The sequence below is a fragment of the Falco cherrug genome, chromosome 8, assembly GCF_023634085.1.
Source record: "Falco cherrug isolate bFalChe1 chromosome 8, bFalChe1.pri, whole genome shotgun sequence".
Classification (NCBI taxonomy): Eukaryota; Metazoa; Chordata; class Aves; order Falconiformes; family Falconidae; genus Falco; species Falco cherrug.
This window is the reverse complement of record NC_073704.1, coordinates 8,341,067-8,485,245: the sequence shown is the minus strand read 5'-3', so window position 1 is coordinate 8,485,245 and position 144,179 is coordinate 8,341,067. Positions and strand designations below refer to the sequence as shown.

Genomic DNA, 144,179 nt, shown 5'->3' with positions numbered 1-144,179 from the left:
CCCAGTAACTCTGAGTACAAAGACTTTTCTTGGAGTCAGGTTTGGGTTTTTTTGTTTGGTTTTTTTTTTTTTTTTTTTTTTTTTTAAGTCATCCCTCCCACTGCATGACTGCTGCCCAGGAAGGCTATTACTGGGAAAAACATTTGCCACTGTGTTGGATACCATACAACAGGAAAGAAAGTGGTCTTGTGGTGTACTGTTAAACTGATCAGACTCTAGATATGCCAGTATTTTTGGTGCCTATATCTGGGAAATTTACTTATTTAGTAGAATACAAGCTCTGTACTAGGTGCCTAAAAACAGCATGAAATTTAGAGGCACAGGGGAAAGCAGGACTACCTTGTCCTCATACAAAAGATACCGAAAAATAGAAAAATACATTTGACTCAAAGGTTAAACACATCCATATGTTTATTTTTCCTTCCCCTCTCTGCTGTTTTCTATGCTTTAGGCAGTCTTGTTCTCAGTGGCTTCTAGGCAGAGCCTGCAAAGTTCCCTACCACAGTTCTCCTCTTGCCGTTTGGCTGGATCTGTTCTCTAGATGTTGTGGTAAAATCAAGGTGGGACCCTTGTCCTCTGAAGTCAGTGGGTGATCTCACGTGGGCTTCAGTGGAAACAGGACCCCACATTTTGTCTCACATGCTCTCAAAGATGTATTGTGTCTACTATCTGATTAGGTCTCGAAAAATAAATGGTGAAGCCAACGCCCAGTTTCTATTCTTTTCTTAAAAAGAGGGACACAACAAAACACATATGTTACAAACTTAGCATAAGTAAACATTGGACTGTTTCTCTGAGGCGTTAATGCTGGGTATCCCAATAGCTAAATATATATCCCTTAATTCCTGTCTAGGAAGAACAGAATTTGGTTTATACCCATGCCTAAATCAGGACAGAGCCCCTTACACTTACACTGCCTTTTTTTTTTTTTTCTTTTTTTTTTAAAAAAAAAAAGCTTTGCACTAAGGTTTCTTGACTTGTGTTTATAATAGCCTAGATCACTGTACAAGTCTGGAGTAGATCCATGCTTCTAACAGGACGCATCTTACAAAAGTCTGGGAACCCTTAACCACAGGAAAAATGACAAGGCTTCAGAATGACTCACTGTCAGTATTTGCAAGGCCGTTGGAAGAAACTGGGTAACAGAAACTAATCACTTCAATGTATTTTCCTTCTCTTTCGTAGATTCCCATCTGCTCTATCTCACTTTGTGTAGACCTCAGCATACACATAAGTGCACTTCTCTGCTTGCAGACATGCTGCATTGCCAAGACCGGTGCCACTGTCATTCCTTTTCTTTACCAGGGTGGTACTGTGAAATCGAAGCAGCCTTGGGTCACTCTGTGAGGTGAGGAATGCCCACCCATCTGGTACAAGCATTGCAACCAAGGTACCTCAGTGCCTTCCAGGAAAGGCACTAGGGTGCACTTGGGGTCCAGCTTACAAGCAGGCCTTCCCCCAAACTCTTTTAAACATAACACCTTGCTAGATGCAGTGTACTCCCACCGTAAGTTTGTCTTTCTGGCCTCGAGACACAGGCACAGCAACTGTGGAACAGCTGGTCTTCAAGACCTTCTCTGGGGATAATGTTAAGAGGGAAACACCTTGCCCTCAAAGGAATTCACCAGACATCCTACAACACTTCCTAAGGCTTTTCCACCTTCTTCAGACAGATCAGCTACTGCAGTGACCTTTCTACAGTCTGGTATTCTGAGTACTAAGTACAGAAGATGGACAGATTTAAAATAAACTGGAAATCCTTTCTAAATTACTTTTTCTTGAGACTGTAAGAAAATTTTGAAAATACTGCACTGAGAGTCACGTTCTAGTGAAGAACCAGATACATCTTCTTTAAAAGCTCTTCAGATACCAACAAAGACCTGAAAATTGGGTAAGTACAACTTCCAGTAAGAATCTTCTAAGATGGAAAATCCTTCTCAGCTTGACCAGAGTCTCACATTCTTCCTAGCTTGTCAGCTCTGTCAACTCACCCTGAAATGTGTTTTTCCTAACGAAAGACAGTGAAATAGCTTATTTAAAAAAAAAAAAAAAAAAGTGCAGCACTGTGGTAACAACTTATACCCTTCTATGGAAAAAACAGGGAAATGTAATAATTTTCCAGTGGACTATACCAAGTATTGAGAATCTGATCATCTGTCACTTCTAATGAGAATCACACCAAGAGTGAAGCTTTCAGAGTCAGTAATACTGCCCATCTTTGCCGCAGCTGGAATGAAAAAAAAATTTAAAAAAATCCATTTTAGTTGCCACAGCAGAGCCCACAGGGCCCTTGAAGTGTTAATTAGTCAGTTCTACTAACCTCCTCCACATTGTTACAATTGCATATCTTGACCCAAATCAACTTGCACTGAAGTCAGAAGACTTGTATGACTACAGTGGGAACTGGATGAAACTATTAAGAGATAAAATGAATGGGAAATGGTTTTTAAAGAGAGACCTCTTGCCCCCAAGGCGAGACAGTCCTAGGAAACTACAGAAACACATTGTTCTTTTTCAGCCTTTGCGAGGCCAAAAGATTTAAAACAAACATGGATCTAAGACAGCAAGGAAAAGACTTCCATTCCTCCCCCAGACATTAGCTCAGTTGAAACATACTACTGACTTTTTGCTATCACTGCAGAGTATTTCCAGCTTTAGCTCGAAGTACAGAAGAAATGAAAATTTTTATTTTGCAGCATGCCTGGGAATGGAAATCCCTAATGCTCTATGTGAGTCAGTTCTTCACAAAAAAAAAAAAGGATTCAAACGTCTCAAACAGCCACTCAGCACTTGTGTTACATTGTGGGGGATTATCTTCACTTCAGAAAAATTGAAAGATATCTAAGTTTATAAGAAGGAGGAGGGCTTCCATCAACACAGTGACAACAAAAATCTCCAAGGAAATACTAAGGGATCTCTCAAAATGGAAGTAAAAGCCATGCGAGCAGGCAGATCTGAGAACACAAATCCTCCCCATTTCTCAAGAAAAACACATGTTCAACATACTAACACTGAACGAGACAAACATGTGAAGCTGCTCTCCAAAGCAGTCCAGAAAGACTGCACACTAACTCTACAGATCTGAATATCACAAAGCATATAATAAATTCTCACAGGACCCTGCCTTCCTATCTGCACAGGAACAGGGAGAATCTGAGCAAATGACATTTCCCTGTTCTAACACAGAGGGTAAAAACCCCTACATAGAACTAGGTCACTCTGAATAGAGCCAAGCTAGGTCTTGTTTCTGTAAGTTAACTGCCTCCCCAGAACCACACTATAATCCACTGATTTGCTCTTCAGTCTTTTTCTGTTCAAGTACGTGTTTTCACTTCTCATTCAAGGCCAAATCTCCCCGTTTCCTCAAGCTGGGCATGGTTTTCTTTTGCACCATTCTCTTTTTGCAGTGTGACTGCACAGGCTGCAGGATGGATGAGGACTCAAAGATCTGGCTGCCCTTAAGATTTCTCACAGGGAAGAATAAATCAGGTCCTTGCAGTAAAGTCACGATTGTCCAACAAGGAGTTCAGAACCGACTTCTTGGCTAGACAAATATCTGGGTACCTGTTCTCTGCCGAGCTGAATACAACTACTCCAAAAAGGGCTGCTTGGTGGAACAGGCAGAATTTTGAAGACAATAGATTCAATTCACTCCCTCCCTGTTCATGACTACACATACAGACTCTCTTGTCCTGTTTTTTTCCTTTTGAGGTTCATCAACTGTACCATGACTTTTCTCCTTTAGTAGCATCCAGATGGAAACAATGAACTCTTTACCACTACGAAATGCCTTCAGATTCTAATCTTGCCGTCTTGGCTCTTTTACATCGGAGCTGCTCCAGAAAAAGTCTTGTCAGCTTGCAACTCCTACCCCTGCCTTTTCTGCACATCCTTTCCATCCATGTCTGCACATCTAGGAACTAACGAGATTACAAAAGGGTCTGCTGTGGTGCTTACTTTCTCATTATGATCACCCAGCATGTTCTGTCAGGAAAGAAAGAGTCCAAAAAGGGAGAACAATACTCCCTGACAGCTTGTCTTCACAGATATCTAGCAAGAGAGAATTTGGCTGCTGATAACAATCCTCTCAGTCCACACTAAAATCGTTGATTATGTGACAGAGCCACCACAGAACTTACTCTTATGTCCTGCTAGTGCATCAAGCAGGAATAAGTACTAGACTTGATGGCAAAAAACAGAGCCTTAACTATAAAAGTACGGACAGCAACAGGAAAAAAAAACAACCCAAAACAAAACAACTTTGATATTACCAGGAAGGGGAAAATTAACAGTGAGCATATGTTCTCATTTCCACAAACACATGGGCAAACATCTGCTAAGACTACACTCAGAAACGTTCAGTATAAGCCAGTACTTGAGGAAACCAAATTTAGTGTGACCTGAGCAACCTGGTGGGAGGTGTCCCTGCCTGTGGAAGGGGGGTTGGAACTAAGTGATCTTTAAGGTCCCTTCCAACCCAAAGCATTCTATGATTCTATGAATAGTTTTAGTGATACACTGGTGTGATCACATTACCATCCAAAAATATTTTTCTTTATATTGGTGCAATACTCATTTACAGAGGTGATACTTTGGCTCTTGCCAGTCATTTGTGGTTTCTGATTATGCAAACACCTATACTCACTCAGATCTCAAAGGTAAGAAAAGAGTTATGCTGTATCCTGAGGAGGTATAAACTGCTCCAGAGGCCCCCCCCCAATAAAACCCAAAAACCAAACAACACACAGCTAAAAGCCTCTCTGTTTCTGGCACACACCATTTTCCACACCAAGTCCAGCAACACTGGCTGTGTCACAGCACATCTACAGAACAACATACACTTACAGCTCTACCACTAAAATAAGATCTCAGTAGACTTCACTGCCTAAGGGGAAAAAGCCCCATAAGCCATATTTGATCTCAAGCCTGCCTCCAGCAATTAGGTCTGGTTGTTCCCTTGGCTACTAGGCTAAGCCAAACATTCACCATCGGCATCTTCAGGTAAGCACTGAAAACGCCATGTTTTTTTGTTTTAAAGGGCACCTTACTCATGAATCAACTACCTACACCAAACTTGGTGTGACTGTAGATCTCACATCTTCAGGTTACCAGATGCCTTCCAACAGAAATAGTGCTGTTGGCCAAGTTCCGCTTCCTTTATTCTGTTGCCTCCCAGGAAGAACATACAACAGCATCTCTGTAACACTCAGGAGGGTAGGACCTTCTGTTGTATCATCAGCTGCAGAAAGCCTAAACTTATTCCACCTCTCCTTTCCCCACCCTTCAGCTCTTACTCCTTTGAAAAGGAAGCGGGCAGTAATAAATAAACTTCGCAAGCCATGGTTTGCATCACTCCACCACACCATGCTGCGCACGCCTTGCCTCATCATAGCTTAAAAATAACCCGTCCCCACCCTGAGATGTCTGCATATGTACTCTGCAAATTCAAGGCAATGCTGTTTAAAGGTGATGTTGATTCAAGAGAAATCCTAAAGTTCCCTTGAAAGAGCAGCAGACTAGTTGATATTACTTATAGCGCTTAGCTGGCACATCTACAACCTCCCACAAATCAAGGAAGGGAAAATCCTCTGCACAAGGGGTAGCGTGCCACAGAAAGGCACAGGAGAGCAGTTAAGGCACATAACTCATTGTCCATTTGCTTCATGGACACAGCCACCCTCTCCAAGGCCATCTGGGAGTGATCCATCAAGAAAAGTGGTTAACCACTCACTCTACAGTTAGCCCTTTTTTGAAGGGGAAACACATGTTCTCACCATCTAAAAAAATAGGCAAGGGTGAAAATCTCAAGAGGGTATACTCAGAAAGCTGTTGGTAACATTACCTGTAACTTCTCTGGGGCCTGTGTATTTATTTGCAGACCATACAGGCTCACAGGCTACTAGAAGAGTGCTAATTTTTTCCCTTCCCCTGGCTTTGCCGTCACAGGCACTGGCCCTTCCACGGGGCAACTGAAAGGATACCACTTAGTGTAACACTACCAGGTTTACTTGTTAGCCAAGAACTTCAGCTTTCTCAGTCTTTTGCAACAAGCACTGAAGCTCATCTGTCTTTCAGAATCACAAATTCAGACTGAAGTTTGCTGAGCTTTGGCTCAATTATGCCTTGGCTGAATTATGGTACTTGGGCAGGTCATGAAGATAGGAAGAGCTACCTGTTTTGCATTATTTTATCACCCAAATCAGGCGCAACTTGGCAGTGTTTGGTTTGCAAACTGTTTTCAATTACAAATTCTATTAAGGGAAAAAGCTCTCAAGGGATTAAAGTTCACTTAGTGTTACAAAAGCATCCCAAACTGAAATAAGTATATTGCAAAAACAATAATTCTCCCTCTGGTACAAAGATATCTGACTGGCCAATAAAGTACAGCTCCCCCCCTCTTCTTCCCTGGCTGAGAATAGATACAGTTAACCGAAGGAAAGTCATAAATACTCTTTTGGCACTCCATAACCAAAGCTGTGCAAAACTTTCAGCTGAATCAAATTTCAGTCTAGGCCTCTCACCTCCCAGAGACCGGTAAAGCACATCTGCTTCCCCAGGTCACAGACTTCCTACAAACTGCTCAAGAGCTGACAGTAGCAAATTATCTCTGCTGTCAGCCTCCTCTTCCCTGCTGGTGGCCGATTTCAGTGTTTTAAAAGACACTCAACTTAAGTTGGGGCCAAGGTGCTAGTTAAGAGATACTACGATAATGATGGATATGCCTTAAGGTAGACAAACATCACTGTGACTAAACTTTGGGGAAAATTAAACCATCCAGTAATCACATAAGGTAAATGCATCCCTCCCTCTCTAGTAAGGATTTATCTGAACTGAGAGACAGATCAAAAATACCTGCAAACAGGCTTATCCATGTTCATAACCCCACAAGATTTATTCTCCAAATGAGACTCATAAAACTTTCGCTCAGTTCTAGTACCGCTGGTGGTCTTAGCAGCTTGTCTGGCACATACCTAAAGGCAGTAAGACAAATTCTTCTTGAATGAGAAACAAGTTTTCCCTCAAAGTTCTGAAGAACAGAAAATCACCTCCCCACTTCATCCTAATTTATGCAACCTCAGTCCATCAACTAGTTGACAGTTTAGTCTCAAAATTATGCATCATCTACCTGGCCTTCAGGTCATTCCTACTGCAATCTCCAAGCTAGCCTTCATACATTAAAAAAGTAACACTCTTTTGTGTTCCCAGAGGTGTGCTCACCTCCAGCATCCAAAGAAATCTCATTACAATCAATTTAACAGTTCAGCTGTGCTCTCTTAAATCCTTAAACCAGCTGAGACCTGGACAGGCAGCCAAAAAGCATCAAAGAATGAGTCTAGATAACCCCCCCCTCAGATAAATAGCATTTAAGGCTGTCCCGTGGAACTATTGCAAAATCAAGCAACAACTGGATATGCAACACGTGGTTTTGATGAGTCACTAAGCAGCAGGGGGGGCATGGGGGGAATGGATGACCAACATTTTTGGCATATCAGACAGTTCTTCCCACTCTCAATTCTACTCCCACGTGCTTTCTCACTTTTTACAAAACATTAATTGGAACCTAAGCAGCCCAGGAGTCAACTACATCGTGCTAGATGCTGTACATTTAAGATGGCCCGTTCCCAGGAGAGATATGGGTAAAAAAAAAAAAAAAAAAAAAAGAGTGAGGAAAAGCAAGAGAAAGAAGGAACTGGTAACCCCTGACAAACAGCCTATAAAACTTGTGTGTTAAAAGGTTAAATACTTTCCTGTGGTCAGAGTTTTCCCCTATGCTTGGACTTAACAGAGATGCTCCAAACCTTTGGATGGTATCCAATCAGTTCCCTTTAACCTAAATTTTCCTCTCCAAACATCCAAAGGAGCATACAAAAGGTTCTCACACTGATTGTACTTAAAAGTTGCACAAAGTAGTCAGCAGTAACGAGACTGGGCTGGAAATGTATACCAAGACAAGACCTTCAGCATGGATCCAAACCATTAATAGACGTAGGATTTTCCCTCATAATTAGACATTTTTCTTGTAATCAAATCAGCTAGTATTTTAACATGAAAGCAGGATTTGATCTTCAGGACCTCATGGGAGCATTTACATGTTCATAGCTGTTTAACATCTGGTGAGTAAAGCTCAGGATTAGTAAGGGCCGTGGGAGGCAAACAAAATGCTGAGCTAAGATGCACCATGCAAATCAGGAAGCATTTGTGCCCTTTGGGTCTGAATGTTCTAAACCAAGTTTTCATCCACTGACTGCTTGGACATAAAGCAAGATGATGCTTTTTGCCTAAAATATAGAAAAAAACCCCATTCTGAATAGCAGACAAAGGAGCTTCTCAGATCTAGCAGAATATAAGTGCATACTTCAATACATAAAACATTCCCAAGGACATCAGAAATTCACAACTCTCATTTCACCATCACTTATTTCATAATTACACTGAAAAAACCCTTACCCATGCTGCCCAAGTAAAGTGTCAACCAACACTTGGAGCATAGTAAAAGATGAGAAGAAAAACATACTACCTCATGAGAAAGGGACTCAAAGTTAGGAACATACAAAGTACTACACTGGGTCAGAAAAGTCAGCGTAGCCCAACAGCCTGCCCAGCTTGGTGGCAACTGGAGACGTTATTTAGGCCTGGCTCTTCTCAACAATCCTTTCTTTCCTCGAGACTCCTCCAGCATCCACTAGAACAAGGATGTCAGAAGGCACATCTTCACTTATATTTTTTTATTATCTATTTACAGACCTGTTACCTGTGAATTTGCAATCCCTTGGTGAGTATACAGATATACTCTGCCTCTGTCTCATTCTGCAACAGCAAGTTCCAGAAGCTCACTGTACTATATGCAGAATTATGCTCCTTCGTTTGCTTTAAACCAATGTCCAAGCGTCCGCTACCTCTAGAATTGTGGCATTTACCATATAATCTTCGCATTCAGCTTATCCACTGCCTTCATAATTTCACAAGCCTTAGACATACCTCTGCTATACACTCTCTCTAAACTGGAGGGTCCCAGAATTTTCATTCTCTGCGTAGAAGGCAGCTGCTCTATCCCTTTCCTCATTTTGCAGATCCTTTTCTGCATCTTCTCCAACTCCACTCTCTTTCTTGTGAGGTGGAAGTCAGAACAGTAACACTGAAAGGAAATTTTTGTGTAAGTGCACCGAAGTTTTATATAACAAGAAAATGACTCCCTCTTGAGCTCAGTACCCTCCCTGAGGATGCTTAGCACTGTTGGCTTTTTTCACTCACACATTGATAATGATTTTGGAAAGCTATTGATACTCTCCAGTCTCCTTCTAGAGCTGTTCACAAAATGCCAGTTCACAAAAAGCTTCCCACAGTCCCTTAGTGTGATCCTCCACTCCAGAGCACATCTGCTGGAGTAGCGCACCTCAAAGACTTCACTGAAATGGCAAACTTACTGATCCTGCGGTAATATTATTTTCTCAGTGTCTGGTGCGGGGCATCACAAAGCATTATGTTCACTAGATCACCTCTGTCCACCCATCTGAACACACACTGGTAAGAGTTCCAGCCAAAGCAAGTTTTTTGGGGGTTTTGTGTTGTTGGGTTTTTTCCCCAGAAACCATAGTGGTTCTTACCAAAAAGACTCTTTTATCTATATGTTCAGTGGTTCATCATCTTTACCACTAATATTTTTTCCTAGCAAGATGTCCAACAGTTTCTAGTTCCCAGGCTTTCCCTAGAGACCTTTATGTGAAAGAACTACATTGACAACCCACCAGGGCTCTGGCACAGTAACTCCTTGCAATAGAAAGTTAGACACCATTTGCCTGCAACTTTCCAGTTTAATATCAGAGCTTTTCAGGACTCTGATAAATACTGTTGTCTTGGTAGCTTCCCGATTTCTTACTTGCACATACAAATGTTTCCTGAGTATTTACTGACGTATGTATCCTGGTCTATCCACTGAAAAGAACATGTTGGGGTGGGAATCCACCCAGCATCTGCAACAGCAAAGACTGATGCAAAAATCATTGTGCATCTGCCATTTCCCCCATTGTCAAGAACAAATCCTACCAAATCTCTTCCTGACTTCCCATTTGCCATACATTTAAGAAACTACAACCCAACAGTTTGAGCATCCTTTGGCAAAATACTGCTTGATTCTGGTTTTGCCCCTTTTTGTTTCATCTCCCATGTTTTACAGGCTTTTCTGTTCCCCTTGCTTGCACAAGCTTTCTGCTTTAAATGCCAATCTTTTCCCCAAAACACCTCCTCAGTTCTCGCATGGAGCCACTGCAGGGCTGTTAGCTTTTACTTGCAGTGAGGCATGTTTCACCCAGGATTCTACAACAGTAGGTGTAAGTCTCCAGCTTGTACACAGGCAATGTAGGAATCTAGATTTGCTTGTTCCTTTTGCAGTTTTTTGTTTTTAAACTAACTGCTTCATTTTTTGCATGGGTCCCTTTCCTAAAATAAAATGTCCATGTAGAGAATTTATTTAGCCTGTTCTCTCACATTTGAAATCTAATCATATTGTGACAGCCAGAGTACTCCAGCCAACATTTCTCCCAAGCAGCACTGAAAAAAATAAATCAAGAGTCTTCTCTTGTCAGTTATTTGTTGTTCTAGTCAGTCACCACCACTGCATTTCAGTTCTCCCTGCATCTCACCCCAGTCAGGGTTTTGGGTCTGTCTACATAAGGTATCTAAAGTCTACCACTGTTATTACATGTTCCAATCACTTACCTTTCTGATCTCGAGAAGGACACAATTGTAATGTCCCAGTAATAAAAATGCAGTACAGGACTTCCAGCTATGGAGATTTCATAGCAAGTCCAACCCCAAAACACACCCAGTATTTGTACACTGTCACACTTTATCCCATCCACACATACTGCTTTGTGTGGACCGTTACTCACAAGCAGGTGCTTTTCCACACATTAGGAGAGAAGTCAATCTCCAGTGTTTTCCACATTCCCAAAGTTTAGCACATACCAGCCTGGGAGGCCAAATATGTAAGCAGCTCCTTAGGATCCAAGTCAGCTAAGTCCCAAGAGCCCATCTCTGAAAGATTAAGCACTCTTGATGCATCAGATCAATGCTGAACCCATTTGCTTTTGTGATTTACCACAGAAACAACATTAAGCATTAGATACCTGGGAGCAGTTAGTAATTACGCAGTTGGTAAAAAAAAATAAATACCAAAGGTATCAGTTATTTCCAAATAGTAGGTCTTTTAAGGGCAAGGTAAGCTGAATACCGTTTACCTTCTACCAGCTGCACCATACTGACAGGCTGAATAATGCAACACACAAGTTGGAAGTAAAGTGTTGGAATTAAATACAGTTCCCTTTGCTTTATGATTAACTTCTACAGTGAGACTTCCACTGCGTATAGTACATATCCCACATGTCTACTCATAAACTCAGCCTAAAAGCAGATCTCAATTAGCATAGGAAAGCACAGCCTCTTCTTCCCATCCTGAGTCTGTAAAGATCAGGACTGGTCAGAGCTGATATGCTCTACCTCAGACAGGCTCAAGTCCACATAAAAAGGCAGAGCAATAAAACTGGTTTCATACCTCAAACCTAAGATTTTGAATGCCTACAAGAGTGTGCCCTACCCTGTGAACCAGAGGCCAAGTCCTGTTCCAAGTGAAGTCAGTGATCTACACGTCTCATCACCTCAGATGGATTCTCATCACATACTTTTACACCAATCACAGCTTTGATGGGCTGTTACAATACAAAGTAAGATGCTAGTCATGATGCAGCACTTGGTTCTATCGCTTATCCTAGCATAACAGAAGGCTCACGTGGAAGAAACAAATTGGGCTGCTACTTGTGAAGTCATCTTTCCTTCTCAGTCTCGTACTTTTACTACATGAGAACCTGTTCAAAAGAAAGATATCCACATTTACTGCAATGCTTCAGAACTGATTGTAAGCATCGTAATTCTTAATGCTTAACATGTTCTCTGACTTTACTTACATTGAGTTGTGCCACCTGTGAGTGCCAGCCCTAGCATCCCACCTGAAGTTCTTTGTGAAAGCACAAAAGAATCTAGCATTTAATAATCAATTCTAAGTTTAGGAAACCAGGAATGCACATTATATTGTGCTGCTCAACACAACTAGTTTAAAAAAGTTGCAAGCTTCCCAAGTTAAGTGGTATGATCTGAGAATGTAAAATATTTTTAAGTTTGCTTCCCATGGCAAACCAGCAACACATTTGTCTTTCACTTGTCACAGTCCATTGAGAGTCAATTGCAAAACCCTGTTTGACTGTGACACTAGACAGAGGCAAAGGTTTGCGGAGTTCTGGGTGGGTTTGAGTTGTTTGGTTTTTTTGTTTTAAATAAGTGTTCACAGCTAGCCAGGTGAAATTACAAAACCTCAACGCACTGAATTGCCAAAGGTGGCCAGTAACTCACACCATTTCCCAGTGCAGCAGCTCCAAAATCACAAGGCCCACCACCACCATTCAGTAGTATTTCTCAGATTTAAAACAGCTGCAGTCAAAGTACAGTAGACTATTAATTCAATATTTAGGTACTTCAAGGTATCTTGGTAGCATAACCATTTACTTTGTTTCCATTACTTCCAACAGAAAATTATTCTTAATTATAACAAATAAAACTAGGCTTTGATTTTAGCTTTTCTAAGTGGACTGCAGGAAGCTTGCCAATCATTTACTACATTACAAAAAAGTTCCAATAGATTACATATGAGAAGATAAGCATTTAAGTGCATTGGAACAGATTAGTGATGTCAGCTGTGACCTGAAGAGGAAAGCTTCACTGTGGACTTCCACAGTGACTTACAAGCCCTAGTCTTCACAAGGCTAAGCCTATTCAGAGTATAATCTTTTTAATGCTTTCTTTTTATTCTTATATTTTAGTGACTCTTGGACTTCATCAACACATTAATAAGTACTTTCAGACACCTTACAAAGGCTTCAGGATTGCTCCTCTCAATTAAGGAAGCCAGGCTCTGGGCAGCTGATGCTTCGAAATGCTTGTGGCTCTGGAACTTGAAGGGCCAAGCCAGCCCGCCCAGATAGTGCTTCCTAGAAGTAAAAAACCACCAACACACTGGATGATGGCCCAGCCAGCTCCAGCAGGGTAGGAGAGGACACAAGCAGAACGAACCACCCACCCAAGATCTTTTTCCAGATTTCCCATGCTGTCTTACACAGGGTTTTATTACACATACACCAGGTTGCTGAAATGCAGACTTAATGACAGCACTATTAGCTCTCTCCTTGCCTAGGCAGAGCTCTATGACTAACTTGAATAACTGATCTGCAGCATTCATTTTGGAAGCCCCACAGGATATTTATGGTGAGAGGAAAGAAGCTAATGAGATGTACAAAGCACAGAGGTTTTTATCTCCTGCCTGCTACTACTGTAGTCAGTCACCTGAATAAACTCAAGCCACCAGAAGAATGATTACCAGACTGAGACTGAGCTGATGCCCTTTTCACCCTTAAAAGGAGCTTCTCAAATGCTGAGAAACTGGACTGGCCAGTTTCTCCACGTACTTCAGTAATGCAGAAAAACCTCCACCGGGTTTCAGAATGAATACAGATCACTAAAACAGGGAAGAAAGTTACCTAAGCATGGTATCTGCAGCAGGATTGATCAAAATGCATTATGGCAACGTCAGTTACTGTCCTCCTGCAATACCCAATAAAAGATGTTTTTCTACATGTGCATTCTGCTTTCATTTTCTTAACTGAGTTACTAACAGCTCTGGTCGGTTTCTGGAAAATCTGCTAGGCTTTGTTATTAAAGCCTATGGAAGGTTTCCATGAGCATCTTCAGCAGGGAAGGCATACTCTACCGTTTTGCTGCCATACCCAGTTACTCCTTTTTTAATCACCTTTGAGGTGGTGAAACAGCTTTCCCTACAGAGACTGGAACTGCAGGTAAATGAGCATCACTGACGAAGCTAATAAACCACAAAGAAACAATGTCCAACTACATGTGGGATGCAGATGAAAATGGAACACACAAAATTGAAATGGATTTTTTTTTTTTCCAAATCCTTCATGAACCTCTGCTCCCAACTGAATTCTTAATGGTTTCTTAACCCAAAGTTCCTCCCACTCCAGCACCGTGGACGGAAAAGCATTTGGAAGAACTCCAAAACCCACACCAGCTGCTTCAACTAAAAAAGCAAATATGACCACAAAAATACTTCCCCTTTGTTGAGTTGAAAGCACAGAGTTAAAGCAGCCCAGGTAAGTATTCGAATGTTGAAAGATCTTGCTTTAGGAGCTAATTTACACAACCTGTTTAACCAAGACAGGGCTCTGGACAGGGAAACACACAGCTATGCTAGGCTTGCCAGAGCAGTAAAGTGTAAACTGAAATCCTTTAGCACAGATCATGTCTAACAAATGGACTAACATTTCTGCTCAGCAGAATTTTTGTTATTGTCCCCTTTGAGACAGCAATATTTTAGCACAAGACAGGCTTAAGCCAAAAGAGAAAAGCTTTTCTACAAATATGGCTGATTTTGGCTTTTTAATGCCATGTGTCACAAAGCTGTTTACACCTCTCCACAGTATCAAAGTACACTTAACTGAAGACTATGAGTTAGAGCAAGCCTAAAAATTGCTACTGCACTGAAACTACTCACTGCCTGCAAGATAACTGAACTCTCCTAGCTTTTCTATCAAGCTCATCTTGCATCTTTGCTTACTAAGTTAACTACACCTCTACGAACACCTCTACCTACATTTCAGAGACTGATTAAGTCTTCTTCATCTAACTAAACTATGCTTTACGATAACATCTGCCTTTCTACCTAGTGACCCTCTGCTGGTATGGAAAAGCTACATTTGTCTGTAACCATTAAATCCAATTGGGAATTCCGTTACTGACCTACTGTAACTGATCCAGTATTTTTAAAACAAAGCACATCATTTCATAGCACTTTTGAGATGGCCCTCATCCCCATTTTGAGAATCCATGGCACAATGCAGTTCCGTAACCAAATCAATCCTGACAACCTATCAAACAACCTCCACAAAGAACTACAACAAACTTGCCACTAGGTATGTTTCCTATTTATAGGTGCTGTGAACCAGCTGCTGCCAGATCAAACCATTCACTGATTTTAAGAACATGTTGGAAAACTAAAATTTGTCTTTGTTAGTTTAATACATGCCAAGCAAGTCCATTAAAGGTCTCTTGACAGTCAACAAAAACATCCCTCAACCGTTTGTATTAAGCTGTATCTGGCAGTAGATTAAGACCTATTTAAAGCACCTTGTCCCATTTGTCTTTCCCAGACACAAAGCACAGCATTCCATTTGGCTGTAATATCCCTACTTCTCCAACACTTAATACTTCTAGCTACTTTACAAAGTCTTAAACTCAGCCTGCTCTTCACCTGCCCATTTAAAAAATGCCCATTAAAAAACCCAAGAATAATATCTACATAGAGGAATCAGGCAGCGTTTTCCTTAGTAGAAAGGAGAAATACTATAAATACATCGAAGATTATTTGAGGAAGTGTGGTTTGGTTTTGTAGGCAGCTTCAAATCTACTGATTTTTTTCTACAAAAAAATCAACAAATATGGATTAAGTGATCTACTTCATATACAACAGATTTTTACAAAACTACACAAACTAGTAGACTAGAAGGAAAAGGACTGGCTAAGGGTAAGTAGTTGTTAGTCTGTTTTCTGAGTGGAGGAAGCTACCATAAATTACTGTAATACCTGTTATGTTCAACATTGATAAAGTTCTTCAGGTTAGCAAAGCAACAAAGCCAAGATTATAAAGTTATTCAAGAAGTCAAAAGCAAGTCTGGTGACAAAGACTGGAAGTGTCGTACAATGCTGAAATTCCACCTAATGTTCACTGCCCATTTGTTTTCCATGCATGCACTGCACTAACCAGAGAGAAAAACCCTGAATAAGAATGTTCAACAATGCACACCAACCCAGTTACCACTGCTGACGAAAGATACTCAAGTCACTGTCATTACAACACCGAGAACACAGGCACTCAAGAGATGTTAGAACAGTGCCAATCATGGAAAGGATCAGAAACAAACAGAAAATATTCTGCTGCTGTTATGAGCCATGCTATAGCTACTACATGACTAGTAAGAGTGGCAACAAGCAGCCCATCTGAAAAAGGGTATTTGTGAACCAGAAACCATGATAAAGGGCAATGAGGATGAAAGATCTGAGATCGTTTGGATTCCAAACGAGTACAAACAAAGAAATGTGGCTAGGAGCATGGTACTCAAGACAAGTTACGAGTTAATGCCATACCCAAAGCTAAAAGCCAGCTTAAATTTTACAGCAGACCAGAGAACTCAAAATTATGAGCTTGTCAGAACTGAGCAGAGAGGAGTCAAACTTACTATATTTGATATAGAGTCGATAACAGATTTGAGACAGCCACAACTACCAGTGTCCACGTTGCTCCTCTCCTACTACCATTTATTAAGTACAAGTGGTTAGTAATCCTTTAATCACGTCTAATTTTCATGGCTGCAAGCAGGGTTGTCTTTGTGTGCTACAAACAACCGCAAAGCTGCACAACACATACACACAAGGGGAAATTTTCACTTAGCTCTTCAAGTACCTTACACCTTTGAATATTGGAAGACATCTGAAGGGTACCTTTTTTAAGATATAAAATGATACAAATACTGCACACAAAGCTGTTCAAAATACCTGTCTAAGCGTAATGTGTTGTACTAATCTTTAACTAGCCCTACCCAAATAAGCCCCATAAGAATTCATTAAAAAACCAGCCAAACGAGAACAACTGTAGCCCAAGGAAAATTAAGAAAAATCAAGTACACAAGGTCAGTGTAAACATGTTCTTTAATATCACTGAAGATAAATTTAGAAATCCAAGTCAGGTGGGTTTCAAATAAATAATCATTTTGAGTAAGTGTTTACATATAAAGGGAGCTCTCAAAGCAGCAGTGCACAGTTTATAATTCCTCCCTGCTAACACATCCCTCCAACAAGAGAATGTACAGTAGGTAGTGCACACTGGAACAAAAACAATCACAACACAGGGCACACTTGCCATCTTTGATGATACCACTGAATATGACGCTGAAAAGGAGGGAGAAGCAAATGAAGGCATGTACTGCCTTTTAAAGCACCTCTATTTTCCCATAGTCTTTTTACCAGCATAATAGAAATAAGAAGCCTGGGAATACAAGTCATCTTTCTGCTTCTAAAAATCCACTCTTAACTCAAAGATTCACACAGCAGTGCTCCGATATAGAAAATGTATATCTCAAACTGACATTGCAGGATAACATATCATCCCCATCTCAATTGGTCTCTACTCAGGGACACCTACTCTTACTTTTAAAATTCCTCTCCAATAACTGCAGGTGTAATCCAGAAAGCTTAAAGACAGGGAAGAGCTGTTGTTTCTTGTAGATCCTGGCACACTGTACTACAGAACCAAGACATGACAGGCCTCAAGAAGGTGTATGGTTACCCAGCAAATTATCTGGTGTCCTACATAGCTCAAATAAAACCTTCCAAAAGTAGAAATTTTTCCTCAAAGCGAAGATTTGCCTTTTTTAAATGCTCCAATTATTCTGTTATAAAAATATGCCCAATGTGAAATCTCTCCCATCAAAACAGAAGATTTAACAATCTAGGAAGACCAATGAGAAAACATTGTAAATATGCCACAAATATACTTGCAAAAGAGTTACTGTAAATTGTTTTCTTCTTTAAGTTACTATTTCATCAGAATATTTTCTCTATGCAGATAGGGGTGGGGCAGTCTTCCACGCTTTGTACTTCAGTTCAATAGGCAACTGATCTGTGATAAGCAAACCAGTACTCCCCATAGAAGCACACAACCTACTAGCCTAAATTTCTCAACACACCCAACCTGCTTCATTATTCGCTTTTTCTTCTCCATTCCTAACATACCTGGAAAATGTTCTGTCTCTCTGCTATGAGTCAATAATAAAAAAAACCTTACTATATAATACTGCTGTGTACCTACTGAATAAATATTACAAGAGTTAAGGACTGTTTCAATTGCTAGCTTGGCTTTGGCAAAACATGAATTGGGCTAACATACACTGTATACTTCACACATTTGAGTCAGGGATGCTGCAATGTTTAACAGATACAAAATGAAGTAAATCTTAGATTTCTAAAACTGTCAGTACACAGGATTCCCAAGTTGTTCTGAATACAGGAGCAGGGTAATCAGTTTTCAAGGAAAGCCACATAGTCAGTCAATCTGGCCAACTGCTGTTCATTTGGAATTGGTGGAACCGGAGCAGGTTCTACAAAGATAAAACAAATGCATCATTAACGAAAACAAGAAAGTAAATCCATCTGCAATACCATCCATCACAACAGTAAGGAAAAAAATTAAATGCATCAGACTGTTAAACAGTCTTACGGGGGCTATATCTTTAACTGTGCCTCCTACCTACACAGCTTTAGCTGACATTACTTTTGTTATCTGCAACATTAAGTAGTCCAAAAGTCAGTAACAGCAGATATAGCTGTAAGAAGTTCCAGTTGTCAGCAGTCTCCAGAATTTTTTATGCATACGTTGGAGTCTGAATAACGAAGACTTCTTGACAAGAATGCTCCTGGAGCTCTTCAGTTGCTCCTTTCCTTACAAGTTGCCATACAGAAGATGCCAAATAAATCTACTGGGTCATCTGACAAAGCACAGTAAAGTGCTGCACGGGTTGCAGGAGAACACAGTGCACATGCAGACCCTTCTATAAATGCCAGCTAATCTGAGACTACATTTTAACAATAGGTTGGAAGACAAGTGACTGAAGCCAGGGAGGCAAGTTAGGATTTAAAAATCAGAAATAAAAATAGCAGGGAAATTTGCATTTACCCTTCCTGAAGGGGTTAACAGAGTAGCATTCACAATACAGTTAAAGTAGACATACTGCTTTGGGCTGCAAGTATGTGACAGACTGACAATCAAGAGAATGTTTTCAAAAAGCAAGACCCCAGCTCTTGAAATTGGCTTAGAATTAAACCTGTCAATTTAAGACACTTGAAAACTGTTAAGACACAGCAAGTCACCAATTCAGATCTGCGGTCACCATGTTGTGAATGACAGAGACAACAGCATTTTGAGAGTCAGCATGATACAACATACTACACCTCAATCTATAGTTGAGCTCCGAGTAAAACCAGAAGATTGCTTTCTTCTGCAGGGGAGACTTCAGAACTCCCACATCACACAAAAGCAATGAAACCTACTTAAGAGTTGCTTTGTGAAATAATTGCCTCTGGAGTCAGATGTTTTAGCCATAATCTTACTGTTTTACAGGTGCCATCTACCCCTTCTTGGAATCTGCTCCCTACTTCAGCTATAGGAGGGGGAATCTCAGGCACTCATTAAGATGTGAGGGAAAGAGAAGACAGAGTAAGAAACATGTTCACATGTGGGGTGCAGTTTTGGTTGGTTGGTTTTTTGGGGTTTTTTTGGTTTGGTTTTTTTTTTTTTTTTTTTTTTTTTGAGGTGGGGAGTAACAATATTCACTTCTCTAGGACCCAATTCCCATTTTGTGATGCTGGTAAAATTGTGTTTCTATTAATAACATTTAGACATATTTAAATCAATCATATTTAGACATACGCAAGTAAGATTATATATAAACAGAAAGTACCTGATGAAGGAATAAATCTGTTAAAGGAAGCTTCCAGCACACCTGAAGAAAAACACATAGAATTTAGACCAATAGATCCATTTTAAACAGTTCTATACAGCAAGCCAAAACTGGATGAAAAGGTTAAACCTGTTCAATTATCATGTTTTACTTCATAGCTAAAAAGCACAATACCCAAGGTTTAGGCGGTTAGACATGCAGCTTCAAACAGATCACAGACTCCTGCCTCTTCCTTTTGCCTCAATAGTAGTTCTTGCACACACTTTTGGAAAAAACCCACATGTATCTAGTTTCCAGTACTCATAAGCACTGCATATTTTGCAACCAGTTAATAAAAAAAACCCAATCACATAAAAAGCTCAGGGCTCTGGTTGGTTATGTGCCCTCAGGGATAAATTTCAACACCTTGCCTGGCACATGTTTATTATGATGTTCTGGGCTCTGAACACCTAAAAATTCTGCCCATACAAACAGTGTATTTTCTTAGCCTATTAGATGCTGCCCTTTTGGATATGCCATAACTTGGCTCCCTCTTCTAGAGCTGCACTGTGCAGTTTAAGAGCAGTCATTTCATCCTGTCTTCACAGCTTAACATTTATTTTTGCCACAGCCAGCCACAGCTATACCTTCAGCAAAAAAAAGCCAAGTATTTCTGCAGGCTGAGCTCTGCAGGAACAGATATTCTGTTATCAACACCATGACAAAGAAAAGATCGAGTAGAAAAAATTTCGGAAAGCAAAGGGAATTATACCAACAACTGGAGCTCCTCAAAACACAAAGATTCACTAGATTCCTGCCAAAAGACCTTCTACTTCTCCTGAAAAAATCCTCAAGTTCAAAATGGTATATTTTTTTAACTCATCTTTATTAGATTAAGACATGTCATTTGAGGTCACCCAACTTATGTTCCACTGAGTCAGAGCCAGCAGCAGAGGAGGAGAAGGAGAAATCATAGCATATCCTGTCTGCTTTTGTTTAAAAAACAGTTAATTTGAGGATGTAGTTTATCCAAACTACTTGTAACCCCAAACCAAACCCACTACTTTGTACTTCCTACATTTTCTAAATATTCTATGTTGATAAGTGCCATAAACCTCCACAAAAAATATCTAAAGTATTGTGCAAAACCTCTTAATTAAAAACTAACACCTAATTACTAGATAATGCTAAACTCTATGTCTAATGAAATAACAGCTCCACCTACCTGTTTTTTTAGGCATTACCATACGAGTTGAAAAGTCTGCTTGCCAGCCCTGCTCTAACACACCTGAAAAGGCATTTTTACATTTGTAAGAACAAATACCTTAATGACTGCTAGAATTGCAAAATAAAGATGCACGTTAAGACCAGTAGAAAAGTACCTCAGTTCACTGCCTGTACACCACAGCTCCAAGGCATGTATTTCATACAAAAATGCTTTTATTTAAACATGTAGTTCAACAAATATCATCATGAAAGTAATAGCACATGGGACTAGCTTAATCCACTACCTTCACTCTTCCCTCACCATTGAATTGCCTTAACATTTCCACACAGAGAAAGGGGAGGATAACCAATGGCAACTAGTGGCAATAAAAATGAACACTTATCCAGAACAAAAGACGACATTTGTCTCTATTCACTGCCCCATCACTTCTCTTTATAGCAGTTTCAGAATTTCTACACGTTTCTATTTACCATCACTTACAGCCCTCTGATCTCAATCATCTGTAGAAAAACTATTGAGTAAATAAATACAAAGTACCTTTCACAGCTTCTTCTACAGGAAGCCCAACAAAGGCTGCAAAATCATCTGCAACTATTGAGGTATATGCCTGAGAAACCAGTCCAAAGGCTCGTCTCCTAGTTGCATCTAAGAAGAGATGAACACTGTGAGCAGACAGTAGACTAATCTCCATAACTAGGAGATCTGAAAAAATTTAACACATTTGTAAAACCACTAGCACCCTTAAAGCTAGCACTTTAAAAGTTCCCTCTCCCTTCCCATAACCCACTGAAATACTACAGTCAGCAGCCAGAGACAACAGCTTGCTCTATGCCAGGACAAAACCCCCTCAGTGACCACATTTAACTTCCAAATGCAGTTTGCAGCATCTTGGGTACAACCACCAGTATGTAAACCAGTTAAGGAAACTGCTTCTGATGGCATTCTCCATTTGCAGTAAACTTGCATCAAACAATTCAGAATCAGAAAAAAAGAGAAAACAACTAAACTATTCATGTCTTTTTTTCCACATTACTTTGATAACAAGGCCTCTAAAAATCAGTTGTTTCTGAAGTTACAGAGGATTTGTTATTGCAAAGTAACTGGGAAGGCTTTTCAGCAGTCTGTACTGCCCTCTGGTAGCAAGACTTTGCATATTACTGTTACATAGTCTACAAAACATTTGTCTACAGCCACATTTAAAGAGAAATCTTTCCCTAAGTGTTGCAGAGTGCTGAAATGCCAAGCCAAGTCCCCTAGATTACTGGTTAAAACTGGGTAAACTAATGGTCCCTTTTGCTATTATAGAACAAAACATATAGTGTACAAAATTCCACTATGAAAGAACATATACAATCACATACACAATCTTAATAAAAACAATTCAGTTTGTTTCTACAAGGTTTTGTAATGAGCTTTTTATTTACACCCAATACCTAAAATCCTTTAAGTAAAACCTACAAAAACTTGGCAACAATCTTCCTCAGCACTTTGATTTTTCATGACAGTCATTTGTCTAGTTGCCTATTTGTGTTTGAGCACAGAAAAATAATTTATGGTAACATGTAATTCCACGCTACCTACAGAAGTTCACTCTGTACCTCTAAGTGCTTCCATGATTGGCTGAATAGTCTCGGACCACTGATGTGCACTGATTGTTGTATAGATTCCTGGAAAGTCTCTCTGCCAGATCCTTTGTCCTACTGACCAAACTGCACCAAGTTCAGCATTTGCCTGTTGTGACAAAAAAATCCCCCACCAATTAATCCAGAACAGCATATACTCTATAGTGACCATACTGTATAAACCTACTTCTGTTCCCTTCCCTTTCCCATTGCAAAAGTAACACTACAACACCTGTAAAGATGAACAGGCAAGCACTGGCAAATCTTGTTCTAGCAGGTATCACTGCTGCAAGCTCCCTGGTCCATCCTCTACCAAAATTTTATCGCCCACGTAAGCAAAGCCTGCTCCCATCAGTTATAGCAATCCAGGCTCACATACCAACTAAACCAATCGTGTACGATAATCCACACTTAGGCTACTGACTGGAATTGCAAAGAGACAGGCACAACTTATTTTCTGCTTAAAGATACTTCCCTCTTCAGTAGAGGCTTTGTAAAGTAGAGATGCGGTTTGCACAGTGAAGCGAATTTTTAACTTGAAAGTCTTGCAATCTTGATGACAGGTCACATCTGCTGAGCATGTAGTTCACTGCACAGAACCAAACCCGAGGCTACTCACCCAACAGAGTCCTTGGCGGAAAAGTCATTATTTGTGAGCTTTATGAAACTTTTTTTTAGTATGAAACAGCATTTCATGAAGTACTTACAGATTTGATAGCAGGAGGGATTCTTTTCCAAAGATACCGCGCGTTATTCCTAAAAAAATTTAAGTTAAAAATACTTCTCAATAACCAAATGTTTGCTACAAGGACACCAAAAGATTTGTTCAGATGCTGTAATTAACACAGTCTCATCTCAGTGCTTTAAAAAGATTCATTCTTCATCTACTGAAGTAAAAAACCAAAGTTACTCTTAGAGTAGATAACACGACTGCCACAAAACAACAAATAATTCATTAACTGCCTCATTTAATCCAAGTTTAGAAAAGGTTTTTCATTTATCTACCCTAGGCAGCAATTCACAAGAGTTAGTTTTGCAGTTTTATCTTTGGAATAGCTGCCTCTGAGGAACACACATACAAACAGTAACTTTTCATAGCATCAATTGTCATTTAGATCAGTGGTCTCCAAATCTCAATCATGCACTTCCAGCAGAAAAACATTTTTGAGCATGCACCCCCCCGCCCCGTACATGTATTTATAAGTTACATACATGTACAACTGTATTAATATATTATGCACATTATAAAGCAAACAAATATAGAAATTAAAAAGAATTAAATAAACACCATTTAAAGATATTTTTATTTAACTTATTAACAGTACAAGAATACTTTCTTCATGTGCCCACACCTCACTTTGCATACCGAAGATTTAAACTGTTTTGTGCATGTTCCTCCCAACCCAGCTTTGTCACATACATTCTGGAGATGTGGACATATTGAAATATTTACTCATTGATCTTCAGAGCATAGCAGTCAAACTGAAATGGTTACAAATTCCCCAAAAGGTTTAAAATGCAAAGTAGAGAAAAAGACTCACTGCTTTTCACTAAAGCACAATTTAAAACTTCACCATCATTTGAACCAAGGCTATCTGCATTAAACTTAATACTCGGTATCAGCATTCAGGGAACTTGCCCTGGAAGAATATACATCTACAACGCAATAACACACTCCGAACTTCAAATCCCCACACCAATGCTTACTTTGGCTTGATAATCAAACATGGCTGAATATTCTGCCTGAATAAATAATTGGCAATTACTACATAAAACCCTAAACACAGTGAATCAAGTTCACACAGGGACACTGTAATAACCCATCAGATTGCATTCAAAGGACTACAGTTTAATGCAGCTTTAGCTCATTCAGGCCAAGAGCACCCCTCATTTCTAACACATACAGTTCAGAGTTATCCTGCTGTAATGTAAGCACAAGGAGCATCTCGCAATCCTATTCAAAGCAAATGCAGCCTTGAAAAGCTACAAATCAAAACACTGACATGTTCAACACTTTCTAAAGAGCCAACTTCACTATTTAAGGAACTTTCTCCCTAAAGCAGATCTGTTTTCCTACAGCTCAAAAGAGTGGGCAACAGCAAACAGCAGAGAATAATTTTCCTGACAGAGCAAGGGGTGAAAGACTTAATTTCATTAATATTAAAAAAAAAAAAAACCAAAACAATAAACCACAAACCAAACCACAGTACTGCCTAGGATTGATAATGCCTATTTTGTCAGCCACGCAACCAATTACTAATATTCTGGCAACTGCAGCTCAAGCTGACAATGACAAATTCAGTATCTGAAGCTAAAGATTCAGACAAGCCACTTACATGTCATTATGCAACAGGTATAAAGCTAGAAGTTGGCCATAAACAAGGGGTGTTGCAATTCCTCCAGGGGCCTAAAAAACAAGTACAAATAATATGGTTACATATTTTAAGAGAAGTATCTCACAAAATACAGCTGGAAGCCAAGTTTAATGAAAACTGAACACTTCAAGACAATTTCCACACCCACAACCACCCATAATAAGTCTGGACAAATTGTCACAGTTGCTATGTTGTATCAATGCAGTTTATCTTACAATGAAGAGTTAACTTGCACATGCTAGAAGTTTTACTTAGAAAACTTAGTTTGTTCTTTTGAATGAATAAAGTAAGCTTGTATCTTTCATTACTCTAATGTTCTAGCTTATGCTCATGAAAGCAGTAACCATCTCACTTTACAGTTCCTCACAAACAGCTGTTTTTAGGCACTCATGATTTCATTTGACTTAAACTTCATTTCAATTCAGGATGCTCCACCAGAGCACAGCTTCTCCACTCACTTGAGCTGCCCTTCTTAAAAGTCGAAACTAAGCTTTGACACTTGACACACTTCAGACCTCACAAATCATACAAGTAGAAAAAATTGAGTTATAATAAAATTATAAAATTTTGAAAGTCTATAATCATTTAAAAGCTAAAAAGATTTCCAATAAGATTTTACTAATTTATCAAAGGATAGTGTAGCAAGCACTCACAGGAAGCCAGTTATGCAGCTATTTGATTTTATTACATGTGTGATTTATAGGCTCATCTAAGCCAAAAGCAGGTGATTAGCCATGTCATGGAGCAGATATCATTGTCCCCAGCCATTCTCACACTTCCCAGGGCTCATCACCTACATAAAAATACAACTGTTTCTGCAGCTGTTCCTTGGATTATGCCCAGTGAAACAAAGCAAATTAATTCACACCACCTGTTTTAACTGTGTAAGTTCACCTTTAGTGTCTCCACACTAAAGAGAAAACTCGTTAATTTCTCTGCCAGAAGACTAGCAGAACAGAAGGGAAAGTTAACTACCACCAAAACAACTAGACTTATAATCTAGTCTTACTGAAGGAAGCTCTGTGGCTCCACCTATCCTGCAACAAAAAGCACAGTTTATGTATCAACTCACGATCTAAAACATGAAGCCTGTCAGCATATATTATTGTGCCAATAAGAATCTTCATATGGATGCAGACATGCACAGCAAATAAGTTATCGGCCTTTATAAAGCATTTGGGAACAGTTTGCCAGGGGTGTATCTGTTACCATTTACTCTAAGACTCTGCTCGCACACACAGCAGAAACTTTGAGCAGAGCACAGTTGAAGTCCAGTGACCCATCGAGGTCCAACGCCACACGCTCTGCAGCAGGGAGGTGAGAAGGATATGTTACACTTCCTCGGGTGGCTGCAGAAAAAGTCCAAAGCCTGCTAAGCTCTACCCACACCATTCAGAACTCACCCTGACACAACTCTCCCACCACTCCAGAGGCCAAAAGGCCAGGCAAAGCCACTGCAAGATAGGTTCAAGCCATTACCCAAATCAAGTATCAACCCATGTTTTGAAGCTTTTAACATGTGAAGGGGAGCAAAAAGGTAACTCCATTTACAGAAATACAATGTATAAGAACCAAAATTTCCTCACATCAAGCCATTCAGTGACTGTTAATACATGCTGTGGTCAGAGGACTAACACCATCTCATAACCCTACGTATCCCTCTACCCACACTTATCTAATACATGCCTTAGCAGTAAGTGCTGTGCACATGCTCCTCCAAAGGGAGTACTGAACCATTCCCACCAGGAAGGGGTAGACACACTCAACTCTCGCACATGGTACAAGGGCACTCCTCTGCTTCTCTATGCTTATGTGCCCATTACTTGAGGAAGCACATAGCTCATTTTCAGTGCAACGATCTCCCTCCAGCTTCATTAACATTATTCTACAGAACTCAGGGCATAACAAGAAGCTACAGCACCATGCTGAGCATATGAGAGGCATGTGGGCTCAGCATAGAAACAGGGCAGAGAAACACCAGCTGATGCTTGATGATGCACACCCATATGTGTAGGGACCCCTTCCATTTAGGGATTGGATTTTTCACTGCAAAGCTGTGTGGTTTGTTAACACCAAAGTTCTGCTGTGCCAGTGATCACGTACAGGATCAACTGTCTCCCTTCAATTGCTAGGGCAGCAGGATCTAAAAGCCAGAATCATTAAAGAGCGCATGAAAGAGGAAAACTCCAGTTTTCCCTTCTTACAAATCACTACAGTAGGACGCATGAGCCCTAAATTTTCCCTTTAGAAAAGCCCTGGAAACGCTGCAAGATGAGAAAGGCTCTTTGGGTATCACTCGGGAAGAGCTTTTAGCATTAACATGGTGCCACTTGGATTTACCCCAGGGTGCAGTCTGGCACACTAACGTTGCACGCAGTCTGACTTAAAAACTCATCAAGTGATAAAATTCAAAACAGCGCAGAGGAAGCCTCTGGTGTGAGCTCCCATAATAAACGTACCATCAATCTAATAGCAATTCTCCAAGCCTGGGTCAGTGCTCCACTTACCTGTTCAACATCTTCTTTTTCTTAACAACGTGAGATACACAGAGACCCATGAACTTCTCTCTCACACGCACCCTCCAAAAATACCCTCATAATTGTACTAAGACGCACTCGTTTTGTCTGCAACTTGCAAGTTTCTAAAAAGCTTTCTGGCGGGCTTTCACACAAGCAGCCAGTTCAAACACTGAACCCTTATCAACCTCACAAAGGCAGAATCATGAATACCTGTCCCTGCAGGATCAGGTTGGCCTCTCAAAACAGCGCTTTCAGACAAAAGTCCGCATTTACCGCGACCAGAATTACTGCTAACCCTGACCCACGACGCCAGAAACCCTCGGGCCCGCAGCCACCAGCGCGGCGGAGCGGCACCGAGCCCCGAAGCTCTGCCGGGGCACTCGGGGCCTCAGCCAGGCCCCGGCGCCCCCGGGCCCCTCCCGGTGCTGCGCCCCCCCGCACCACAGTACCTCAAGCTCCTGGGTCTCGCACTGCTCCAGGAGCTTCTTGAAGCTGAAGGAGTTCTCTGCCATCACCGCCACGGGCATCTTCCCCTCACGGCACCCCACCGCCAGCCAGAACCGCCTCCCCTTAGGAGGCGGCCGCGCCTTGACATCACTTCCGTCGCAAGCGTGACGCACTTCCGCCCGCAGCATAGAGCACGCTAAGCCGATCTAGCACCACCTTTTTGATGCTCTGGAGGACTGCGGGGCCGGGTTCCAGGGCGGGCGGGCGGGCGGAGGGCGTGGCCAAGACCGCGGCGCGCCGGGCCGGCGGTGGGGGCGTGGCTGGGCAGCACGTGCGGCACCCGCATCTTTTAGGGAACAGGTCGGTTATGCCGCTTTTCCGCATTATTTCTGCGTGCTTGTGTGTAATAAAATTTCTGCGTGCTTGTGCTGTGTGAGGCGTAAGGGACATACCCTGCATGGAATCACAGACTGATGGAACAGTTTGGGCTGGAAGGGGCCTTGAAGATGACCTAGTTCCACCCCGTCGCCACGGGCAGGGCCACCTTCCACCAGCCCAGGTTGCTCCAAGCCCCATCCAGCCTGGCCTTGAACACTGCCAGGGATGGGGCAGCCACAGCTGCTCTGGACAACTTGTTCCAGTGCCTTCACAGGAAAGAATTCCTCCCTAATACCTAATCCAAATCCACCTTCTCTCAGTTTAAAGCCATTGCCCCTTGCCCTATCCCCACACGTCCTTGTAAAAAGCCCCCTCCAGCTTCCTTGCCGCCCCTTCAGGCCCTGGCAGGCTGCCGTAAGGTCTCCCCAGAGCCGTCTCATCCCCAGGCTGAGCAACCCCAGCTCCCAGCCTGCCCTCACAGGAGAGCGGCTCCAGCCCTCTGATGGTCGTCGTGGCCTCCTCTGGACCTGCTCCATCAGGTCCATGGACCTTCTTATGCTGGGGGCCCCAGGACTGAACGCAGCGCTGCTGAGGGGGTCTCACCAGAGCGGAGCAGAGGGGCAGAATCCCCTCCCTCCACCTGCCACCCAAGCTTCTTATACAACTAATTTGCTTTCCACCACTACCCCCCACAGCCCCATATCCCTTGAACAAAGCCTGACCCCAGCACTGCCCCGTCACCTTCCATCCCCAGCACTGCCCCAAACACCATCCCCAAAACCATTTATTCTTCACATTCAGCCAGGGACCCCTCCAGCCCTTTACAAGAGAGTTTCCCCAAACTCTGCTCAAGAGCTGCACCACCCCGATGCAAAATTAGGGTGCCCTATGCCAGCCTGACCCCACTGGAGGTGTTCCCCACAACACCCATGCTTTCGGGTTGAAAAAAGAAAAGCATATGGATGCTTAGCCTCTTGATGCTGTGGCATAAAGGAAGGCTGGCATAAAGCCTGACCCCTTTGCTGGGGAGGCTTTGTGCTCCAGGAGAGGTCTTGGCTATCGAAAAACAAAAATAATGTGTGTTTGTGTTCTCTTTGGGATTTTCCCGGGGAAGAGCACGTTGGCAGAGGGCTCCAGGTGATGGCACTGCTGCTCTGCCGGCTCAGGCATCGCTTTTCCCAGCCACTGACCTCGCATCCTGCTCCCGTCCCCACCAGCCGCATCAATCCCGACGGCTCTTCGTTGCCCCCAGCTCCACGCTGGTGTCACTTTGACGTTCGGACATCTGAGAGGAACATTGGCCTCACCTTTTGCTCCCATTCCCAATTATCTCGTGCTTTTCGGGAGGCAAGGAAGGGAGCAAAGCGGGTGGCAGCTTGCGATGGTGCCAGTGGGAGACCTTCCCTTAGCACTGGCGGGGCTGGCGTCAGAGCATCCTGGATTGCCACCATGGAGCACGTTGATTCGGGACAGCTTCACCGTGGTGGGATGTCATGGGGTGGCAATCCTCCATCCCGATGTGATCCTCCTTCCCGGTGCCAGGTGGGAAGGCACAAGCGGGTCGCTGGCACTGCTGGCCATGGGCAGAGCCGGTGCCTCTGTGTGTGCTCCTGCTCTCTGCAGGGACGCAATTTCATTTTTTTGGGAAAAAAAACCCAGTAAAAATGGAGCAGATGAGAGCTTTCCGCGAGAGGGCACTAGCTGCAAGAGAAACAACCTTAAAAGGCCAAGGCAACCGGAGCGGGGCTGTGGCCACCTCCAAACATCCCACTATCCCTTTTGTGCAAGAAACTCTTTCCATTTTGGGGCGGTCAGGCTCTTTTTTATATTTCTTTTTGCAGGATTTCATTAAACTTTGGGGACAACAAAGGAAGTGTTGCTTTCCAGTTTGGTTAGCTGAGCCTCCCAAAGCCACCAGGACGTCTCTGGAAGCAACGCCTCGGTGTGGGGGCAGCCGGAAAAGTTGTTTCCTCTCTCTTTTTTTATTCTTCCCTCCATCCCTCTCCGCTCGCCTTTCTGCAATGCCCCAGAGGCCATCTCCCTGCAAGCCCCAGGTGCTGTGCTCACCATGCTCCGCGCCTGCCCTGGCTCAGCCAGAGCAATGCACCGAGCTGAGCTGCACACTTCAGCTGCTGAGAGGCATGTGCTTCCCTGTGGGGTTTCCTACTGAAAAATCCCTCTGCTGGGGGAAACTTCCTCTGTGTCACCAATTTCAGTGCTCCGTGTTGGCTTATTGGTATATTGTTTCCTCCATGTGCATCAGCTGCAAACCCTGCTATTGCAAGAGCTGGGGATGCTGCCAGAGCAGCTCGGCGGGGTCTTCAGGACCCTTCCTTGCCCCATAAGCAAAAAGGAAACCTGGCATCACGGCTGGGAGGTCAACCCTTTGAGCAAGGTGCTGTAACAGCCTCTCTTGCCTTCCTGTCTTGAGCAAGAGCAATTTCCACACCACCACCAACAGGGTTTCACTCAGTCCTGGGGCAGAGGCTGGTTGCAAAGGGCTTTAACCAGTGTCTTGTGGGCCAGGAGATGCCATCTGCCAGGGATGTTCAAAGAGCCCAAATATTTACTTTGAGAGGGGCTGGGGCTGGTTAATAAGGAAGCCCAGCCCTGGGTCCCCAGGCAGCAGAAAGCGAGGCAGCACAGCTGTACCTGGAGAGCTGTCACCAGCGGGTTGGTTTCGGCATGAGGATCTAATTTCATAGAGACAAATTTCACTGTGGAGATTTCTGTTCTGGTCATGGGCCAAGAAGTCTGAGTATATTTTAATTCTGACAGATTAAAATAGTAAACAGCCAACTTACAACAAAGCCAGCCCTTTGCAAACAAGGAAACTCCTGGGTACATGGGCAAACTGTGGCTGCTTGTTCCCGCAGAGACCAGCTCCCGTCCCATCCCAAAGATGGCACAGAGTGGCTCCATCCATCCCTGTGGTCACCCTTGTGTGGATTTGCAAAGCCCAGAGCATGGCAGGACCAGAAAGCATACATTAAAACACTAGACCAGCACCCTGACATCATTGCATCACCCCCTGCTGAACAGTTTTCCTCCAGATAGGAGCAACAGCCCTCTGCAAGCAGAATTTGTCAAATCACATGGCTCAGGCTGATGTCTCATTGCCCTGTCGGCACTGTTCTTACCCCGTGGCTTCTGTTGAAGTCAAACGTTTCTTGAAAAAATGATTAATTCAGCCCAAACCTGCCCTTTTGCATGCATGTGCTGCATCCTCCCTCTCTCTTTTCCCCCTTTTTCAAAGCTTTTTTAGGCTGGGATAACATTTTCAGGGAGGAAAGAAAGGGGAAAAACAGAGAGAGAGGAATACTCTTCTTTTTGCATGCTTTACACTTTTTGCATCACCAAAATAAAATACAGCAGATCTGTCATATTTCCAGGATTATTACAAATCTGGGAGGTTTGGGTGCTGTTCCTGGGGTTGTGCTGGGCTGGTGCAGGATGAGCTTGGTCCCTGTATGGTGGCATCATCCAGCACCTCCAGACAGTGACTGAGACTGCCTGAGATGGCATCCCAGGAAATCATGGGGTCATTTATTTTATTAAGGAACTTCTCTTCAGCTCAGGCACCAAAAGAAGAGGCCAGACTCAGAAAACAGCTGAGCATGTTGGAAAATCTGTCCCACTGGCAAAGCCAACCACATTAAATTAACAGGAAAACGCCTTGACTTGAAAGGATCCTGATTATTCTTTAGCCCACTGGCTTGAAAAACACTTCAAGACATGGCTGCCAGCTGTTGCAGAATGTAAAGTAAATTTAATATGATTTTTATTCAGCTCCTGGTGACAGTGGCATGAAAATCTCAGCAACTTGTTTGTGCCTTCCATGAATTTTAATGCAGTGATGGAAATGGATTCCAGTTCTGCCATCCTGGACAGTCCCAAGGAGCCATCGGTTGTTTTCATAGTAGTTTTCAAAGCAATACCAAGGCATTTCCAAGAAAAATTAGCAAAGCTGTTGTGGCAGGGCTTTATTTTCCCAGTTGTTTCCACGCGCTGCCTGTGATCTGGAGGTACCCTCTGGAAAGATGATTGCAAGAAGTTTCCCTTTGTCATCTGCTTCAAAAGCTTTTCAGGGGAACAAAAGAATCATGTTGGGGAAAATAAGATGTTAAGTGGTGATACGGAACAACAGGAAAGTTAATTTAATGTGAAAGTTAAAGAAAACGGTGCTACAGGGTCAAGTTGAAGCTCTCCACACCCTTCCCGATCCCCTCAGTGCCCTGATTTATATTAGCTGTGCCTGATATGAGCAAAGGCCATTTCTAAATACATTATTTCCTTCCATGACATCAAAGCTCGTTTTACACCAGCCATCAAAGGGGGCAAATGCCTCGTTTTCAGGAGCTGTGCCCAGCGGAGAGGAAACGTGAGCAGATGATGGGAAATTATCATTTCTTTATCCCAAACAATTTTTTTCTTTTAATCATTTCACTTTGTTAGGGGCGTTGGTTTAAACTCCAATAAACAAGAAGCTCTCTGGGATATTGCTTTTTATTTCGTCTTCCTCATCCTTGTTTTATCAACTCAGACCTGAGGTCTTGGTTATACAGGATTTTACTACAGCACGGTGGTATAATCAAAGGAAAAATCCTGAAATCAGGGAGGCTGGGGAGGTTGGAGGATGCGTAGGAGACCACAGGGGCCATGGCAAAGTGACCGCTGTGGTATGAGGTGCTGAGGGTTGTTCACCCAGCTGTCCTCGCCCATCGGGCTGTGTGTCCTTCTGCTGCTGCTCCAGAGGAAATCCCCAACCCCCCCAGTGCTGAGATTTGGGGGTTGGCTGAGCCCCTTCCTGCCCACCCCGAACACCTCTACCCACCTCCCCGGGAGCAAGCAAGAGCGATGGCTTCTGCCAGCAGCTCTGAAGGCAAAGATTGCCCTTTCTTAACTGGCCAAGGGGAAAAAGAGACCCTGTGCGTATTTAACCTAAACTTTGTTTTTATGGCTTTCTAGGCATGTCTGTGCATTTTCCTGTTTTTGCTTTGTTCTACAGGATCCTCAGCCAAGTTTCTGTCCCCTCCCTGGCTCCTGGGCCAGCAGTTCTTGGTCTCTGCAAATTTTAATCCTCTAGAGCAAAGACCTTTGGTACCTTTGAGCAACGTAACAGCTCTTCTCCTCACTGTGTCTTCCACCACACTGCTCCCTTGCTTGAAAATCCCTGAAATCCCCCAAATTTAGGGCAACAAAGGCAGGGGATCCCTGGTCTAGTGTAGGGTGTTTGGGGGATTCGAGCATCCATCGTGGGACATTTCGGAGGATGGAGTGGGAGGATCCCAGGTCAAGCACAGGGTGGGTGGGGGATAGAATTGAGGGTCCTAGGTCTAATATGGAGCATTTGGAGGATGGAGCAGGGGGGTCTCTGGTCCAACACAGGGTGTTGGAGGGTATGAAATGCGGGGGGAGTGATCCCTGGTGCAGTAGGAAGCATTTGGGGAACAAAATAGGGGGTCCCTGGTCCAGCTGGGACATTTGAGGGATGAAGCATCCCTGTGCAGGAGCCCTCAGCAGGCTGCAGCCCTTCTTCAACCGATGCCCCTGTCAGCACGATGGGATGCACAAGGTATCACAGGGGGGCTGCATGCACTGTGAGCCTGGGGGTTTCCTCAGGCACCCTGTCCTCCATCCTCCTTCGGCCTCCCAGCTTGTGCTGGGGCTGGCTGGGGACACACCTCTGCCCCAATCTGCTCCATGGCATCGGCTGCCTGCGAGGTGCCAGGCAGGGAGGTGCTCCTGCAGAAACCTCCCTGCCCGGCTCAGCATCCCCCATCTTAACAGGAACATGATGCATGGCTGTGTCTCCCGGGGCACGCTTTTAAATCTGTTAATCTCCCGTAATCGCACGCGTGTTAAAAAACACCTGTTCCCCCTGCAAAGCCACCGGGATACTGGGTGAGTGTTTGGGTGACTGTAATAAAAGATGCAATTAGAAAGGCAGGCTTTGATCTCCAGGAGGTAAGGAGTTCAGGCAGCTGTGCCGAAACCTCTCCTGCAGTCACTCTTCTACTTTGGTAACATCCTAACAAAGAAGATCTTGTGTCCGTGACGCCTCATTACAGTCCTTCTTCCCAGTGCGCGGCCACCTGTCCTTCCCCACCGCCCAAGCGCGCTGCCTTCGGGGTCCCTTCCCCACCGCTGCTAGTGGAGGGGCGCGAATCGGATTTCACGGCCCCGACGCTTGCTGAGAGCTGCCGGGCTTTGCTCTCGATTACTCAAAGCCCGTGTTGCAATGGCCTCTTTGTTCCCGCAGCCTCGCCTGCCAACAGCTGGGTTCTCCATCCAGCTGTGCTGGGATGCAGGCGAGGGAGCGGGGAGGCAGCCGGGATGTGGGTCGCCACACAGGACCCCCTATACGCATCTCTGGGGACCCTGAGGGAGGGGTGCTTCCCATTTTGCTTGGGCAGAAGAGCCCCTCTCCATTTGATCTGCATCCTGCACAAGGATCCTGTCAGCAAAAGTGGTGACCTAGAAGAAATTGAGTATTAAAGCTTCTGATGAGAGATGCTTTTGTGAGACTGAAAGAGGAAATGCTTGTTTGCTCTTTGATTTCCAAGGATCAGCTGAAACCTGTGTCCTATGAGCAGGACCAAAAAGCCAGAAAATGGTACCTTGACTTCCAGGGGCTGTAGAAATGATTAGATCAAAGCCTGGGTGTCTCTGGGTATGGAAGGAGCAAGAGTGAGATGCTGACACCTTGTTGCAACCAGCAGTTTGCTGTCCATTTTCAATACTAGCTTTTCCCTCTAAGCCTTTCCAAGGTTATATAGTTATATCACAGCCCCCTGGGCTCTTAGCTCCCCCAAGCACCCCAGGCTTTCATCACAGGGTCCTGAGGCAAACCCTTCCTTGCAGCTGGGCTACCATGGGGACAGTGCATCATGCCAAAGACTTCTTGTTCCCCTATTAACTATACCAACTTTGCATCCAGGAATGCACTGGCCTGGGCTGCAAGCAGTTGCTCTTTCAAAACCTGTGGCAAGAAAGCAGAGCAGAAATTAAAGTCATATTTAGCACGTTTAGCAGTAGAGTTGGGGTACTGGTGGCCAACTTCTGTTTTGCAAGCTGAGAGCCAGAGAGGGATATGGCGGGACAAGACGTTTGATTTTTCATCCAAAGAGACTTTCTCTGGCTTTATGTCAGCATCAGTAAAGCAGAATTTCACTTTGGGGGAAGGTTGTAGCTTCCCATGGTGGCTTTCAGCCTGAGCCAACCCCTTTGGTGGCCACTGTGTTCCCTGAGGAACCAGGGAATGGCAGCCCAAAGCCAAGCCCAGGCCACCAGACTGCCCTGTGCCTGTCCTGGAAAACGTGAGCTTTCATCTCTGCATCAGCAATACACCTGGGTCTGTTAAACATCAAATAACCGAAGCGCTAGAGATTGCATCGCTCTGGGAAGTCTCGCCTTGGCAGCAGCACAAAACCCAACGTTGCAGGTCCTTTCCATTCCTAATTTCCATGGGTCTTTCTGGGCAGGATGGCGAGGGGAAGTAATTCTTAAAACAGGGTCCAGGGGAAAAAAAACCCTTCTGGTCTTTTGCCATGTATTGCCCATAAATACTGGAATAAGGCAGGTCTGAAAAGGAAGAGAGATGGATAAAAAACAAGGGGGGGAGGGGGGGGACTTGGAAAAGAAATCAAGCATGCCACACGGAATAAATATTTCACGGTGCAGGCAGGCACGCCCCAGGCTTTCAGTCTGAGCCCCTGTGAAGAGGTTGCTTCCCATCACTCGGTGGCTTCCTGTGCTGGGAGGAGAGGATGTCCTCAGTGACCCCTCTTGCCTCCAAAGGCAAGGTCCTGAAGAGCCCACACACTTTGAAGACCACAATTTTGCAGCATCTTTGCTTTAAGCCTGGACATGTGTGGTGGGAGGTCCTCCTTCTGTTCCTCAGCACCTGTGTTGGTCTGGAGAGGGTCCTGCCCCATTTCCTTGCTGCTGGGAGTCTGTCACCTCCATGGGGGTGTGGGGATGGGGATCAGCCCTGATATGCTGCACATCTCCAAAGGGATAAGTGTCAGGGGAAAGGCTGTGGCCACGAGACCCTCGCAGCTCCCCAGCACCCTCTCACAAGGCTCATGGTTTGCTCAGATTGTCCCTAAAGTTTGCTTCCTGGGTAAAAACCCAAACCCCATTCTCTTTTTTCCCCCTTTTATTTTCATGTAAAAACCCAGAAGAAAGGGAATCCAAGAAGAAAAGACAAAGACACCTTCCACTCATGGGAAAAAACATGTGTCTTACCATGATCCAACATGATTTTCACTGGGCACCCGGACAGAGGAAGGGTGGGATCTCCTCCCCACGCATCCCAGCAGCCCACCCTTAACCCGGAGTGATGCTCCTCACTGGCTGCAGGAGGAGAGCAAAAGTTTTTCATTACAGAAGTTTGGGATGTATAACAAACTTCATACGTTTTTATAAATATTTTGGATCTCAAGGAGGGCAAATACACCCTGGGAGACATTTTGTTTAGCTGAAAAGCAAGTCTTCCATAAACCACAGGGATCTTTGCCCATTACGAGGGATGGAGGTGTGAGCCAGAAATCTCCCCGAGCTGCCCTGCTCTTCGGGGTCGTGTTTTGTGTGCTGAGCTGGGCATTTTTCCTTGCTCTCTGCAATATCCCAGGCAAGTGCAAATCTCCCCCTCAAAGCTGAAAACGTTGTGGATGTACCTTTATCTGCCACACAGTCAGGTTTTATTCTTTATTCATTTCTCTTGGGAAGGACAGGCTGGCCAGCTGGTCCTGGGTAAGATCAAACTTTTATGTAAAATGATGTTTTCTCAGGGAATAAAAGATGAAGGAGAGTGAAAGGAAAAGGTGCAGACACAGAGACCACAAGCTGGGCAGACCCTGCACTGGCGGATGTGCACGAGAACCAAAGCCACCTCAGCAGGGCTGGGGATGTGCCTCTACAAGTCACTGCCAGCACCATGGGAGCATCCCTTGATGCAGGAGCATCCTTGATGCTGGCAATGCGGGACCATCCTTCCAATTCCTCCTGACATTTTCTCTTAGGCTTTTGCAGGATCTTCATCGTGACATTGAATGTGCCAAAAAGAAATAATCAAAGGAACCCTGACCAAGCTGGGTAGTCTCCACAGCCACTCCATTTTGCACTGCTGTGCCAGTGAGCACCAGTCTGAGCAAATTCCCCATGTCCCAAAATAACAATGCTGCTGCCAAGGTGGCCAACACTGAGGACCTGTCCAGGGTGCAGTGGGATGTGGGAGGGATGTTCAAGGGTGCAGAGGATCTCACCTGCAGTCTGTGCAAGTGGGGAGGCAACTGCTGCCATCCGCTACAGCAGCTCCCTGCTGCTGGCCATCATGGCACAGGGCTCTGAAGCAGGCAAAAACCAATCTCTAAAACAAGTCACCTGAGGAGAGTAAAACCTGAGCCTTAAAGAGGAGGCTGAGCTGGAAAAAGTGCAATTCGTACGTGGACTAAGCATCATCAGATGCATCTATGGACTAAGCACCATTAGATGTGGGTGAGAAGCAAAGGCATTAAAAAGGAGGTTAAACATAGGTCTTTAAGGGTGGGTTTCCATCACTAGACAGACGTGAGCCCGCTAGTGCTGTGAGATACCCCACAGGAGCTTTTAGCAGAGAGCTGGCAAGGGAAGCAGTGAGCCGCAGCCAGTGTAATTCCCCTTGTAAATCTGCCTCTGTGTTGGAAAGAGTAAGGCTGGAAATAGCCAGCTGGAAAAAATCCCCAGAGCACTAAGTAAAAGCTCACCATGCAATTAGCGTCACTCATACACATCACCCACACTGACACAGCCCAGTCTGGGTGCATGGCACTGCCTCGGGGTGAAATAGGCTGCTGCCATCACTGCCCTTTGACAGAGGGGAAACTGAGGCACGGCCGCTGGCTCACCTTGGTCCAAAGTCAGGAATTTGCTTTTCTTAATAATTTCCTAATTGGCCTGATGGGAGAACATGTGTACAGGATTTGGGGAATACAGACCACAGTCCTGCTCTCTGCTTCTTGCTGGAAACAGCCCTTTTTACATCAGCAATGTGACATCAGCATAGGGAGAATGGCTTTTAGCACAGGCTGGGCCATCAAATTTAAAAGGAATATAACAATAAACAGTAAAGGAAAGTTGGCTGTTTAAAAGACTGAAGCCAGCTTTGAAATAATTTTCTAAAAAAAGAGACGTCCACACTCCATAAATTAAGAACTGGAAGACTGTATGACAATAACAGCATCAAGAATATAATTTAGTCCATTTTCCTCACATGGTTTCCAGACTAATGGCTGAGGCAGGACACCAGTAAAGAGATCCCTAAATTCAGCTTTCATTTCTACCTCTGAACTGGCACATAACACCACAGGAGCCCTGTAGAAAGGCCTAACCTCCAGAAAAGCTCAATGCAAAAGTCCATCTGCCCTTGGAAAAAACAGCTAACTCCATCCGAGCCTCTGCGTTGTCACAGGAGACATCTCCCAGTCGTCAGCAGAGACAACTGAGACATGAAAACCTTTCTTCACCTGCCAAACATTGCAAACAGAATTACCTTTTGATGCAAGCATTTCTACTGAGGCCTTGGGGTGTGGGGTTTTTTTTTTGACTCGTAAGATCTTCCGGAGAGCAATGCCAGCGGAAAAATAGCCACTCAAAATGAAACTGAAAGTTGTTCTGTTTCCCTTCCTTTGTATAAGCTTTGCAAATTATTGCTAAATCTTCACATCCTCAGCTTCTTTGAATGTCACTAGTGCTGGGAAAGGCTTCTCTTAGCCTGTGTTTTGCCACTGACGTGGTTTAGCCTAGTAATGTCATACCCATCACACCTTAATTCTGACCAAGCCTGTGGAGATGGCAATGAAGCTGCCACCATGAAAGATGTGAGTACTCCCCTGATGGGGATTGCTTTCTGCACCTCCCATCCCACTCTCCTCCCTCTTCACACCCTTCCCGTCACAGTTACTGACACTTAAATGCTCTGAACAGGGAATTTCTTTCGCAAAACTATGCAAAACTCGGCTGAAACTGCCCTATGAGCTCATCCATCCTTTCCAAATGGCTGCAGGGGCGGAGAGCAGGGGGGAACCTCACATGGCAGGGAGGACCAGGCCCACCACTGCTCAGGATGGGACCCTCCAGGAACTCTTCTCAGAGGGGATATTTTGGGATGCACCCAGCATCTCCATATTTCACTTAACTATTTAATTTAAGCCACAGGGCTATTTATTCTGTGAGAACACGGTGTTTTTATTAGCAATTTAGTTACAGTACGTGGCATTCCCCATGCACACAACCTGCTTGTGAGCACAGAGGCAGGATATTTATTTTGGAGCCTTGTCCAATTTGCATTAATCACGGAGCTGGCACCCATAAAAAGGCTGGTGAGCGGAGCAGAGCCAGCCCATGGGCTCTGACAATGGCCATTTATAAGGTCCTGTGCATCCCTCACCCATAAACCTGTGCTCCGGATGGCCCAGACAGATGCGGCCTGGGAGCAAATTGGATTTAGGTGGGTCTTTTTTCAATGTACATCCCACAAGTGGGAGCTAGCTGGGAGGCATAAAGCCAGTAACTGCGTACCGCCGGTCCGCATCACCTTCTTCCCACAGGGTGTGCAAACCTGGGGGAGAAAAGATGCAGGCACATCTCCATGATGGGTATCACTCAGGAGGGATCTGGTCATAGGCACATGGGAAACCCTGGCTTGGGGGTGGAAAAGAAGGGTTGATCCCGTGTTCAGGTTTGTATGGCACTGCAGGATGCCAGTTTTCCTTGCCGTGCCTCAGTTTCCCCCTCTGTGAAGCAGGATGGTCCTGCTTTGCACAGAGCCTCATCGAGGAAAAGATGCGATGGAAACACTCAGCAGCACCATTGGCTCTGGCAGGAACTTACTGCTGTTTCACCCCACTCGCAAACACTCATAATTTTGCTTTATGAGGACAAAACTAAGATTTAGGAATTGTTTTACAGGATGTATTTCCCTCTATGGCATCCTGAAGTGCTCTTAGGGAACCCTGAAACACCAAACATCTGGGCACAGCAACGAATAATAAGAAACAACAGTACATTCATTGTTCAGCAGCCTTTTATAATCCATCCAATGATTTTTAAATAATCTGGATGGGAAATAATGGAAATTTCAGGCCCTGGAACCCATTATTCCTGCACGCCAAGCCCAATGGCGCTAAGTGCAACAAGCACCCTGAAGTTAATGAAATTCCTGCCTGAACAAACTTTTATCATGCTGTTTAGCAAAATGACTTGTGCATCATAAAAGCAGCATCACTCAAGCTGTTAAAATGTCTTCTGTGGAAAGTAAGGGAAAGGACCAGGAGGAATATATTTGTTACTGACATTTAACCAGCAACTTATATTTAAAATTTATCTTTATTAGGTTACTGGAGGTTGTTGAGTTTAGAGCACAAGGGTAAATTGATCAGCTGCTGTGCCAGCAATTGAAGTTTCCCATTCAAATGGGAGACTGCAAAAATTTTAAATTGTTTTCATCCAAAATATTCATACATCACCCCACCTGGAAAGGCTCCATCTCTAGAGCAGTTTTCTGTTATAAAATGTGTCATTGACAGTCAAATGAACAAATAACTGAATCGCATCAAAGCCCTCGAAGGAGCATTTTTTTTGAAGAATGCATTTTAGATGACAGCATCCGCCTTGTTTCTAAAATTCCTAATAATATTCCTATTCTGACAAAAGATCTGTTTTGCAGGAGAGCAGCCTCACAAAGAAAAAAAAACTTCCAGCCAGCCCTAATTAAGTTCTGCTTTGTCCTGATGAAGCACATTTCTAGAGCTGGATTTTCAAAGCCCTTACGTCTGCTGCAGCATCCCTCCCCAAATGGCTGGAAGACACCCTCAGAGGGCTGGCTAGCACCGATCACCTTTGGAAGCCCTCACAGGTGATGTATATTGATTGACATCATGTTCTGCTCTTTCCCAGGACACACACAGAACTAATCTCTCCTTTTTCTGCTGGATAGGACTTAAAAAGTCAGAAAGTGTGAATTTTAAGTTCAGTTTACTTCACCTCCCCACCCTCCCCTTGAAGTTTTTTAAAGAATTTAGCTGGAATTTATTTTCAAGGTCACTTACGCGCAGTGCCTGTGAGTAATCTGCCCTGGCTGGCTGGATAACTTTGGGTGTCATTCATCATTTTCCCTCTTCTTTTATTTACGGAGCTGATTATAGAAGCGCATCCAGAGCCAAGGGCTCTCTCGAAGTCGATGAGGTCATGCCAGTTTACACCCACAGAGGAGGCAGGGGAGATGACATAACCCCAACGTGTTTCCAGAAGATCTTGTTGATGCAAGGAGCCTTCTCCTGCCGTGAAAGGGCACAGCAGGAGGTGGACAACATCCAGAATCACTTAGTTTTAAGCATGTGCCTGACCCTTAATGAAGTGCAGGGATTTAGACCTCTGCCCATGTGCTTTTGAATGCAGGGGCACTCATGCAAGCCTGGACCCAGGCTCAGAAGGGTTGCAGAGGCACTGTTGCTGCATGGGTAGGGTTGAGGTGACGGTGCCCAGGAGCTTGGAGATGGTGGAAGAAACTGTCGTCTCCCTGACATTATTTCATCAGTGGCCTGACAAGCTTGAGGGCACCTGGGACAATTGAAGGGAGGCTATTTTGTGTGGGATGAGGTAAAGAGGTTTCTAGATTTCAGGTTGGACAGAGACCCCCACCCCTCAGTGAACCTGGCTGTCACCCATGCCTCTCCCTTCCCTGCGAAACCACTGCATTTCTTTTAAAGAAAAACATTCCCCAGGAGAGTGCTGGTGTGCTGTTGAGCAACAAAGGCACGGAAAGTATTTTGGACTGGAGGTTTAAGGGATGTTTCTTGGAAGAAATCACTTTTTCTCCTGCTGCTCAGCTGACATAAGCCTAGAGGGCTTGCTGTGTTTTTCCCCCCCCACTTAACATTATTGGAGTTGTCACTTCCAAGCCCATGCCTTGGAAGATCCCAGCGCTGTGCAGTCCCAGACCCAGCTCTATCTCACCTGTGGGTTATTCTCATCTCCAGGTGCCCCAGAAATGCCCCGTTACTTTTTGCACCCAGCCTACAGCTCAAAAATTATGAGCTGTTGAGCACAGGCAGATGGAAAAACGCCAGCAGGAGGGTGGTCACTTGATGTCTTTAACACCTGCAGAGGCTTCAGCCTGGAGGGTGGGTGGAGGGATGAACACCTTGCACCATTGCCGGGCAGAGGGGAGGACGGCGCGTACCTGAGATCACAGCACAGCCATCTCCCAACAAGTCCTGCTCCCCACGCAGGTGTCTCTCCATCACATCATAATTTTTGCCATGGGCTTAAGCCATGGGCAGGTCTTTTTACAGTCTTCTCCATCACCTCTGAAACTACCTGTGACTGATATTGAGCAGGCCTCTTTCAAGATTAATCTTAAAAGGCAGAGAAAGGTCTCTCAGATGATGGGAGATCATCACCTGCTGGATAATGCCTGTCCAAAAAAAAAAAGAAGAAAAAAAGCTGGGCAGATGCCCCCTCCAGCACTTCTAGAGGAGTCTGCTTTTGTGGGTGGTGGCAATCATGGAAGCCCCAAACCTGTTCCAATGGGACCAGTGACAGTCCTGATATAAATTTGAGGGGCAGCTCACCTAGCCCAGGTTCTTTATGTACTAAAACCTCATTTGCTTCAAAGAAGCCCACCAAGGTTGTTGTTTTTGCAGGGGACCAGCAGTGCTCCTGTTGACTCCTCCATAGGGTTGGCACAGTAGCCCATTCCTCCGTGTTTGCCAGCAAGGTTAAGGGTTTACTAAGTCCTCAGGAGCTCAGCCTGCAGATGAGTGCTGGGTTAGGCTTAGTCCAAGCCCAAGGCTGATTTAGACACAGGTCAGAAATCCCCAGGAGGGAAAGTGAGAAGATGGGTTTGCATTTACATATCAATGAAAAAGGGTAGTTGATGCTGCTTCTCTGTGTTGTTGTGAGTCTCAGTCCCCTCCGGACTGCATCAGGCCCCAGGCATCACAGGAATGCCTTAGCTTGCACAGAGCCCGAGATGTTTCGACCCTGATGTCAGTCCCTGGTGTCGAGGCAGAGCGTGGCCAGGGGGATGAGCTCGCTTGCATCCTGTCAACTGAAGGTGAGGCAGCCAAGTGAGGGAAATAATTGCCTTGTTTTCCATCTCTGCAGGCAAGGAGACTGCGTGCAAAGGAGGACTGTGAGAGCTGACACCATGCCTCTGACCACCTGCCCCCAGGAAAGCCGCCAAGAGCTTGGCTGAAGAAAACGTTTCCTTTCAGTTTGAGAAAACAAGGGATTTAGACTCTGTGTTCAATAGGAGTGAGAAGCCCTCACCTCACACCTAAATCCAGCAGCTTCTTCATCAGGGAAGAGAGAGGAAACGTAGTCCCATGGTGAGTCCTTAACAGGGCTGACACACCAGCTCCTTTTGGGGATGGATGGATGGACCTTAACCATCTACTATGCATCCTCCTGCTAGTTTTGGTTCTCCCTGCAAATGTGGGCAACTGGCCGTACCCATGTAGTGCTCAAGTCCTGGTAAGGAATGCCCTTTGGGATGCAATGTCCTGGGCATCCCCTTTTTGCACCAGGACCTGTCCTGTTGCTTACTGGCACTAAGGGACAACGTCTCCCCTCCTCTAGCTCATCGGTACCACCTAAGACCACATTAAACACCAACCACACACAGGTGTAAAACCTCAGAAAGAAGACAGCTGAGTATAAAACTGGAAATACAATTACAAAAACACCTTCACAATCATATGCAAAAAAACCCCCAAAACATCAGCACATACCTGAAGCCTTTCTCTGCTCCCAGCTGTCTCCTAAGGTTCCCTGTCCCTAAGCGCTGCCTACCTGAACTGCCCCCATCCCTGGGTTTCTGTTCACTGCTTCTCAGCACTTATTGAACATAAATAAAGCCTGGAGCCTCCTCCTGCTGTTTCCCTTCTAGTGCAGGGCCTTGCCTGTCCTGGAAAGACAAACAGAGCCCCTTTTTGTGTGCCCAGCTCTCTTCAGAGCTGACTTTCAGACCCAGCCATCAGACACACTGCAGAGAAGGAGCTGACCCTGTAGGACTTTGCAAGCCATTATCTCATGAGGGGTTGTTTTGCCTTGTTCCCTTTTAAAAACACAGTGCACACGTGGCATTTAACGAAACAGATGGCTGGCTCGGTGCTCAGACCACTGCGTCCCTGCCGTACCCCGCCACACGCGGGCTTGCAGCAGTGCTGGGGGTTCATGACCTCACAGATGGTCTGGGGAAGCAGGATGGATGGATAGATAGATGGCGTAGATGCTCCAGGTCCTTCCTGCCTTGCACGTGGTGGCCAGGCATTCAGCACTCCATGAATCTGAGGGGCAAAAAGGGCTTCATCTCACTAGGACTTATAGGTGAGCAACCAGCCATCATGCTGCATCTTTATTTTATGTGAAGGCAAGAGTTTTAGCCAGTATGTTTCACACCCGCACTGAAAGCTGTCAGTGTCCAAACACAGGAAGAGTCTCCAAAGAGGGAAGAGGAGGTGGTGAAGGTACTTATGGTGGTCCTGGAGAGCATCAGGTTCATGGATGGCACCTTCTCCGGTTTTCTCCTCCCTTCTCCCTTTACTGTTGAGCTTGTTCTCCCGTAACAAGCATATCCAACTGCAGCTGGGCAAAGATCCATCCTCAGGCCAGATGTCCAGGGCTTCCCAGCCTGACACTTGGCTGTGCCGAGCAACTCCCCGTGCTGGCTCCGGGGCAGGTGAGCTAGAACAAAACCACTGATCCTACACTGTCCCTGCAGTGCCCCCAGGCAGGACACTGTGTTCCCCAAACAGCATGTTCCCTGGGTCAGGCTCATCCCTGGTTTGTCCCAGTCTGGCCCAGATTTGCAAGGCGGGTCCAGAAAGAAGAGCCAGCATGGGAAGCAGCTGAGTGGGCTTGTTTCCAGACCAGTGCAGCTGGGGAAAGTTTATTTTGCTAAGCTGCTACTGTCCCAGGGTTATTAAAGGCACACTTGGTGCATTAGCCCCTATTTAAGCCATGCTGGTGAAACACAGGATGGGTCAAACATCACGGCAAAGCCAGGAAGAAATGCTTGCTTTTTTTTTTTTTTTTTTTTTGCCTAGTAAGCCTCAAAAAAGTTGCACTGCCCCATCGCCACAAGGGCTGCATCTCTGACCCATCACCCACAGCCTTGCAGCTGGCCCCCGTCCCAGCATCCTGAGCAGCTGCCCGCAGGGGCTGTGCCCCGCTGCGTGGATGGCTTGGGCCCCTGTCCCCAGGAAGGGGCAGCACCACAAGCGCTGCACCGGGAAATTCATGGCAGCAGCCTCCCCGGGTGGGACTTCAGCCCTTTGACACCAGCGTGCACTGGCCCACGGGTTGAAATCATGCATCAGGCTTTAATTAACGTAACTCGATCCCAGCAGGCTCCGGCACATCAGGAAATGGCATCCCCTCCCTTCCAGTCCCTTTCCTGCCGAGTGATTTACAGTGAGTGGGGCTGAGCAAAACACAATCCACCCTGGGAAACCCCTTTACGGATTGCAGCATCCCTCAGGGCTCGCAGCTGACCCTGGCGGTGGCTGAGGCCTCGCAGAGGCGTTGCACTCGTGGCACTGGCAAGGAGATGAATTTGTTTGCTTGGGGCTTCCTTATCTGCTGCAGGCAGCAGGAAGCTCCCATGGCGGGGCCGCCCTGCAGCACATGGTCTTGTGGCTGCCGTCGCAAGCCTCCCAGGTCATTTTTTATGTGCTTTTAATGGCCGCGTTAGGACATGCTGGACTGGCTCACCCTTAGCCCAACCTTTTGCAAAATCTGCCGGTTTGATTCAAGATTTTGGTACTGGCATATATTAATTTATAAACCCTGTGCATAGGGCTGATAGTGCCTTCATCCAGAGGAACCCTTGGTTCTCTCTTCAAACATGCTTGTACAAACCCTTGGGTACCTTATTAACTGTGAAAAAGATTAATAACAAAGAGCAGGTATCAATCCAAAAGGCTAGCCACATGCCTTCTCTGATGACCCCTGTATTATCTGTGTTTTCATCAGCCTATTTACCAAGTCAAGCACCTCCTACAGCCTACTCTTGGGTAACACCACAAGTAAGTACAACCCCTTATTTCCATTTAGCACACGCTTTCAATCCTTATTTCTCAATTATCTTCAAGTGCATGTGCTCTCCTGCCCTCCACAATTCTGCAGCTTTTGTATTAGCTAAGGGCTGGACAAAGCACATCCACCACAGCTGGGATCCAGAAGCAAACAGCTGTACAACACCAGACAGTGCAGCAGCAGATCCTTGGATGATGGATACCTTTGAACCAGGATGCGGTCCAGGCAGACAAGCAGATAGATAGTATTTACAGAGCAACAAGCTGTTGAGAGGAAAAGAATGAATGCTGGGCAACATAACACCTCTTAGGATACCCACATCATGCATGGAGGGCTGATCTCACCACAAAAAAAAAAAAAGCATCTGTAACCATGAGACAGCAGCCATTCACCCCTCGTTTCAAAGGCTGAGCCTAAGAAAAGCCCCTCAGGTGAATATATCCACTGTCGGAAATGAATTCATCTAAATCCATGTAGGGATGAAAGGTAAGTCTTTCTGTCTATATATAACAGTTTCATAAATCACTTTGTTTTCTTGTCCTTGCTGCCCTCTCCATGTTTCATTCATTGCCTTGTTTCCCCCTCACTTTCTGCTGCAGCACCTAATGCAGTGGGGCTCCATCACAGCCCTCACCCACAATAAATAGGAAGCCTTTCATTTGGTAAGAATTTAGAAATATGAAATATTTTACCATTGCTGTTTTAGTACATATTATTCCCTTCTTGACTATATTCCTTTAAAAAAATAATCAAGTGCTGCAGGTGCATGGGAGACAGCATCTGTCCCCAGCCTTCGATCCGGCTGTGGCGGCTGGTATCACATCCTGGTTCCATCCTCACTGCAGGGAAAAAGGGATTGCAGGAGCTGGCTGGGGCCCAGCTCCAAACGTAGCTTTGGAAACAACTTGAGAAACTCCTGTAAATGAAGTTCAGGGAAGGCAGTTACCTCTGAGTCGGTCCTGGCACAGAGAAATCTACCTCCAAACGGGGCTTTCCCTCCCGTGTTTTCCTTCTGGCATCCTTCTAATATGACAGCAATTAAAAGCCCTGAAAAATGGATGGAAACAATTTGGAAGAGGTCTCTATTAGGTTTGCTCTCATTAGCCCTGCAGGCTATTTTTTCAGCTGCTAATTGACAGCTGCCTTCCATATGCACTGTCAAAAAATAAAAGCCCTGAGGCATTACACCAGCGTAATTTTAACCGGGGCTGTCTTGTCAGGCATGCGGAGGAGCACGAGAAGGGAGACAGTCACATGAGCCCACCACAGCCAATATGATGTAAGGCAGCTCTGATTTTGGGGATGCCATGCCCTGGCAAAGCAGTGAGATGGGGTGCGCAGGAGGACTCAGGACATGCCAGGTCCTCCCACCACCTGTGGGACCACACTTGCAGGTGTTTGCCTGGCTGCCCCGGAGCTGTCAAGGCAAGTTTTACCATGATGACAAGAGTTGCAACTACTCTCTGGACTTGCCCTTCCTTGGAGAAGCCATGGGAGCCCTGCAAAGCTGAAGGCTTCCACCTAAACCGTGGTTCCAGGATCAACTGCTGCATCCAGGCAGGTCCTCTGGGCTCCTCTGACCTGGAAGTGGCAGTGACCCACCTGTCCCCACCACCTCAAGGCCCTGAAACCCACCCTTGCTCTGCATCAGGGACACAGCATTTTGCCAAGAGAGCGCCCACTCAGCAGCACTGAACAGTAAGGCAGACAGCCCCGCTGAAGCAGACCCCAGCTTTTTTTTGTCACCTGGAAAAAGCAGTGAAATTATTGTGCTAAAAGTCAGGGTCAGCTAGAAACACAGTTTTAGCAAAAGAGAGGTGGAAGGAGGCCCACGTTACTTTGGACTGCCACCATTTCTCAGTGAGACGAAGGAGAGAAAAAGGATCATCCCACTCGGGCATGCTTTTTGCCCACTGGTGTGCTGCCTGCGGGTGTCACAGATGCCCTTTCCTGTTGTGAGAAAAGCCTAGGACTACACTGGATACAGCAGAGAGATGAAATGCCATAATTTTTTTGTGAGGGATGCTTAGTTTGCACTGAAAACCCACATAGGGTGGTTAGCCAGCAAAGCTGGACCTGAAAGGAAGACGGGGGTGCCTGGATGGATGTCCAGACTCTGGGACGCCACGCAGGGAGCAAGTGGGCGGTAATGTGAGATGTTTGTTCAGTGGATTTACATGGCAACGGCCTTGGAAATTACTGGAAAGCCAGGAAATGGAAAAATGACTATATGCCAAGGTGGGCATTTCATTTTTGTTGTTTAAACTGATCATTCATGAACTGTTGGTTTTTCCTTTAGCAGCACTTCCCTGGCACCCAACCCAGACTTAGTGCTTACTGAGAACATTAATTGCAAAAGAGTTTTACAGAAAGGATGGAAGATGTTCCCAAATTTTGGAGCCCACACTGAGTGTCTCTTAGACATAAACAGCTGCTCCTAGACAGCTGAACTTGGACTTCCCTCCTCTTGGCAAGAGTAGCCCAAATATTGGGCACGTCCCACCAGGATGCCCCTGCATCTGGCTGACATCCCCTCAGCTGGAAACTTTGCTTTGGCTTTTCTTCTAGCTGAACTGCAAAGGTCAACAGAGGCAGGAACTGGGAGGGGAAAGCCATCAGTCGGGGACAGGGATAACCCAGCCCAGCTCTGGTGATGTCCTAGGAGATCTCTCAGGTCAGTTTGCCTTTTCTATGGAAAGAAATGAGATTGGTATGGGAAATGCATGCTGAAATACTCCAGCTCTGTGTTAAACAGATGCTTTCACCTGCACATTTGATCTTCAGGAAGTTAAAGGTCTGAGCATAGCTACTGGCTTCGTTAAGCAAATGCCAGTGTCACTCCATGTCTCTTATTTCCCCTCTGAACTTTCTAGGTCACCTGCAAAAGGTGAGAGCTCTGTCCCCAGACTATGAGGTGGTCCTCCAGTGTCCAAGCCACAGCACCATCACTTGTCCTGGTCCTCTCCAGACAAGGGGTGACTAAAGGCAGATGAGTACCTGGAGGTGCAGAGGGACATGGACAGTGCACCAGAGACCACCAAGCACTTAAGTCATTGCTCCATCCCCAGCCAGCACATCTGGGGCAAATTTCCTCCCAGATAAGTAATGTTTTCAGGTGCCAATAGAAGATTATTCTTTTTTTCACCAGAACCACACAGAAAATCAGGTCGCTCAGCACATGGGCATCTACAAACAGGCTTTTTCCATCCACTTGGAGTGACGTAGGTTAGTTTTCAGGCTCTGGCTCAAAGTCATGGAGCACTCCCTTCTTTTGGCCCATCAGAACCAATAATGACAACCTTTGCCAGTGGGTGGGAAAAGCCCATCCGCCTGGTGCATGGAGCTGGCTGTGATTTACAGAGAGCCTGCTGAGTATAGATCTTGCATCATTTCAAGTAGGAGTATTTCTTACTGTTGGTCCACATTGTAAATTTGTCTTCACATGACATAATTAACAGCATAGCCGCACATGGGCAAGGTGATTTACAGGCATGGAAATAGCTGCAGTAAGGTCATCACTGGGGAATTTGAGGAGAGGCAGCACTGGGGCAGGAAAGCAGCCTGGACCACACGGATGGGTAGGTGGGTGGCTGCCCACACGCTGTCCCACAGCACAGCAAGGAGAGGGCTTCTAAGACATGGATATGGTCCCTGCCACCTCAGCATACTATTTCACAGTAGTTATCAGACGGAGAGACTATTATATTAAAGAAATCATTCCGTGGGCATAAGGTAACAACAAAAGTTTCCCCAAACTAAGGGCAGGGAGCTATCTGAAACATAAATCACCATGAAGTCTGTCGATGGCTCTGTTTCTATTAAAGAGAAATATGTAAGAGATCAAATTCTACAGCTAACTTAGCTAATAGTTGGCTGCATCGCTGACGTCCCTACATAGGCTCAGCCCTAAATAACCAAGCTTCAGAGCCGGCCGGGAGTTCTTCACTGAAATAACTCTTTTGGGTAGGCAAATGCAAATTGTGCAAGCTTTGAGTTTTCTGTAGGAAAGCATTCTGGAGAATTCATTTTCCCTTGGGAACAAACAACAACTCCACAAGCCAAGCAATATTTAATTTCAGTTCAGTTTCCTTGGGATGAATGCCCTGCAGTTAGTAAAGAACAGAGATGCTAAGTTTCCCCCGTTTGGCATTAACCAGAATCTGCAAAAATTTTGCTGTGGTGCCATTCATGAGCTGTTATTCAGGCTGGGTTCATTTCCCATGATAATTTCCACAGCTCTGTTTACCTGGGGCCCTTGTGAAATATGGCAAACATAGCATATCCCACTGATCTGAGGTATAGGGGATATTTAGTCAGGTTTGGAAGCCTTTGTCTGCTACAGATTGGGGATACAAAGAGCCCTTAAAACTGAGGCTCCCAATTTCCTAATTGCTAAATGATATAGAATGAGAAGATGTGATGTAAAGAGCTACAACCCATGGGACTGATGGTAGTTTTTACTTATTTTGTTGTATTTAACCAGACCCACAGCCTTGCAAAGGCTATCTAGATCAGTTGATGGCGACACTGTAGGAATCACACACTAGTCCAACAGGGCCACTGGCTACCAAGTAGGAAACAACCGTTGTTTTAAACGATATAAAAAACAGGAACAAGAAGAAGAGTCATAAGACACTTGTTCAGGTATGGGTAGCCTTGTTCAGTGTACAACAGAGTGCATGGGATGTCATCGCTGTGTACTTGTCTATTAGCTCACTGGATATAGGACAGGAGTTTTATGTTGGGTTAGCTCAGTGGATATAGTTCTTTGTGATCTGGATGTAGTGGTGTAACTTCCCACATGGACACTTTTATCCTGGCATACAAATAACTATTTCCATGCAGATGATCTCAGTTTGATCTCAGAATAGAGATTTAAAATAAATCTCTATTCCTATCCTGGGACTCCACTCACACGAGGTACCAGCATAACAGAGAAGAGAGGTCTGCTTTTGGTGAGGAATATATGTTATGCTGATTTATAGCCCAGGGGGCATCCCTGGGTGCCCAGTACCAATATAAGGTTACATGGCTATTCTAATTGCCACTTGTTTCCCTACCACCCTCTGTGAAACAAGGAGCGGGTCAGCACCTGACCCATCAGTCACTCAGGTTTAACTTTCTACAACACAGAAGTGTCCTCCCTTCTAGTTTATATCCCTAATCCAAGAGGCAGAACTCCTGCAGGCTCTCTGGAAAAAACTGCTCCATTAACAGCATTTGCTGAAGAAGTGATCAGAGAGCACTTCTGCATCCAGAGCAGCTTTTTCTCTCCACACCAAAAGAAATCTCATCAGCTACTAGCCCACAGCACTGCCCGCTCAGTACTAACTAGCAGTAAGCAGCCGATACATTAAATAGCCACCACCCGCCCCCAGCAGTCCCATCACCTTTAGCACATGTTACAAGTTCCCTAAAAGCTCTGCCAGTGGAGAATTACCCTTATCTGGTCAAGCCCCAGATCAGGCCACATTCTGCCTAGCATTTTTTGCTAAAGCAAATGGGAGAAAATAGAGTAGAAAATTACTGCTCCAAGCTCACTTTACCCACCTACTTCCATCCGTCCATCTGCACGTCCGTCTGTCTGTCTGTGTGTTCATGCATGCATGCATGCATGCTTGCTTGCTTGCTTGCCTACGCACCCATCCAAACAGCCAGCCTACCTGCCCAGCCAGGCTTTCATAGGCAGCTGCAGCTGCCGAATTGGCTCTGCCCAGCCCTGCCCTCATGCAGAACACCTGGTGAGGTGTAGCCACCTCTTCCCTTGCTGCTGTATTAAGGTTTTCTGAGTCAAACTGCTATCTCAGAGCCCTGCTCATTCCACAGTTTCTATAGGACTACCATTGCCGGTGTCCCAGGGGCTTGTTTGGCAATCTTATGTTTGAACACACTCACAATGGTCCTTTTGGGGCTTTTGACACTGCATTCTGCTCTGTGAAACAAAGTCTCTTCGTGGCCACCAAGAGACTGGTCAGCTGGAGACATGAAGCAAGGATGTTCCTGTTCATAAGAGAGACCCACCATGCTCAGAGGTCACAGTCACACCAGTGTTGATGACCCACAGTAGACTGGTTTTATCTACTGTCACTGTGAAATGCACACACTGGAGCAATCACAGAACCACAGGATGGTCAGAGTTGGAAGGGACCTCTGGAAACCATTCAGTTCAACCCCCTGCTAAAGCAGGTTGTCCTATAGTGCGTTGCACAGAGTTGCATCCAGGCAGGTTTTGAACGTCTCCGGAGAAGGAGACCCCACAGCCCCCCTGGGCAGCCTGTCCCAGTGTGCTGTCACCCTCAGGGTAAAGAAGTTCTTCCTCACGTTCAGATGGAACTTCTTGTGACGCAGTTTGTGCCCGTTGCCCCTTGTCCTGCCGCTGGGCACCGCTGAAAAGAGCCTGGCCCCATCCTCCTGCCGCTGCCCTTAAGGGATTTGTGTACATTGATAAGATCCCTCTCAGCCTTCTCTTCTCCAGGCTGAACAGGCCCGGCTCCCTCAGCCTTTCCTCACCAGGGAGATGCCCCACTCCCCCCGCCATCTCTGTAGCCTCCGCCGGCCCCTCTGCAGCAGTTCCCTGTCTCTCCCGAACCGGGGAGCCCAGCACCGGGCACAGCGCTCCAGATGAGCCTCACCAGGGCAGAGCAGAGGGGGAGATCACCTCCCTCCCCTGCTGGCCGCGCTCCTCCTCATGCCCCCGGGGTGCCATCGGCCTTCTTGGCCACAGGGCACACTGCTGGCTCACGGGCACTGCACCATGTGCTGGGCACCAGCACTCCCAGGTCCTTCTCCGCAGAGCTGCCCTCCAGCAGGTCAAGCCCTCGTCTGTGCTGGTGCCTGGGGTTGTTCCTCCCCAGGTGCAGGACCTTACAGTTGCCTTGGTTGAACTTTATTAGGTTCCTCTCCACACAACTCTCCAGCCTGTCCACGTCTCGCTGAACAGCACTGCAGCCTTCTGGTGTATCGGCCACTCCTCCCAGTTTTGTATCACCAGCAAACTTGCTGAGCAGAAGACAATAACAAGCAGACTTCTTGGGCAAGGGAGTTTGAAAGGGTGACTTCACTGTGCTTTCTGTGATTCTCAAACCATGAAGATTTGCAGGACATGCCACAGCATTTGCAACAACACATGACAACTGGGTGTAGCCTGAAGGTTTTACTAGCACTCATTTGGCACAGCTAGCATTAGTCGGTGCTGCTGGCTTGCGAGTAAGTCTTGTAGCCTTGGATCATATATTTGCAGAAACCATCTATTATCAAATTCCTGCAGCTGCACGGCTGTACACATTTCCTCTCTAACTGGGAAATGTGGGGGAGACTGGAAGGTAACCCCCACTTCCCTGCATTTTCAAGCTTCCTTACAGAAAAAGCTGAATTTCCTCAGACAGACATTTCTGACCAGGAGAGTAAGAGTTTCCCCTGGAAATTTCCATGAGAAAATCCCTAGTTTTCTGGTGTGCATTAAGGGAAAAGCTGTTGTGTAAGGTGATGATGCATTTTATCCAGTTCAAGTAGGTCAGCGGGCAGCAGGAGAAAGACTGGGCTCTGGCCGTGACTGCTGCTGAGTGACCTTGGAGAAGCACTACCATGCTGCGTTCCCATCTGCAAGATGTGGATAAGAAAGTGTCATACAAGAACTCACTGGGTTATTAATAGAGGCCTCTGGCTGAGATTTCGAAACAGCCCAAGGGGTTGAGAAGCCCATTTATTCTTTACAATTCAAAGCAGGCAAGTGACTCAGATTTCCTTGACACTTTTGAGCAATAAAGTTAGAAAAGAGCACTCTCAAAAGCATTTGTCTTGAGGGAAGCAAGCATACGAATATGTGACTTTCTTTTTTTTTCCAAATACAAATGACAGCAAGTTACCAATGAAGCTGAAATGTTTGGTTTAGTTTGTCTTTTACACTAAAAAAAGTCAGATAGAAATATGAACATCAAGTGCTCTGCATGTTATAGTTGTGATACAAAAACAGCCAATGTGGTGGTCAAACGGAAACATTTTGACTATACGGGATGGAAACATTTCCATAATTTCCTGTTGAAACTGTAGGTGAAATTGATACATTTTCCCCAAATGTTTGGATTTCATTAAATGGCCAGGTCCAATAGTAGCTGCAGTGTGGGCTTGTTTTAAATGTCTAATAGATATAAAAGAGTTTCTCTAGCATCGCTATAAATCACTTCTTAGATCGACTGGTAAAAACCTGGTGAGAAAGGGGGTGATAAAGGTGCCACGGAAAGGTCATGGCAGGATCTTGTGTGGTATCAGGACCAGAGCAGGGCCAGAGCCTGGGACAGGGACCAGGGCAACACTGCCGGACAGCATCTTGTGCAAGGGGCTGTGCTCCGGGAGGGGATACTCTAATGCAGATTTATAATTGTGAGTTTCTAATTCAGGTCAGCTACAATCCAGAGGGAGCAGAGGGTGTTTAATGTGCAGTAGCGAAATGATGTGAAAAGGAAGACTGCAGTTTGGGGAAAGGGATGAAAGGGAAAGGAACATTCTGTTAACATTTCTTGGGATTTTATCTGTATCCTGAAAATATTCAAACTCATGAAGGGGCAGGGGAATGGGCTGTATAATCTTCCTTTCCAGCTCTGTTTTTAATGGTGAAATGGATACATCTTGTTTTCATTCTGACTTTTATAAAATCTGATATGGCTCTTTGACTTTGTTAAAAAGACATTTAGAAACAAACAAATGAAAGACTTGACCAAATCTTTGTAAGCTGATTTTTCTCCTGGAAAGATTTCATTTTAACAAAGAGGAGGTTACCACAGGGGGGAAAAACCAAAAATAATCATTCCCTTGGAAAGCATTCAACCGCTTCTTGTTTCCTCAGCTCTGTGTTTACTGCAATCTCAGACGCAGCAGCAACACAGTGCTGAGATGCCAGGATTATACCGCCAAATCACTGCTGTGTCAACTCCTTATGTCACCCATAAAGCCATGTCTCTGCTTTCCTAGCTGTGAAGACAGGCTCTAACCTAGGCTGGGTGCAATAACACTTCACCCACGTTTTCATGTGTGTATGTTCAACAGATGTGCTGCTGCTTCCTAACTGAAACCTCACAGCTAAGTGGAATTCAGGGTGAACATCACCTTCCAGCCAGAATGGGCAGCGGTGATAATTTGTTCTCACCTGAGATAATTTTTCTTCTGCAGGCCATTGGGCTGATGTATCGGAAACCTTAAAAAAAGATGACAGAGAAGAGGAGACCAAGAGCTCCATTTGCTAGTGTTAGAGAAGCCAAACCGGGATGGATTACTTTCGCTTGGATGCAACATAATTAAAAGGAATTTGTGAAAGAGAGACACACGGGGAAATTCCTAACAACATAAAAGGGAGGAAGGGATGGCTCATAAAAGAGTGATTCCCTCTGTTTTTTTTGGCAGCCTAGCCAAGCTCCCTAAACGCAAGGTTGTAAAAGGACTCCACACTGAGCAGAAGACAATAACAAGCAGGTGTTATGGAAAATGACCCTTCCCTGAGCAAACAGATTTGATATTCCTGCCATCTCGCTGCATCCTTCGTCTGCTTCTTAAATCTGTTTTCAATGAGCAGATGCAGCCTTAACCTCAGTCCAACAAACGCCACGCTCAGCTGCTGTGTTTTTGCAGTGGAATTTGTGTCTCAGTGGCTGCACCACACTGCCAGGCACCACACCATGGACCTCTACCCACCACAGCTCGGCCGAGGTGCCCACTGCCTGGACCATCCATCCAGCAGCCCATGCTTCAGGCAACGGAAGCTTTGCATCTGAGTCTGCACCAGAATCAGTAACTTATAGCCAAAATAAGGATGCATCGAGCATGAGTTCCCCAGCTCCCATAAACACCTCAAAGCTTACGAGGATTGCCGTTATTATATTTAATAGGGGCTTTTGTCAGCATCAAAAATCACAAATAATATTTTCCTGCCCCCTGTCAATGTAAAGTGAGTTTAAAAATGCTGGGGTTTCTCCTATAAAGAGACAGCTGACCTCAGGTAGAGGTTGGTTTTAAACATGCAAAATATGAAACTAGTCTTAGGCTTAATGTGACTAAACTCATATTTTGAGGTGTCCAATACTCAGGTTTGATTTTTACCCTACAATCCAGCATCACTATGGAACATCATTCAGTATCAGAAAACAAGCAAGGAGGAAGGGGATATCCTGTCCTTGCAGAGCTACACAAAACTGAGTTATATGTAGTCATAGTAGTGAATGGAAATCTTCATAAACTAATTCAGTTTTTTCTTATTCCCAAGTTTCCATGGTTTTAAGCAAAAATACAAAAAATGTAACAGCAACTGGAATCCAGAAAAAGGAAGACCAGCTAAAATTAGCAAGTTTGGCTTTGATTCATGCTGCTACTCTCTTATCCAACAGTTTCTCCTGAAAAACACAAATTAGCACATTGCTTGAAAACACGCTCCGCAGAGAGGATCCCACTGGTACTCGTGTTTGTGGAGCCTGGGGGTGAGATCTTCGCCAGAAGCTGGAGTGGAGCAGCCCAGCAGGCTGATTTTTAGTGTCTCCACCCTCAGAGCTCAGGGAGTTTTGCTTCCAGCTTTTCTCCTCCCCTGTGCCAGCTCTGCCCAAGGCGTAACCTGAACCAGAGGGAGAAATCTTCCCTCCTCCTTCACTTGCTCTGGTGCTCTGTTTTGTTCCACCATCGGATAGACAAGTCAAAAAAGTGAAATCAATATTTTTGTTGTTTTTATTGCATCTGAGGACTTTGAAAAGATCTTCATCCTGTGCCTTTAGGATGTTAGTGCCTGCCACTGAGCTCCTGGGAAAGGAGGACAAAACCTTCGACCTGAATTAGAAGTCCTTCGTTGGAGGCACTGGCACAGCTATTTACAATGGGAATTATGTGAAAGGAGACATATGGAATTTGCCTGGAAAAAAAGGGGGGGTGGGGGGTGGGTAATGGAAAAAAAACTGGGGGGGGAAGCTTGGAAAGGGCTTGAATAAGCCCTACATTGCTCTAGGACTGGGTTTTTCAGAAGCCCCCAGGACTAGTCTGAGCCTGCTGCAATCAGTGGCAGCCTAGCTGTCAGCATCACTGGGTGCAGAGTCAAGCCAAAGTTGAATGCTTCATTTCTCATTTTTCTGGGTTGGCTTTCCATCCGCTTCCTACTCAGCCTGGGCTGCTTAATGTTTTCCTGCAGCCCGTGGAGGATTTCTTGTGCATGTGCAACATGCCTCATCCTACAGCTAAGCAGTGGAAATAATAATAATAATAATAATAGTAAAAACCAAACAAACACTAAACCCAACAGCAAAGCACTTCTTGCAGAAATTTGCTGATCTGCTGAAATAAAGAGTCCTCCAAGGTGGGATGAAGGAATTTTGACAGAGCCCAGGCAGGTTCCTGGCCAAATGGTCTGGTGGCACGTGCCCAGCAGCCAGGAAGGGGAGATGCCAGCTCCCCCGCTGGGGACCCTGCATGTTCAAGAGCTCTGCAGCTCCCCATCTGAAGAGATCTGTGGACTGCACCCAATCTGGGTACCACCAGGCAACTTAAACTCTTAACTACTGTGCTTCAAAGGTTGGTTCTGGTTTGGGTTCAGCTGCAGACTGGGTTGTTTGGCTGTGATCCTCTCTGAGTTCAGTTTCCACTTATGGGGGGGAAAACCCAGCGTTGCAGTCTGCATTTGCTTTGGCTCACTGCATCGATTTTACTTTCTGCATAGGCAGGAAATCGCGGTGATACAGAGTTGAACATGGATGCTTGGGTATTCCCCACCACGACTGCACCACGGTCATAACCCCTCCTGCCTCAGGTGCTTTTGCAGGGAACAGCTGTAATCCTGCTTGCATTTATTTGACACAGAGGCTTAGATCACACTGAAGTCAGGTTTAAGTACGTGCTTAGGTGTACTTGAGTTAAAATGAGCAGAAAAAAAAATACTGTGCAAGAACTATGGACTCCAGGTCCTGTCATTTAGGAGTTTATGGGCTGACAAAGGGTCAATAGATGGAAAATAAACCATGGGGCCATTGAATCTAGAACAAAATAATGAAAGCACCCAGAAACTGGAGCAGGAGAAAATCCGGACAGAAACAGCACTGTTAATTGCAATCAGCTTTGCTAAAGCACCTAGACATGACAAATTACTATTTTTTCCTTGTAAAAAGCAACCAGTGTTCTGAATTTGCTTTTACCTGAAATGGATAAGAATCATTTACAGGTTTAAAGCAATGAGATGGTTTCACTATGACTAATCTAAAAAATACCATGAAAAACGTTGTTCAAATAAACTAAAAGACTACAGCAAACCTTCAAACAAAGTTGAAATGAATCCTTCAGAAATGGTCTCTTTGGCTCCAAGAACTTAGGCAAACGAAGACATTTGGAGTTTGGAACAACAGTTGAATTATTAGCCCAAGGTAAGTGGTTAATAAGTGCTAAATATACATGTCAGTGAAAGATATACAAACTGAAAGTGGCACTTCTCAGAGATTATGTAGTGCAGGAATAGCTGTAAATGAAACCTATCAAGCTGCCCTTTGGGACGGATTTGCAACTTAAAGAACAGCAAACTGGAGTCGTGGTACCACTCTTTCCTTATTCCTGCCTCCCCTCCATCCCCCTGCACCCACCACTGCCAGCCCAGCCCTGCCCTTACATCCACCCAGAGCTGAGACCCATTTCTAGTGGCTTCTGTGCTCTCCCTCTGTGTTTTAAGAGTGGTGAGAGATAGGTTGGAAACACATGCCGTCATTTAGTCAAATATCCCAGATGCCACAACACCATCTGCTTTGAACTTTGATTTATTTGTGGAGGAGGATGGGGGATGCCTCAGTCGTGGTGCTTAAACAAGAGCTGCCAACCAGCCTTTCGTTTCGGCTCGCTTTGCCCATTAGACTAAATAGGTTAGGGCTCAGCTGAAAGACATTGCTGTGCCAGGTGATTTATGGTCATCTATGGAGCCCAGGGAACACGGGTCCTTCCAGAACAAGCACAACTCTCCTGTGAAGCCCCGTGCAGGGTAAGGGGTAGAAGGACCTCAGGCGTTGTTTATTTTGGATGTCATGTAATAGTAATAAATAAGGCCAAGAAGCAGCACGTGTTAGCACTGAGTCAGCTTTGGACGCCAGCAAAACAAATGATCTCAGAGCTGGAGGGGACCTCATGGGGGTGGCTCTGCTGGTTTCTCCGGGGCGGGATGTCGTGGCAGCTGCCCAGGACCCTGCCCACCAAAGCTGTGGCCACAGCTTCCAGGGACATAAAACCCACAGTCACAAGAGCCACGTGAGTAACAGGATCAAACACAGACTGGAGGGCGCTGGATTTTGGGACACTGATTTCTGCCTGTTGCTGTCTTATGTCTTTTCTGCGCTTGATTTTCAATGTCATCTGATGGGCATGGTGAAAATCACTTTGCCTGTGAGCAATTCCTAAGCTGGATAAGATGCTCTCACAGTTCAGGGAAGAACTTTTCAGCCTTCCAGCTCCTGAGTTCTTGAGCTCTTTGAGGATCAGACTGCACTACCAACCCCTTTGAAACAGAAGGGGCTATGGGACCTAAAAAGGGAAAAACAAAATTTACAGGCAGAAAATTTTGACAGTGAATTTAGTCCAGCAGCAATCATTATGGTGGGAAGTGTCTGGCTACTTCTATTTCCAGTTTGGGTTCATGCATAAATGTGGTATCTCAAATTGCCCAAGACTTTAAGATTAAGGTTAACAAAGGACAGATTAACTGTAGTAAACAAGGTGGGAACCAGATCTGCCCCAAAGCAGGATTTCCAGCTCAGTTTTGAAACCGACGTTTGAGCTCTTCCACAATCTGTGCAAGCTTTCAAATAAAAGAATTGAAAACTTCCCCAAAACGCAATATTTTCAAATAAAACAACGTACATCAAGCCATCAAATGAGAGGAGCTAGGAGAGGGTCCCATCGAGCATTGCTTGCCCACCTGCACAAGCACACAGCTTGTTGAGTCTTGCCAGCTCATCACAAAAACATCTCGCTGGAAGGGAAAGTCTCTAAAGAAATGCTTCCTCCCCACAGCACAAAGATGTCACTCCTGGGAAATGGTGTGGAAAGGCCTGTCTTGTGCGTTAGAGGTTCAGGGAAGCAGGAAAGAGAGGGTGTAAACAAGGATGCTTTACAGCCTGGATTGGGAGAGACCTTTGGCACTAAAAGTCCCAGCTCCAGTAGCATGGGTGCAAATAGGAGCACGGAGTGAAAGCACAGCAAGTTGACTTACTCCTGCTTTATTTAAAGGACAAGCATGTCTAAAGCAGCCTAGGAAGGTTTCAGGTTTTTGGGGTTTGTGGGGGTTTTTTTTGGAAAGATGTGGGTAAGGAGTAGTATTACTCACCCTGGGTAACTTAACACAGAAGGGATGCACTGGAAAGAGGAGAAGAGCGCATCTGGCTGGGAGAACAACAAAACACCCACCCGTCCACCCTAGCTGCAATTCCTGCACAGTAAGGCTCCCTCTCTTTTTCAGAAAACCTTATTTACAAACCTAGTGTGGGATGTCACACGTAATTTATTATGTTTACACAAAGGAAGGACAGTGGAAAGGGACCTGCCGGCACATTGTCATTGCAGCGGGTATCAAGCCCCCACCATCTGTGCTACAACACACCGTCTTGCCCACGTGCACAGGGCTGGGATGCCTCAGGCTGTGCACACCATGCACGGAGCAGAGCTGGGGGTATGCGGAGGCCAGGTGGTGACAGGCAATCCCACAGCAGTGATGGGGAGCGGCACCAGGTATGGGGAAAGAAATAGGACCAAAACCGACCTCATGCTCTCACCACGTGTTCTCTTTTTCCCTATTAAATGGGATTTTGACATACTATAGGTCTCCTACTAGAGTGAGAATCTTTAGCAGAGAAACCAGATGTGCTTGGAGTTTAAAAACTTGAGCTGGGTGCCTGAACTTTAAATTCATGGAAAGCTTTTTACCAATTAAATTAGTCTGTATTTTCCTGCTCTTCCCTCAAGGCTGAGGACCTCCCGTGTCAGGCTCTCTGTAAACCATGGCTGAGCAGCTGTAAACTCTTTGGAGGGGGAAGGCAGCTGTCTAATGGCAAAGACAAGGGTGAGAGAAGAGAAATGTTATCCTGGTTTGGAGCTGGGGGGGTAGCAGCTTGGTGGGATTCAAGAACAAGCTTCGGTGTGCAAGAAGCTACTTGGTGGGATTCAAGAACAACCTTCGGTGCGCAAGAAGCTACTTGCCTGTCCTGTAAGCGCCTGGCGTGCCTACAGTCCCATGTCCTCCCAAGGGGATAATGCTGGGGTGCTCTTCAAAGGTTGCAGGCTAGGGAGACAAGTAATTCCGGTAACACACAGGGCCATTGGCCTGAGCTGATACAGGGCTATGCAGGCTTCAAGTGTTGGAGGAGTGTCTTAAACTGGCTGCTGAGAAACATCATCCCTGCCTGCTTCCCTCCCTCTTCCCCACAGCTTTAGCTGATTGGAAACCATGCTGTCCCGAAGGGCCCACCACAGCAGAGAGAGACAGAGAATAACAAGAGTTTGCATCGTGTACCTCATGGGCTTTTTGGTCACTACAGCAGGGCTTTGCCGTGTTGGCTGAATTAAGGCATCACAGCTGTGCTGCTGTCACTTTGCTGTGTTGAATAAGGCTCAAGGTCTGCAAAGATGCCTGGGCTGCAATGCCAGTCCTGCCCAGCTCGCCCAAGGTCCACTGTGGTGGCTCCAATTCATCTCCTCATTCTCCATCCATCTGCCCCATGCCACCCAGCCTGGGAAACCATTCTGAGGAGCAGCCCTGTGTTCACCAGCACAACTGACTGGCTTCATTGCATCTCTCTGGGCTCACATCCCACCCAACCTTGTCACACCCCGTGCTGGGCTCTCTCCTCAGGAGCGCTCACCCAAACATGCACCCAGCCTGTATGCCCACTAAAGGACATTTTGCCATTGGTAATGAACAACTTGGCACTGAACCACTAATGGCGACCAGCCCTGGAGCCTCTCCTTGCTTCGCAGAAAATGTGGCCACAGCAAGCTGAGCAAGGCATGCATGGGAACAAGTGGAGGCAAGGGAAGAAAGTGTGCAGACCTTTTATCTTTTGAGAGGCTGAATTTCCTCCTCAGCCTTGACTTGGCCCCTGAGCCATTTTGGTGGAGACTGCCATCACAAACAATGTGCTGTGTCCTCCTGACTGGGGTCCGAGCAAGAGTTGAAATCCCTTTCGTTAGCAGACTGGGTTTTCTCCTCTGGTTTTCAGGAAAGAAAAAAGGAGCCCAAGGGCAGACCACGACAAACGGAGTCTCCTCTGCCTGTCTTCCAAATCCTCCAGAGATAGAATTTCATCCTCATCATGATATAGAAACAATATTTATCTCAGCTGCAGCCAATATACAGCATCTGTAGCATGGTGTGTGTGTCTGTCATACATCTGGATACCTGGGATGACAGAGATGAGTTCAAACACAGCCCTGTAACACGAGTCTAGCAGGAACTGCTGGCCATCACCCAAGGTAAATGGCCAGGACCATCCATACGTGGTGTGAAGGCGGTGTTCAGCCGCTTGTCTAACTACACTCACGCCACGCTTGCCAAAGCAAACGGGCTGCTTTGACCCTAGCTGAGATTCTCAGCACAACCCTCTACAAGCAAGCTGCAGTGAAACTTGAATCATCCTGAAATACAAATAAAGTCAATGAGATGGGAAAGCCCCAAGAAACTGTGCCCCGTGCTGAACACTGGACAACCACAGCCTGGCTTGTACCCCCTCCTTCCTGAAGACACTCATATTTTCTGTAGCAGAAAAGATCCTTAGTATGCGAAACGCCACACAATTCTGCAAATGTGTTTTTTTCCAGGAAATGAGAGGTACTCGTTGGGTTGGGGGAAGAAATTACGTAAGGTAGGCTACCGATGCTAGTCAATACTGTCCTTGTTAGAAAGTTTTCTACTGGGAAATGATGTTCTGTGGAGTTACCTTGCTTTTTGAGATCACCGTGTCAGTACAGCTTGATTTTACCAGAGTTTACATGCTTAATTTTATCCAAGTATTTTGCCTTTTTCATTTACGTTTTGCATAAGCTTAGATAATCTGAATTAACATAAAAATGTAGTTCAGACAATTTTTATCAGTGAATTATTTTTCCTCATTGATAAAAAGATTGCTTTGTGGGCAAATTTCACAGTCCACTTTGACATGGAAGGGAAACAAATTTTCCTTCAAATTCCTTTTCAAATTATGAAATTTTTTATAGAAGACAACATCTGGTTCCCACATGTATCTGATTTTTACCATGATGAAGCCTTCGGTATGGTGTCTCTTCACATCACACAAGATTAACTCAAATTGGCTTGGATGGGAACAGTCCATGAAGGCTCAGAGCTAGATGGGAGAAAAAGCAAAAAGGCAACCAAGAGAGTATACTGTTGGCAGAGCTGGTGGATTCCATTGGGAGGTCAGTGTTAGGTCTGACTTTTTTTTTTTTTTAACATCTTTACTAATGACATGAAAATGCAACATGATATGCCAGTAAAACAAGGAAAAAAAAAAAAAAAAGAGAAACCCCCCCAAACCTAGTGAGGAAGATAACAAAAATGTAGTATTTCCATAAGGTTAGACAACACCTGAAATAGCACGGTCCCTTCTGGGCACCCAACACTATAATTTCCAGGGAATTCATAGAAGAGCGACAGAGATGGTGGAGATGGAGCTGTTGAACTTGGCTCAAGGAAAGGTTAGACAGAGTAACAGGCTGTGAGTGCTTAAAGAAAATAAACACCCAGGGAGAAATCCTGACCTTGTTGAAGCCAATGTCAAGACTTTCATTGACTTCAGCAGAGCCAGGATTTCACACTGAGGAGGAAGTGGAATTTTTTAGTGGTGGAAAAGTCTAGATGCAGGAACCATGGGATGAAAATAGAGGAGGCAAACTGCAAGTTCAGTATCAAGGGAAAACAGGCAAGAAATTTCAGCTTTGTTTAAAGGCAGCAAAATCCAGAGTGCCAGCTAACTGAGGCAGAAAGAGCCAACTGCAGTTTTGTAACCCTCTAATTAAAACAAGGTTAAATAAAACTAGTGTTACATATTCTGTTCTGAGAGAGGAAAATTGGATGCTAACAAAAGCAACACTACACCCCCTGCAGCCAGACTCCCAACTGTAGCAAGAGACAGCATCTCCCCAGTTCAATCACAGATGGTTTTATATGGGAAATGTAAATAAGACATTACCATCTGGTTAATAAAACGCACATCTAAGATTTGACTACACGTCCCCAGATGTAAACATTTAAAAATACGTTTCTCTTTAATGCTTTAAGGCTTTCAACCAGTACGCCCAAGGAGGAAGAAATCCCATTGACATAAAAAGCATTGAACAGAACCACAAAATGTCCTATTTGTCAGTCCTATAAATTATTAATTTATAGAAGATGTTACCACTATCTGTGGAAATACAACCAGGCTCTACTGCCAGAGTGTATAGTACACTGCTCAATATCTGATGAAATCTAGAGGCTATTGGAGAAGCTAGCTTCTGAAATGTATAGCATATGCAAAATACAAGGCATAAGGCAAGCTATTTTCAGAAAATGGTAACTTTGCTGGAAAAGTCTGCTTTGGAGATGGAATCTGTTTATGCATTTGAGTTGAAATTGTCAACCAGTTGTTTGTTATAAAGGGAAAGACATTCCTGAGGAAGTGGAAACACTGCTGGGTTTTTTTGTTGGTTGTTTTTTTCTAAAGGACATTTTTCTGCCCAAACCAACATCCTATTAAAATAAAACTGAAGATGACTGACTAATCTTAACATCAAAAGAAAAGGGTTTTTTCCAGGTTGCACAGAAAATCTGGAGTGACTTACTTAAAGGAAAGGGTTTTGTCTTTCTCCTTTTCTTGCAAAGAAACTAAGGAATTTCCAGTTTGGCTTGGCCACCTACCGAGGTAGTCCACTACATCCATCTTCCCAGTGAATGGTAACTCCAGCTCTGCCAACACCTCCTACAGTTTTCCCCATCAAGAAGGGTTTTTTACTCATGATTAACATTAGAATAAATGACCAAGATGAACGATAGAAAGCCATTTAGATGAAGGAAAATGGGCATAGCCCAACACCCTCTTGAGTCAGAGGAGAGTCTAAGTGATTGCAGGAGATTAGACTCTTTGAGGCAACCAAACAGAAATGAGAAAACACAGCCCTGAACCCCCACTCCCACCACACTAGCTGTTGGAGTCTGCTGCCAATTTTTATCTTTATAAAGGGGCTGACTTAGCAAGAGGCCTGCCAGAATGCAAAAGAAGGTAAGATAGCATCGCTCAAAATTTCTGTGTGCATGCAAAGAGGAAACACACTTTAGCAAGAATATTAAGAACCTGGCAATTTCACATGAGATAAATAACTAGAGTTACTCTCCCGTACGTGTGTGTTCTGGAAGTAGCTTTAGCACTATATACAGTGGTGGTACATACATACAGCAACTGCATTGCCTGTTACAGAACTCTTCCCATCTTACTCAAGCTTTGTATGACTGGGGTTTTATCGTCTTTCCAACCACCATGAGTGACAAAGCTGTGGAACAACAGCTTGTCTCCACTGTGTGTCCCAAGGATCCCCACTGAAAATGAAGCAACAAGAATTTGGCTGTCCAAGTGGAAAATCAAGAGAAAAGTAAGAGATTTCTCCTGAGGACCACACAGGAGGTTTCTAGCAGGGTGTGATTCAAATCCAGACCTTCTGACCCACCAACAAGGCCATCACAAATTGTTTGCCTCCTGAAGGTGTAAGCTTTATTACTGTGAGACTATGTTACCAGGATAGGACAAAAATCAGATGTTACCGAAGACTCTAGCAGAAAGGCACAAGGAATCAATGCTGTGTATTTATTGTATTTGTGAAAATATCCTTCAGTTTTATTTCCTTTTCTAATAAAAAAAAAAATAAATCTAATAGCAGACTGACATCATTCTACTGCTTTCAGGTATAAGCTCTTCATGCGTATGAGGGGCACCAGTGAGGGTCTTGGGCTTCATGGTCAAGAGCTGATCGAAGTTTGGACCCCATTGTTCCAGACAGACCTTGGAGAGCTCCCACAAAACCATGGCACCCCAGTGCTCGAGCTGGCATTTTAATTATCTCAATAAAAACCTCCATTTAGGCATTAGAATTTCAAAAGGACATCTCTAAGTAATCCAACAATACCATCCTGCCAGCTGGGCACACAGTTTGTTGAGAACAGTGGGAAGGAACCCAACAATACAATGGCTGCCTTGAAGCATGGCTAGTGTCCAGCTGACAAACATCAGGACCTGCATTTCTGGCTGGAGCTTGAAGAACCATGGTAATGTCACTGACTTTCCTTGGAACAGGTGAAACACCACCAAGGGCTTGCTTACCCTTGCAACCTACATGGGGTTGCTTTGCTAGTAAAGCAGGTGAAAACTATTTTCCTTTTCCAGACCAAATTGCTCTTTAAGTCGTTGTACATTTACAGAAAGCCTTTATCTTTTGATTTAAGTTTTACAGTCATTACATTTTCATTAAAAGGAAGCTGAAAATGTTTACTGACATGAACCATACTTGCTTTGTGCCTTTTCAAGTACCAGAAATGTTCCATTGCAGACACCCTTTGAAATGTTTTCCTTTTTCCTGCACACTCTTTAAAGCTATGTCAAGTTTCCTCATATTTCTTATCAGCTGCCTGGCATGGTGTAATGTTTGCATTACATAGCAAGAGGGTTATTATATTTTATGTAAGTCCTCAAAACTTTAAGAGTGGAGAGGAAGGGCTGGGGCCACGGACTTGCATTATCACAGGGCAGTCTTCCTGCGTTGATCACAGCCAAGGACACACACACAGGAGCTTCTCCAGTCTTCCCCAAAACTAACTCAGCCATGAAGGAACCACGGCTGGACTGGGTACCAATTCAGGAGGCTGCCTTTTCCCAAATAATACAAAGAAATCTGCCATTCTAATGAGGGGAATCATATCCCTTTCTCTTCAGGAATTCCCAAACTTATTTTCCTTTTCATCCCTATGTGTCTCCCCCAAACATTTCCCCAACTAGTGCCCCTTTTGCCTCCAAAGCCAGATGCTTGAGACGGGGGACCCTGGCTCACTGTGCTGAGTGGGCCACCAGTGGACTGGTTCAACCCCTCTGCTTACCTTCTCATCAAGCTTCACCAGGACCACAGATCTTTGCAGTTCTCTGCAAGGTCATCCTCTAGCTTTTCGCAGGGAGGTGGCAGGGGAAGGAGGTGACCTGAAGTGTTTCCTGGTTTCTTTCCCACTCCTCCAGCAAACTGTCTCCAGACTGTCTGGCAGAGCATGAGCAGAAAGTCCTTGTGAAGCAACTCAGACAGCGCTGGAGCACGTATGGAAAGGAGGCCTGGAGCCGTGTGCAGAAGAGGCATGGAAAATGTAAGTGAAAATAGAAAACCAGGAGGGGAGGTGAAGGAGCCCTCCCCTCCTGACTGCTGAAGCTCTGTGCATTGGTAAAGACTATGGACACCTGTGTCCAGAAGGAAAGGACATGGACAACCACCTCCAGCTGCAGAGGGAAGGGAGGGTTTGTAGAGCATTTCCCAGCAAAGGAGGACAAAAGGAGATGGCACGCCTGGTCCCCTGATGTGCTCACAGGGAGTGATGACAGTCTCAGTGGTAGGGTCTGGGTTTTAAATAGCCTCTTATGGGGCTGTGAGTCAAGACTACAGGGCCTTCTGCTAAATTTATGGGACTAACATCTCAGGTGCAGACAAGCTGGAGTGGAAACAGTGAATCTGAAAAAACAATTAGGAAGGGAAATGGGCTGCTCTTTCCTTAATTAGGGGGAGTGTGAGGATCGTTAGCTCCCCTCTCCCATGGAAGCAATGCTTACTAACACAGGTGCTTGCCAACTCCCCTCCCTGCTCTGCTCTGCGGCTTTGGTGTGAGCTGGCAGTGCTGGTGTGCATGAAAAGAGGGAGCTTTGTTGCATTTTCAGGGTGTCCCAGCACATTGCACAGAGCCCGGCCTAAAGGTCTGTGCTGGGAAGCACTGGTGGGGTGGGTGGGGCGAGCAGCCCACTGGGTGCCCAGGGCACATTAAGCAGCGCTGGGAGAGGCTGATGACTCAAGCACCCACCACCACCTGGCATCACACAGCCATGGTGGTGCAATGGCAAAAGCTGTAGTTAATATGGGCAACAGCTGAACCCTGTTCCTGGAAACTTGGTGCAAGATAAGGATCCTTGGTAGCAACACACAAGGTCCATGTGGTGTCTGTGCACCACCTCAGTTTCCTGGAGGAGTTCAAACCAGCCTCAAAGTATTATTCTAGCACAGTTTCTTGTGTATAAATATTTGTAAAATGCTTGCTTTAAATACCCTTCTTAAAAAAAAAAAAATATATAAAATGAAATAACCCTCCAAACCCCACTACTGCTTATTGCATCTTTAGCAAAATATTTTCTTAACCTTTCCTACCTTCAGCCTTGGGACTTCTGCTAGCTGAGCAAACTTCTCTCCTCCCCGTACCCCAGCCTGCCTGTTCTCCTGCAGGGCAGCAGGCTGCTTGCTTGGTGGTTAATAAGTTACATAGGACTGTAGGAATGTCAAGATCTGGGGGCAAAAGAAGGTGGAGGGAAGAAAAGAAGCTTTTTAGATTTGTAGTCCTATCACAAGCACTTGGTTTTACATCCACAAGTGTCAGTAAGAGAAGGGAAAAGTTCATAGATGGTTTACTGACATGCAGCATATTTGACTTGCAAGTCTTGTGACCTTGGGCAGGGCTGAAGGGCTGCTCCAAGAGTCCTGGGCACAGGAGACCTCCATTGTTTGTAACTGTCAGTTACCAGCCAGTTCTGTGTTGGGAATGGGCTGGACATAACAGAAGGGTCAAGGGGTCATTTCTTCTTTTCCTTGGGTCTCAGCTAGCTACTCAGGTGTCCTGAGATGGGAGCAGTACCACATCAATCCCAGAAGCATCCAAACTTCAGCCCTGAAGGCAGCGGAGAAAGTATCCAAAAGCCTCAAGCTCACCAGCGAAGGCATCACCTCTAGCTGAAGAGTGCTGCAGGGAGGAGGCACCTTTTGGGAGGCTCTCGGGGCATGGAAATAGGGTTACCTACATGATGCCCAGAGGTGAATGAAGCTTCCCCTGGGGACCAAGGAAGGATCTCTTCCCTTTTCTTCCTGGGTGATTAACATCCCTGACCTGGGACTCTGGCTCTTCCCAAACTGGCCACCCTCCAGGGCAGCAGGGCTACAGCCTGTGACCAGTGAGACTTGACGCCTCAAACTGAATCAGCCCACTTTTTAAGTCAACTTATAACTCATTTTACAGCTCTAGCATTTGCCCCGTTTTGTTCCTAAAATTGTCTGGTTAGCAAATCCCAAGACAGAGCTGTCAGTCTGCCCCCGGCCATCTCTGCTGCTGCACATGAATGGGGACAGACTCATTTTGAAGTGTTCCTGGGGTAAGGGTGACCTACTTTCATGGCTGCGGGTACAGTTCATTACAAATTCCTAATGATCTCATTGTTCCATTAAATGAAGGTTGCCACCTGTCCCGAAGACTTTAGATCAAGCTGGGATTAACATATCTGCTGACCCATTTCCCCCTTTTGTAGGACACAGCCCCATGATCAATAGAGTTTTTTTTCAGACCGTCCAAGGTTGAGCCTTAGCAGTGATGTGGTGCTGAGTCCCATTAACAGAGGATGCTGAGCAGCAGGCCTCCTGCTGGTGCTGGGCACTGCTGAAAATCCTGCCCAGCCAATTTGGGCATCAGATTCCACCTGCCTAGATCCCATCAGAAAAAGAAAAGGTCAAACCCTATGCACATAATTTACTAGGGGGAAAAAAAAAGCAAAAAAAAAAAAAAAGCAGAAGGGAATTGCCGAGGTTGCATTTAGGGCAAATGAAATCCTTCCAATTTAAGAGAGAGTCTGTAAGAGACTCTATTAAGGACCTGGAGGCTGCCTTCAATTTTGCTCTGGGCAGCCATCCCTACTGCGATAGTACAACAAGAAAAAAGCCTGGGTTAGCACCCAGCAGCCATCCTGGCTTGTGGACCCTCGCAGGGACGCTGGTCTGACAGGTTGTCCCAGTGCAGGCAGCCCCACTGGGCTGGCAGCGGGGTGCAGGCAGCCCCCCCCTCTGCCTCCCTGAGGACCGAGCTCAGCAGCCGAGAGGGCTGGAGATGGCAGGTTGGAAGCACAAGCTGTGCAGCACAAGGAATAAAACAAATAAAGAAAGAGAGAGGAATAAATTCCCATGGACAGGCTCAGCAAGCGCACTGCAGCCAAATGACCTCAAGTGCACCACTTTCTTCTCTCGCTCGAGGAAGGCAGAAGTACAGCTGCATTTTTCATAAATAGGAACACCCTAGCTTGATGTTTTTTAAAGCTGTCTAGACAGTAGAGCAGGACCTTATTTCAAGTCACATAATCACTTTCCCATTTTTCTTTGCAGCAGAGGACGTTTTCCAAGATTAGATAGAAGCTGGTGGAGCAACATGTTATTAACCTTGGGTGTGCCTCCCTGCTTTAGGCTCTCCTTGTCCGAGCTGGAGGTGCCTTTCTGTCTGATCACGTCTCCCCTTTATTCCTGCCTTCCCCCTTGACAGAAAAGCTTCTTCTTCCACTAGCTTGCAAAAGTTCGATAGAATTACACATGGGCTGCAGACAACTAGGAGCACAGAGGGTGCTGCTGTAAAATGCCAGACCCCTTTAGCAGAATTCTAATATTATCTTGTGCTTCCCAGCATGGTGCTGATGCCTCCACCTGAAAATAGCAATGGAGGAAAGAAAAGAGCTTTACAGTGACCTCCACCAGGCCAGCGTGCCGCAGGCTGTTGGAAGGAGGTGGACAAAGCTGCTAACTGTGAGAGATGGTGCCGAGCCAGCTTTTCCGGGGAAGGCTGCGCTCAGCAGCAACGCATCCCTCCAGCACTCTTTGTATCGTGCAGCCTGCGCCTTCCAGGGCTGAGCATCCCTGAGCATTTTGCTGTGCACTTCTCAATCCTTTTGCTTTTCTGTGTGAAGACTGCAGCCCATTCCCACGGAGTAGAGGAGGCAGATAAAATACCCATGTGCCATTTACCTGCAGCACATGGCCTGACCCAGCAGCAATGACTCGTCTCTGCTGCCTGGGGAGAAGGAGCCACAGTGGAGATGGTACACAGGGCACTTCTGCTGCAGAAGATACTCCTTTAGGGCCAAGGACGAGACTTTCTGAATGTGAATAGTATGATACGGACTTGTATCATACCATTAGCATCCTGTACCTGACACGGACCACTTACTGTGGTGACACACAGCGGTCTGTGCTCAGCTTATCTGGGGGAAGCAGAGTCCAGCTCAGCTTGTTACACTGAATTAAGTCAGCAAAAGCTGAAGACAAATAGACCATCACAAATGAGATTATTTCAGTTTAGAGTGCCAGGATAAAAGGTTTGCTGCCCTGCCAGAAAAGGACCAGTTCTGTAGGATAAAAATGTAGTGGTTTGGGGGGGAGGTGGGGAGGTGTTTATAGCTGAAGAAAAGGGTGCTTTGTTTGCCTGGTGTTACAAGAGCAATGCTGACCCTCTCCCTAAGCACTGCCTACGTAGGGTTACCCGTTGGGACTGAAGCATGCAGACTGAGAGAACTGCCCTCCATCCCACCTCACTAGAGCATTGCCACGTCTCCCTGCGGCTGTTAAAGTGATTAGCCATGCACAGTAGCAAGCCTGGGCAGGGATATCTTTTCTTCTTGCTTAGCGTTTTGCTTTAGAGGATGCAGACCCTGACTTTGGGAATAATTTCAGCTCGTGAGTATCCGGTTATTTCTCTGCTCCCTAAAGCAAGCACTTAAAATCAGCCAGGGGAGCTGTCGTTCCTTAAACAAATCCTCTACTGCTATGCAGAAAGTGAATACATGAGCTGCCTGATATTAATGCTTTACTTCACAATTTACATATCAAGTGCTTTAATGAATTGTTTTCAGTATCATTGTCCTTACCATGAATAAACTTAAAAGTAATGGATTTGTAATTAATTAAAGTTTAATTACAATAGTTTGTCATTTTATTATTTGCAATTATTACCATAAAGGTAATAAAAATTGCAGGATGTCACAACTGAATACAAATCCCTAATCAGAAGCAATCAACTCATGCCGTAACCTTGAACAAGGGTGATTTTATTAATGCACCAACTCTGGAGCCCAAGCCGCTGCCTCGCGGGTGGCACCTGCAGTATCCTCAGCCCTGGTCGGGGCCACGTGGTGCTTTGGGTGGTCATGGTAGGATCCTCTTGCCCCTGACCTTGGGCAGCCCTGACCATTCCTCCCCTTTGGATCTCTTTCTCCACACACTAGGTGGTCAGCTACAGACTAAAGAAGCTTTTGCCCACCTCCTGTATGTTCTCCTTGAGCACGCTGATCTACTAAAGCAGTTATCCACCATAATTCTTATTAGCTATCATTTCTTCCAGGTCCTTTGGATGAGTTCTTTATTTCTATCAGGTTTAAAACTCTGCATTAAATTCTAATTTCTGCATCATAATTCTTCTGATATTTAATTTTCAAACATTTATTTTTTTTTTAATATTATGAAAGGTCATTCCTAAACCACCCCAGTATTACGCCTCTGACTTGGTTACTCCTGCAGCGGAAATCCCTTTGCTCTGAAGTATGATGGATAAAAGGAGAAGAAGCGTTAAATTATACCTGAGTTTGCTTCTGCTGCTTCTGTCCCTATGACTATTTCCAGGACTCACAATACCCGTGTTCAAATGCAGTTAATTATTCCCACTTGAGGGAGCAAGATAATACGTTTTCTCATCTCTGCATCTTGATAGGCTCCAATCCTACCCATGACTCCTTGGCACATTTCCTTTAACTTGGCCTGATATCTTAAAAAACCATGTTTTAGAGCAGTTTTCCACTGGCCAGTCTCAAGACATCTTCAAAAGGCATGAGAACTGCACCCAGAGCAGCAATTAGGCTGTAATTAAGTGGAGACTCTCCCAGTGAATGCTCTCAAGGGGCTATATTCATGATGTGGGAGGGGGTCTTCAGGTTGGCTTGTCCCATCCTGCTAAATTTATCCCTTCTCACCATCCCTTGTCAATCTTTTCCATAGCCACAACCCTCAGCTGGGTTTCTTCTTTGAAGTCCATGAATTGGTTGGGAAGGAGTAATTCCATTTTTATTCATTTCCTAGGGAGAGCATATGTGTATTTGCCTGTGCTCCCTTAATCATTACTGAATGTATTGGCCAACTTCATGCAAAACCCAACAGAAAGAAAGAGATCTTGTTGTCACTCTGTGCCTACAAGTTACATGAAAAACAGGCAGCTGGGAAGAGGCTTTTTTTTTTTTTTTTTTTTTGATGTTCCCAAATCAGTGAGTGACTTTGACCGGGCTGGAGAAACTCAACACGCATCTGGACTCAAGGCAGACCGCACGCCTCCAAGCCATCATATTTCACACACGAAACATCTCTGCTGCTTCTGGTTGGGAACTCAGCCACCACTTCATAAATCAACACCCCTGCTATCGCCTTTGCTCTGCCAGCAGACGGGTTGATGTGAAACAATACAGTCCTGGAGGCGTCAGCTTCCTTGGGTTATCTTAGTGGAAGGCTAACATCAGAGACCCACTTTATCCGCTGGGGCAGTGGTATTCTCAAGCTCTTCACCTCCAACTGAAATTCCCTTGCACAACACCTTGAGAGGTCTAAACAGCCTCTACTTTTAAGCTGTGATACATCAGCATTTTCAAAAAGCTTAAGATCTCTTTTATCTTAGCACTTCCACCTTAGGGAGGTTTGCAGATACGTTCCGCTTTAGGCATGCAATCTCTCAGTTGCCTTGGCATGAGCTGAGACTTAGGCACGTACATAAAAACTGCAGAATCGAGGGGCTAAAGTTAGGTGAAGGGTAGAAAACAAAGCCACCATAGTCCTGGGAGTTTTGCATTTCTTGTAAATATGCTTGCAAAACCACTTAGCAAATGAATGTTAATTGTTCTGCAAAAATCCCACCCTGTTGAAAGAGAAGGGGGGGGTGTGTGTGGTGTGGGGAGCGGGAAAGCCCTAGGTAGATGTTGCCAATTTTTCCTTTGACCCCTCAAATAAAATTCAGGTGATCTCATCCCACATTGATCAGCAGAGACCGAGTAAGAAAATAAAAAGGAAATTACTTCATCTTAAGTGCCTATTAACTGATGTTAGGCGATAGAAAAAAAAGCTCCGTTTGACAGTAAAAATCCATGTGACGAGCCCACGAATACCAGAACAAGCTGGGTATGGCTGGAGCTGTCAAAATCATGTAACTGCAAACCTTTAAACCAATTTAAGTGCCTTCAGTTGGGTTTGCGAGACAATTACACCCCGAAAAAACCATTTACATGAAAAAGGCTGAAGGCCTCCGCTTTTGTTGCTTTTCCAGCCCAAGGCTGGTGGAGCCGGGAGTATTTGACACACGCTGCAGCTGCTAGGGTAGCAGAAATAGATAAAACTTGACAAATTAACACAGCATACGCCGAAGAAAGAAAAGGGATCTTTGGAATTCAACCATGCGGCTGCAAGGATGCTGAGCCCCAGCTTAACTCATAGCGGTGCTCTGGCTTTTTGACTTGTCCTCCCCACTGCATCTGGTCTCAGCGAGGTGAAATGCAGCAGCAACGCTGGCTGAGAGGCGAGGAGCAGGGATGGATTTGAGTGTTATCCTCACCTGGGGCCAAAAGCAGAGTGAGCCTCAAAAACTAAGCGCATCTCTTGGGATTCAGGGATTATCGAGGTGATTCGGAAACCCCCACTCCAGAAATGCCTTAACTCCAGCATTTTTGCAGTTGTTTCAGGCGTGTTTCCGCAGAGCAAAGTAATTATGGTGTATAAAAACAAACTGAAATGATTATCGTAAGCCAACGCATATGCAAGAGCAAGGAGTCACTTTGGGGAGAGTTCAGGCATTAACTGCTGAACTTGGTCTGACCTACTGGCTGCACGGACCGGTGACTCCTAAAGCCACCAAGGCGGAGGATGAGCATTCTTCTGGCTCTTCTTTTCTCTCCTTGAGCCTTCCAACAAGAACTCCTCAATTTTTTAAAGCCTTCCTTGATGAAGGTGGCTTCTGCCTATCCTCTGCCTCGCCCAGCAGCCCCACATCAGATGTTGTTAAGGTGGGAGTGAAACTTCTTCCTCCCTCATTTTTCCAGGGTTTTCTGTGCCTGTAATTTTTTAGTTAATCCATTGTTCAAGCCATAACCTTGGCTCTTGTTGTGGAACAAAGAGGAAATGGGGTGGCTTGACAGTTTTGCTGCTTTCCTCTCCCCGTATTTAGACTTTCATAAATGACCCTGTCAAAGCTGTGCCTTGCACTGCCACAATGCTAATTGTTTGCGGTATGGATTGATGATACCGTATTAAAGCCACTTGGCAAGGATAAGGTTTGACTTTCTGTGTGCAGATGAACAGCAGCATGCATGCTTCAGCAGAAAGAGAGCATCTTAGCCTGCCTCCATATCTGGCCACCAGTGCTTCTGCAAGCCAACATCTCTGTGGCTGAGTATGTAGCATCATCTCAGGGTATCCTGGAAAATGGAAAATGTTCTCCTCCCTGAGACAAACCCTCTCTTTCAGACCTGCTTCTTTATATGGAAATACTCATCAAGTTCCTTAAAATACAAACAAACAGGAAATTCTTCATATGCCACTAAAATAGAGTCAAAATCCTCACAAGATTGACACAAAGGTAAACAAAACTTGGACAATGTAAAAAAAAAATAAAATTACTGCAGACCTCACCAAGTAACTCAATTTTTAATTTTTTTTAAAAGTAAAATAGATTCATCTTTCCTTATTTTGCCCTTCGTTGCTCCAATGAAAGCTTTGCCAAACTTTGTGGCAGTTCTGATCTCCAAGAAAGGAACCCATATGACAATCTCTTATTTTTTGAAAAAGCAAGCTCTGTGATCACTCCCTTTCTGTAACCATCTTTGGTTCATCACCTATGTCACTCAGTTTCCAGACAGCAGAAGCCAAAAAGAGGAGCTGTAAGCACGTAACTCTCTTCTGGCGATTCCTGCCCTGGGAAGGTGTGACTGGGAGGGACTGCACAACAGCTCATGAGCAGATGGAGGAGACGGATCAGCTGCAGAGCTGGGAGGAGCCTGGGGAGCATCTAACTCCACATGTCCCATTACGTCTCTCAGCACTAAACAGTTCCAGCCCATGGTGGTCATGCTGTGAGGTCTGCACAGGTTCATGCAATGAGGGCTCCACTGAGGGTTAGTAAATACAGAGCAACTACCAGACCCAGAGCAGATGTTTCTGTGGGATAATGCCTTAAAAGTAACATCACCCCTTCACAGTCATCCCCACAAGTCCTATCAAGCCTGGCATGGGTAGAGTAGACTGGGGCTGGGTGTTTCTGAGAGACCTTGCATTACCATAATCCCACAAAGACTCTCTTCTTTCTTTCTTTCAAGTATCCTCTGTCAAAACTGCGTGAGGTTTTCACTTTCTTTTGGCAGGGAAATTTGAAGACCTGTGCAGATTCCCTCATGCCGTGCGGGAGAGGGAAGCGATGACTGATCGATCTAGGTTTCTCCCATCAAGAGCACCAAAGGAGGTACCAGAAGTATCCATCTTCTGGAATAAGGTTAATTACAGAAGCTCAGCTTGCACACAGAGGTCCCACCAGTCAGCACAAGATAAGCAGCCTTGGGAGTATAAATTATTACAGATGATAAGGCAGAATTTTCCCTTAAACAGCTTTGTACATATGTTCCTAAGATTGACTCCAGAGACGCCTGTCATCAGATGTCAAACAAGAAACAACAAAAATTACAGAGAATTAATTTCTTGTCTTTTTTCTTGCAAGCATATGACACTTTCTCCCCTATTTAAATTAACTGAATTATTTCAGATTTTAACAAGATGTGGCTAGATTACCGGACCTGGGAATCAGAACTGATGCCCAGTCACCCATGCTTGATCACAGCAGGCAGCAAGAGTTTCACCACTCCATCATGTCTGCAGAAATGGGGGCTGGTTTTAGCTCTAGAAATAAGAAAATTACAGACACCGATTGGTACAGTTTTTGTTGTGACTATCTCCTCTGCAAGCGGTGTATAAACAGGAAACCATGGCCACATGGCAGGGAACTGACTCAATACTGGTGAATACTGATAGAAATCAGGTCATATTGACATCCTTTGTTTATTCACTGCTTTGTTAACACTGTTTATCTTCAATGTCTTGGCCACATATTTGGAAAAACTCTCACTTCACCACCCATCAACCACTCCTGTCCCCCCAAAACCATGCGACAGCGAGTCCCTTGCCTCTAACCATCAGCAGTATAAGCTCCTTCAAACCCAAACCTAAGGGTGATGTGCATTTCTGGGGTACAAACCCACTTACTCCGCCCTTCCAGGAAGGTTTCTTTCTGATGCCTAGGAGCTTGCTATTAGCTTTTACCTGCAGGTGGGAATTTCTCTCCTACCAAGAAGCCACATCTATTTTAAGCACCAAACCTGCTGCGATGCAGCCCAGCGCAGGACAAATCTGCAGCCTAACTCTACATAGCACAGCGAAGACCAGCTTATGTTTGGTTGTTGGCTGTTTATCTCTACCTGGCAGTTTATTCTAAGCCTGAATTAAATCTACCAAAATGAGGAGTTTGCACGCATTCTAAGTTTCTTCCAACGCTATTAACATGCCAACATCTGCACTACTGTAAACATGATTCATTCACAACATTCTGTATTTTACAGCAGCAATTCATCTGCTCCTAAAAACTCTCTTCCTGCCTCCAGATATGCTGGAAACATCAAGGTAGCGTTCCCACCATCAGCTCTGGGACATCAGAAATAGATGACACGAAAAGACCCTCAAATTCCGGCTTTCGTGTTTGAGGGATTTCTTTACCCAGCTGAGTCCACAGCCGGTCACCAGCTTCTGCTGGCAGCTCCTTCTTTCGCATACCCTTGGCCTTAGAGGAGGAAGGCTATTGCAAAAGCCAAAACTTCTGAGCTGAGAGGAGAAAAAGATTTCGGGTGTAAACTCTTACTACTCCACCCCCATTTTTACCAGTTAAGGAGCTCCTTCTACACCCCCACTTTTCTGCTGTATCGCATTAGCTCTTGGTCTTTGCAACCTAATCCGATACAGTTTTAAGCACTGCCTCTATCAGGGGAGTTTGTATTAACCACACAGCATGAGGAGTTTAACATTTGCTGCGGGTTAGCTGTATGCTGAATTCCACCCTGCAAATCAGCCCCTCTCCTCTGCATTCACCATGAGTCAGCCAGGCTCAGCCCCGGGGATCTGCCCAGCAGGACCCTCTGCAGGTGGGCAGCGTGTCACCCATCAGTACCCGAAGTCATCGGCAGTGTGAAGAGGACCTACACCCAGTCATCGACTGGGGTCACAGAGCCCAGCCCCAGTGCAGAGAGTTCAGCTCAATGCCTCAGGGGTGGTGGGATGAGGAAGAGGATGAGCTAAGACAAAACCAAATGGTTTTAGAACAAAGGGTTGAGGTTAAAGAGAAGGTAGGTTTGTTTTCCTTTAATGGAGTTGGACTTGGCGATCCTTATGGTCCCTTCCAATCTGAAATATTCTACAAAGGTTGGAAGGCATTTTGCCAGCCGATGACCTACTAAAATGAGTGAGCTGGCTCAGTGGAGATATGCAGAGAAGGGCTTTGTTCAGGGGAATGAGTGCCTGGGGAAGCCGCTACCTCTGTCCCCCCATATACAATGCAGGGAGATTTAACTGGCCACAGCACGGTACTATGAATACATTGCAGGGGTTCGTGGTGAGCTTTTAAAACAAGAAGAACCAGCAAGGTTTGGAAAACGAGTGCAAAGATCTCTGACCTTCAGTATTCAAAAATATAGATGCCATCTCAAGCTTGAGGACTTAACAATATGGGAAATACCCTGCCAGCCCCTGACAGCCCGAGGGCCCACCTAGCCCAGCACTCGGTCTTCTACAGCAATAGGAGATGCTTGTTTGGGTGATCCATGAGCACTGCTGCCCTCCCCCTCAGACGCCTCCAGCAGCTCCAGCTCCTGCCTGCATCCACCGAGGAAGCAATATTCCCTGATTTGCTTTTCCCACTGCCATTACGATTTTGCAGATCTCCATCATCCACCTCCAGCCTGAGTAGCCCCAGCATTTCCAGTCCATCCTGGAAGGGCTCTGTCCTCTCCATGATTTTGGCTGCCCTTCCTGATATCTGCTCTACCTCCACTGCCCTCCTCAAGATAATGAAAAAAAACCCACCCTTATTACAACTCTGAGCTGACGCAGTTTGGGACAGGGTCTTTCCAGCTCTCTTGGACAACCACACACAGTTAAAAATCTCACAGCTGGTCAGAGCAGCCAGATGTTATTGCCGCAAATTTCCTCAGCCCTGTGCTCCTTCACTAAGGGGAAAACTCTGGCTTGAGCTGCAGCCGTAAAAGGGTCTGCTTAATGATATAGGGTGGATTTGGTTCTGTGCTCCTTCAAGGCTGTGCTGGCGAGAGCAGTCTGCAGATGCTCAGATATTCCCAGCCCAACCAGTGTGAACTGGGAAGCTGGGCTCAATGGGGCCATGCCCAGACGCTGCCCCGAGCATCCTGAAAGGTTAAGAAAGGCTATGCCACAGCGTGGGGCAGGGTTTCATCCTGTCCTCGATTTGCCTGTGGGATTGGAAAGGAATTTTTTCCTATTTCTCTGCCAGGCAGGGGAAAAAAAAAACCCAACACTTTGTTGTTGTTTATACTGGACAGGATTAAAGTTTTCAATATTTGTTATATTTAGATGCCTTTCAGACCCAGATTTAGGGAAACATTACGCATGATTCTTGCTCTGTTTACCCTTCGCTCCATTCCCTCGCTTTTATTGTTCTTCCAGTTTATTCCTTTTCCAATTTAGGTTAAGTTTCCCGAGGACCACAGCATAACCTCAGATTTCCCAGGGAAACCAGCACCTCTCAGCAGCAGCGACTGGTTCTGCGGCTCCATCCAGACCACCTCGGTCCTGCCTAAAGCAACGTGCATCCTTGCAGCAGAAGTTGTATTGCCAGCGATCAGCCAGGCAGAGACAGTGCAAATCACTCTTTCCTGAATCACAGCCCAAATGAGACCTTAAAGTGGATAATTCACCCCACGATAAAGGCATCTATCCACTTGAGGATGGCACTTTGTCTAGGAGCCCCCAGCCTGCCCTCGCTCCCCCCCAAAAAGGGGGTCCCAATGCCCGTGATGTTGCAGGGCAGGGACCAAGGCACAGCACAGCCCTGGCTTCTCCAGGGACCATGGAATTATTGTTTCTCTTCCTTGCACCACACCTCCTGGGGAGGAAGGGAAGCTGATCATCCTGGCAGTAAAGGACTTGCAAGCAAAGCCCAGGCTGCAACATACTCTCATAAAACCTTCCCAAAGACAAGCATGTGAAAGATCACTTTATAGGCAGGGCAGACGGGAGAGAAGTCTACATCCAATGTCCACTTTCAGTAAATCATTCCATTCTATCTAGCTGAAAAAAATGTATATTTTTTTTAACTGTGTCCACTACAGTTTTCCAGAGCAGATACATGTTTTGGTGTGCTCTTCCTCCACCCTCCCTTGCGGATGAGCCAGGATGGAGTGCCTGATACCTGATCTCTCTGCTGTGCCCTGGCTAATGAAAAAAAGCTGCTCGCTTGAAGCTGCTCTGATTTATTCCGTAATAATCTCTCTGACGGGGAGTCTTTGACCTCCCCACACAGGCTCCATTAAAAGTGAGCCTGGTAGCTGGGTAAGGACAGGTAGTTATTTTCTCATGATGGCAACGGTTGTGCACAGTAATGTGCCATTTCTGCACGTTGTCTTCACCTTAAATATAAAGGCAGCCATTGCAGCAGAAGCTTACTTATTCAGTTTTTGAGGTCTGGTCCAGAACCCATCATTTGCTTTAGCTCAAAACCCTGTGCACGGATCCTGGCAGAGCTCCTGTGTGTATCTAGTTTGAAGAGCACAGGCTATCCACCCGCTCAGAGCTGAGCTTGTGCAGAGCTGCATGGAGGACCAGGATGCAAAAGGCACTTCGATTCCAACTAAGCTTGACCTATCCCTTCTGGCCACGGGAAACCCAGGAACAGATGTTTGGTGTTGGGATTTTTCTCCCAAAATATCTCTGATGTTTAATTCACATTTTACAGACTTGCTGTTTCCCTGTATAGCATGAAGGAGAGCATGCTATTGGGTTGCAGGGAGGTGAAGAAGGTAGCCAGCAGCTTTTCTCCTCTTTTTAAAGATGAATCAAGAGGAGTTTTTGTTTTTGTAAGCAGCAGGCAATTTTTCAAATGCATTCACTATGATCTCCTTGGAAGTCTTTGCTATCTTCTACATTTAAAGCAGCATTACTGTAGTCTGAATAGCTGAGCACTGAGCGTTTACAGAGCTGGGTACAGCTTTCACTAGCCCAAATGATAACACTGGGTAAAATAACCAGATGCACTTCCAAGTGCAACAGTGCTGCTGCAAGTCTTGTATCTGACTGTTTGCCCAAAGACCACAGGATTATTTGCTTGGGGTTTTTCCCCGGCTTCAAGCTGCTTGCAGTGATTAAGTGATTTCAGCCGAGATTTTTGCTAGCAGTCAGTTGTCACATTTGAAGGAGTCACTGTTATGGCGAATGTGGCAAATTTTAAGACCTCCCCACTTGCTGCATCCCCTGATTTATTTGATTTGTACAGAAGCCCACCCCTAAAGTGGCACAGAAAGATTAAGTTGCATGGCTGGTTTTACTCCTTTTTGACCCAGAAGGGAAAACTGGCTGTGTGCACTAACAGCTACGGAATGAAGCCAGAGCATTCAATCAGAAGACAAATGATGTGCAGGAAATCTCTTAGGTGACCAAATATTTACTGCACCGATGAAACTCTCCCAAAAAAAGTTCCCACTCACAAATACTTGAAATTATCAGACTTCTTCCTAATGTTTCTCTGTGTGAGTAGTCAAGAAGTTTCCTCTGGGAAGGTCTCGCAGAGCACAGAGCTGCAGCTGTGTTCCCCTTCTGCTGAACAGCCGGGAGCATCCTCTGGACATGGACCGGGAGCAGGACCCCATGCTTCTGCTCTGAACCTGTCCCCTGAGAAAAGGGAAATCTCACAGCCCTAGCTGGGGTTTGAAATTTTTATTTTTAAAAACTGTAAATAAATCAATTCTAAAAGTAACTCAGAGTCAGAGCCTTGTTGCAGCTTTTCGTCGGGGCTGGAGGGAGCGCAAAGCAGCAGTGCAGAGCAGCGTTGGTGGGGAGCTTGGCCATCTGCTCCCCCTGTGCATGGGGTTTCTTTTCAGCATGTGAATCGATGAGGGTTGTTTTCTCAAATGTTGAAAAAAGCCGGCTGTTTTTATGCCCCCCAGCTCTCTGATCAGAACACCACTGTCAGAGTGAAGGAGTGACCTGCAACTGCCTCTGCACAGCTCTTGGCTCTACTGAAAGGTCCTGCGGGGCCGTGGATGTGCTTTAACCTCCACAGTGAAGGCACTGAGCACCCATCCCAGCTGCCTGGCTTTTCAAGCAACCTGTTACCATCCCTGGCATCACTCAGGCTCTTCACAGCCGTACCAGCGCGCAGCCTTGGCACCAATGCAGCTGCTGGAGCATGCATCCTCGACACGCCTTTCCTCACGTTTTGGGTGGGAGAGGGTATTTCTCAGACCGTGAATTCCTTGCAGGCTGGACAGACTGTCTGCAATTACGACATTTTTGCAGGGCACAAAGACCATTTTCTGTCAAACCCTGGGGAACACAGACGCCAGCCCTGCCGGGGGGGGCTGAAGTTGCAACGTTTCCTGTCCTCCCCTGGCCGGGGGGGGGGCTGCTTGTTTTGATGGCTGGGCTCCAGAGAGGGCTGATGGGAAAGCCTTTACATACCACATTAACTACATGGTGCTGAGCTGCTGGGGATCAAGCCAGGGGGATCGCGGTGCTACACCCAAGAGCCCACGGGGATGACGGAGCTGCGGCAGCCGGATGAGTTGCCGCCTGCCAGCCGTCTGCCTGCGTGCCCTTCGCTGCTCCCTGCAAAAGCTTTTGTCAGCCTGACATGTAGCAGGGGGGGAACGGGACGACACACACGAGCGCAGGCAGCTGCCGGCACCCGCCACGGCTCCAGGCAGGCTAGGAAACTTGCTAAGTGTGTTTGAGCCTCAACAGCCCAACGCGAGAAAAATAGATGTTTTTCTTTCCTAGCTGCTCCCGTTGGACAGCCGGTCATTGCTAGCTCTTTCCCCTCACTCCATCCCCATGGATGGCCTCAGGCTGGCAGCTGCCACAGGGCAGGCAGTGCCCTGCCTGTTCCGGGGTGCCTGCATGGCATTTCTTTAAAGACAGGGTACTGACTCTTCGTCAGCCTTCAATATCCCAAAGCCACAGCATCTTGCCTCCCACGAAAGTGCTCAGACACCCACAACCTGGCATCTTACCATGCCCTGGATGCTGCAAGCCGGGGACTCTGGCACAGACAGCCAATATGCCTGGACCCCAAAGCAACTAAATACCCGCGGGACCAGAGCAGCTATGCCAGGAATGCTCTGCTGGGCCACCAGCCAAAAACGTCAACTCCTCCTGCAATGCAGCGCTAGGTAGTTTGCATTGGGTGTTTTGCTCCTTCCCTTGCAATTTCTCTATTTTTGTGCTGGTTTTGCCTTGGTTCTGCACCTCAGTAATCCAAGCGTACTTACCCCTTCTTTGCAGTTCCCATATGCACATGATGGAGCCATATTTTCAGTCATCAAAGTGGAATAAAACAGAGTTAAAGAGCTTGTATTGTGCAGGTGAGTAGATGCGAAGCAGAGAGCAAGGGAAAGCTCAGCCCTTTTTTGCTCCTTGGCATGACTATAGGTACGGCACCTTACAGCCAAAGTCTTGAGAGCCTGGGAAAACACAGGATTTGGGGACCCAACTGAAATAGAAGATGACAGTAGAACCCCAAACCCTTAGCTCTGAGGATCCAAGCTCAAAGGTGGGACCCTGAGTGCCACCGGGAGAAATCTTCCGAGGGAATTCACATCAGCCCCATCACGGCACCGCGTACGACTGAGCCCTTGCTGTACATCTCACCCCACAGCAAGGGAGGAGATAGCACTTCAAGAAAATGTACAGATGTGAGGATTAACACACTGATCTCCCTCCATCCCAATAGAAAATCTGACCTGCTAGAGAGCAGCACAGTCCTGCTGCCGTAATACAGACACGAGATCTTCTGCTAAAAGTTCCCCCACAGCCAAAAATGCTGCAATTCAAAGCAAATCCTCCTGCCAGCATCTTTATTTATACAGTATCAAGTACCGATGCCATTTAACAACCCCCTCCCTTTTCCTGACATTATCTTAAGCTGCACTGCCAAATTAAGCAAACCCCACTGTCCAGCATATGTTGTTTCTCATCTTTTTCTCCTCTCCCCCCAACCACTGCCACTACCATCCCTCAAAGGGACCAAGTACAAATAATTCAGCCTCTACCACTTGGACTGGATTTAATCAAAGGATTTGCTGGGTTTCTACCGTGTGGGGCACCTCATTAACAACTTCACACCTTTAAGAAGAAAAAAAGTGGTGTTATCCATTTCAGCATTGCTGAGCTTAATGCTAGTACCCGGTGTTTTGCACCAGGGTCCCCTCCTGAGACGAGTTTTATTTTGGTGGGGAACAAAACAACAACAAGATTTAAAAAAAAAAAAAAAAAAAAAAAAAAAAAAAAAGCAAAGCATTGCTGGCCTGAAAGGGCTTAGAGATCGGCAGGAGTGTATTTGTCAGAAAGGAGATTAGAGCCTAATGAAATTTGTCTTTGTGTATGTGTCTGTTTCTCTCTTTTCTTTTTGTGGGGGCGTCTTTGTAAAAAGCCAGGCTTATTAAAATGCAGGGGGAACCCCACACAAAAGATATTTCTTAGAGTCCAAAGGCGCACTTATTAATGCAGAGGTTTTTGCACAGAGCATGCCAGTTTTGGGAGATTTTGGGTATTGTTTGGGGAGAAGAAAGCAAGCCTCACTGATCATTTTATTTTCCAGTTTTAGTCACAGCAGCTGAAGCAAGCAGGTGCTGCAATTCAGAGCCCACAGAAAAGGGCAGGAGATGAGGGGGAAGGGAAATGTCATGAGGAAAAACTCATCTGCATGAGGGATTTTTACTATTTTGGTTTGTTAAATTGCAGCACAGTGGTGCTGTGCCCACACTCCTAGTTTCCTCCGTGACGATGGGAAGTAGCTGCTGCGGAAGCACTGCATGGGCACACCACCAGAAATCAATGCCTGTTTCAACTGCAACAGGCTGGCATCAACAGCCAGCGGGTTTAACCAAGGCATCCATTTTCCCACATACATCGCTGATGATACCAAACTGTTGGCGTGGAAGAAAATAAGGGGTTGTGGCCGAGATTACTGGTGTGGGGCACAACTCTGATTTTTTCCATTTGTTGCAAAACACAGCAGGGTCAACACCCTGCTGCAGCAAGCAAACCTGATTGCTGGTGAGCAGCACCTGCAGCAGCAGGGCTGCATAGGGGTGGTTCACCTTAACAGGGTCATAATACTGGGAAAATATGGTGCTGGCGCTCTATGCACATGGAGCTTTTGCATGGCTGTTGAGGCCAGAATGACAATGACAGTGATGCCAGCCCAAGAACACCAGCATGGGTTTGGGGAAAAGGAGGAGATTTGCCCCTGTCCTAAGGAGGACCTTGGCATACCTCCAAGAAAAAGTTTGCATACTGGCTCACACTTGAAAAAGCAAACCCAGGGAGGGGCGTGTTGTGCAAGTGGTTGGAACTCCACCAAGTTCTCACTTGCAAGAGGGGAAAGACTTGAAAATCTCCACGAGGCACTTTTAGTGCTTCCCATGACTCTCAGCCCTAAGGGGAAAGCCCACATCTACCTCCTGGTTGGGAAACCTGCCCAAGGCTCACACTAACAAGTGTTTCTCGAGCGGGACTTGTTTGTTATTGGCAGCAGAGCCTTTGGGAGTATTTACTCAAAAAGAGCAACAGTAGGAGTTTCTATTAACTACCTTTTGACACATTGACAACAGAGTTGGGTCCACCCAGCTGGCTTTTTTTTCCACATTGTTTGCATGTTTCCACCTGCTACAACATGAAAACTTAGAGGAAAATCTCATGTGTTTTCTTATGAGATTTTTCCTTCTGAGAAAACGTGGGAACCGGTCCTCATCTGCTGCCTCAGATGAAAGAAGAGTGTATGGAGGGTAAGCAACGAGGAGGACAAACAGACGATGAAGCAGCAAGCCCTGGGAACCAACCAGCACCAAGAACCAACAGAAAGGCATCCCAGAGAGCTGCAGCTGCAAACTCAAACTCCCCTGGTACTAATTTTTCTCTATATGTTTGATCTAATCTCATCACAACAAAAAACAGTGCCGATGCTGAGGATAAAATACCATGAGCTACCCTCATTATTAAATAATTCACATCAATTATGATTCTATGAGGTATCTGATGGCTGTATAGAAACATAAGTAATGAGAAAAAAATTCACTGTAAGCATGTTACAGAACATCAACCAACTTGTCCTGCAGAGCCCCAGAGACAGTCACAGCACATGCTCAGCAATGCCATCACATTAAGAAGCAACAAATTTGTGGGTTATAGTCACATCTCCAGTCAGACTTCTGTCAACATTTCCTTCACTTCTTGAAGGTGCAGGAGCAGAGCAGACTATAGCAAACATATTTGTGTATTTTCTAAAAAAAAACAAAAACAAAAAACAAACCACCTAACATCACCCAGCCATGACTGCCAGCCCAACAAGGCACCTCACAGGCAAGAGAAGCAGAAAGCTGAAGCTGGGCTAAAACGGCTTTCACCTTTGCTCAGAGGATATTTTAAGGGAAATCACATGGCCTGAGCCTGGGGATAGGAGTTCAGCTCAGAGAAGCAAAAGCTGCAGATGGTAACATCGAATGTCAGCCAACTTAAAACAGATATATATTTATATATATGCACAAAACAGAAATATATATGTACTCATATATAAATTTAAAGATCACAGACCTGCGGAACTCATTGCCACAATATAACCAATTTAAAGATTTTATCCATATTCGAAGAAATGATGGATATTTATGGTAGGAACTTAGTCATCCCAGCTAGGGATTTCTCCACTCTTCAAGGAGCACGTCAAGCTCCATCAATCCAAAGGCAATAAGAAATGTCAGTTATTCATCACCACCATGGGGATTATTTCCATCTCCTTCAAGCTGCCAGTTGGTGGCTGTGGGAAGCCAGACCAGGTGGACCACAACCATTTGACAGCCCCGACCAGATGCACTTCTGGGTTGCTTTCAAGCCCCAAGCCCATCCCCGGCTCCTACTGCCTGCATTATCCAGCCCCGCAGCCCACCAGATGGTGCTCTCGGTATTAGTTAATACCGAGTTAATCCACACCTTTTCCTTCCACTGAGAAACTCCAGCACAGGTGGGGTGTGGAGAAACACCACCAAAAGCAACAGATTCCTGCACTTTCCTAGAGCACCAGCCAGAATGCATAGCTTCATCCCAGGCAGAACATGGTTCAAAAACCAGAAACATGTTTTTGAAGCATCTGGAGGCGATGGTGGGTTACGAGCACTAGAACGTGCCTTCAAGCCCAAATGCAATATATGGGCCTTTACCAGTAGCACAATGTTGAGCCAAAGCATTGGGAAAGATGAGGGAAGCAAAGGTGGTGGGGAACGTGAGCATGCCCCAACACTCAGGACATGATTCCACATGCCAATGGACCTGTAAGCTCATTGGAAACCCTCTGGTCCATCATTTCTTGAACACCTTCTCCACAGACCAGTTTCTTGAACTTTATTTATTTCCCCACAACCAAAAGAACTGGCTGGGATACCAGTGGACTTCGCAATTTCTGCTTGCTAGAGATATGAAACATTTTCTACTTTAGGGCAAATGCTGTAATAGCAGGGAGAGGTTGTGCAGAGCTGTTGAGGAATCTCCATCACCCAACATGGTCAGCTTGCACCAACATCCACCAGCTGTGATTTTTTCTGAACTCCGAGGTTCCTTTCAGCCTTCATTTCTCCCCAGTTTTCTATAAGAGGAATGTCTGCAGTTCCCATGCCCTTTGCGGACTGCCATGTTCATAATTATATCATGTCTGGAGAACTGGGCTAATGTAGGGTTGATCCTGAGGCTGTTTCTTTGGCCCAGCAGGACGGACTGTTTTCCTTCTGTGTTTCCAGCTTAACAAGGCTCTCTTTAATTTCTCCTTAATAAAACTTGGGGCAAAGGGGAACATTTAATGTGCAGTTAAATAAAAAACAGAAAGCATACCGTACTGGCCAACTTCCTAAAAACGAAGTGCTTTTTCTACAGTCATCCATGGGACGTCAGCAGCGAAATAAAGCCCCAAGCACAGAAGCCTGACCACTAAGCAAGCCGGCAGCTAACTACGTGGCTTTTGTTTTTTACCAGTAATGAATTTTTATCGCTGAGAAGCCGGAAAAGGGAGAGCATTAAAGGTTGCCTGCACGGGTATGCAGGAGCGCTCCAGCCATTTACGCCTGTAATGAGTTTTGCTGCCTCTGAGCAGAGCACAGGTAATAACAGATCATAAAGTGGGTTTACCACCCGAATTGCCAGTCTCTGAAGGTTACTAAAAGCCCGTTCAAATAAGTATGGTCAGATCTGCCTGGCTATTTTGAAATCACCACTTTCTTAACGGTTTAGTGGAAACCTCTGTTTCTCCACTCATTGAAACGGGCAAAAATCAGGAGTGGAGCAAATGGAGCCAACATGGTTTCATCCAGGAGAAGAGCCTGGCCAAAATCACTTAAGTTTGTCTGATGATTCTATTTATTTGCTTCGTCCAGAGCTGTCCCATCAGCTCACTGACTAGTTATAAAACTTCCCTGTGTTATGAAAACTGCTTATATTTCATCTCCACGTTGGACAGGGTTAATCCAGCCCTGGGATGTGTTTTTTAAGTGTTGTGACTGGAAAACCCTCCAGGGCTCGGGGCCCCCTTGTTGGGTGGAAAAAGCCCTGTGTCCCAAGGGCTGAATCTCCCTGTGGCAAGGGGGGGTGCCTCCTGGGAGTAGGGCTGATGGAGGCTCTGGGGAAAAATAGCCCCGCACTCCCTTTGCTCCCCCCCTGCAGGAAACTGCCCAGAAGAGCTGTGGGTTGATTGTTTCTAGTGGGGGGGGGGGAAAAATAAATCAATTTCTCCTTTTCTTTTAGGATATGCAGTGGTGCTGGAGATAGCTCCAACAACCTTTGTTACAGAAACCCTTATTATTATACCGCTTTTCCCAAAAGAGCCTGAGAAGGTGGGCAGTGCTCTCTAGAAGAGAAAAGACACACTCACTGCTGTGGTTTCAGTGCCATGTTCTGCTGCCCCTTCATAGGGCACAGAGACCATCACTTCCCCACCTACTTTCCCCTGTCCCCCTGGGCTGGCATCACCGTCCCTGGCACAAGCACCTCCTTCAAACCTCCACCAAGACCAAAAATGCCTTTTGTGCTCAGCCTGGACCAAAGTTTCTCCTCTTTGATGCAGCCTCTGAGAGAGGGGGAGGGATTGCACTGATTTGGTGGGTGTCCTGGCATGGCTGTGGATGTTACAGATTGCTTCAGCGTTTCTCTGCTCCCTCACAGAGAAGCAGAGCACATGCCCACCCAAGGCAAGGCAGAACTACTGCAGCAAAGTTGATGCATCAATGCTGTGCTTCAAAACCTGGTCCCTGAGAATGGAGTAGCAAAATGACAGGGATGCAGTTGCTTAGGTGGGAGGTGCATGAAGCTCCTTGGAGACTCATTAATAATTTTAAGAAACAAATCTCCTTGGAGCAGTCTATCCCTGGACTTGTACTAACAGAGAGGTAGGAAGGCTACAAGGTCCTAAGACACAACCAGAAGGGTGTACGCAGTGTTTGGCATAAGGGAAGATGTGCAGCTAGTTAAGAACGATGTCTAAAGCACCAAGGCCTCAAGCTTGGACTTGCCCCGAAGGATGGTGCCCCCGGCCTTGGACCACCTCTGCAGCATCCCATGGTGCTCTTGATGTGGGGCAGAGTACTCACTTCTGCACGTTTTATTTAAGAACCATTTCACCTTTCGGAGAACCCAACTCCATCTTGTGTGCATACTTTTTCATTTACAGCCAAAGAGAGAAAAAAAAGCTGCATTTCAATTGTTCATTTAGCACTTTGATTTCTCTCCATTTAACTTGCCTTTGTCTGTGTGGGAATGTGCATCTGTGGGAACGCACAATATATTTTAATGTTTTCTGCAGTTGTTTAGTGAGTCCCCTTCTGAAGCCTTATGGACCACCATGGGCTGAGAAACTGGGATGGAAGATCCAGAGACACAGCCTCGTGCAAATCCAGTGTCATCCCTTTGAAGTCCTCAGGGCTTCCACGGCAGCCAGAAGTAATTAGTGAGAGAAAGGGATTGTAAGAGCCATGCTGGCTCGCCGTCAGCGCTTCCCACTGACTTTGAATACAGCGGAGCTGAGCCAATACCATGCACTGTTGGAATTACGACACCAAATGTCCAACCTATTTATTGAGCCCACTGCGGGGCTCGGGGGCAGCTCTCTGCAGCAGGACTTCTGCCGTCAACCTCGCACCGTGTTAGTACCAAAATTACTTAGCCTAACTACACCAGGTGTTCAGGTGCAGTGGCTGAACTAGTCACTCTATCCCTCCTGTACCACTGTCCCACCGGGTCAGGGGTGGCTGTAGGCTCTAATTTCCTTAGCAGACCAGGTTCCAGGAAGACCAGTACAGCTAGCAGCACAAGCAAGAATTACCAAGTGACTTCATGCAGTTCCTAGGTTTGCAGAGAACATCAGTACCAGATAAACAAAGTGCTCCTTACCTTACTAAACCTCTTGGTCTGTGAGTGCTTCCCCTGCCACAGGGTGCTGACCCTCAGCCACCAGGACCGCTCCTCTCTCTTGATTCGTGCAATGGCTCCCGCTGTATGATTTTATATTTCTGCTTGTCATTTTCTCCCCTGTCTATAAAGCAAAGTGGGTAAAGTTAAAGACGCTTACTTGTTTATCGCTTAAGTAGCCAGCTCTCCTGTGCCTTCCCCATTCATGGCTGCTCCCTGCAGCTGGGAGATGTTACCTTCCCAAAGACGCTTCACACATCTAGGAGATTCCCTTCTCCACCACTGAACTGAGATCAGGTCTGTAGAGTGGCTGGAGGGGATTACTTCGGGGATGTTCTGGAAGAAAAGTAGGGAAGAAATTTAAAATTTGCAGCCTGAAAACATACAAATATTCCTCCTGTTTTTTCCCTTCTAGGAATGGCTTTGAAAAGCACATTCCTGTACCTCTGTTTTTCTTCTGTTTTGCTTTCCTCCCCACTTCTTCCTGCCCCATTACCTCTTAGCAAGGTTACTACTTTCCATGACAAAGACCTTGGGCATCACCAAGGTCAGAAGGGACCTCGGGAGGTCTCTAGCCCAACCTCCTGCTCAAAGCAGGGCCACCTCAAAGCTGGATCCCAAGTTTTGCATGTGGATATGAACTGTGTGCTATAAAGATGAGCACAGATGTGACAGCAGGCTGTGTTTTGGGCAGACCACTGAAATTCCCAGAGCAGCTTTTCAACAGTAAGTCCTGATTCATCCAAAATATTTTGACTTGTGGGAAAATTTTGATTTTGAAGGAGTTGGACAGCAAAACCTCAGAAACATTTAAGTTTGAAACCAAAAGCTTTATTTCATCTTTTTCACGCTGGTTACTCTATCCTTTCCGTTCATTCTGATATCATTTTACCTAGCATTTAGACTGAAACTCAATGGTCCACTTCGATGAGGTCGCCCCGTGTTTCTGACTATGTTTCACAAGACCTTCCGCTCACTGGAAAAAATTTAACTTTTCTTCCTGTTCTGGAACAAAAGCAAATAGAAAACCATCAGAAAATTTCATTCCATGTGACAGAAATTAGACTTTCTGGACAGCTTTTGTTGCCGTCAAGAAGGGTGGCTGGCTGAGACAGCTCATGAAAGCTTTGAAAGTTCATACAAAGGCTCTAAGCTGGCAATGTGTCCCCCAACCCTTGCACTGACTGCCAATATCGTGTGGATGGGATTTTTCAGGGTCCCCTCAAAGAACTGAATATATGGTTCCCAAGGCGCCTGAGGTCTCCAGTTCTGCTAGGCTCCTTTTGAAGAGTCCTAGCCCTTTCTTTTCTTTTTATTTTTTTATTTTTTTTTATTCTGCTTTAGATAACCAGAGTGGGCCTCTTGCTCATGGGAAGCATTGTTAAACGTGTCACCTCCCACCAAGAGAAGCGAAGAAGGGAGGGGGGGAAAAAGCCACATGAAGATATTAAAACAAGAAACTGGAATGCCTAAACTGCTCAGAGTTCGTTCTTAATTCACATATCCCTATTTACTATTGAAAACGGCTATTTAGCTATTTATGGCATTGTAAGAGATCACTCTTGGTTTCCGCTTAACCTCAGATGGATGGTTGGCCCATATGTCTCATGCTGTACTTAAGTAGGATGGAAAAATAAGAGTGGGTATAGAAGTGAACAGACCTTTTTGGATGGTCACATCTGGTCCCCATGTGTAAGCCCAGCCTCGTGGAAAGCCTGCTGACAGAGAAAAGCTGCATGCTGTGGTTCTAGACAACCTTCTTTTATAGATATGTTATATATATACACATACACATCCATTTTATAGATATGTGTAAATATATACACGCAGATAGACGTTGAGCAAGAAAGAGCTTTCAATATTTTCTTTTCTGAAGCTTGCAAAGCTCATTTGGCCCCACTGGGCAGCAGTGATTTATTGTGGAGTGCTATTCCTTGCATGCTGCTGGATGGCGAGAGGCTGGGGAGCAGAGGGGAACCCCAGATACCCCTGAGTCTGGCAGGGAAGGACCTGGGACAGAAAGCAGAAGGACTGGTGTGAAGTGTTGAATAAGTTTATGTGAACTTTCTAAGCTGCACGCAGAGCGCAGGTCCTGGGGATGGGAGAGACAAACGCTTTGCCATGCAGCCAGATCCACCAGCCCGTGCCCCGATGCCCACAAAGCAGAGCCAGTGCTGCTCTCTGGCCAGCAAAGTCTGTCCTGCTCCACTTCGATGGAAACGGGGTGCCTGGGGATGCCTCTGCTTAGTTTCAAAAACACCATTAGCATTTACGCACCTCCTTCTTTAACTCCAGACCTCTAATTCACTCACAATTTTCCCCATATTTGCTTTTCAGCCATCTCGCTCTCATCAGCCAGGGAAATCCACACCACCAGCTGTGAATCCATTTTTTTAAGGCCACTTGAACACTGACACTTCTTTCCTTAAGACCAGAAGCCTCCCCTTTCTCCATCTCCACGGCAGAGTTGGTGTCTTCTTCCCTTAGCACCCCAGGACCCCGACCTCAACTGTGACAGTACAAATAACACTGCTGGGATGTTACGGCTAATCAGCAGGACATCTTTAACCTATTATTAATTTGGACAGCAAACAAACAGGAACAAAACCAACTTGTGTCCTTGCTCCAAACATTTGTCTCCCAAGGAACCCAGGCTAAATACAGTATTAAGAAGGGAGCAAGCCACAACTGTGCGAGCACTGCCGATGACCTGGTGCTTTGCTGAATTAGGGCCAACTGCCTCCTAATATTAAATCCTTGTCAGGGGAGAGATTGCTGCTGGGACTGAAATACACTTGGATGGGATAAACCGAAGCACAAAACAGGCACTTGAAGGAGTATTTCCCCTTGGTGAGACCATAGATTTTTTCACTGCAGATCCAAAAGGCATCCACATATTACTGTAAATCAGAATTTTTGTGGCAGCTCCGGGGGCGGGGAGGTTAAACACTTATTTCCCTTTTTGCTTTCATGTTTGAGATAGGTGTCTGATGCCCCTGCATCTTTCTGAACCCCCATCCTCAGAAGACCTTCTGCATGGCCCCATCCAGTGACCCCTGCGGCAGAGAGAATTAATCCTCCCTGCCACGCAAACGCACACAGCAAAACCCAACAACGCAGCCCTGAGCTAGCAATTAGGTTTGGAAGAGCACATCAAGCAGTGAGCCAAGTGATCTCAAGTGATAGAGCAGCCTCGAGCCCCCAGGGCAGCTGACTCAGGAGCTATTTACACTCACACTATCACAAACATTTCATCTCATCCCCTAGTTCACCACATGCCATGGCTTGGAGCAGACTGTCAGCCCTCCTGTGGAGGTAGTAGCTCCTATGGATGCCATGAATCCTCACCCCAGCCTTCAGGGATAGCTAAGGCATCCACACAAGCTCACTTTTCCCCACTGCTGTGCAACAGAATACACTGGGAGCCTGATACCCTGCAAGATATTTTTTTGGTGGGATGGGGATGCCAGCAGCCATATGCTGCCTTTTGCAAGGGCAGGGATCTCACCAATCTCCTGTTTTCTGAACCCAAAATGGGATGGGCGGAAGGATGTGCCAGCTTTTTGCAAGCCGTGGGGACAAACGGGTGTATATGGAGACTGTCACGAGGGAAAGAGGCCAGGTAGAGAGCAGAAGATAGGCTGGCAGTTAGAAAATAGTGGGAAAACAAAAGAAAACAAACACCAAAAACAAAACAACAACAACAAAGTGGAATTGGTGGAAAGTATTACAAAACACCACCCCACTTCCTTCCACAGCCAGTGACTACAAGACTTCCTTTGCCATCTATCGCATTAGATGGTATTTTTCTTCATCGACTCATCCTCAAACCGTGTGGCAATGCCTTGGGGCAGGATCCACGGCGGACTGGGTCTGAGCCGGCTAGTCTGCAATGTGATGTGCCCAGCAGCTCCTTCCAACATGGCAATGCTTGCCTTATGCTCACAGGCACCAAAGGGCCAGCTTGCCTGCAAGGCATTTTCTCCATCCCCAGCAGCTCTTTTATGCTCCTGAGCTAGTCTGCTACGGAAACTAGGTCAGGAATTCACATCAGCAAGGATGCAGGCTTATCCATCATCTGCTTTTTTTCAGGAGAACCCTGCTCACAGTACCTCTTTGTGCCACATTGGTGCAAAAGGGCCCAGGACTGATAACTGACCTGCTTTTCTCTGCTGGAAAAAGATTGTCACATCTTCCTGTGCAAAGCTGCCACTCTGAGGCCCTGATTTAAACCAGAAACTGTTGGTGGGGTTTTTTTCTCTGCTTTTTCGAAGGACCTGAAAATGATCTTTCAATAGGCAGTGATAAGTACCAAGGAATCATGAATATTTGCATTAGAAGCTGCCATTTGTTGTAAAAACAAAGAAAAAAAAAATCCCAATACATGCTCAAAGACTCCATTTTCCCCTCAAGCAAACCTCAGAATGGTTTTCAACATTTTCTTGAAGTTTTACAAGTCAAATCATTCTAGTCTGAAATACAATATTTCTACAGCATCTACCGATATGGAACATGCTGTTCAAATAAGCCTGCCCGTGCTCATAAGTAAGCAACACGTATTAATTGCTGCTGGCTTTTTCCAGGGACAGGAACATGGTTCCACAAGGGTATTAAAGCAAACATTTCCCGAGTGTTTGCTCATTTTTATCCTACAGAACACCAAGTAAATGACCAAAAAACCATGTTGTTAAGAAGTTGAGTAAGCATTACATTTTCTTTCCTTTAGATCAGGCCATAACTCTTGCAGCAGGGGGAAACTTCTGTGGCTAAAAGTGATAATGAGAACCAGGGTTTGAAGAAATGGTCCTTACACCTTGGATAGATGCTGTGGACCCTCTGCTTGGGAATGGAGGGCTGTTTGGGGAGTTCATAAGAGATGGGCTTTGTTCATATGCAAAATTCTTTGTATTTCCAAACAACACATGCAACTTTTCCTGATTTTCTCTAGCAGTAAACTTGACTCTGCCGAAATCAGAAGCAATTGGATTATGCAGAACATATATAGGAATTGAAAAGTTGTCAGGTTTCCCTCGCCCCAGGTCTATGCTATGCACAAATCTGGAAATCGGCAGTTTGCAAGATAGAGAAATTCCTGGGGATCATCCAAAATAAAAAGTAATTTTCCTATTACAAGCAAACCAGAACTAGAGCTGCAAATTCAACCCTTTTAAAAACTGAGCTGCGGTTTGGATGAGACACCCTGAATCTGGATCAGTTGACTCCCATTTTGATGTGAGAACCCAAACCAGATTGGTTTCATAATACCGCTTCAGATGTGGCTGAAAAATTCATGTGAGCAACGGAGCTTCCAATGTTTTCCTGCTTGCAAAATGGCTGCAAGTCCTAGTTTGAGCCAAGGAGCATGAGCGTTGCTAGCAAAATCTGTCAGCGTCAAGTCTAGGACCACATTTTCAATGAGGTTACAAGCCTTTCTGAAACCTAATTCCCAACCAAACTGCCCCACGACAGCTTTCCATAGCTTTCTTGGAGGCTAGCTCAAGCCCAAAGTTTTGTATCCTTTTGGAAAGATGGTTTTGGAGGCAAACATTTTCTTCGTATACTTGGCTCTCCTTCCAGTAACTGCTGTAAATGTTCCAGTCTGTTTTGCAAGCTACAAAACGTTTTCCATTTGCAAACTGAGCAAGTTTTAATTACTCCCATAATTTTGCCTGGAAGGGAAAAGCCAACCGTATTAATCAGATAATGAGAGCAGTTGCTCCGAGTACCATACTCCCAAATACACAAACCAGGGTATGATCTCAAAAAATAAACCTAAAGCACTGTTTGGATTATACGAACGTGTCATAAAACAAAGGAAAATTGACTTTGGAGCCTTCTCTCTAACTTTGGGTCTTACATACCCTCAAGGCTGCCTGCATATAACCCCGTTACCTCCCTATCGTCCAGCCCCAGCCCCTATCTCTGCAACAAGGGCCTCTGCCAAATACTACTTCTAGCTATATCTGAAGGATAAGGCATACAAAGCTATAGCACATTCAAATAAAGATTGAAAATCATTTCCTTAAAGGAAGGAGCTATCCCAGTTTGTCTTCCCCACCTTTTGATTATACAGCTCAGATTAGGGATAGTCAGGAAATTACATCGTCTTTGGAAAAACACAAAAAAAATTAAAGAAAAGACAAAAATATCAAGGAAAAGGAATTTTTTTAAATTCCTGCCAGAAACAATCCCAAAACTTTTTCGAGGTTTCAAAGGCTCAGTTACATTTTTTTTATTTTTTTTTTAAGTTTTAACGTAACAAATAGCACTTTGCACATGCTTCTTGTTTTTAAACAAAACATGGGTCACTATAAGAACGCGCATCTTTTCTTCCAACTTAATGTTTTACTATTGAAGACAGGTGGATACTGACGACGGAGCCACCAAAAGCCAACATCTGCCCCATGATCTACAGTAGATCTTGAGTACTATTGAGAGGACTAACCTGGCTCTGTGTATTTATGACCAAAGGGAAGAATTTTTTTACTTTTAGAGCAGAAGTTTATCCCTAATGCTTTTTGATGAACAACTGACCTACAGAAACACACATTTGCCACTGTAGTGTGTGACCTTTGGTTTTTCTAAGCTGAAAGGCAAGCAGGCTGAGCATCCTCTGAGCAAAGGTAAGCCCTTCTGGGTAATAAAGTAGGAAAAAGAGACATTGCCATGGAACACATTGTGCCTAAACACAGGATCTATGATTCTACAATCAATCAATCATCGGTCAGTTACTATGGACAAACCTGTTGTTTCACCTCTGCTCCTGACAAAACTCCGTGGGGAAGAGGGAAAGAGCAGAGCTTTCCGAGGGATGGAGATGAAACACAGCTCAATTATTTACTTCCAGTGTTAGATTAACCGCACTATGGGAACAACAGGGCCAGGTGGTTAAAATACGTTCATCAAAATGATTTACGTCTGGCTTTTGTAAGAAGATATTATATGACAGGCTATGCCATGCTCAGTTTAACTCAACCCGAATGGTCTTAGCACTGCCGATTCCCTGCAGCTTACACGTATATGTGATTTTTCTCTTGGACCAATGTGGTGAAAAAGCAAGTTAACTGTGTGCTTCTGCAAAGAGGATCTTTCAGCTCTCCATCACCCAGCTGCAATGATTTGCAAGCCATTGCCCCCACAGGCCCATGTCACCCAAATCCTTGCGGCAGAGGCAAGCCTGGCCCCAGGTTTTGGGGCTGAAATCACAGAGAGGCAGGAGAAGTGCCCTGCAGAAAGTGAAATGAGGGCAAGCCGTCAGCACTGAGCTGGCACTGGAATAAGTCTTCCTTACAGAGATAATCAGATCAGTCTTGTCTGACAACACGCAGTCAAGGGGGGCACATGCGAGGCTGGCTGCAGACGAGGGGACCTGCCGGAGCTGGCAACACAGCGAGGCGCACACACAGCACCCCCTCGTATTCAGCAGGGGATCAGAGCTCAATATAATTCTGTTCAATTCAATAACAAAAAACTATGATGTTTGCCTTCAGACCCTTCCCTCCCAACACTAATGGTTTGTATACCATAGCCCTGTTTACATCCAGGGCTGTGCATGCACCGTCACATCACAGGACTTAACTCCTGATGTGCAGCTGGCAAAGAGGATGCTTTTACCCCCCAAAATGGACACCTCTCTTATGGAGGCTGGGCACAACACTGGTGAAAAAACATTAAAGTACCTGAAATTCCTGGTGACATGATCACTTTTCCATGCACAGGGCACAAAATTCTCTGTCACATACCATGACTCCCTTTAAAAGCAAGGTACCACTCTCACTGCAAGCTGCCGGGGAGGCACAGCCAGCTCCGCCAGCTCCTGGCTGGCCCAGCAGAACAGGAGAGAGTAGCTCTCCGACTTTCTGATCAACTTCCCTGGCTTAAGCTTTTGCAGCTGTCCTATGTTGAAAATATACACCCAAAACCTTTGACGCTGCTGCTGCCTTGTCCTTTCTAAGGAGAGGAATGTGGTCTGAGCATCCCAGTCCTGTGGGAGAGGATCCCCCCATCTCACAGCTTAACTAAACCCCATGGGCACAATCCTACTCGCTGTGGCATTGGTAACGGTCCTTTAGTGTTCCTCTATAAAACAAAATCTCAGTTCCGTGTTTATCACGGTATTAAGGCCCATGCTGTGCAGGGTGGCCAGGGTCGATGGGGGGTGCAGCTACCCGGAGTAGGCTGGCTCGTGGCTGAGGTGCTCTCTGCAGCTGGCTCCTCTACAAAAAAGTTCCTGCACATTTGGGGCTCCAGTGGGATGCCTTGTTGTCACTTGTATTTGGGGGAATGACAGCAGCACAGTGACCACAAGGAAATCCCTTCTTGCCAGGCCAGCAGATGCCAGCCATACTGTGGAAGGAAGGAGCAAGAGGGAGAGATTTCAATGTCAGGGGCTGCAGAGAAGCCACTAAATCTTATCTATCCCTTTTTTTAATATTTGCCCTGGCATGAGAATGACTGAATGGAGAGTGACCCCTCGAAACAGCAAGGCAGAGGGGAGCAATGTGAAGTCCCACCTTGTGGGGTAAAGTTTCCCCCTACAGCTCAAGGGCTGCACCAGCCAGACCCTCCCTAGGGTCTTCAGGCCCCCAAGCATGGCAACCTCCACCCTTTCAGAGAGCAGCCCCGGCCCTCTGATCCCATCCTGGTTTTACACAGCTTTGCACTAAGCCTCAGTAATCTGTAAAACACCCGGTTCAGCAGAGATGGTGATTTCCCAGAGGGGGAAAACGCAGTGATGCCAGCACGGTGCTGTGACAGGCAGTGATGGCATGGTGGCTGCATGGAAGAGACACGGGATGGCATGGCACGGTGGCTTGCCCTCCCCAAGCAGTTCCCACCACCTCCATCCCATCCCTCTTCCCCGTGCTCCTCTCCTAGCCCTGCTGCTCCAACTCACTGCCTGAACAACCTCTTTCAAGAAGCTCCTGGTTATTCACTTTAAACAACCCTCCCCAGGGAACACTCATTAGATACGAATCTTAGAGCAACACCCAGCAAAGTCTTCACAAGTTTTGGCACGTGGGCATTTGAGACAGGCTGGAGAAAATCTGTCCCTCATCCCCAATCTAACAAGCATCTTTGGACCGGGGTGAACGCGAAGCATCAGTTTGTTTTCTTTTGTTATTACTGAAGATCAAGTCAAAGCCAGGAGAACGGCAGAGGGTCGCCGGTGTCAGCAGGGAAATGGAAGAGGTCAAAGCAGCATCATTAGCAAAGCAACGCACCACACGCTGGCTCCCACATCTGAAACAAAGGAACCCAGCCCAAGAAGCCCCTCTCCTTCCATCTTCCCTCTCCAAGAAGCCTCCATCCATCCCCTCCAAGAGGAGTCCGCAGAGGTCCGAGCTCCACCCCAGAGCTGCAGGACCCTCACAATGCCAGCAGCCCCTACACCATCCGCAACATCCCGGTCACCACTCTGCAGCGACAGAAACGCTTTCATGAAACATCCCAAAGCAGCAAATACTTTTGGCTAGCTCTTCAGTGGGGTAAATAAGTGCAGCTTGTAAGTGTGAGTGAAACCACACTTTTTTGTTTCTGATCTGGTGACACGGCTTGTCCTAACCTCATTTGTCTCTTTGAAACATCAGCATCACACAGCAAATCATGCTACTTAGCCTACAGAGCAAACCACTGCTTCAGCTCCCGATGGCCAGAAGACGATGACAGTTTTACAGCAGCAGACACCTGCTGCCTTTGACCTGGGGGCCATACGCTGCTGGGGCTCATCTGCCAGAGCCCTTGGGCAACCCCCAGCCAGGACAGGTCCCCTGGGAGCAGCCCCTCAGTGCCCAGCCACCCTTGGTGCTCACTCCCGAGCCCCATTTTTTCAATATGTCATTCACCCTGTCCCGACACTACCAGGTTGGCGTAAAAAAACCCATCTAAACCATCTTTTCAAGGATCAGCCTTTAGACAGGCTTAAATCCTAAAACTCTTGCCAAGTAGAGGCTGACTTCCCATATCCACCAGAAATAATTCCAGCTGCCTCACGGAGCAGGCAGGAGGCTATCCTGCAGCCTCTTGTGGACCAGAGAAGTGCTCCTACCAAAGCCTGGCAACCATCATCCAAACATCATCACTGAAGAACAGCTAGAGCACTGACATATACTTGTAAAACATTGCTTGCTTTTTTTTTTTACTTTAAACACTTGATTTAATGTTATGTATTAATATAAGTATTATTTAATATTCCACCCCTCCCTTCAAGCAGCATGAGGTATCCCGTAAAACATACAAGCTGGCAGATAACAGTGATTTCTTGACCTTTTCTGCACTGATCCCTATTTCATAAACACCATCAAGGCACCTCTTACTCTGCTCCTCAGTAAATTGAACATCCCTAATCTTTTTAACCTCCTCCTCTACCTGTGGAAGACTTTCCAAGCTCCTCATCGTTTCTGCCTGCCTTTGCCAGCCCCACTCCAATCACGTTACCCTCTGGCTTGGGCACAGCAGAGCTCCCCCAAGGTGACAATGCTCCTGTCAGTTTATAGGATGTCATTCAGATACCCTCAGGATTTCTCTCCAGCACTTAATTCAGTCAAATACATCCTGGAACAGTAGCCAGGCACCACCGCCCAGTGCAGCATCTGGGAATAACCAGTTCTACTTAGAGTGTAAAGCTGGACATTTCTGCCATGGGAGGAAGAGGTGAAAAAGTTAAAACTTGCCTCCAGGATCATCATTTTCAGGTTTAGAGTTAAAGGTTGACAGGGAAACGACCATCTCCCTCAAGCCCTCAGACACAGATACCAAGGATCCCAGTTTCCCCCATTTTGGGTGTCCTTAGGACATGTTAACGGCACTCATCACAGCCCTACAGCTGGAATTGAAATGTCACCTTTTGAAGGTCAACAGCACAGCACCAACGCACTCGGCAGCCTCTGGGCAGTCCTGGCAGCTCCTGGCACATGGGGATGTTTAGGGACTTCATTTTCACAAAAAGGATGGATTTGGCAACCCTCCAGTCTCCGGTGGCTGCTCTGAGAAAAGTATTTTGCCATGCAGCATCCCTGTAGCTGAGGGAGAAGACTATTTTCCTCTTCCATGCTAATTTTCTCTGGTTTTCTACTAACAAACCAAACCGGTTTTTAAAGAATGAAATGAAACCAAAAGCAAAATTATTTTGCTTTTCTCACAAATCCCCCTTCCCCTTTCCCTGGTGAGGAGATGGAAAATTATATGGGAGGCAGAAGAAAAATAAGGAGAAAGTGTTATTTAGAATACTTTTCTGCATGAAAAACTAAAAAAAAAAAAAAAAAAAAAAATTAATCAAAAAGAGCTGAATTGCCATGCTTCTCCTGGGGTCACCTCATCCCTCTAAGCCTCTCACCCTGCAGTGATCCAGATATTTGCACGCCTGCTCATGCTGCAGCCTTTGGGCTTTCCTGCAGTATGACGATTTAAACCGAAAAGGCAGAGATTGCAGACAGAAGAAGGGGAGGAAAGAGCAAATCTGATCCCTCCAAAGATAAATACTGTCTCCTGGAAACTGGGATGGCTGTAAGCCTCTTGCAGCTCATTGCTCCAGAGCAAATGAGCTGGTGGTCTCCACCCAATGATGGGCAAACATCCAACCTTCAGACCCTCTGTTCCAAAATGCTGGCAGCTGTTGAATGTCCTAGCAGCGTCTGCTGGGCAGAGAGAGCATCCAGAGATGGGACACATGCACAAGCCCTCGCCATCCCTGAGGAAGGGCAGAGGTGGCCAGCCCTCTTTTGCAATGCATGGTAGCCCACAGCATGGTGAAGACGGTGCCCTGGGTACGTGCCAGATGTTCCCTTGTTTTCCTTAAAGGGTAAGGGAGCTTCCCAAAAGAAGACCATGCAAAAGAAATGAAGGACTGAGTCCAAGACCAGGCAAGATCTAATCAGCCCAGCTTAAATTCCTATGTCACATCCAATTAGGCCTTCATCCTAAAATGGGATGCGCAACTCAATCAAGCTGAACCCCAGCACATCAGTGGGGTGGGCTGTCCCACCTCAGGCAAGGCAACACTCCCGAGACCACACCACCAGCAGACAAGTTAGTGCTACCTACAGCTCTTGGGCCAGGTCGGTGGCAGCAAATGCACCCATCCACAAGGCACCACCAAACAAACAGAGTGATTTTTCCTACCTGTCACAAATCTATTTCTCAGTGTATGGGGATTTCCGTAACTTTTCATGCATATGGAGATTTTATTTTTCCCTTCTTTTTCAATTACATGTTTCATTAACTGTCTGCACCTCCCGATTTGCTGATGACTAGCTGAGGTTTCCAGACTGAATTAATGAAGAGGGAAATAAAGCAATAATCTATTACCATTTACAGCTGCCACGGGATGATGCAAAACTTAATCAGTTGTTTGTAAAATACCTTCACTAGCAGGGGAAAAAAGCTGGGAAAAAAGCAATCCCTTGCTGAAGATAATTTCCACCCCATCTCCCTCTCAATTCTCTTCTGAAGAAATGCCTGGGGAAGTGGAAGTCCTCAAAGTGTGTCCCATGGATGACAGCTTTAGGTTTTCTGCTAGAGAAGGCTCCCAAACTCCTTCCAGCAATGCCATTGCTGCTGGCCCTTCCCACTGGTCACCAGACTATGGGATCACTGTTCTTCCAGCCACATACAACCCCACTGCAGGCAAAAGAGCCACCCTTGAGGACCAGAAGATCTCCCTTTGGCTTTGCCCAGCAGCGAAGCATGAGCTGTGGTGGGCTCTCAGCCAGACATGGTGTTATTTGCATCAGAGACCATGCCCTGACTTCAGTCAGTCCTTTCAGCCTTCCCTTGGTTCCCCACAGGTTCAGAAGCTCTCTCTGGTCAGCTCTGCCCATGACAGATGGGTTTAGTCAGCACTACTTGGATGGGCTTTTTGGGAATAAATCCATCAGCCCCATTTCTGACAAGATCGGTCCAATGAGACATGCTGACCTGATGCAGTCGTGCCAGGACTGAGATCCACATAGCTCTTCCTCAAAGACGTGAGCAGCGGGTAGATGCGGACCTCTGAACAAGACAGCCCCTTCCAGTTCACCTCTGCTGAACCATGTGAGAAGCAGCTTCAGTTCACTGTCAGCCATCACCACTGTCCCAGCAGCGTCAGAGGAATTTGGCTGGTCCCACACTCACACGTTCCCCCCTGAGAATACCTCTCCACTCCCTGACTCGGCCCACGTTAATTGTGCATAACATTTTAAAGACCACCCAGCTTGAGCTGCAGAGCATTCAGTGATGGATAAAAATAACAATTGCATTAAGTGAGGCTATGCTCCTTGCCAAAAAGATTAGCAGTGGGAAAACTCCTCCTTTAGGGAGCTTTGCAGCCAAGGACTGGCCTGTAGGGTTCATGACCGACAGCATGCCCCACGTACGTTTAACAGCTATGGGGAAAACGTGGGAAGAATTACAAGACTGGTGACTTCCCCTAAATCTTGCTTTTGTCCTCATTCCTAAAAGGGAGAGCATGGTCAGGTCAGCAATCCCGGCTAAACAGTAGGCAGCTGGCCCTGAGGCTCGTTTATCAAAGATATTATAGGGGGAGCTGGTGGCAGGAAGGGTGTACCAGCCGAAGCATCATCTTTGCCTCCCGTCCGTTTGTTGTTAAAACCAAACCAAGGATATTAGAGAAGGAGGAACAATCACCTAATTTGTTTGTCAAACAGACTTCCACTGAGCACCTCCAGGGTCCATCACTAGCCACCCCAACTTGCCACACATCATCGTACAATGAAGAACCAAGAAGAGGCACGAGCCAAATGATGGAGTACAGAGAACAAGATTCCCCAGAGGTGAAAGATGAATACTGACATGTACACCCACCCCCTTCAGTTATTTTTATTTTGCAGAAATGTAAAAAAAGGAAAAATAGACTTGAGACTTGTTAGGTACAAGTGAATTAACCTGTCACTGTGCTGACGGAGAGAGAGTGCTGTAGGACCCAGAAAGGTTCTCTCACCCATTGCCTAAAAAGCTGAGTGAAAGACCCAATACGCTTGCTAGCTTTGAATATTTAGAAATCTGTTAACAATGCTTCTGTTCCTCAGGTATCTCAAAATCAAGGACGGTGGATTCCAGCCTGTTTAGAGAAAGTATTCAAAAGAGTCAGTTGTTCTGATGTTTGTGGATTTAATGATCCTGCCAGAGGAATGATTCGGGGTGAGCACCAAGAGGTTTGTCCTCTAGACGGCCGATCATCAACTGTTTAAAATTCCTTGTGGGGCTTAAATATTATGTCCATTTTCCAACCCTTTCCAACACTTGCTCTCAAAATAATTCAGGAAAGTCTGTTATATGGCCTTATACCTGTTTTTGCTGGAAAGAGCATTTCAACACTGGACTACAGAGGACCTGGTACTTTATGCACAGAATTGGATTTTTTGGCTGCCTTTCACCCTTCAAATCTAATAAGAGGTTACTTGGCTAATTTTACAGTGCAATGTGGACACCACCTTTATGTTACATTAAAAAAAACAACAAAACAAAACAACAAAAAAGGACTTGTCACATCAGAAACACAGCAAGATCTTGCAGAACCTTTAGCCTAAGATGCAGAAGCTAATGCATGCACCAATTATGTTTTTTGTTTGTTTTCTTATTCTCATACATAATAGCTCCCTTTCCCCATCTCCAGTCAGTTTCTGATCACTGCTAAGCAGCAGCCTTGACACCTTCTGAAGGAACAGTAAAATGTTGGGACAGGAAAGCAGACAGTGGTAATATTTAATGATTAAAGTAATTTCTTTGAATCTCAGACTATTAGGAACCTGCCAAAAATTATTCCAAGTGAGCTAAGAGTTGCATAGGGTGACAACTGTGTATAGACAACCATGACAAAAAAGGTCTCTCAACACCTTCTGAATTAATTAATAAAGTTCCTCCACCACCAAGCCTTCTCCTGAGAGCCCCAGGGCCCAGTTTTCCTGCTTTTGATTGATTTTTACTTAATCACAGAGCTTGTTAGTCCCTAGCAAGCACCCACATTAATGGGGCTGCTGCATCATGCTTGACCTCCTTTGGATTCCATGCAGGGGACTCAGTGATGGTGCCACCCAGCCAGATGTTTCCAACATTGGAAAGAAATGCATCTTTTCTTTTATTGGACACCCTGGCAAGAAAGCCCATGTGGAATGTAAACGCTGTACGCAGAGATATATATTTTCTTTCAGTGTTTATAAACACAGAGCCCAGTTCTTCCCCCACTGGGGTTATACGAGACCAGAATTTATCTATGTTCGAGAACGTACTCCTGATTTACACTGAAGTGAGCAAGCAAATTGTCTGCAGGAAAAAAAATAGACTAGGCAAGCAATTGTCACTTTGCATATAAATTTGAATACACATACAACACAATATTTAGATTACTTGCAATAAACAAACTGGCCTCAATATCCACAAGAACAAACCTCAGATCCAGAGGGAAAGTCAGGGAAAAATACCCTCATCTTCCCCAGCAGAAGGGAGGCTGCTCAGACATGAAAAATGCCCTTGGCAACACCTTGATTTGACATCTGCTTTGACATCCCTGAGCCAACCCTCAAATTTTCTTTGCTAAAAGAGGAGGGCCAGAGTGTCACAAACCATAAGCCCACAGGTCTACAAAGGTTTTTCTGGTTTCTCTCCAGCTCATTGCTGCTCATCCATACTCCAAGCTTCCTTCCCTTGACTCTTCTCCTGCCTTGCTGTGCCCCATCCCATGTTTGCTGCCCCACAGGACCACAGGCTGGTCCCAAGAGTCACTGGAGACAGACTGCTAGGCTGGGTCTGCCTTCTCCCACCCGTCTGCTGGCCCAGCCTTCAGTACCTGCAACATCACCCTGTGATTCTAATGGACGTAGGCATGTGGTTTCTGTTCGTGGGCTAAAAAGCACGAAATCAAAGTAAAATGATTCGATAGCTGGCAAGCATATGGATGATGTAAGAAGGATGGTTAGCATCAAGTGTCCTTACAAGACACTAGAGAAGTCACTAATGTTTTGACATCAAGAAATTTATGATACTTGTGAGGCTGAGCTCTGATAATGATGCATTTTCTGGCCCCAGCACTGCTGTTATTGTTGAAATAACATGAATGTACTGGTAACAGAATAAAGCATTCTATACATATGTTTACACACACTCATATTTATAGATGTACACTCAGACACACAGGAGGGGATAGATAAATATCTGTAGTTCACAAATGAGCAGTTTTAGGAAACTGCAGGACACAAGGGAGGATTTTGTTTAGAGTACAGTTTCCCCCTTTCTCCCTCCAAGACAAGATCTCTAACATCTGTCACCCATGACCTTCCAGCAAAGCTAAAGGGCTCACGAGTACAAACAGGCACCACACAGAAAGGCTGAGCTTTGGTAGGGTGCTCACTTGATTTTGGATGGATGAGGAGAGCTAACTGTGCTCATTCCCTGCAGCTTCTGTCTGCTGCTCCTTTGCCACATTGATTTAAAGGGTTGGGGACACCCCTCGGCCAAAACTGGCCAAAGGTAAGCTTCATCACCAACACTGGATCTCTCTCCCTCCATCCTCACCATTTCCTGACTGTATCTGAATATGGGTGGAGACACCTCACTTTTAATCTTTTTTTAATACTCTTATGGAGGGAGTTGGAGATCATCAAGCTTAATAAAGCTCAATATGTTCAGAAAACATCTCAGCATCTGGTGCTGCATGACAGGTTAAGTGGACGGCCATCAGCCCTAGGGAGAGGGCTACCACCAGAAACAGAGCTTACATTAGCAAAGGCAAGTACGTGCTGCACCCAAAGAAGGGGAGAGCTATCACAGCTTGACTTCAAGCCTAACCACTTCGTTTGGGAGATCAGATTCTCATGATGGCAGGAAAAGATTGATACCAAACATCTTCTCTTGCTCTGGAGGTGGTGCCAAGCCACATAGAAGCACACCCTTCCTTTGCATCAAGCCATGCTCAGAAATCCCTGCCGGGGCTAAGTGGCATTCCAAACCATGAATCATACATGCTTTGCAAGTTCCCATCATAAATGTCTGGCAGCTTAACTTATACTGGGCTTCTGCAGAATGAAAAATGTGTGCCATTTTCCTAGGAATAAAACAAAGCAGGATCTCCTTTCTTCTGTTATCCGTTTGAGGGAAGTTTGGGCTTTCTTTTCAGGCTGCCTAGAGGCATATGATGGGGCAAAAATGTGGGGATAAAAAAAAACCCACCCCCAAAACACTACCTCTACTTAGGATACTCATTCTTTGCAGCTGACTCTTGATTCTGGCCCAACGCCCCTCTTCCTTTGGACTAAGGGAACCATCACAATGAAGTCATATTGGGTGGTCTATTAAGAGCACAGACCTGAAGATGAGCTGAACAAACATAACAGATGCTGTTATAGTTGTTTTGTCTACAAGGCTGGTTCTTCTTCAGTGCCTTTGGATAGCTCTTCACAAAGGCCCAGAAAGGGCAGACAAATTATCCCACAATATGCTGGGATGTGCCATGAGTCCTTGGCATCAGATATATGCACCAGGGACAGGGTGGATGCTACAGTCTGAGGATTATTTTGCAGTCAGTTTGCTCTCACAAGCTAGCTAGACTAATGTGAAGGATCAGGGGTATAGCTCACTGCAGTGAGCTGTGCTTGGGGCACTGCCAAGCACCCCTAGTGAGGTGGCAAGAGCAAACTTGCTGTGAAAGACAGCTAGAAAGCTTCTGCAGAATAAGTTTTCTGACTTATAAAGCATAAAATCAAAATCCTTCCCTGGACAACATCCCTTTTGTTTAACGGGGAAAGTAGTCCTGAAAAAGCAAAGTTTTTCTTTGGGAAGACTTGAATGGCCAAGCCTTGGGAGACGGCTGTGAAAAGTGAAGTCAACAATCAGGAGGAAGGTGAATCTGAAATGATGATCAGAGGGCTGGAGCCGCTCTCCTGTGAGGGCAGGCTGGGAGCTGGGGTTGTTCAGCCTGGGGATGAGACAGCTCCGGGGAGACCTTACGGCAGCCTGCCAGGGCCTGAAGGGGCAGCGAGGAAGCTGGAGGGGGCTTTTTACAAGGACGTGTGGGGATAGGGCAAGGGGCAATGGCTTTAAACTGACAGAGGGTAGGTCTACATACAGGTATTAGGAAGGAATTCTTTGCTGTGAGGGTCTGGCCCAGGTTGCCCAGGGAAGCTGTGGCTGCCCCATCCCTGGCAGTGTTCAAGGCCAGGCTGGATGGGGCTTGGAGCAACCTGGGCTGGTGGAAGGTGGCCCTGCCCGTGGCAGGGTAATAGGAACTAGACCCTTTCCAACCCAACCCGTCCTATGAAGTACTCCATCCAGGAAAGGCCCTCAAGAAAATAAAACCTATTTGTTGCAGATTTTCCTCCTCTTTCTTTATTGAGAGGAGGGGGCCCTCTACACAGTCATCCACATAAGGATCAGAGTCCTTTTTTCACTCTGCTCCACATGCCACCAGTTTACACACCCATACACAAAATCCTTTCCCTGCAGACATGAGCTGCACCCATCCACACCCCTTTCCTTGCCTCCAAGTCCAGCTGCCCAGTGGAGACCTCAAGCCTTGCAAGGCAACCTTTCCCAGTTTAATTAACCCCCCTCATTCAATCCCTCTGACCATGCTGCAGTAACAGCAGAAAGGGGAAAAGAGCTGGAACAACTTGACTAAATTCCTTGTGCTTGAGAAAAGCCCTTGGTGGGGGTCAGGAGCTGCAGACCATTGAGATACCCAGCCACTGGAGACATGCCCACATTTTGAGAAATAGGTGCAAGATTAAGGGGTATTTTTCCATGGTACAAAACAAAGAGCACCACTCAGATACATGTTAGTTAAAAATAAATAAGTCAACAGAAATCTCTTTCCAGACCAGCTCAAGGTGAAGCTGAAGACATTTCTCTCCCAGTTGAGGCAAAGGATGTTGCAGAAAAGCCCAGCTTTTGTGTGAAGCTGAGCACCACACAGATGCTGTTAACATAAATCTCTTGTCTGCACACGGCAAATGCCCTAGGGCTAAACACGGATCCAAAGCAGTCAGACCTCTCACCCCCTAATCCACAAAAACCAGGAAGAGAAGAGCGGGTGCAATGTGAGGGAGGGAACAGAGCAAGGGAAAGGAGCAGGGACTGCCATGAACCCAGAAGGGTTCACCACACCGAAGCTCCTACACAGCAAACGCACTAGGACTCTGCTCAAGCATCATTTTGCTCAGTGCCACCCACCGTAAATTCGGGGCAGCCAAAGGACACGCACAGCAGGTCCTGCCCTGGGTCCTGGCCCTCTTGAAGCCAGCAAGACATTTGCCAACAATGCAGCAGGCTCCGGAATGGGCTTCTCATCCAGACACTCAGAGGTGTTTTAAGTCACAAACCCATCAAAAGGGGGAAAAAAAAAAAAAAGAAATAATTCAGTGTTTGTTTTTGTTGGATCCCTTTTTTTGCCAGGTTACTGACTTAAATCAGGGTCCAACAAGCACTGAAGCCAGCACAATGTAAAGAGTGAACGTGCAGGACTAGAGCAAAGATGATAAAAAAGGGAAACCTCACTTCTTTTTCTTTTGTTAGACAGTAAGATTGCCTCCACCTGCCTTCCTAAACTCAAACCCTGGGAGCTAGGATGGCAAGAAGGAGCCAGGATAGCAAAAGACAGCCAGCTGCTACCAAAACCACCAGCCAGTAAATGCAGAGATTTAAGAAAACAAGGGAAAGAAGCAAAACACAACCTGCCCAAGAGTCAAGTTCTGGGTTGGGCAGCCTAAGAGCTTGATAAAGCCAGCTAGAAGAGATTGCCCATGCAGATGCATTCACAAAAAAAAAGGGGCTATCTGGAACCATTGCCTTTGTCATCAAGATCCAAATTCCAGCCTAGACTCTGCATGGGAGAGGAAGAAAGCAGCCACTCAGAAGCAGAAGGTGAAAGGCTCTTTCCACTTCTCAGGTTGATCCTCAAAGACAGAACATAGGAAACCCTAAAATAACCTTCTTGAAACATCCTCAGGCACCTACTCACATGTTACAGAGAGCTGGTATCCGATGATCATGATGGAGATGGTCTTGCACAGGCTCCTGGAACAAGGAGGGAATGAGGAATCCAACAGTTACTCCTCTTCCAGGTGCTGGCACCTGCATAGATAAGTCTTCCTAGGGGGAGCGTTGACAAGATGCTCTCATGTAGCGCTTCTTCCTGTGAGCAAAAATTGCTGGGCTGTATTCACAGCATTTGCTGTGACATTTGAAAGGGGTAAAGCAGGAGAGAACAAAATAAAAATGATTGAGAAATGGTGAAATAACTTGAAAAATTAAGTAGGAAAAGCAGAAGAAAAATGTTCTTGGAGCAGATGGAGCAAGCTGCATCTCTTACCTGGCTCCCTGTGGTTTCACCATGTCTACCCACTTAACACACACAGGGGCTGGTGAAGGACAGGCCCATAACTGCTTTTCCTTACAACTTTGTGATTTTGTAAAACCCCCTCTTCCCTTCTCCAGAGCAAGAAAATCCAACATTTCCAGTCTCTAACTCCCTGCCTCCCACCATTTCACCTGTACCTACCTTCACCATGCTCCTCCTCAGCTGCAGAGGCAAGAAGTGCCCCCAGTGCTCAAGACCAAGGAGCACCAAAGCTTTATTTATTGGCAAAAGGCACCCTGCCTTGTTCTCATCACCCTCCTCCTGCAGGCTAAAGGTCTTAAAGCACCTGCTCCCAGCACCTGGGGCCCCATTGCATTTGCTACTACTGAGCATCTCTTGGACCAACACCTCCTGACTTGGAGCTTGGATATCACCAGGACTCAATCCATAAAGTTACCTTTTCTTGTGGGTGTAGGACTGTACAGGTTCCTCTCATTTCTAAAAGACCCCTGGTTTCTAACGCAGTGATATAGATCCCCAGGGCCCCTACACCAAGCTCAGGCTTCCCTTGCATGCATACACAGGGCCTTCCTAAATGCAAGCAATCAGACACACGGTGGGCTGGGCAATAAATAGGGTGGTCCCCACTGTGCCAGGGATTTCTGCCTGCCTCCTGAGCCGTGGAGGTTTGCTTTCCATAGCTAGTTACCACAGCTTCACTTCTATTGAAGATTACTGCTACCTTTCCCAACTCTAGGCTTGTTAAGCTGGACAGGAAAAAACAAGGCATAGCCTAGCTGAGACAGCACAGGCAGAGATAGGAAGAGCAAGAAGCAAGCTCAGCTGATGTCCTCAGTAGCCCCATGCTAATGCAAACAGCCATAAAAATCCTCCTTCTCCTCCTTTGCTACCCCCATTCCCAGACTTACTGCTGGCTCAGCTCCTGCCCTATATCCTCTCCCGAGGCAGCTCCACCCCATCGTCAGGATGAAGTCCCACCTTGCTCAGCCCCATCACTCCCCTTGAAGGGGCAGCTCTGGGTGCTCACTATGGGGCTCCCCCAGCCCCACGCAGCTAGTGTGCAGGCCAGGTAAAAGCACAGGCAATGTCCCTTCCCTTGGGTCAGCTCTATCAGCCACATGTGTTTTGAGTTAAGACGGGGTAAGTTTCCAGTAAGTAATGCCCACACAGTCCCCTGGGTAGTACCAAAGTCTGAGATTAATTGCAACAAGAAGTCACACGTTTTGTACTGCTGTTAGCAAGATTCAGCGCTTAATTGAATTGCGAGGCCCCTTGAAAGCCTAAAGGCAGAGTACGGTTGTAACTCCCAGCCTTTCCTCAGGGGTCTTGAAGCGCCGCATAAGCAAGAACATCACTGTTGCTGTTTCAGCAACGGGGGAAACTGAGGCAGGGAGGTGATGTGACCATTCCTGCTCATCCAGCTGGCCCATGGCAGAGAATCCATCTTCCCAGAGTTACGGTCCAACCTGAGATCCACAAGACAAAAACCCATCATTTTCTGCAGCTCCCTGTAGTGAACAGCCCATGGTGGAGACCCACTCTGAGCAGACTGCCCCTGATCAAGCCATGAGGATTCCTCTTTGCCAAATGTTCCTGCAAGGAAGATTGGTCGGATTTTGCAATCTACAAAGCTCAGAGAGCTCAAAACTTTTATTCCAGATTATATCCAGAAGTCAGATATTTCAGTTAAGACTGGGAGGTGGGAGTGGGTGGGTTCGTACTTAGAGAGCTCTTTATCAACACTTGACATAGGGGATGTATCAGAACAATTTTGGCTCCCAACAGCAAAGTACCCACTGACAGGTAGGGCAACCATGTATTCAGCAAGCAGAGGGACATATTTTTGGAGAGCAACACCCTCTCCTTTAGGTCCCCACTGAAACCTTATTCCATCCATCTTTGTCTTTGAGAGGAAGATGCTGAGCTTTGCGAGCATGGGTGTCATCTGGACCGGGCTTGAAGATACCACTGCAGCCCAAATGGCAGCCACCTCATGTTTCCTCACCCTGGAAATACTCTCTTTGCTGCATCCTTAGGGAGTAAAGTTTTAATCACCCAGGAGATGCCTCTTGCCTGGCTGCCGGTTCATGTAGTTCAGTTTGCACCAGAGCATGCTCACCTCCCTCCGGAGGGTCCCGAGGTCCATTTGCACACATTGGCCCCTGGATCACATTCCCCTGGGCGCGAGCTGAGCACAGGGAGTGAACAGATCGGATTTTCTAGGAGGTCCCTGAGTAAGGACCAGAGTGCTTCCATGTGAGCTGGGCACAGCAGGCATGGCTGCTCCCTGGTCTCCCAGCATCGCTCTATGCAGAGGTTTAACGCTGGCGATTCACATCTCATCTGGGAGAAAGGTGAAAAGCTAAACATCTCCCCATGTATAGAGATACATAGCCCTGGAATTCCTGTTTATAAAACTGCAATCAGTGCAAGCGCAAATTAGGTAGAATCAGTCAAGAGTAGGAAATGGCCGTCAGAAGTTTTTAGTTTTTTTTTTTTTAATTTAAAAAAAGAAAGGCAATTTAAAACCGCTTTGGCTGCTGAGCTTTCATAAAAGCTTTCCAAGACTGCATTTCTATGTTGCGTGTCACCATGGAAGACACACGAGATGTAGTGAATTCCCCCAAGTTAATTTGAATTATGCCACAAAACAGATGTGTTCTTTGGTGCACAGAGAACCTTTTTTCTTCAATTTCAAAATGACTACTGCCACATCCGATCAGCTCTTATTATCCCACTGCATCGTCTGACGTGACATAACGAGTCATGACACCCTCGTATATCATCAGGAGAGATGGTAGCAACTCCGCCAGAGTTGAGAAGAGCAGCTATAGCACTGTCGTGTCGTAGGAGCAGGTTTGATGGGAAGCTGGGGCTACTGTCGTGAAGGTATTTGGGAAAGGAGAGATTCTCCTTTCTGTAGCAATTAAGACCTTGCAATCAAGCGGCATGCAGGAACGAAGGAGGTGGAATTAATCGGTGAATCGTATGGAATTTCACCCTCTGGGCTCAGCTCCCAACTTGTGGGAAAAGACACAGATTTAATCAGAAGCTTTGAAAGCAGGAAGAAATCATTAGAAACACCCAGCCTGGCCGCCTGTGTTAGAGCAGGTTGTACTTTTCACACAGAAATTCCTTGTCAAGTCCAATAACCCAGGGCTGAGGAGGAATCTGCCACTGCATAGAATCTGCCACAGATAGAAGCTCAAGACAAAGCTGAGAAAAAAGGCACAAGATCCTTTGGGCATGTATTCCAATGGTTAAACCCCTCTCATCTTTAGAAAGCATTAACCTAATGCCAGTTTTCTGACTTCACCTTGCAGTCGGTGTACCTCGCCAGGTCCCCTGCTTGGTTGAGGACACCACAGCCAAAACTCGGTGACATGCAAATCGCTGATCCAGGCAGCAGATTTGTGGGGCCATGAGCGCAGGGACATCCAGAGATACTTTCTAAGTGCCCCGTGAATCTAGAAGTAGCACCGTTCCCTCCTACAACATCCTCCTCTGAGATCTTTCCACCTCCAAGTGGTAGTTCAAGGACTGCCACCAACCACGCTTTCCTGCTCTTCCCCTGGATGCCTTCAGAGCCCAGGTACCAAACATTTCATGTTTGGTGGTTTTTCCTTGTCTTATCACCACATTTCCAACTTTTTCCGTGCCTCCAGATAAACTCATCAACTGTAACATTCAGTTTCTCCTTCCCACTCTTGTCACGCTGAGTATAGATAACCATGACCATGGAAACGCCCTTCAGCATGACCTACTGTTGATTTAACCAGTTGTCCCCCTTAGAGCCTATAGATCCTCCCCATCAGCCCGTATCTCTCCATTTCTGCTATTACCGTGGCTCGACTGAACCCTAAGCATACAAAGGTACATTTGCACGCTCATGCTTGCAGGGCAGCAATATCACAGGGTCATGTCTGATTTTCCTTTTAGGTAAGCTGCTGTTGGAAGAGCTCAGTGCTGAGCTGTACGGTAAGTTTTCCAGATGTGAGTCATTCTCTGCATCACATATGGGGGGAAAAGTCCAATTTTACAGCACTTCTGGTGAAGGAATGCAGAGAATGTGTTGTAAACACTCCCCCCATCAAATAGGTGGTAAATTGAGCCATGAACGTTTGAAACACTGTACTTTGGAGAACTGGTGGGAATGACTTGGAGTTCTGAGGCTCTTCAGTCAAATTGTTTGTTCCTTCCGTTCCTCAATTTCTTTTTGTTGTATTTCAGATGACGAGTGAGCTTTTCCTCTGCCTTACTCTCCTGGTATGCTGTAGTGGTTACTCACAAGGTGGCTACCACAATCAGTAAGCAAGAAAAAAATTGTGGCTCTACCTATTTTGTCATCGGCTCTACAATGGCTCCCTTAGGAAATCCTGGCCTGAACATGGCCAGGGGCTGCCCTGGAGAGCACCTTTCTGCCTGTCAGATGGAAGACGGGTGTTTTCCCACCTTTGGAAGATCTTTATCCATAAACAGGCAAACAAACAAACGACTCAGCAACCTTTCTTCCCCTAGTGAAAATATTTTAACTATCCTAGATAAAGGAGCCAAGCTTGACAAGGCATTACATGTGCTTTTCATGAATTTTTGCAGAAGGCGGTTTCTGGACTGCCTGAAGGAATGCACTTACCATGCTGTTTCCCCTATATAAAAACACTGAATTAGCATTTCTCCCTGTGATTCTCAGTGTAATATTGCTGTGTGCAGAACAATACAGGATAAGTAAAAACCCATAAAAAAGGCTCTCATAAAACTGCGCAGTGCTTGGGTTTCTTTCCTTAATCTCTTGACTTCATCAGTTGTTCCATCTACTGATGGGAACAAGGGTCTCCTCCACAGTGCTCGTACACTTACCAAAAATCTCTGCTCTCCAAGAGACAAGGGGAATAGGTGGCCATCAGCCAGCTAAAAACAACGATCCCAAAAAGTATCGGGAGACACGATCCCTGCTTGGTCTGAGTCACTATCAGGCGTGGTGTTGGCAATAGGAATATGGGACACCCCCTTGGATCCTACAGAGAAGCAGACCAAAGGAGAGCAAGGCAGCATTAACAAGGGGAACATAAGCATGTTGTGTTTTTACGAGAGGCCAAAGAATGTCAGCTGGGAGCCAGTCTTCAGGGTCCATCTAATTATTCCTTGAGAGCTTTTAATTCGCAGCCGGTTCTGTTCCTGTTTAGTACCTGGCGTCTAATTTATGGGACAATGTTTCTTTAAGACTGGCATTAAAGTGCAGAGGTAACCATTCAGGGTTAAGAAGTTAGGCATTACATTCAGATTAGTATTATCAGATGACCTGAAGCAGGGGTTGTATTAAAAAATGCCTTAATTAAAAAATACAGGTCAGAACTAGTTTAAGCTCCAAACCTCCAGTTATATTCACTAATTAGAAGGCTTGGACGCATGCCTCAGAGTGATGGATGAGCTGTATCTGCCTCATGGCATCGCATGAAGAGATGGGACATGGCTCTCCAGGCATGGGGCTCAGGCAGGATTGCGCCAGCTTTCTTCATTTCAATTCACTTCTCTTCCTGCCCCTCCCGCCCTCAGAAATTAATGGACCGCAGGCATTCAGGAACCAGCAGTCAGCAGGGCACTAACTCCTCTTGGTTGCTTCACTCTAAACTTCAACTCACGCGCTGAAGCCACGCCAGCAGTTTTCTCACAAAAAGCATAGACAGACTATAGTTGAACACGTTATCAACTTACTGCCAAACCTCCAAAGCACCCGTGCAGGGGTCAGAAGATGTATTTCCCTGCCTTCGCCCAAGCAGAAGGTTTTTCGCCCTGAAGGATGCCCTACGCCTCAGCAGGGTGTCCTCAAGGTCTTCAGACTTGCTCTGACAGAGGTCTACGTCTTGTGCACAGGAACGGTTTGCTGGGGGACAGACCACAAGTAACCATGTCTAAAGCTCATGGGTTGAGCAATCCTGAGCAAAAGGCAGGTGTTCAGTCTCAGTCCCAATGAATGTCTTCTGGTTTTCACCAGACAGCAGGCGAGGGCACCACGCCGACCATCTACACCCCATCCACAGACATGCGTACCGATGCCCTGCCTGGTTCAGCCACAGGTAGGCAGTTTGTGGCTAGGATGCAGGTTTTATCCTAGTCTCCTTGGGACCACCGTACAACACAAAACCATCACCAGAACTGCCAAAGACATGCTCCAAATCCAGCATACTTCACTGGATGGTTTCAGGCAGTTTCAGATGAAGTCAGACCTCTTGGCTGTTCCTTGTCAAAGGAAAGCAAACCCTCCCCACGAACCTCACCAGAGCAGTCCTGCTTAAAACGTCTAAATGTCCACCTGGCATCTGGAAAAAGCTGCTTTTTCACTCAGAGAAAAATCTCATCATTTGTGTGAAAGAATTGGAGAATGCCATGGGGAAGAGACAGGGTGAGGAGCTGAGCCTCTCACCCTGGGAGATTAGAGACCTACAACACTGGAAAGCAGAGAAAGCAAGCCCTTCGCCAGGCTGTGGGCTAACAGCTGCAGGTTTTACCTTTCACATTAACTGTTCAGATGCCAGAAACCAGATTGTGACCTCAGTAAGAAGCTTGCAAAAAAAAAAACCCCAAAACCAAAAACCTGAAAAAAACTACCTTCCTTTTTTTTTCCTTTATTTTTTTCTTTTGACTACAGCATATTACAACCCATTGAAAATTCACATAACTTGCCTGTTTCATTTGTTTATTTGCTGCACTAAGTAGAGGTTTTGCTATATAGCTTGTAATTCCTTTGGGAAAGTAAATTGGTAATCTGATAGAGAAAGCCACAAATGGAAGAAGGCCTTCCAATTTAGAGAAAAAGAACATTTCCTTGCAGAAAAAAGGTTCATTACTCGGTTATTTCAGCATGCAAGCAAATTTAGTGAGTTCTCAGTAGGTATTTCAGATAAAATGGGAAAGGGAATTGTCACAGTGACAATTGATTTGTTTGGTGTCAGTTCTGCTGTGCCCTGTCAGTGTGCTTCTCCATTAAAGGACATTATTGCTGTCCTCCTGTTTCATTTACATAATGAAAACAGATGAGCTGTCAAGGCCTGTGTGGCACAGCACCTCATCCCCTTCCATGCTGTAGGAGGAGAACGCGAGGTGGTCACTGTCCCACCACCTTGTCAATCTACCTGGGGTGCACCTCAAGTGACAGCAGCTCACCTTTATTAGGCACCGCATCAGGAGGCACCAGGCAATCAACCCTAAATTCATCCTGCCCATCATTTCCATCACCCTCACTCCTGCAACACAAGGAATAAGTCAGTAAACATCTCTTGCATTCAACAACAGCAGCAGAAACGACCCGGAGCCCCCACGGTGAGATTAATAGCCAAGCACCACGAGATCTGTAGGGCAAAGAACATCTCCATCAGTAGCAATTTGTACGGCCCCTTGCACTGTGTGGCTCTAATCACTGATCAGAGCCACATGGTCTCCAGCTTGACAGATACTACATTTCTTTATAATCCCCGTTCCTTTTGTAATCCCCATGGGCTCCAGCCCGTGCCTGGGGAGCTCTACATGCAAGTGCTCATGCGTGACGGAGGGAGAATGTTGCGAGCCGCTGACAGCTGAATGCGTTAGGAGATCATTGAGTCAATGGCATCTTCCAGCCAACGTGGCTGTAAGACTCCAGCATCCCAAAAAGCTGCAGATGAAAGAAACAAAGAGGCAACATCTCCTTTTGGAGAGCATCATCCGGGTGTTCGGTCCTTTCCTGACACACTGGAGCACACACAGAGGATCAAAGCAGGCTTTCCTCCATCCCAGATTTATTACTGGAGAAGATGTCTCCTAGGAAGCCGACGGGGTTTCTGGTTCTCATCTCCTCCTCCCTGCAGCTGCCGCATCGCTCAGTGTCACAAATTGCATAAATCAGCATTAATAGCCGGGAGATGAAAGCATAAATAGGCCGTCAGAAAAGTTATTGACTTTCAAGGGAAAATCCTGCCCTGACGGGCACCCTGCAACCTCCCATTCATTAGGGGGGAGATGGAAGGGGTGCATGTCAAGGCGAACACCAGCCCTCGGGACGCAGGTTTCACTGATGGCAGGTCCAACTGATGCAGGCGCCTGTGGGTCACATGGGAAGATGCTTCAGCCCTATCTGCTTCCTGCTAGCTGAAATTCAGGTTTAGCAGCTACCCACTACTTAATCACCTCCAATCCCATCCCCACCTCATAGATCCCGGGGATTCAAGCACCAGGAGAGCTCAAGCAGGACAGTGGTGCTTGTAGTGAGGTTGGCAAGGATAAACCACTGAGAGCATCAGACTTTAGGAAGACGCTGAGAAATCCCAAGTGCCTAGTGAGGATGGGGGTGAGGGGGAGAAAAGCTAAGAGCAGAGCACCGAGCCTTTAAATCCCAAACTCTGCTTCGATACTTGTATCTTAAAATTTTCTGTTCTTGACTTGCAGGTGAGAAGCCTGGCTTTCTCTGTTAAAGTGGCAGCAGGGAATCTTTCTAAACTGCCTCTTTGAAAGCTGTGAACTGAAAATGAAGAACCCACATGTATTCGTATTTAAAACTCTGGGATATTAAACACTGGTCCTGAGCTAAAAGTGGGGAGAGTCCTCAAGGGGAAGCTGACTCCCACGGCTTCATGGCTCAGCTTTAGCACACCGCAAATGAAAAAAAACAACCACAAACCAACAAGCAAAACTGATTTGAAATAACCCTGAACCCCAAACGGAATTTCCAAGAGCTTCACTGGAGGATTTGCACTCAAACTGCCACCCAAGGGAGCGGCAGGACCAACATCGCCAGGTATTTGTACCAGAACACCAACTTTTCTCCAAGCAGAAGACCTCCATCTTTTCCCCCTCTCTCATATCTCGCTTCTTTTCACATCACACTTAGGCTTTCCTGGGGCTGCTTCTCCACTGTAACAGCAGACAGGAGGAATGTGGCACACCAGGTTTGTTTGGATAAAGTGAGAAGGGGGGATTACCATTAGCTTTCTAATGGAAAACTGGCACCGCAGTTAGCTTTTAGATCGGTACAAGGTTCTGTAAATAAAAATTGGATACAGGAGGGGGAAGCCTCTGAATTCCCCAAACAGCAAATTACCGATACTCCAGGAGGAGTGATTAGGCAGGATGCCAAGCCATCACTAACATTTTCCAAAAATAACTAAGTCAGAAGTCCATAAACGTAAGGAATTTCTAGCACAGAAACTACAGCCCACGTGTTCTCCAACAACCAGCTAGGAGCAACCCTGGCAAAGCCCGAAGTGATGGTGGGACTTGTGCCACTGACTCTGGTGGTCCTGGAAGCCAGCCCCAAGGAGATGTTTACGTGGCCTGTGTCACAGCTAAAGCAAGCCACCTTTTGCCCGATGCCCTCTTGCAAATATTTTCCTGCTGGTGAAAAGCAAAACAGGAGGGAGAGGGGTTGAAAGGAGCTAAAGGCTAAGTTCAGCTTGCTGCTGTATCCCCTGACCCTGTAAGCCAGACCTTTAGCATACCAATGGGGAAACCAAGCGGAGAGCGTTAAATCCTCACCCATCAAGCCCACCACAGAGATGCGTTAGGCTGACAGCTGCTCTTCCCACTTGAACTGCTACTGAGCTAGTAGTAGTTTAAGGGTTGCTGAGATAGCCCCTCTACTACCTTGCAGCGACTGCAGTGGGTGAATACTCTTTCTTTCCAGAGATAGCTCTCTCTCCGGCACCACTGTCTGCTCTGCATAGCAGGGGATTTTGCAGGGAACAAAGATACAGAAATACAACTGTAAAACTACTTTTAAAACCTGCCAGAAACAGGCACGGAGCTGGGAAAAGCTTCCTATCCCTTAACACCTTTTGGGGTCCCAGTGCTGCGGCCGCGTGGCAGGGCAGTCACTGCCCGGAGGAAGGAGGGAGACCACAGAGCTACAGAGGTGGAGAAACACGAGTGGATGCTACAGCTCTTCTTACAGATGCGCATAGCATCAGTCAAGATGACTGCTGCAGAGGTTTTCTTCCTAAAGATGACTGCTGCAGAGGTTTTCCTCTTCTGCTTGCAGACAGTCTGCTCCTGCTGCCCCACATCTGGCAGTGCAATTAGGTGGCAGCATTTGGGGAAAATCCTAAGGACTGTACATTTTCTGTCATGCGGCAGGCACAGTGTATGCAGCTAGGTCAATACAAGATGACCTGTGACATGCCACATTTGAAATACCGTATCTGCACACTTGTTTCTCACCAAGCCCAGCTTTGCTCGGGCCATTGCTTAGCTGAGATGAAACTCAGGCCGTAAAGCAGCTCAAGGTTTTTTGCTTGGAGATGCAGAGCCATCTATGTGGAAACATTTGCAAAGCTCAGTGCTTTCCTCTAAGCAACCTCAGGAGGAGAGTCCAGCGGTCAGACTGAGAGTTTAGCACAATTCCTATATAAATTGTACTCTTCCAGCGATACAGCTTTATTTTGCAAAGTGATAAATCATAATCTCATTAGCTTGGCTCCTTTAGTGATGCAGAACACCCCCTATCTGATTGGCAAAAGGAGGCAGGTTCCAGAAAGCGAGCTTGCATTCCCATTAAAGCATGGGCAGTATTTTTTTCAGCCTTCTCCTGTTTCAACAAGACATTAGTATGTACAATATGTGCTCTGCAACTAGTTTGATCTAATCCTCTTCTTTGTTTGCCTTTCAGCATTGCAGCTTTTATAACTAGTATGGCATTAGCCTGCTGACAAAAATGCAAGGCTGGCTCGCTCCATCTAAGTCATAAGAGCCACAAGCTTCAGTTACGTGTGACAGCACTTCTAGAAGCAAGTCCTGTCCTGAGCAAGGTCCAGGAGAAGAGCCTGGGATAGGTTTTCATCGTCAGTGACAATACAGGGCATTAGAGGAGAGAACTGATGCGAAGCAGGGATAAGTAAGCCCTTTCCCAGAATCACGATTATTTTTTAACTAAGCATCTAAAAAAAGTTGACAGCATTTCTCAGATTTTTCACATCTTTCAAAGTATCAACATTTCAAGTGAAGTTGTTCAAAAGTGTCACTACCAATAATTTCAACTTTCTACTTAAAAAAAAAAAAGGTAGTTACAATTCACTTTGACATTTATACATATAAGAAATACTCCTAAAATTATACCTATTTCCCTGGGGGAAAAACCCAAACCTCTAAGTTTCGAAGTCACGTTTGAATTCAAATTATCCTCCTTTTCATATGTAGAAAATCCTGGTGATTGACACAGGGTTTCAAACATTTTGCAATGAGCCTTTTATGAGGCGAAGCACAGGCAAAGAAAAATCTGCTTTTAAAAAAAATCTATTTTTACCAGATAAAAACAACACTACAAAAAAGATGTAATGACACACAACCAGCAGAGTGCGTTCCAAAGGTTATAAAATACCGAGGCAGAGCTTGGAAGAAACAAAGCCAGAACTGGCATTTATCTGGAAAATAATGATATCTGTTACCGGGCACCTGTTTATCTCTGTTTTCCTCTTTTAGGGAGAGTTACCCAACTGCAGTGTTGCTCTGGTTTTCCTCACTACAGGTCACTGCCATGTCGTGGGACCGCAGACCAGAGCCACCCCTGAATAATTCCCTAAGCTCAGCTGCAGAGAGCTGGAACATACGAATTACCTCTCTATTTATAAGGTAATAGCTCTGATGGGATATTCAGCCTGGAGCAAAGTTGTGTTAGTAAAATCTGGCGTTAGAAGACAACATGGCATCTGGCAGGTGCAGCAGAGTTCGCTAGCCCATCCTCGCTTGATCACACCGGGACATCCCAGGAGCATTCCCAGAGCACCACAGAACATGCGCTGGTTTAGGGTCTTATTGAATGTTTTCCTCTTTATTAAAGTTTGCAGATATTCTGCCTCTTTGCAACCTCCAAAATCTGGCATCCTGGAAAAAAGTCAAATGCAAGGCAGAACTGCTCATTAAGGTGGGCTGGTGCAACAAAAAGAAATGCAAATTAGCCCTAGAGAGTGCCAGAAATGGCTCACCAGGCCCTCCGGATTGGCGTGCAGGCTGGGGAAGCCCCCCAGCCCCCCTGCAGGGCCAACAATGGGCCCGAGATTCGGGGAGGGCAATGCAAAGCAGGCACAGACCCGAGCGCTGCCCTGGCTTCCAGCTGCAGGGACCTGCTGCTGGCCCCGCCGATGGAGCTAATACGCTGTCTCCTGGGGCTCCATCGCTGCTTTTTCCTGCCAAAAGATGATGGCAAGCAAGAAGGGAGCCTTCAGATGTTCTTGGACAAAAAGCTAGGACTGGCTCTCTCAGGGAATTTGCCAAGTGGTGAGATATTTTTCTTTCCAGACTCCAACTTGCTTTTGCCAACAAAGGAGAGGCAAATTGTTGAAAGGAATTAAAAATATCTCAAACACTACCAAGCCCCTCAAGCCTTCTGTCTTCAGATAGGTGTCCTGCTCCCACCTATTAGCCAGGGCCTGTACTGGCTGCCAGGAGCAGAGCTTTTCAGTCCTCCTCTGCTGGGTAACATGCTAGAGAAGAGAAGTTTCCATCCTTTTCTTTTCCTTTTTTTTGGTTTTCTTCCCCTTTTCCTTTAAGCCTTCCCCCCACAACCACAGCAGCTTTACTGAAAGGGCAGCAGTACCAGAGCAGCTGAAAGGAGGCAAAGCCCCATGTGAAACCCATCACCCACTTTCATGCCAAGTCATCCCAATTTTATTTGAGATGGCTCCCAAAGAGACACTCAAATTGCTTTTTCAACTTCATTTGGAAAGCTAAGCAATCCCAATCAAAGGCTGGAGAGGAGCGCTGCTGGCTCATCGGGGAGGGGAGAGCCGCTGCACAGCTGCAGTGCCCTTCACCCGCTGTTGCCTTCCAGGCAGTTACTGGAGTGGACAGACGAAGCCAGGCAAACAGATAAATTCTCAGCTTGGGCACACCTCAGCACACAAACTGCACCGCTTCGGCTACATGAGGGGGTACAACCTTACCCACAGCAACCCATGCAGTTGCACATCTGCTACAGCAGCCCCCGTGGCACGGTTGCTTGCAGTCCCTATTTCAATAGAGCGTGTTTTCAGTAAAAAGCATAACCTACCGAAATAAATGACTCCGGCATAAGCACAAGCAAAGAAGTACCGCAGACTTTGGCATCAGGGCCGTTCCAGTCCCTGCCACTGGGCAAGCTGGTGCAAGTGCTGCAGCTGGGCAGAGCTGGTGGCAGCCGCCTGGGTAGAAGCAGCCAGCGTGGATCTCATGGACCGACATACTGGGCACCAGATGGTTTTACAACCATCCCAAGGCAGCTTCTGGATGAGTTTTTGCTAGGGAGAGGAAATAAAAAAATAATAATAATAATTTAAAAAAGAACATTACTGAGAGTTGCAATATGGCAGGTCTTGTTAGAGGTGCAGATCTATAGTCCGTGATCACTTTTGTGTTTCACTCAATTTCTTCAGCTTCGGGCTGCGTGACACATCCATCCGCTGAGATGGCAGCTCCTCCACTAGCCCTGCAGGACAGTTATTTGCATTTAACTAAACTACAAAAAAGTCAAAGGCGGCTATTGACACTAGCTGTCATTTCAGCTGAAGGGCCAGACTACACAGAGCTGGTGGAGGGGAACTGTACGGGATATTAAACAGGCCACTAGGTTTCAGACATCGTCTGCTGTGTTTTGAAAGGCAGGCCTCCTTCACCCAGCAGCGTTTCTCAGGATCCCAGCACAGCTGCACAGGAGCTGCATCCCCAGCTGACACAAACCAGAGCTCTGCTGAAGTCGGTGGCACTGCACCCACTTTCTCCAGTCACAGGATCTGGCCCCAAAATCTTCCAGCTCAGCATCCTGTGATCCTTACAGCACTCTGCTTCTCCCAAGACAATCCAAGCCTGGGCAGGAATGCCCTTCTGCTCAAGTCAAAACATTCTCAATGTTGTGATTTTCCACCTATAATTACCAGGAGATTAAATTCCTTCATTGTGAACAAGCATGATTGCTCCTTTAAGACGCACTGATGTGCATGCTTTCAGAGAGGGAAGACCAGGGGAAAGGAGAGAAGGAAAGAGGTTGAAAAGGAAAATCTAAACAAAGCATTGATTTTCTTTTTGGAACTGGGTTGCAGTAACCCAGCAGACTGTCGGAATTTGGTATATCCCTTGGCTCAAGATCAACCAGCCCAGTGGTGGAAGGTGAAATTAAAGCCATGTTCTCCAGCAAGCAAGACAGCTACTCTCCATTCAGCTTTCCACAAGAGACAAGCTTTATTTGGAGGCTGTGGAGCCACATACTCAGCTAGCACAAAGCGGTGCCCTTTCACTCAAGGATCCAGCCTGCCCGGGGGTCAAACAGACCTTTTAGAAGTGGAGCAGATGCTTTTGTTTAAGCAGCTCGGTGGGAAAGGTCACAAGCAAGTTGCTCCTTATCCTCCTGTCCTCCACTGCCAACAAATGTATTTGAAGGTACATAGGCTGAGCTTCCTTCTCATAGTCCTGCCCTGGATGGTTGCCTCCAAGGAAGAGTTTAAGCCTCCTGTCTGAGCTCCAAGGCAAATCAAGGCCATTTACCAATTTTATTTTTTTAAAATCTTTTTTGCTAATAGCACTGTGAATTACAGCCAGCAGCAATAATGAACTCACAAGATAACGCCCCTGGGGAGAGCGCAAGGAAATGCAGGGCCAGGATACAGAAGCTCTCATCAGGCAGATGGAAGGCTCACTAACGAAGAGCTTTGCAGCAGGGGACGGTTTGGATTCAAGCAGACCGATGGATTGAGCCTTTTACGTCTCATACATTTTTTTTCCCCATGCTTCCTACAGGCAATTCTTGCCAGAATTTTTCGGACTCCACTTGGCGGAGAAGTGTTTAATCAGCATTCAGCCTCTTTACGGGGCTGTCTCTGAGGGAACAGATTCAGACGAGCGATAGCAAGTGGTAATTTTGGCTGCTTAATCTGGATTGATTCATTTTAACAGTCTGCTTAACAATAGATACCATGTGGCCATGACCAAAGAAGTTTCATGGTCTTTACTGAGATTTAAAGTAGGTGTGAAATGCTTTAAAAATGCATCATTACTGCAGGAGCGATAAAAGCTTCATTGCCCTAATGAGGAAAAGGATTGGCCCAAGTTCCAGAGTGGTTAATGCTTTTCTCTGTAAGGTCATTCAGTGTCGCCAGATTACTGAATTTCTCTTATAAGGTTGCCGAGGAAAAGATGAGAGTTTGAAAGTTCCAGATCCTGGAGGCAAGTGATAGCATGCATCATGCATACTCTTCTGAACTGCTGCACCACCTAGGAAGGAGGAGTTTAGGTCTTTTGGCCTCGGAGCATGACCTATGTAAGGCAATTCAACTGGAGGACTTAACAATTTCAGTAAGAAAGACACCTCTTCGTCCATTCCATCCAAAGCTCATCCTCCTCCCAAGCTTTTAGCCAACACTCAGATGGGCAAAATGTTATGCATCTGATTTTAGCTTTCATACTGCATATATTATTCTTGCATTGCTTTGGATTTAAAAAAAAAAAAAATTGAGACAAACAACCATAGAATGCCTTACCTCACATTATAAAGTATGACAGATGTGTTTCTGTAATACATTTTGCAATTCAGAATTGCAGACAGTAAAGGAAAAGGTTTTGAGATGAGATAGTAATAAAATCATTTTGCATTCCCAAACCAATGCATGTGCTGGTTTTAAATTACATTTTTTAAAAGTGATCTTTACTCCAATATTAAAGTGGGCTATTATATTAGTAACTGAAGGTCCACGACCAGAGCTGGCTCAGTTACCAAGATTCCAAACCACAGTAATGCCAACATTTTTGGAAAACAATGTCATCCTTAGTCCAGCTCAAAAGTAATGAACTCTAGCACTGAAATCATACTGTAGAAGTTTGGTTTTGAGACAATACTGCTTTTTTCCAGATGATGTAGGATCTTCCCCCCTCAACATCCTTGCCCATTGCTGACCCAGCCTAAGAAACAGCTACAAAACTGATGCCTCATGTTCTCGTGAATGGCCACTGCAGATTTTGGGTTGTTCCTGGTTCAGGGTGACTAATGCATTTGCAGTGAAATAGCTGCATGGTAGGAGAGCATAAGGCTGCATCCAAACCCTCACTGGCTGTGGCTAGTCCATGCATTGCACTTTGGGGATTACAGTTTAAGGTCCTAAACATCAAGGCAGTCCTATATTCCTACCTTACAACCTGTCCTACTGGAAGGCGGCTTCAAAGTTTTCAGGTTAGCTGATTTCCGGGGCTGTCTGGTCCCAAAGGCAGCTGTCTTTCCAAGCTGCAGAGCTCAGTTTGGCTGGGAGACGCCTGACCTAGGCCGCCACATCCTAGGACATTGCCTGGGAAGTTCAGACCTAGGAAGTCCATCAGTGCTCCATCCCAGGGTGGCCATGCAACAAAGCCACCTGACAGCTGAAGACCAGCAGTTCTCCGATTTCTCCTTCACACAAGTTGCAGTCTAAAAACTTTGATCATTACCTTCATGACACTTAACGAGGACAAAGCCTGGAACATTTACCAGAGCATTTCCAGTTTTTTATTACAGCACCGTTTAGGTATGAACTTCCCAGCCTACTCTGAGGTTAGCAGCAAACGCCAAACCTTGGTGACAGGGCTGGACTTGAAATCCCTAGTGCTCATCCACCTACAGTCATTCCAGTTCTTTACACATAAAATCGGTGTCACTCCAAAGGCACAAATTATAACCAGGTCAGTCCCTATCCACCAAGGGGTTTCTTTTACTACAGCCTAGCCCTTGCACTTACGTGTGCGTTTTCCCCATTATTTCTTAGAAAACATGCGCAGAGCACACACACATGTGTCAAGAGAGGAAAAGAGGACAAAGGCATGAAGGAAGCCCATCTCCAAGAAATCACTGATTAAAATTGCTCCCAAGTTCCCATTTCCTCCACAAACAGAACAGCTTGTGAAAGTCCAAGTTGGGGCGGATAAAGTATCAGCCACGTGCCTGACTTACAGCACTGGGACTGAGGTTTGGGCACCACTTCAAGACTTTCCCCTAGGAGTCTATCCAAACCCTCTTTGCTTCTGATGTGGAATAATTTGGAAGTGTTTTTAGGCTGCCGGCTGGGATAATACAAGGGCTATTGTAAACACACATGCTGCCAATCAGCACCAAACCCACACAAATATGGTCTGTACACATATAAATAACTAGTACATATTCCCTTTTTTTTTTTTTTTTAAATAAATGAATTGAAATGTTAAATTAAAGAAAAAGATGAAATCACTGAGCAGGTCTTAAGAGAAACAGTGATTGTTTATGGAAAGAGTCATGTTTCAACTAATTTTAATAAATGAAACTTACTTAATTGCAGGCTAATAGATTTAAAGAGCTACAGCTAAGAAAGAGCCGTAACCAGCTATCATCCAAGTGTGTGCAGTGAAGCAAGAACATAATTTCCGTGGATGCTGTTTCAAAAGTACTGCTGCTAGCCAAGAAAGTTTGGAAACGTAAGAGAGCATAACCAGGGCATGGAGACCCGCACACGCTCAGAAATAACCTGCTGGAGTTACATGACCCAGCCTGGAGCTCTAACCCTACGTAACTGTTGCTTGTCTGATCTCTGCTTTGGGCGAAAAAGAAGAGAACTGCTGTTTCAGGGTCATGGCATTCTGGGATAATTTTGCTTTTCCCCACTATGGTGGCCAAAAAGAAATTCACCTCACCTGTGAGACGTCCCAGCTGGCTTGAATGTAGAACAGTCTTTTGGACCTGCCCCAGCTTTCAAAGGCAGGCTGATAGGAGCCTAAAACTGGGTGTCCTCATAGGTGGCCTCAAGGAAAACCATAGCCAGATGTTTACACCATTTGGGCATGGCCACACTATGAGATGGAAAGGGCCCTTCCCTAGGATTTCCAGGTAGCTCTTGCTGGCTCTGGTCTACCTCATGCCATAACATCCATATCCTTTATTATTTCTCAAAAATTCCTCAGTTACCTCTGGTATTGCCCTCTACCAGCAGGTCTGGGCAAGCAGATGAACCAACTCATGCCAGCAGGTGAGCAAAGAAATCAGAGTCAGGGACCTGCTGCAGCTCAACCTCCCTTCCTTCCAAAAAACTGAGCATTTTTCCTTTTCCATCTCCTCCGAGAGGTGTGATGTGACAAAGGTCGACACACCTCACATCAAGGTTGCTATCTACCATGGCAACTGCTATTCCTGCAAGGAATGAAATCTCCATATCTGGCCTCAAAAGGACTAAAGAGCTCCAGGCATTTCTGTCCAGCATGCCAAGCCTAGGCTGGGATTTAAACAGCAGCAAACCAGTCTTTCGGGTTTATAGATGTTGAGTTTTCATGTCTTGCCACTGGATGGATTTTGAGCAGAACCATTCCACATGTTGGTGGGGAAAGTGAACCTCAGAAGAGGGATGAAGGGAAAAAACATAGCAGAAAGTCTTCTCTGCAGTTATAAATCCATCTTGCTAGTAAAGGAGCAGCATACAACTGTGTTGTGACTGCACCAGCTGCAAACAATATTTCCCTGAGTAGGAAGCAGCTGGAAACTGAAGCAACATTTCATGTGGAAAGGCGTAAGTTCTTTGCTCTTCCACCACCAGCAGTACTTTGACCATCCTTGAAACAATGCTTAAAATAAATTAAAGGAGTTATACAGCAGATATCAAAGACCCATGTAAGGGCTGAAATCATAGAGCTTCTGGGTTGCATCCCACTTACCAGGCCAGAAGAAGGGCTGGTTAGAGCCCTCTGAATGAGAAATCTTGTGATTCCTGCTCCAGGCTAGGCTGACTTTGCAGGAAACAGCAGTATGCTGACACTGTCATCTTAGAACAGCTTTGTTGTAGACTTGATCCAAAGCCTGTTGCAGTCTGTGCCTAGACTTCGTCTGCTGCAGCAGCCTCTGGGCAAAGCAATATCACCAACTTCTTCTGGCTCATTCATGGAGATGGTCTGATATATTTCCCCAAGCAGAAGACTGGTGCTGAGACTCCACCGGTCACAACCCACCACCAGCTATTGTACAAAGGAAGACAAAGTTCCTGATGTTAGGCACACTTAACACAACATGCAGAAAAGGGTGAAAAACAATTAAAAGACCTAAAAAGGCACTGAGGGAAGTTGACAGCATGAATTTTGCATTTGCTCATCATGCACAATGCTTAGCTTAATTTAATCAAGACAGCCGCTCTCTCACTAGCCTCCCCCCCCCCCCCCCCCCCCCAGTGGGATGGCAGGAGAATCAGAAGAGTAAAAGAGATAATTCGAGGGTCGAGGTAAAGACAGTTTAACAGGCAAAGCAAAAGCCACGCACACAAGCAAAGCCAAAGGCAGCATCCCCTCACCACTTCCCACCGGCAGGCAGGTGTCCAGCCAACCCCAGGAAAGCCGGGCTCCATCACACTTTATGGGTACTTGGGAAGACAAACACCAACAATGCACAAGTGCACAAACACTTTCAAGGAGAACCTGCGTTGGGCTGAACACAGGATCCTGAGGACTTTCAGGGAAGCATGACAACTGCTCTAGAAAGTGGAAGGAAAGCCAAAGACAGACAAGGAACACACAGGCTGGAGCTGGGAGAAGCAGCAGGAGGCAATGATCCCTGCAAAGCCCTCATTCATTTGGGCTTATAAATAGAAACATTAAGGAGACTCTTTCCAGACTTCAGTGACTTTTTTTTTTTTCTGTGTGAGAAACATTAGGAGGACATGGTCTGCAAAGATATTATCATCATCCACAGAAGATAAGGAACATTGATTCAACTCAAGGCTCAGGACAGCTGAATATTGGACAAGCACCCTTCACCAAGCCAAGGTTTAGAGACGGTGGGAGGGGGTGGATGAGGGTTCATGCACGTCCTTTGAAGGGCTGATTAGCAAAAGAGCCCAAGAATACTCTCAAGGATGGAATAAATTAAGACATAGATTTTCTTGAGATGCCTGGGCTGCTCTGATTTTATTACATCCAAAGTGCTAAGAAAAGCAAGGTGCTGCCAAGATTGCTTTGATATTCATGTGTTAAAGGTCAGAGAGTTGCAAAAATGTCAGTTTTGTAGGTTATGAACATCTGCAGCAGTTATAATCAAACTGCATGCAACGTCTAAAGCTCTCCTTATGGTTAAGAAACAAGCAAGAACTACAGCAACGGTGTTACACACAATTTATAGCACCCATCAGTACCAGTGTCTGGCACTAAAGATATGCTGCAGCACACAAATAACACCTTGCTATTTGCAAGGCCCATTAAGCCTTGTCTACCCTCGGATGAGGGGAGATGGTACAGTTTGTTTGGTAAAATGAGCTAGAAATGCTGATCAGCTGAGGAAGCCCTTCAGGCTTCTTAATGTTTTGGTTCCCTTAAGGCTCACCTCCATAAGAGGTGTCACCAGGATGTTTCTTCTCACCTATGCAAAGCTGTACCGTAATGATATGCCAGACGAGCAGTGAGATGGTGACCTCCTCACCAATAGTCAGGAGTCAGAACGCAGAAGAGGCCCTTGTATAAGTTCTTACAGCAACAAGATAAAAAAAAATGTACTTCTAATTCCTTTCAGAGCTGCCTTGTCTTGATAGAGAGCAGCAGAGATGACGGTCGGGTTCCTGCTGTTCCCAACAGCCATCCAGTTACTCACCAACAGCTGAAAAGTCACAGACAAGGGACAGAAATGGATGTGGTTTCAGTCTCTTTTTCCTGCAGTGATCACTTTGCACGATCTCAGCTCCGTTTCCCCGCCTCTGTTTCTGCTGGTGGAAGCCCTGCTGGTGAGGACACCACTAACCCTGCTTCAGTGAAGCCAGGCTCTGGCTGAGGTCATTCCCAGCTGGAACAAGTGATCCTGTAACACCAGATGCACATATGAGGAAAAGAAAAGCAGCACTCCTGCTTCTTGCTCTGCCACAGACTTCTTGTGGGACCTTGGGCACGTCACTTAAAGGAGAATGTGGCCAAGTCAGATGTGTGCTAAAAGGGGTTTTGGGGTTTGTTTGTTTAAGACATACTTTGGCAAAAGCTCTCCAGTTTTGCAATGCATTTTCAGCTGGAAATTTCAATCTGCAAAAATCAATATATATCAACATCAGAAAATCCCTGCTCAGGTCTAGTTAACATTATAATTCCAATATGAAGGGGGTTGGCTGCATGGAATTCAGTTTAGACAAAAGCATATGTGCTTCCACATCAGACACTGCTCCCTCTGAAACACACAGAAATTCCCCCTGCCCGTTTCCAGCTTCTTTGATGGTGCTTTGGATCACAAGACCTCAGGCCAGCTGCAGATTACAAGTCCTGACCCCACTGCCAGGTCTTTCCACAACATGAAAGGGAGGAAACTCTACCAGTAGGAATGCAGCTAAAAACCTTAGCTTGGAGCGAAAAATACAAAAAGAAAGATCTGCCTAGGGAAAAAGCATCTGGTTTGGTAGCAGGGTGGAAAGCACAATTCTTCACACTGCTGTCGCATATTTCTCGCTGCAGAGTGAAACGTATCCCAGGAAGCAAGAGGCCAGAACCCCAGTCAGAAACATTTTCACAAGATATCATCAGAAATCCATAGTCTCAGCATACCAGAGGCACATTCCTTCCCACTTCACAGTAAGGCATTGCCAGCCATATAGGAAAGAGTAAAGCAAATAAAGCCAGCTTGACTTGCATATGGGCCAGGGTTTCAAGAGCTGGATCAGAAATTAGTAGGATCTGCACAAAAGCCATGTAGCTAAAGCCCCGTTTTGAGCAGAATAGCTCCTCAGAAGCACCCACATGGGCTGCTCAGCCAGCCTTTTGCCCCACACTGTGATGACAGCAGGAGCTGTTCCCCCCACCGGCACACCTCCACGGTTATTAGCAGCTAGTAAGCCAAGTATTCCCAGGCTCATCATCAGAGGAGCTGATGATTCTTGAGGGTCTTTCATGGGTTCAATAGCATTTAAGAGTTTGGTTTGCTTTCGATGTGGAGAGTCCAAGCCAGAAGTCTCTGTGGCTTGATTCTGGACACTCCTTCTAGGGGTTCATGAATGGTGCTGGGCTCTCCAAAGGGGAATCATGACCCAGCGGGCAGCCCCCTTGTAATGCCCTGGGAGAGGCCAGTGCTCCAGGTGGTAGGATGAGGAGGAGGTGCTGTTTGCTTTTCTTGCCCATCAGTCTCACCACATTTTTATTTTTTTCCCACAGTAGCCTAGTTTCAGAGGTGTTGTGGTGGGGATCTTTCAGGCTGGGGAACAAAAGGCAAGCAGCCTATGTTGCCTGTTCCCTTGGGCAAGAGCGGGGAGAGTGAGGGCTCATCACGTCCTGCAGCTCCACGGCCTATGGATGGAGCCACAGCTGGATTTACAAGGAGGTCTCATCCTATGAGTTTATACTGGGGAAGCTTAGCCTTCAAACGGAGACATGCAGGAGCCTGATTTCTCTGCCCTGTTCAGCCTCGGTCAGTAGACAGACTCCAGGATGTTGAGACCAATGCGGAGGTAGGACCTTAAGCCACCCTAGAGACTCCAAGACGAACCAGGATGAGTAGAGGTACTCACAGCATCAGCTGGGAGATAAGTAGGGAGGCCTGGGCAGTTTCCAGTTTTGGACTTTAGACCCTCATTTCATAAGGCTGTCTCTAGAGAGGGTCTGTGCTGAATCACTGTGTCTTGCAGAACATACACCGAAGCCGCTGCTTTGGTGGTGGTTTCATCTGAAGTGCTCGCTGGCACTGCTAGAGAATAAAATATCTTAATGATTACCTGCTCCAAAGGGTACAGTCATCAACTGTCGCTGGATGGAAAGTGAGGGTCCTCTGTAGTGCGTTGAAGCCTTGTCCCCTTTCATCTTCTGGGAGAACTAGAGCTGAGCACAGCACCAAAGCCACTCATAATACTTGTTTCTATTCAAGTTATCATCCTAGAGCTCACATACATCTGGAAAAGAAGAAGAAGAAAAAAAAAAACCAAAAACAAAAACCCCCAAACCAAGAAACAGACCGTACTGAATAAGACGCCCTCAATCTGAGTCACCGAGTGGGATGCAGAGGAAAAAACAGTCATTTGGAGACAAGGTAAAAGGTGATGTGCCAAGGAACTGTGTAACGAGCAAAACAAACAAACAAAAAGAATCATACCCCCCGGGGAAGCTGCCTGCCTGGAGGTACCCCACAAATCACAGCTGCCCACGATAGCTCAGCTATCTCTCGACGTCCCTGTAACCTACAGATTCAAGACATACAAGCATGTTTGGATCTCCTGGAAGAAATTTCAAGGCTCAGCGGTGAATATAAATCATGTCTTAAGGCACTTACGCTGAAATGTCCCCAAAGCAGTTCATGGTATTACAACACGGCACTCTCCCCTTGGCTTTCTAATAGGATACGTGAGTATCTTAGGCTTGGAAATGTAATCACAGTGCATCCCTTAGTTGCCCCAAGGGTCTTCAAGAGGTAGCCATCCGCCCAGATCAGAAGGTGAAAAGTCAGCTTGCCATCACTTGTAGAGATGTCATTTCTATGGGCTGCTGTCAGCCTACCACCCCAGGCAGTGCTTAGCAATAGATGTCACCCCAAACACAGCTATGGGCTACTTTCTGCCTAAAAAAACCACCAAAACAACACCCGTTGGTGAGGGGTTTTTTTACATGTTAGTCTTAAAAAAATACAGTTCTTCACTCCAGGGCAAATGAAAGCTACTGAATCAAAAGCATTTAAAAACTTTTCTGCTAAGAGTTTCCCAAAAGCCTTCAATAGGGTCAACTGAAATAGCTTTTGGTTATTGATTGCTGTGTTTGTTCAGTTAGTCCAGCCAACAAACAAACACTTCAACTATCTGCTTCAACATTTATTTAATCCACATTTCTTCTTTGGGAAAGCTGCACAGTCCTCAAGCAGGTATCCTTACTAATTAATATAGGGGCATATTGCCATGTTCTCCAGCTCAGCAGACTTTGCATCCTCAATGTTAATAAAATCTGTCAGACACTATCTGCTTTTGTTAGCTATTACTCTCATCCCTAGGGGACTTCTCTCTTCCCTTTGAATCCAGCAGAACAAGTCCTACTGCCCATAGATTTATATGGAGGTACATCAAGTTCTCCTTCCATGGAGGGTTCCAGTACATAGGACTGTATAATCACTTCCACATGAAGATCTGTGAAAAAAATCTATTCTCCGACAGAGCCTTCCACAGAAGGATTTTTTAAACTGCCTCCAAGCTGCTATTAAAAAAAAAGGGCAAAAAATAAATAATTTATGCAAATGATGAAGTGTTAACAGCTCTTGCAATATTTGGTGCTTTTCCCAAAGCCACAGCTCATGGGGGTAAACAGCAGAACTCAAGTAATTGTGTGTGCTCCTGAGCCTTGCATTTGCAAAAAAGAACATTTCAACGGTCCCAGAAACAGGTTAAACAAACATTGATGAAGAATCACACAGGTATCACTGAGCTTGCCTTGGAATGAGAGGAATCTGCTGGATGGGGTCTCTGGTGCCTATTCCAGCGCTATTTTCTCCAGTCCTTTGTAAGTCTTTGTTTCCGAAAGTTAAAACCTCACTGGTTTTAGCCAAACTCTCATTTTATTCAAGGCATGAAGGGAACAATATTTATCACTCCAACAAAGCAGCCAATTCTCTTTCCTCCCTGCTCCCATTTTTGTCTTCTGCCTCTAGACAAGAGCATCTCTTCCCTGTGCTAATTAATAGATGGATAAAGGCTTACCTTAAGGTTGAGAGTTTTATAGAAAAATTAATTACAGATCCTGACTTTACAATTACCAGTTGAGATGCTCACATTATCTGCCATAAGACCTCCCCAGGCTTTACCTGGCTAGAAAGAAACTTGCCATGTGCTGAGACATGGCTCCAAAGACTGGAATGAAAGCTGAATCTCTAGGCAAAGAGCATAGGAAGGGCCACCAAGGACCTCCACAACGATGACCCATAGCTGGGTATTATCAACAGGTCAGAAGCAGAGAGAAAAAATAATAGGTCAGATACATCATAACGTACTTACCAAACTCTAAGAGAATGGAGACTAAGACCGTAAGAAAATAATGAATCTACTACACTGACAACATGACACTCAGCATGTGCTGAGTAGCTGTAAGTCTATCAACCAGGCTGAGACTGGGAGCAATTGGAAGAAGATGCAAGGTCACAGCAGAGGGAAAGCTCTGCTTCGGCAAGACATCTGAAAACACTAATATGCAAACTGATGTACATTCTCAGCTCACCCTTTGGACCCAGCAATACGGCGTGGCTTAAGAAGATCAAGACCACTGCGCACTTACATCTCTAACCTACAAACACTTACATACACTCTTTGGTATTTGCTGAGCTGGTGCCTCATGCTCCCCATTCCATAAATCCTCCTCCCTTTCAGGCTCAAGTGATGGAAAATGCTCTCTGAGCACACAAAATACTCACTGAAGTCAAAGGGGAACTTCAGCTAGAGAAGTACAGGAGAAAGTCACAGTCTGGAGAATACACAGGACTCCTCATTTATAAAACCAAGGTTTTAATAACTAGGAGATGTAGACAGAAACATCATATCGGCACTGTGCAGCTGGAGTTGCGTGGACTGATCTGCACGGGTTTTACCAGCACCCAGGGAGCTCGCACTGCCAGCTGCTGCAGCCTGGGACATCCTTGCACTACGTGGTTTTACAGCCCATGACACACCTGGAGTCTGTTCTCTACAGACAACTTTGGGCACACACATGACTTAGAAAGCAGTTTAAAGTCAACACCCTACCTATACCAGTTTATACAGCAGGATAAGAACTGCAGTTCATTACCTGGTACTAATTCTCATCCGTGCCCAAGGTGCTCAGAGCAGTTGGGAACACATCTCTCAGCTTTAAGAGCAACCATTCATTAAGGATGAGCTGGTTGGTCCACTGTAGAAAAAGCTGTATGCAAAGCTTTGCCAGCCAATCCTATAAATCAACTTGCTGGAAAAATTACAAAAAAAAAAAAAGGCAATTAAGTGTCATGTCAGCAAACAGGAATTCCTCACACCATATACTCCCAAGCCATTTTTACAGTCCTTATTAGAGGGCTGTTTGCTGTGGATAAATCCTTTAAAACTGTCTTTCAAAACTCCTATGAGATAAAAAAAGAAAAAGTTCCCAAGTGACTGTCATAGGAAAACAAAGCAAGAAAAGAAGAGGAAACAGCGAGTTGTGGACCACCGTTGGTGGGCACTTGAATAGGAGCCCTGTGCTTGACACTGCCGTGACTTTGAACAAAACTGAAGTCAAACAGCTATTTGTCAAGGGGTACAAATGCACACAAGTGGTGAGAACCTGGCCCTGCTGTAAAAATGTGTCAGGGACTTTTCTGTAGGGCTGTGCCGAGCCCCCTGATGGATCGTTGTACTTGGAGGACAGCATTGTGAGCAGCAATAATAAGACATCTGGTCCGTTCTCTTTCTGAAAGAATATTTTGGCTCGCCTGAAACCACGTGAGCAGCTCCTTGTACAATGGACAGCCGCAGCGTCTCATCGCCACCGATCCGCAGCGCCGGGTCCATCCTCCCCCGCAGCCAGCAGCATCCCTCTGATCTCAGCCCCGCCAGCCCAGCTCCATGATGTGCAGCCAGCATCCGCGTGCCCTTCACACCTCTCTGTCTAGATGGCTATGAAAGCGCTGACACTGCATCATCCATCGCAGCCTCCATCACCCCAACTGCATCCCTCCTTGGAGGTCTTGCCTGTTCCTCTTGCACGGCCACGCAGCAGTGAGCTGGAAGAACTAGGCACCGGTACCAGCTGTTTCCATTCACAGACTTGCCCCAGCAAAGGGGACAACCTCTGAATACGAAGGGTTTCTCAGACATGATGCTCAGGACACCACATCCAAGCTGACACACTCACAAGCTTATGCAGCACGGCCCCTCTGTGGTAAAGCTGCCCTGCGGACAGGGGACCACAGCACACGGCATCATCTCCCCAGCCAGAGAGGGAAGGACGTGCAGCAGGAACGCGAGGATTTTAGCAAACTGCCAGTGCAAAGAGGCTCCCCATCCACAGGTAAACCAGCTCCTGGGAAGCCATCCGCTTTCCTTCCCATGCACAGGCAGGACCAGAGGCGGCTGGCTCACAGACACCATCCCAGGGAAGCAGGCATAAATTATAAAGCCTGATTTCTGTAAAAGGTACAAAGTTTCGACAGAGAGTTTCAGTTCTGAGCATATTTTACTCTCACCAAAAATAAAAGGAAGAAATAGGGACTTAATGCACTAGACAACCCTTCAGCAGAGCTTTCAAGGCACCGTACACCCTGTGAGTAACGAGGAGGGTGAGGGGAGCTGTGAGCTGGCTGGGAATGCACTTGAGACATAAAGAAAATAAGGGAAATAGAAGCAAAGAAAGCAACAGCAAAGTGGAGGAAGTAAAAAGAAGGACGCCTCAGTGCTTCAAATATTTCAGAACAGAGGCCTCACTTTCCAAATAATGTTTCAATGGAGGAGGGGGTAGACTGGTGTTTTCATTTCATTTTCACTTTGAAAACACCGTTTTCCCACTGAAGTGCAGATTTTCCCCTAAACCATTTAAAAAGAGAGCATGCCTCGAAGTCAAAGTTTTCAAAAACACATCTGTTCAAATTTATAAAGCCGGGGTTGAGAAAGCCCCCAGCAGCCCCTTGCCGAAGGCGCCGTGAGCAGCATTTCCCAGCACAGCATCCAAACCCACCCCAGCACCCAGGCACAGCACGGGAGGCACCAGCACCCCGCAGCACGGCATGGCAGGCACGCAGAGCGTGCTCCACCAGCTCAGAGGGCTTCGGAGCTGACACAGAGACCAATTTCTTCCGCTCCAGCCTTTGCCACGGACCCTGCCAGTGCTGGGAAGAGAGATAAGGAGCCGTGCTGCTGGCTGTGCAGGGGGTGATAAATGGGCTGCTGGGTCACACAGCCCCCGCGCTCCCGGTACTGACCACCAACACCTCTGCAGCTGCTGGCTCATCTGGAGAGCGTGAGGCTGCCCATCTTTTCGTCCTTTTGCAAGGAGCCAAGCAGTGCAGGCAGCCACAGGCAGGACGTGGGTTTAATATCAAGGGAAGAGGGATATTGGCTACTGCTGCCTTTTTCCAGCTCCACCACGGCTGTGCTGGACCCCAGCTCGGTACCCAGGGCAGGCAGATGGCTTTGTACAAATAGCTCATGGGGGAGAGGTCTGGAAATCTCTCCAAATCCCCCGCCAGCACAGCAGCAGCCTCCCCCCGCCCGGCTGGCAATTGGCACCGACAGTGTCGTGTGCCCTGAGACGGTGCATGCACTGAGAGCTTTTGCCTGCAGCTGCAAGGGGCTGGGAGGGGAGGGACACAGCCCCGGGCATGGGGATGGTCCCCATGCTGGCAGCTGCAGCTGACAGCAGGGATGCCCAGGGGAAGCAGGTGCCCCCTTCCCAACGGCTGGGCAGGGACTGGCACCCAGGGCTGATGGTGCCTTTGCAGAGATGCGACCCGCTGGCTGGGTGCCCACAGCCAACGTCTGATGCCCTGACAAAGGAGCCGTCCGTGCATCCCCAGCAGCACTGGCCAAGGGGGGCTCAGCTCCGGTGCATCCCACGAGGCTCCTTCACCCATTAAGAAAGCTAACAGAAGGGACATAAACCATCACCTACATGGCAATCAGCTTCACAACCCTATAAAGCCCTTCACATGTTGCTCAAGTTAGTGGCTCCTACAGGATTTCTTCTCTGGGGACTTCTCTCCCCCAGCCACACGCACCAGTCCCCTTCACAGCAGCGCAGCTGGCACTTGGGGTCTGTGTCCCCAGCTCTGACCCTTCCCAGCGCGGTCTGGCAACGGAGCCAGCTGGCTCACCAGCACCCCAGATCCGCTCCTAGAGAAGGAAGTGTGCCAGGCACAGAGCTGTCCCTTGCCACTGCATGGTCCCCACCAGTGACCTGCACCTCCCCTTTCTGAAGGCTGTCCCAGTCTGTCCGCAATGGGGCAAGGACACGCAGACCCTCCCAATTCCCTCCCACTCCACCACAGCTCACATTCTGGGTCCACAGCATTCCCATCATTACCTGTGGAGACCTCTGTTCCAGAGCCATCCCAGCCTGTAAAAGCATGCGTTTCAGATAATGCATAATGCAGCTACCAGACCCCAGTTAGGTGGCACAGTAGCTGGCCAATGGCCAATTCTAAGGTCCATGGGTTTTGCAGTGCAAAGGAGTCCTTTGACGTTCAGTTGAATATCTCTAATCCAGCATGTGGAGCAAACACACCATGGTCTTTAAATGCATCCAGAATGGCTGATGGTTTTCTACTGGGAAGATGTGAAGAGGGAAGCAGTTCATCCCAGTCCACTCTGCTGTGCACAACCTGTGCACATTCCCGCTGTTTCAAGGAAGAGGTTGTGCTCTCCCTTTCCTTCTCACCAACACCCTGTGCCTCTGGTCTCCCCTTCTGCTCTTTGCCAGGTGCCAAGAAGGGCTCACAAAAGCTTTGTTTTTCCTTTACTTTCTTTTTCTCTTCCCCACCCCCACCCCCCAAAGCTCCTTGCAGCTGCTGCACAGCAAGCTCAACATGCCAGGCTGAGCAACCTACGATTTCCCTAACTTGTGCCCTTGAAACCAGATGGCAAGCCAAAGTTTTCTTTGACAAGCAAAGGAATCAGAACTGACGTGATTGGAAAAAACAAGCTCAACTCCTTTTGGCAGGATATTAATTTAGAAATCTCTGGTGTCGTTGCCCCAATTCACAATGAATTTGGATCCAAGCTTTCCTAGTGCCAGACAACACAGAGATTTGACAGAGAAGGTAATTAGAGGAAATGGCTCTGTAATCTAGCTATTGTGCTGGCAAGATCCAGCTTTCATAAAGAACAAGGTTTTCTTCCTGGCATGGCCGATTCATCATCCTTTATTTGTCCCCAGTGCCTCTCGAGTTTCCCCTGCCTAGTTGGGATAGTGCAGACCCTTCAAAGCAGCATCGGGGTCCGCTGGACATTCAGGCTTTCTCCCAGCCTGGGGAGCAGCAGCAATGGGGCGATGAGCCCTGCAGGGTCAATGACTCCAAGAGTCCAAGGGGTAAGGTGAAGAGGCAGGCATGACCAAGCCCCATGGCCTGCACACCCCTGGGGCAGCATGCACACCGAGGAGATGGAGCCAAGCTCCACCAGCGCTGTGGGACCGTGCCATGCTAGCAGCAGCAAGGATGGAGGATGTTGAGGTGGGAGCAATCCCACCCAGAGAGCCCCAAGGCCTCCATCCATTCAACATAAATAATCAGGAGGGTGGGAAAACCTGAACTGAAGCAGAGTTTGGACCAAAGTTTTTTTGGCAAAAAAAAATTACCAAAGTAATTGCATCCTTAGTGACATCTCAAAGTGATACATACCCCAGAAAAAAAGAAAGTACCCTCTGTGGGATTACCTGCCAGATACAGGTCCTAATCGTTGAATCATCCATTCTTACCCTTCTTCTGGAAAAGACATTGTAGACACAGGCTGCACTAGGTGGGGGGAAATAAGCATTGAAGGACAAAAGAATCTGCTCTGGTCCCACCAGGAAAAAGGGAGAAAGAGAAGTGGGGAGCCACGGTGGAGAGGTTCCAAAATGTGTTCTGGGCTGAGCTGAGCAGCACTCGTCTAGAAGCGTTCATGCACACAGGTCCTGGATCGTCATACACAGCATTTTTCCACTGCTCTAATAATAACAACCATTTTATTGACCTGTGTGTTCATGCTGTTCCACTAATCGCTTTGTTTTTCTAACTGCCGTTATCTAGACTGGATGGTGAGCTGCTCTGGATGGATGTCAGATGGATGTCAGATCCATTCCCAGGCTGCAGCTCTGAGATCAGATCATTTGGCAACTGGGGCAGCACGAAACCCTATAGCTGCTGGCTCTGCAGATCCCACCAACAGGGCCTGAAGCCCCCTTTGGGAGCTCTGTTAAAATGAGCTCTTGCCCTTCAGATAGCTCCACTTCAAATACTGTGTTTGGTTTTGTGCCCCTGACTACAAGACAGACATTGAAGTGCTGGAGCATGTCCAGAGACGGGCAACGGAGCTGGGGAAGGGTCTGAAGCACAAGTCTGATGGGGAGCGGCTGAGGGAACTGGGGGTGTTTAGCCTGGAGAAGCAGAGGCTGAGGGGGGACCTTTTCACTCTCTACAACTGCCTGCAAGGAGATTGTCTCTTCTCCCAAGGAACCAGTGATAGGACAAGAGGAAACAGCCTCAAGCTGCACCAGGGGAGGTTTGGATTGGGTATTAGGAAACATTTATTCAGCAAAAGGTTTGTCAATCATTGGAACAGGCTGCCCAGGGAAGTAGCTGAGTCCCCATCCCTGGAGGTATTTAAAAGACGTGTAGATGTGGCACTTACGGACAGGGTTTAGTAGCAGACTTGGCATTGCTGGGTTAATGGCTGGACTGGAACTTAAGTCTATTCCAACCTAAACAATTCTATGATTCCATTCTACAATTTAAATAATCAACTTGGAGGATGGAGCATAGCAGCACTCCTAATGTACCCTGGTATCTGAATATATCTTTTAGCTCCATGACCTGATTCCCCGATGAAGCTAGCAACAGCACACTGAGTGCATACAGAGCCAGTGATTTTGTGGAGGAGGAAGGGAAGAGCTCAATTATTTTTCTTCATCTGCTAGCAAAAAAAAAAAAAAAAAAAAAAAATTAGGATAGTAAACAGCTAGCAATCACATAGGAATGCCTGGGAGAGCTCTTACCTACTGGCATGCAGATCTCTCATCTGGAATTCATTTATTCATGTTCACTGTTGATGCTATTAAACTACAGAGGTGGTGGGGAAGTACATATTCAAACGAGACCTGAAGTTACTGAAGGGGCCAGTCTCCACTGCCATTGACATCTCTGGAAATAATGTAACCAAACCAGCACCACCTAAAAATCCAGGTTTATCAAACAGATATGGCTCCCATCAGCCTGAAAGACAGGATACTTCTGCCTCCTGTCTACAAATTCATTAGTGTTACCAGAAATAGAAGGCACCTCTATTACACCACAAGTCACAAAGGTCCAAATTCATCCTTGGGATCGACCAAGATGAGCTAGCAAGGCGGTGTCTGGTTCTGCAGCTGGGAATTGCCCATCACACTTGGCATTACCACTAAACAGCTTATGTGGGATGAATCCTGGGGGTGTCTCAACTTCCTGGAGGAAAGACTGCACAGAAGAACAGCATATTTGCCCTGTGGGTTTTATTCTGCATCCCATTTTACTGCTAATCCCCTCGGAAAGCTTTCCTAGTGCAGAGGATCACCTGTATCTCGTTCAATTACATTCAGCAACTTAAACTGTTGGAGAAAACCTGCTTTAGCCATAATCATTTTGAGCTCTGAAGAAATCCCATAGCCTGGTGGAAAATGTAGATCTAATTTGTATATTCCCCTTAAGTGTCGCCTTCCACGCCCTACAACGATGAATATGTCAGTACGTACAGTCATTCACTTAGCTTAACCTGAACGTGGGTCCTACAGGGTTAGAAAAGCAGAAGATATGTTGCCTACCTCTATTTTCGGGGGTGTAAGTGGAAGACCAGCAGGAAAGCAGATGCCTCCCGGGACCCCCACACCGCTCTCCATCATGACTTTCTACAGACAGCTCCAGGGCTGGGCTGATGCTCAGCACCGCTCTAGGAAGGGACCACACATACTCAGGGTGAAGGGGGAAAAAAAGGCACATGAAGATCTGGAAGTCTCAGGGCAAGTAAATTACTGTTAATTGTGAGATATTTGATTGCAAGAAGCACCAGATGGCCAGCCATCTGTTTTTTATTATAAAATTAAACAAGATTAACCCAAACAGGATTTCCTCAGCATTCTTCTCTGACTGGCTCACAAATACATCTTTAACACCTATGATACAGATACAGCACAATCAGAAGCTCTTCCTGCCTTTCCCTAATCTACTTGGGCTTAACACTCTGCT

The 144,179-nt window shown here is 46.0% G+C and overlaps 1 protein-coding gene and 4 long non-coding RNA genes across 8 annotated transcripts; 1 reads left to right on the top strand and 4 right to left on the bottom strand.

The window, feature by feature from the left end:
- Positions 1-16,806: 16,806 nt before the first annotated feature.
- On the bottom strand, positions 16,807-27,955 carry COPS8 (COP9 signalosome subunit 8). The gene is made up of 8 exons (XM_014278669.3): positions 27,804-27,955; positions 24,797-24,867; positions 23,168-23,216; positions 22,437-22,569; positions 21,376-21,483; positions 20,836-20,898; positions 19,632-19,673; positions 16,807-18,272 (listed from the first exon to the last, which is right to left on the bottom strand). Exons 1-8 carry the CDS (start codon positions 27,879-27,881, stop codon positions 18,193-18,195), a joined length of 624 nt encoding a protein of 207 aa, XP_014134144.1. The 5' UTR covers positions 27,882-27,955; the 3' UTR covers positions 16,807-18,192.
- Positions 27,956-31,431: 3,476 nt separating this feature from the next.
- Positions 31,432-111,254, bottom strand: LOC129736681 (uncharacterized). Its single transcript, XR_008733655.1, has 7 exons — positions 111,014-111,254; positions 91,958-92,070; positions 91,302-91,401; positions 91,048-91,189; positions 67,370-68,802; positions 36,430-36,537; positions 31,432-32,259 (listed from the first exon to the last, which is right to left on the bottom strand). It is a non-coding gene; the product is annotated as an uncharacterized LOC129736681 (long non-coding RNA).
- LOC114015440 (uncharacterized) lies at positions 36,557-44,184 on the top strand. The gene is made up of 3 exons (XR_003559371.2): positions 36,557-39,041; positions 40,889-41,077; positions 43,330-44,184. It is a non-coding gene; the product is annotated as an uncharacterized LOC114015440 (long non-coding RNA).
- An 11,218-nt stretch (positions 111,255-122,472) lies between the features above and the next one.
- Positions 122,473-137,200, bottom strand: LOC106631062 (uncharacterized). 4 transcript variants are annotated; one of them, XR_008733703.1, is made up of 6 exons: positions 137,045-137,200; positions 134,008-134,466; positions 131,916-132,211; positions 130,001-130,297; positions 124,383-124,608; positions 122,473-123,217 (listed from the first exon to the last, which is right to left on the bottom strand). It is a non-coding gene; the product is annotated as an uncharacterized LOC106631062 (long non-coding RNA). The 4 variants fall into 4 exon arrangements; XR_008733704.1 differs by lacking the exon at positions 122,473-123,217 and adding an exon at positions 131,652-131,791 and having other exon boundaries at positions 123,227-124,608; XR_001334505.3 differs by lacking the exon at positions 122,473-123,217 and having other exon boundaries at positions 123,227-124,608.
- A 10-nt stretch (positions 137,201-137,210) lies between these two features.
- Positions 137,211-139,092, bottom strand: LOC129736693 (uncharacterized). The gene is made up of 3 exons (XR_008733705.1): positions 138,944-139,092; positions 138,125-138,396; positions 137,211-137,993 (listed from the first exon to the last, which is right to left on the bottom strand). It is a non-coding gene; the product is annotated as an uncharacterized LOC129736693 (long non-coding RNA).
- Between the last annotated feature and the right edge of the window lie 5,087 nt (positions 139,093-144,179).

Excerpts from the sequence above, each read along its gene's own strand:
- COPS8 (XM_014278669.3), bottom strand. The coding sequence starts at position 27,881 with ATGCCCGTGGCGGTGATGGCAGAGAACTCCTTCAGCTTCAAGAAGCTC. Across the intron at positions 24,868-27,803 it reads GCGAGACCCAGGAGCTTGAG|GCCCCTGGAGGAATTGCAAC; the intron begins GTACTGTGGTGC and ends CTTGTTTTTTAG. Across the intron at positions 21,484-22,436 it reads AATCATGGAAGCACTTAGAG|ATGCAACTAGGAGACGAGCC; the intron begins GTACAGAGTGAA and ends ATCTCTTCTTAG.